This window comes from Gordionus sp. m RMFG-2023, chromosome 3, assembly GCF_954871325.1.
Source record: "Gordionus sp. m RMFG-2023 chromosome 3, tfGorSpeb1-WG-v2, whole genome shotgun sequence".
Lineage (NCBI taxonomy): Eukaryota > Metazoa > Nematomorpha > Gordioida > Chordodea > Parachordodidae > Gordionus > Gordionus sp. m RMFG-2023.
In genome coordinates this window covers 36,366,140-36,510,318 of record NC_088777.1, presented here as the reverse complement: position 1 = coordinate 36,510,318, position 144,179 = coordinate 36,366,140, and the positions used below count along the sequence as shown (strand labels likewise).

General features: G+C 26.3%; 3 protein-coding genes across 5 annotated transcripts; 1 reads left to right on the top strand and 2 right to left on the bottom strand.

The window, feature by feature from the left end:
- Positions 1 to 2,706: 2,706 nt before the first annotated feature.
- On the bottom strand, positions 2,707 to 4,725 carry LOC135926939 (putative defense protein 3). Its single transcript, XM_065462871.1, has 3 exons — positions 4,476 to 4,725; positions 3,948 to 4,176; positions 2,707 to 2,782 (listed from the first exon to the last, which is right to left on the bottom strand). Exons 1-3 carry the CDS (start codon positions 4,723 to 4,725, stop codon positions 2,707 to 2,709), a joined length of 555 nt encoding a protein of 184 aa, XP_065318943.1.
- Positions 4,726 to 37,251: 32,526 nt separating this feature from the next.
- Positions 37,252 to 102,041, bottom strand: LOC135927228 (peripheral plasma membrane protein CASK-like). Of its 3 annotated transcripts, XM_065463183.1 has the most exons (24): positions 101,870 to 101,936; positions 80,822 to 80,889; positions 80,673 to 80,768; positions 77,958 to 78,073; positions 77,725 to 77,830; positions 77,467 to 77,544; positions 76,260 to 76,558; positions 70,279 to 70,649; positions 69,590 to 69,712; positions 69,317 to 69,400; positions 62,462 to 62,570; positions 59,435 to 59,694; positions 45,098 to 45,178; positions 44,495 to 44,599; positions 43,669 to 44,199; positions 43,518 to 43,596; positions 42,978 to 43,345; positions 42,674 to 42,805; positions 40,204 to 40,420; positions 39,313 to 39,576; positions 38,822 to 38,902; positions 38,443 to 38,648; positions 38,136 to 38,216; positions 37,252 to 37,975 (listed from the first exon to the last, which is right to left on the bottom strand). In XM_065463183.1, the coding sequence occupies exons 5-24, from the start codon at positions 77,736 to 77,738 to the stop codon at positions 37,688 to 37,690; spliced, it is 3,771 nt and encodes a 1,256-aa protein (XP_065319255.1). In that variant the 5' UTR covers positions 77,739 to 77,830; positions 77,958 to 78,073; positions 80,673 to 80,768; positions 80,822 to 80,889; positions 101,870 to 101,936; the 3' UTR covers positions 37,252 to 37,687. The 3 variants fall into 3 exon arrangements, with proteins under 3 accessions (XP_065319255.1, XP_065319254.1, XP_065319256.1); XM_065463182.1 differs by lacking the exons at positions 80,673 to 80,768; positions 80,822 to 80,889 and having other exon boundaries at positions 101,870 to 102,041; XM_065463184.1 differs by lacking the exons at positions 80,673 to 80,768; positions 80,822 to 80,889; positions 101,870 to 101,936 and adding an exon at positions 78,268 to 78,382.
- Positions 102,042 to 113,481: 11,440 nt separating this feature from the next.
- Positions 113,482 to 131,558, top strand: LOC135926937 (uncharacterized). Its single transcript, XM_065462869.1, has 11 exons — positions 113,482 to 113,515; positions 113,762 to 113,898; positions 122,242 to 122,448; positions 123,681 to 123,722; positions 125,233 to 125,577; positions 127,086 to 127,178; positions 128,220 to 128,384; positions 128,842 to 128,908; positions 129,494 to 129,640; positions 129,934 to 130,055; positions 131,509 to 131,558. Exons 2-11 carry the CDS (start codon positions 113,859 to 113,861, stop codon positions 131,556 to 131,558), a joined length of 1,278 nt encoding a protein of 425 aa, XP_065318941.1. The 5' UTR covers positions 113,482 to 113,515; positions 113,762 to 113,858.
- Positions 131,559 to 144,179: the final 12,621 nt, after the last annotated feature.

Sequence of the window (144,179 nt, the reverse complement as noted above, 5' to 3'; positions counted from 1 at the left end):
TTCAAAAATGGTAAAAGATTCTCATTCTCACTTATATCTGCTGTTACATCAATAGTAGAAGCAATAGAATCTTCTAAATCTGTAATGGACATTTACATTTACCTATTAAAATAAATATTAATATATTATTATAAATTTATATTAATAACTTGTAAGAGCTCTAAATCTCGTAAAATTTAGGAAATGAATAAATATATCTATAAAATAAATGGTGGAATGGAAGTTGATAAAATATGAAGATAGATATTTTTTTAAAAAATAATATTTTAATTTAATTTTCAAAATTTTTATTTTATTTATTGCTTTTTAAGTAAAAAATTAATTTTTAAAAAGATCGGGATCGAATTTTAAACAAAATGATCTCGATCCTCAATTTAAGTCAGTATCATAAATCTCGTAAAATTGACAAATTTGCGATCGAATCCAGGATCGTCGATCTTTTGATTCGATCTTTTAACAACTCTGGATAGGTGTTTGTGTTTCCATAATGTTTACTTCACGCTTTAAGCATGATATCATATATTCTAATTTGTTTGCAACTAAGTTTACTTTTTGAGGTGAGCAAAACTAATTGTGAAATTAATAGGTACTAATTAGGCACTTATTAGAGTAAACCAGATATAGTACTCCTTTTCCATTCTAGCATAATGCTATTGCCGATCATTTATTTAGCTAATAACTTTTTTCTTTACACTATTTACCTAAGCTAGTATAAAAATTTAGTATTCAACATAAATTAAAATTTCAGAATAAAAGCTTGATTTTTAGCCGTAAGGTTGGCCAAAATTTTATTGCTGCTTTACACTGCCTATTGTAGTAGTCAGCGTCTACATGACAGGATTTTCACTGGATGCAAACCCCCTTCAAAAACCTTTGCCTACCCCCCTAAAAATATCCTTATTTTTACCTATTTATTTATTGATACTCTTTTTAAAGAATTTATAAAGGATAACTTAAATTAATCTATATCTACTACCAACTATCTATATTTTGTGATTATAAATAATTTATTTTTTAGATAATAAATTCAATTTAAACCTCCATTATTTACAATGAATTAGGTATTATGGCATTATGAGCTTGCTAAAATATCTAAACCTTTTAAATGTAATTTAAAAGATAGTTTATTTGGAAAACAATGTGTATGATAGTTTGCAATATATAGATTTGGTCGATGAATTGTATTATAATAATACTATAATAAAAGTATTAATTTTTACAGCAATAAATTTTGTCCTATTTCATCTCAAAATTTAATAGATAAACCCCCCCCCCCCAAAAAAAATTTTTTTTATCCTACCTCCAATAAAGCAGTTTACCTCCTACCCCCTCAAAAAAATAGGATGCAAACTGTTCCTACCCCTCCCGCTCATGTAGACGCTGGTAGTTGTTAAAGCATTCATAGGGCTAATAAAACTTTAAATATTGACTAATTTAGCACCAATTTTAGAATTAGTGATTTCATTTGTTCGGCCAACTTCACAGAGATGATAAAAATATACATATTTTCTAAAAGAAAAATAAAAATAACCACTAACAAATAATTAATATTTTAAGCAAAATATGTATAATCAAAATTTCTGTAGCCTACTAAGTAAATAAGGGTTTTGGGGTGAATTCCCCTCCCCCAAAACTTCATAAATTTTCTCCTGGATGATTTTGTTTATATCACTGCTCTCCATGCCACATTGTATAATTATGTTTCCTATCACATCACGTGTAAATCCAACTTTCACGATGACAAACTTACAGTTTACCACTTCAACCAAGAATTAGGTTGAGTTTATGGAAACCCTATTTTATAACAACCTTGATTAGCTGCTTTCTACAGCTAAGATTTTATCATTAGATAATCGCTCAACTGAGAAATTGTTCTACCTTACCAATATAAACATGTGAAGCCATCATAGATATCAAGGGTATGCATTGCCATCATTGTAGCGTTTGTCGATGCCGATTCCCACTGGACTCTAAATGTAACGATATAATTTTGCGTGCACTTAAACCTTCAGGCATTTACTCTAGACTTAAATTAACCTACATATTTAGAACTAATGAGAAACGTCCTAATAGAATGTCATTAACTCCTTAGACAAAGGGTCAGCTTTTGGTTTGGAACTTTCGAAAATTTCGAATAATTACCTAATACAGCTTTATCGATTTTTTTTACTCATTCATACTCATCGCCTGCTCCATTCTCACCACTTTCGCTAGCAAGGCACAAGCCTATTTCAAGAATTGGGGAAACGAATACGCAAAAAGATTGATCAGCCTAATTAATCTCCTTTTTCCGACAAAGGCTTGCTGTCGCGATTATTCGTTCTAACTGCCTAAGTTTTATTTTTTCCATCAAATAATTTTCTATGCCTCCTTTACTTTCTTTCTCTATTTTTCCTCCCTAGTTTCTTTTTACTATTTTTTTAACATCTTTTTTTACATCTTTATACTTTTCTTCTCCCAAATTAAAATTTTATATTTAACACTTATTAATTTTGATTTATAAATAGTTATAAGCTTTTCCTTTTTTATTATATATAATATTGGTTATATTTACTCAAGAAGCAATTGAACTGAAATATAATAATTTGCTAAACCTTTTAATTTATAAATGAAAAATAATGATATATTATATAACAAATTTTACAAAATTTTATAAAGTATATTAGAAATTGATATTAAATTTTGATCAGCAAAACAAGTTTTAATTTATGCCGGAAGTAGAGAAATAGGTTGAGAAGGCTTTTTCACATAGTAAAAATTCTTTTTGATGACTATGGTAGCGCTATTTTGTTTTTGAAATAAAAAAATAATTAAATTGATTATTAGTGTTCTATCTTAATTTTTTTATAAAAAACTATTTTTAAAATAATATTCAACATTTTAATGAATAATTTGATTACTAGAAAATATTCTTTTAAAATTAAAATCTGTTTTTAAGGCGTGTGAGTTTGCTCTCTCTAACCAATTTAATAAATATTCTTTCATATAATTATCAATTGAAAGCGTGAAAACTTTAAAATAAAAAATATATGTGGTGGTAAGTTAATCTGGATTTAGGGTAATCTGAAAAATTACAATGGTGATTTAGAATCCCTCATTTTAAGCCATTTTAAAACTATAAAACAGATATAAAAACTATAGAATAAAATTTAAAAGAAAATGTTTTGGAATGAGTATTTATTTCTTGTGCTGTTTTCATCATAGGAAATTGAATTATCAAGAGAATTCGATTTGGCAAATATATCTATGCATGTATAATTTCGAGCAAGAGGTAGACCTTTCTCCCAGCATATTTGAGTCAACCCAGCTGGCAACCCGAACGAATATCTGCAGCTATTGACTTAGAAATTTGCTGATCATTTTTTTTATCATTTCAAGGTTCTATGTAGTTTTCATAGAAATATTTACCTAATTTTAAATATCTCACTTTTTTTAAATATGTTTTTTAAATATATTTATATTTTTTTAAAAATAAATAAGAGTTTTAAATAATAATAAAAATATTTTAATTTGAAAAATCATATTTAAACGGAAATAAATTCGTGCATGTGTGAACCTACCCTGTAAAAAAAGGTCAAAATATTTTGCCGTAAAATTTTTAAATAATCTTAATTTATATTAATTTTCAAAGAAATTGAGAAAAATATATAGTGTAATTGTCTAAAATTTATAGTGTAAATAATCACATGTTGGAATATTCAGATATAATCAGATTTTCAAAATTAAAATAATCCTAAATAATTTAAAATTGAGAGATTCCAAATCACCACAGGAGAATTCTAGATTAACATCTATCCACGATAAACCTATCAGGCATAATATATTATGCAACTTTCAAAAAATATAAATATTATTTCCATTTAGCATAGTTAAAATATTACATCCTTAACTTAACCTATAAATATTTTTAAAAGAAAGAAAAATAAGCAACAATATTTAAGATATACTAAAAAACTACGGTTCCCGGTATGTATATATCGGGCGCTCGCCAGAAATATTGAGTATTCAACAAGGAAAGTTTAGTTCCATCGTGAGTTATAGCAATAGAACCATCGGTACATTTTAATATAGCAGTACCGGGTCTGGGGTTGATAAAGGTACCTATCTTTTTTCCAGTAGGAAAATGAATGGCTTCCAGTAATATACCTTTGTAAGCTATGGTTCCATTTATTTTGACTTCGAATGATTTGTGAATGTGATTTATATTTTTATATATAAAGTGCATATATATATATGTATATAAAGATAAAAGTAACAATAAGAGGTAAAAGGGAAAAAGTAAGCATAGAATAATTATAGGTAAACTCCTTAATAAAGAATAAAAAGAAATCCCGAACAAAGTAAAAATTTAAAAAGCCAATTCCAAATGAGTGAATCACAATTTTAAATCCCGGAAACCATTTAATTATCACTTTACAAGATAGACGTTATTTATGATCATATACACTTTTAAAATTAAATAATTTTTGTTTTACTAGCTAATCCTTGTTTAGGTTTGATCTTGCTAGTGCTGGCAACTATTTTGTAAGGAAATTTTTGATCCTTTCCAACGATACTTGGTCCATGAAATTGTAAACTAGGTTGCATAGTGTCACAAACATGATTTGGCGCTCCATCCGGGTAAGCAATAACAAGATGCTTGCTCCACGGATTTAACAATACTAGAATCCACAGCACTAGGATAGGACCTTTTTTGACATTACTAATGGATTTGTAGAATTCCATTCGGCTTATAAATTTGTGGGAAAAAACTTTTTTATATAAAATAAGAAAATATATTATTTTTAAATTTTTTGTTGTAATTTTATTTAACACATAATGAAAATACAAATCTTATTAAGTAAGAATTTTTCAAATTGAGGGCATGGTTGCTAAAAATCTATTTGAAAACAGGGATCTATTATTTAAGTTAAGAGCTTTTCGAGTAAAAAGAATTTGCTGGGCTGCATTTATCATAGGGGCGAAAATAAAGCGATATCGATTACCATAGTGATATTTACCAAAAACGAAGCAAATAAATTTATAGGGAGGATATCCTATTGTTTTAATGCCTACGACATAACATTTTTTTACGAAAAAAAAATAAAATAAGATATAACTTTCTTATCTATAATTGACCAATTTTGAATTGAAGTATTGGGTACATACGTAACTTTATTAAGCGTAGATAACTGATTTAATTTTAAAATTGCAAAATTCTTCCGAAATTAACCAACTTTTTATACATAGTATTGATAATCTTATACTGCTTTATAAATGACCGCTTCTAATAAGAGAAATTTATTGATAGTTATTTTGCTTAATTTCTATATCCAGTTTAACTAATCTTTAAATAATGTATACTTAATAAAATTAACATAACTAGGTAAAATGGTATACATAATAAATATTATTTTATCTTTTTTTACCTTATTTTCTTAGAATTTGCTGGCGTTTTTATAAGATGATAAATAGATGAATTCAATACTAAGATGTTATTTACATGATTATTATATATTAATAATAGATCATATAAAATGTGGAGATATTATAAATGTAAGTTAATAAATGCGAAAGAAATTTAAATAATTAACATGATTATTGAATAAAAAATTAAATGATTTTCACAGAAATTTTCTTCTCGGTTATTGATGATGGCGATTATTTTATATTTTTGCTCAATTTAAGTTGATAGAGTTTAAAATAAATTGATACCTGTAGATGTTTATATTCAGAGTCAACTAAGTTTTTTTAAATAAAAAAAATAAACAATTAAGGTGAAATAAAAATAATAATAAATATAGGAGGATAAAATATATTATCTGCCAAAATAAAATGATAAAAGATTAGCTTACTACTAGTTTTGTTAATGTAAAAGTAACTTAAAATTTTTGTAACGGTAACCAGCTACTTTTTAAAATATGTTAAATATTTATATATTTTTAATTAATTGTCTTTATATGATGATTTCTCTCAAATTTAAAATTTATTGGTTATTAATATAATCCATCACTTATATCTAACTCTCCTGAAGAATGTTTGTTTAGTATAGGGAAGCTTATTTTTAGTGGAATATAAGTACGACCTTTAGAGAACATTTTGAAAATAGTTGATTATATAGATTTAAGCGGAATTATATTAAAATAAAGATTATATTATATTATTTATATATTTTTTCATAACATGCAAATGTTATTTTAACAGATATCATAGATAGAATTAATTTAACTTCTTACAACACTTTAACAGATCGCAACTTACTTTTTAATGGAATTAATTTAACTTCTTACAACTCATTTTTATTATTACAAAAAAATTTGATAGGAATCAGAATTTATTGACATCAAAAAAAAACAAAGAATAATTGAATTGAAATATATAATCTCGAAGATAAAAAAAACTATAACCAAAAAAAAATAATATATCATAATACCCTTTTATTTTAATAATATTTCTATAATATTGTTGATTTCGTTTTTTATAGATATCTAATCTATATATATAATAGCCATATTCAAGAAATGAACGTTTTCGTATCTTGGTAATGTTAATTTTTTTTTGTATTAACTTTCATATCTTCATAACGTTAATTTTTTCACTTTCCTATCTCATAATGTTAAAATATTTTTTTTCCATCAACTTTCCTATCATCTTAATGTTAAATAAATCGAGGGCTATTATTATCTCGCTAATGTTAAAACTTTTTTTAAAATTTTTTTTATGGCAAAACAGAGATTCGAACTCGCGACCTATCGTTCGGAAGGCAAACGTTCTTACCATTGAGCCCCCCCCCTTCAATATTATATTTTGATATATTTGTGTATATATATGAAGCTTTATATACTTTGCGCATGCGCCTAATTTTGACGTAATTTTTGAATTTCTCACCAATATATTTTTACCATTATTCAATTAATTATACCGCCAACAATATTGGAATCTCTTGTTCTTACCATTGAGCCCCCCCCCCTTCAATATTATATTTTGATATATTTGTGTATATATATGAAGCTTTATATACTTTGCGCATGCGCCTAATTTTGACGTAATTTTTGAATTTCTCACCAATATATTTTTACCGTTATTCAATTAATTATACCGCCAACAATATTGGAATCTCTTGAAATGACATTAGCTACCCATTTTTATCATGCTTCCTTCATTATTGATTAAAATTTCATAAAAGTAATTATTAAAATTTAGATCTTATAACTATTCTTTAAATTATATTTAGCTATTTGACAAACAAAAATAAATCTCACAATACACCCTGACATTAGCTACCCATTTTTATCATGCTTCCTTCATTCTTGATTAAAATTTCATAAAAGTAATTATTAAAATTTAGATCTTATAACTATTCTTTAAATTATATTTAGCTATTTGACAAACAAAAATAAATCTCACAATACACCCCAAACAATATTGGAATCTCTTAAAATGACATTAGCTACCCATTTTTATCATGCTTCCTTCATTCTTGATTAAAATTTCATAAAAGTAATTATTAAAATTTAGATCTTATAACTATTCTTTAAATTATATTTAGCTATTTGACAAACAAAAATAAATCTCACAATACACCCCAAACAATATTGGAATCTCTTAAAATGACATTAGCTACCCATTTTTATCATGCTTCCTTCATTCTTGATTAAAATTTCATAAAAGTAATTATTAAAATTTAGATCTTATGATCAGGCTGAGCCCAGGCCTGCAATAAAATTTGTTTTAGTTCAATGTCTGACTCATAGTTAATAATAAAAAAATTCCCAAGCCCAGCCCCATAATTCATTTAAAAATACAATCAGAATATGAAAGTCGCATAGGCCTTGGTTTTTTGATAAGGCCTGGCCATGTCAGCGAAAAAAAATTTCCCGGCCAATGTTATCTCTATTTTAAATTTTACTTAATATGATATCTATCACAATTTTAAATTTTATTCTAAAATCTAAATATAAAATTTAATTTAAGACATTGTTATTAAATTACAATAGAAATAAATGGAATATAAAATTAAATTTAAGAAATTGTTATTAAATTACAATAAAAAATAAATGAAAATTATATAAAAGTTGCATTGGACTTGGTTTTTTGATCAGGCCTGGCTATGTCTGCAAAAAAAATATCAGGCCAATGTCTATATCCCATATTTAAAATTAAAAAATTTTCAAGAATCTCTATTTTAAATTTTACCCTGATATTTCTAATACCCATAATGCTCGCGGGTTACATTGCAACAATTTTACCTCTTTTTCTCTTAAATTTTAATATTTTTATAAAATATATTAATAAAGCATATTTCTTATCATATACACCTAACTAATTAGTAATTACCCACAATAGAAATAAATGGAATATTAAAATTAAATTTAAGACATTGTTATTAAATCAAAATAAAAAAAATGAAAATTTTATGAAAGTTGCATGGGACTTGGTTTTTTGATCCTGGCTATGTTTGTAAAAAAAAATTTTCAGACCAATATCTATATCCCATGTTTAAAATTAAATTTTCAAGGATCTCTATTTTAAATTTTAGCCAATATGATTTCTATCACAATTTAAATTTTGATATTTCTAATACCCTTAATGTTCACGTGTTACATTGTAACAATTTTACCTCTTTTTCTCCTAAATTTTAATATTTTTATAAAATATATTAATAAAGCATATTTAGTATCATATACACCTAACTTAATAATTACCCATCAACCCGTCATTCTAATTAAATTAAGTTAATTTTATAAAAAAAAGTTTCATATATATACAAATATATCAAAATATAATATTGAAGGGGGGGGGGGGGGCTTAATGGAAAAAAGTTTGTCTTCCGAACGATAGGTTGCGAGTTCGAATCCCAGTGTTGCCATAAAATTTTTTTTACATTAACGAGATAATAATAGCTCTCAATTTATTTAACATTAAGATGATTGATAGGAAAGGTGATAGAAAAAAGATATTTTAACATTAGGAGATAGGAAAGTGAAAAAATTAACGTTAAGATGATAGGAAAGTTGATAGAAAAAAAATTAACATTACCAAGATACGAAAACGTTCATTTCTAGATTTAGGAATTTTTTTGTGTTACCAGTTATTTGAAAATAATATTTAATTTTTATTCTTTGTAACGTTAATAGTTCCAGCTTAGCAGACTCCCAAAAATGCAAAATATTTTCCTTCTTATCTAATCTTATATAATCGCTAAATCCAGTAATTATTGTTCCAATACTTTTCTCAGCAATCGTTGGCCCTCTTTTAAGTATTTTCTCCTGCCTTTCTTTAAGTTATATCAATTTCTCTAAATCATCTTCTTGTTCAATAACTTCATCGGAACTAATATCATCAGATAAAATTGGCGTTGTTAAGCTTTTAATTCGTCTCCATAAATTGACAAGATGTTTTTTCGCACAAACCTTATCATCATCACTAAGTAATACCTGTAATATTTAAGGATTTATATTGTTTATATTTAAATATTTCATAAAATAACAATTTTAATATAAATCTAAAATAATTAATTTACTAAGCTTTTAATTAACCTTGTATCTTGGGCCCAGGTATATGGCAGCTAAGAGAATTTCGTTCTTTATAAACCTTTCTTCTCTGTTCTTAAGACAAGAATATAGTAATTGAGCAAAATGGTTTGGATTTTTTTCCAGTTCGATGCAGCATCTTAACCATGCTGCATAAAAATCTGTCAGTGTTAACTGTTCAGATTGGAATTGTTTGGTTGCGATTTTTAGCGGTTTTTAAATTTCAACAATCGTTATTATCTCTTTCCCATCTTCAGTCAATAAATAATCAGATTGCTCTGTAAAAAAATCTTCGATATTGGATTTTAGTAAAATCAGCCTTTCTAACATATCATGGGTTGAATGCCATCTGTGCCAATCTAACACAGGCTTAGGGAGTTTCATATTTTTTAATAACTTTTGGTAAGTGGGATGTCTTAATTTTAAATTTAGGCTCCTAGCTTTTGCAATGGTTTCCACAATAGGTGATAATTTTATAGCATCTTGAAGTGCCAGCTGAAGTGTGTGCACACCGTACACTATAAATCGGATAGGATATAATAGTTGATAAAAAAGTATTTTGTATATCATCAATATCATATTTATATACATTTACATCCATATTTTCCTCATCTGCTGATTCACTCCTTATATCATAATCAGTTTCAGGTTGCAGGAGCTTTATAGCTCTTAAAAAATTACAACCATTATCAGAAGTAATTGTGTATATTTGTTGAATATTAATTTTAAATTTTAGTAAAGTTTTTAATATATTCTCTTTTATATATTCTCCTGTACATCTCTCTTTCAGCTCTACAATTCCAAGAGCCTCAAATTTATAATGGACTTTGATATAAATTGAATATTTACACCAAGAATTGACCTATCTAGTCGTTGAACTGCATCAACTTTTAAACTTATTAATTTTCCTTCTACCTCTCTCGATATTTTGTCTCTAATTGATTGGGCTGTTTTATTAATAGTTCTGGATAAATTTTCTTTGTTTATAACTAAATTGAGCCCAGATAGGAGTGGATTTATAATTCTTTGAAATCCCGAATCTTCAATAATTGATAAAGGCCGGCCATTTACAGTAACAAGTTCTAATATAGAACTCATCAAATCATTAGATGATATATTTATACTTATATGCTTTTTTGGAAAAAAGGTTTCTATATTAATTTTAGGTTTTTTTGCCAATAACAATTCCTGATATTTGGTTTTTTCATTTAAATAATTTAAATATTCATTGTTGTGATTTCTTTCCAGGTGTCTTTCTAAATTTGACAAGTGATTACCAGACATTTTTACTTTGCAATATGAACATATTGATTTTTTTTTCTATTTTATTAAGGGTAAAATGCTTATCAAATATGACTTTATCTTTAATCTTAAATCTATAAAAAGAAAACAATTTTTTTAAATAGCAATGATTTCAGAATTAAAAAAGAGATATTTATACATTTAATTTCATTTTTAATATGCACTTCATTAATATCTTGTAAAAATTAAACTGAACCAAAAATAAATGATTAGCATATATAAATTTTAAAATCATTTTAATAAGTTCACAAAAACTGCCCTACATTTAACAATTTTTAAGTTAGATGTTTAGAATTTTTTAAATTAACAATATAAATAGAATACTATGGAAAATAGACAATCTCCCAAACAATTAAAGGAAAGTATCCGCAAAATACGGATTCACATAAAATCCAAATATAATAATCCTAAATTAGTTTCATTAACTACAACTCATAATCCTAATTCAAATTTATATCTCCCAATTGATTTATCAATTAAAACTGCTATGATTAGCGCATGCATAAGCCGTTTTCATCAAAAAATTAAACAAATCTTCCCTACCACTTACACTTCTATTTTGGGAAATAGAAAAAGATTAAACATAACAAAAGAAGTTTTATTTTCCAATAATTTAGATAAAATATTTTTATTTTAAGGAAAGTGGTCGTAAAGTGCGAAGTCATATAAAATCCAAGAAACCCAAACCTATAGTAGCTTTAGTACCTACACCTCAAAGTATTAATTTAAATAAACCTTTTCCTATTGATATATCAACTAAAACTGCTAGGATGCGGGCATGTGCTGCCCGTTTTCGTCTAAAGCTTAAACAGATTTTCCCCACCACCTATACATCTATTCTTAAAAATAGAAGTAATTTAACACATTTTAATACTAATGATATTCACTTAATAACTGAACATACTTGCGGGCCTATGAATATCATATGTCAATTTTGTTTTTCCATGAATTTCATAGCTGAGAGACCGACCGACGGTAAATTCACACAGTGCTGTCATAAAGGGAAGGTTATCCTTACCCAAATACCATATCCTCCTTTTTAAAAAATCTTATATCAAACCCTCAAGATAAGTTACATAATAATTTTATGAAGAACATACGTTCTTATAATTCAGCAGTAGCTTTTGCATCGATGGGCGCAAAAATTTCGGAGCTTACAGGTAATGGCCCTTATTGTTTCAAAGTGCACGGCCAAATATATCACCGCACATCTAATTTATACCCACCTTCTAATGCTTTGCCTACTTATGCCCAGTTATACGTGTTAGATACGACACAGGCTATAGATAAGCGTATACACCATTCAGCAAATAGTAAATGTAATAAAGATATTATGAAGCAATTAGATCAGTTAATACGACAAATTAACCCCTATGCTCTTAGTTTTAAGACATTAGGTGAAGTCCATCAATCTGCATTAGAATTAGCAACTACTTCTAATACAAAACTCCCAACCATTAATATGATCTTTAAAGGAGATCGTTCTAGCGATCGACGCCGTTATAATTTACCATCTTGGATGACGTAGCTATGATTTTCAATAATGAAGATGGAGAGCCTCCTTTCAAAAGAGATATTAAAGTCTATCCTAAATCTAATGACAACGATCTCATTATTCTTAATGTATTGAGCCCAAATTTAGACCCCATGGTTTATCCTTTACTATTCCCTCATATTGTTTCATTAAAAATAATATTCCCCGTCATTTTTGACGGGTTATCAACTAGTATATATATAATCTCAGTAATCAAGAAATGAACAATTCGTATAATCTTAATGTTATTTTTATTTTTTCTATCAACTTTCCTATCATCTTAATGTTAATGTTAATGTTAAATTTATTTTTTATTTTCTTTCTGCGAACTAAATTCCGAATAATTTTTATTAGTCGTGATTAAATTAGGAGAATTTTGGAAATATGATGAAATATTTAAAACCATAGATAAAAATTTACTTAGATTTTCTAATTGCTGTAAAGGAAAATTAACAATATGAGCAGCAAATGAGCCCCAATATAAGATTTTTATCTGAATAATTGGTATAATATAAATTTTTTTAAATTTAGCCCAGCTCGGATTTTTAATTGTTTATTTTAGCCCAGCCCGACCCTGCCCAGATTTTTAAAATCCCAACATTTTAAGGCCCGTTCTGAGCTAGGCTTTCAGATCTCTGACGTATATAGACCGATAAGTAAATCACGATATTTCATAGAATTAAACATATAATTATTATAAAAAGTTAGTCATATCAATCATAAATGAAAATGTAATCAGCGATTCAGCCACTTTTTCAATAAGTTTCTCTCTAATAGGGATAAAATTATGTGTGATAAGTTGAGATAATTTATTATTGGTATTATTGCAAAACAATTATTTTAATGTAATTCGGAAATATTCTATCATATATTTGAAAGTGATTGTGATGATAATCACTTAATGTAATATTAATGAGTTTGGATTATATTTTTAATTTTTATTATATCTTTAAGTTATTTATTTCTTGCTTCATGGATTTTTTTTATGTTCATTAGTGTTTATAATTTAAAATATTAAAAAATATGCTTAAATTTTCGTGGGAAAAACATTTATACCTCAAGGATGTAAAGGGTAAGGGAAATCCTCCGATCCTAAGAGGCGACATGGTCTAATCTGTTTATATTCTAAAGACAGTTTAGTTGCCATAGATCTAGAGAGCTATTAACTCTATAATGTAGAACAAATTAGGATTACTACCCAAACCTCCTGGAACCTGTCTACTTATCCCTGTCTGAAGGGAAAAGACCAGGTGGGCTCACAAACATTCCTTGGTTTAGAGGAAAACACCTTATTTGGGATTTCATTTGTGTTTCCCAATTTTTCTCTAACCAAACATTTATCAGATTATTACAGGCGAAAGGCCAAATAGTAGAAAGTACCACGACTTTTCGAATTTTCACTTTATCCAAATAGTTATTTCTTCCAATATATTCCTACTCAAATTAATTGTGATGATTTTTGAAGTTAAGTTTATTAATTATTATTTTTCAGTGTTGTTGTGAATGTGATGAGGATGACTGATGATGATTTAATATAATATCATTTTGACGATTAAATTAAAAATATTTTGTTTACAAAAATAATTATAACACATTTACTTTAAAATAAAATTTAACAATTTCATATTAACATACTATATCTATAATCATTAATCAATATTGTGGTATTATGTAAATTTAATATTGTACGAAATTTAACATTTTTATATTTGAATAATAATAGTTTAATTTTGTATGTTTATTCTTCGAAAAATTAGTAATAGTTGTACTAGATTTACATTTTTATATTTAAATGATAATATTTTAATTTTATATTTTTATTCTTCGAAAAATTATTATATTTAATATGCAAATAATTATGTATATAAATATGATTCAATTTTCAATAAAGTTAGTTAGAGTGAAATTTTATAAAAAAAAAAAATTTGTTTTACATTTATATAGTATCTGAAATTAATTATAGACAGAGAGATTCTAAATATTTCTAAATAGAGAAAAGTAATACGATAATTTAATAAATTGGAATTATTTAAAAGAGTTTACATTATATTATTTTAGGTGTGCTCAAAAGTAAGTGGTTAGCAATCGTTATTATTAAAATTAATCCTTTATTTTATTTATATAGATTTAATATACCTTTGATTCCTAATTAGCTCTCCCAATACAACATTAACACCCTGAGTTAAGTTCGGACTTGTAACAGGCCTGTTAGATATTCACTTAGGAATTCAAAGGTAAAAACAAATTTATTTTTATCTTATATAAATTATTATTACTTTTAGTTATTATAGTAGTAATTTTATATATATGCAATTTTTTTAAATTATTTAAAATTTTATTAATTAAGTGGTTATTGAGTACTTTATAATGTATATTACACAGATTAATTTATTAAGTTTAGTTTTTGAATATATAGGTATAATTATAATTTTGTTATTAATTTTAAGTTTCTCGGTAGGATTAATCATAGGTAGAAATACTTCGGTAATAAGATTGGAAAATAAAGATTTAGAAAGAATAAAGAACGCTATAAGAAAGGAAAGCAAGATAAGTCAAATAAATAATGTAGGGACAATTAAATGTTACAGTTGTGGAAAGTTCGGACACATTTCGAGGCAATGTGATTTAACTGGACATTTAAATTGCACGAGATGTGGACGGAAAGGCCATTTAGTAACAAATTGTAGAAGTTTTGCAGATAATAGTTTAATATGTTTAAAATGTGGACTAAAAGGACATGTTCAGGAAACATGTAACAGATGACTATATAAAAGAGAGAATAAGTATATAAATTATAATAGTAATAGTATATCTGATTTTTATAATTTTAATTGTAAATTAGGAATAAATGATAATAATATAAATGATTTAGAATATTCGAATAAATATAAGATAAATGATAAAAAAAATTTTGAAACAGAAAACATATGCAAGATTGATTTGGAAAATATTATAAGGAAAAATAGATGTCCTAGGATTAAAATAAAGATAGGTGAAATGGAAGTTAGCTTTTTATTAGATACAGGAGCCGAGATTAGTTTAATGAGTGTAAAAGAATTTAATAAATATTTTTCAAAAGATAGATTCATCACAAAGAAAATAAAAGTGAGACAGGTAGATGGGAGCATGATTAAAATTCTTGGTTTTTATATAATAAAATTGATAGATATAAAGAAGGAAATAAAGTTATGGATAACGACACTAAATATGGAACCAATTTTAGGTTGGAATGACATGAAGAAGATAGGTCCTGATTATAAGTGGTGGTCTTTATTTGAAAATATACAAGAGAACAACAAAACAACTAAAGATATAATAAGAATTGAGGATAAAGAGAAGACTGAGTTACCTTGTTTAAGAGTCAATCAAGAGATAGTTCTCGATGAACTTAAAAATCGAACACCAGAATTTTTGATTAAATATAGAAGAAAATAAGAAAACAAGAGATATAAAGACAATAGAGGTAAATTCAGTCGAAATTAAACAAGAAATTAATAATATGGTAGACAAGAATGTTGTTGAGGATATTTTTGACAAAGAAATAAAGATCATTTTGAATAGGTATAAAAAAGCCTTTAAAGAGGAATTAGGTACTCTGAAAAATTTTGAAGTAGATATAAGATTAGAAGAAAATTATAGGCCTAAGTTTTGCGGCATAAGAAGATTACCATTTTCGTGGATAGAAGAAATAGATAAAGAATTAGATAAATGGTTAAGAGACGGAATAATAAAACCTATAGTGCATAGTGAATGGGCAACACCTTTAGTGCCCATAAGAAAACCAGATAACAGTTTAAGATTGTGTATAGACTATAGAGTAACAGTTAATAAGTATGTAATAAATGAAAAGTATCCACTACCTAGAATAGAGCAACTACTAGCGAATCTAAGAGGAGACACCCTGTTTTCTAAAATTGACTTTTCGAATGCTTATTTGCAAATTAAGGTGAGTGAAAGGACAAGTAAGATACTAACGATTACAACACATAGAGGTTTGTTTGCATTCTTTTGACTACCTTTTGGTTTGAAAATATCTGCGCCAATATTTCAAAGAACGATGGCGGCGTTATTTCAAGGAATAAAAGGAATAATGTATTATTTAGACGATGTTTTGATATCTGGTAGAACAGAAGAAGAACACAATTCGAGATTAGTTAAAGTGTTATATATTATATTAGAAAATGGTTTAAAAGCTAATTTGAAGAAGAGCGTTTTTGGAGTAAAAGAAATAAAGTATTTAGGACATATTATAAAAGGAAATGAGATTACGCCAATTGTAAAGAATATTGATAAGATCATGAATATGAGAGCCCCGAATAATAAAGCGGAGGTACAAGCGTTTTTAGGAGCAACGAATTATTATCATCGGTTTGTTCAAAATTTTGCAGAAATTGCTACACCGTTGTATGATCTATTAAAGAAAAATAAAAAGTTTGAATGGGGAGAAGCACAGGAGAAAAGTTTCGAAAATTTGAAAATAAAGATGGTAGAGAAGCCTATTTTAAGTTGTATTAATGAGAATTTAAATATTATTTTAGCAGTCGATGCCTCTAATGAAGGTATAGGAGGAGTTTTATTACAGATGATCGATAATGTTGAGAAACCTATTTTGTTTTTATCGAGACGATTTAATAGCTCTGAGAAAAATTATTCCACTATAGAAAGAGAGGCTTTAGCAGTGAAATTTGGACTTACGAAATGCAAGGAATATCTGATAGGAAAAAGGTTTTTATTGTATACGGACCATAAACCGTTGGTAGATTTATTTAAGAAGGAAAATAAGGAACTTATGATTTCACCTAGGCTGCAAAAATGGCTAATTTTAGTTAATAATTTCGATTTTGAGATAAAATTCAGAGAAGGTAAACAAAATTGCTTACCGGACATTTTATCAAGATTGTTTAATAAAGATATTGAAGACAAAGAGCTAGTAATCAATAGTTTAGAATATATAGAAGAAGAAGAAAATGTAAATGGTAATATTATAAGAGATGTGAGAATAGATACAAGAGAAAAACCTATAACATTTGAAATAATAGAAAAGATATCCCAACATGATGAAGAATTAATAAGAATTAAAGCTTGTTTAAAAGAAGATATAGAATGGAAAAATGAAGATAAAGCGTTTAAAAAAGTTAAGAGTGAATTAAATATAGAAGACAATTGTTTATTGAGAGGATATAGATTAGTGATACCGAATAAATTAAGAAAGGAAACCTTAAATGTATTACATTCAGGTCATCAAGGCATAGAAAGAATGAAAAATAAAGCAAGAGAATATATGTGGTGGCCTAAGATGAATAAGGAAATAGAAGAGTTAGCGAGGAGCTGTGAAACCTGTAACATGTGGGCTAATGTTCCAGCAAAGAATAAGGAAGATAAATGGCCAAAGACAGACATTCCATGCGAAAGAATACATGTAGATTTTTTAGAATATGAGAAGAAAATATATTTTATCATGGTAGATGCAGGTTCAAAATGGATAGATTGTCAGCAAGTTTCAGGTTTATCAACAAGAGTAGCTTTAGATAAGATAAAGGATTTTGTAGGCAAATATGGATTAATGAAGACGATAGTATCAGATGGAGGTCCAGCTTTTAAAGGTAGAGCATTTGATAAATTTTGTGATAGGTGGAATATTAGACATTTATTATCACCACCTTATTACCCAAGAAGCAATGGACAAGCTGAGCGAATGGTAGCGTTAGTAAAGAGTTGGTTGAAAAAGGAAAAATATGGAGAAGGTAAATGGTGGTTATCATTGTTAGCATACAACAGTACGGAAACAGCAAAAGGAAAGTCGCCAGCTGAAATATTTTTAGGAAGAAAGACGAGATCAGAATTAGATTTTTTAAAGGAAAAAGTGATAAGGAGAGAACAAGTAGAGATTGAAAGATTTCCAGTAGGAAGTTTGGTGTGGGTATTGTTGTTTGATGGGCCTATTAAATGGGGGAAGGGTGTAATAAGCAAAAATATAGGAAAAAAAAAGTAGAAGTAAAGATTGAAGGACAAGAAGGAGTTTTTACAAGGCACCTGAAGCAAGTAAGGCTTAGAAGCTTAGGGCCTTAGAGAGAAATAAGAAATATACGAAGGATTAGAAGAAATAAATTGATGAAAGACGTAATTATGAGAATCAGATTTACTGATGAGATATAATTAAGAGATTCATAATTTAGAAAGGAATAAATTGATGATATACATAGTAGGAGAATCATAATTGAAGAAAATAAAAGGGATGATAGACTTAAAGAGTAGAGAAGAAATTTTAACCTAGTATAGAGAAATAAGAGTTCGAAGAATATATATATATGTGTATAAAGTATTTTATTTAGATGGCCTCATATGTTAGAGTTGGTAATAAGATAATGAGGATCGAGATAAGAGACGTTGACGGTTCAGAAGAATCAAACAGATGGGTAGAAGCGGCAAGGAATGAAGCCAGACGAAGATACGGGGAGTGGTTACAAGAAGTTCCGACTAGAACAAGAGGGGATCGAAGAACAACCCCATATGGTGCAAGAAGGAGATTAGATTGTTGGGCCTGTGGTGGAGAACATAAATTACGGTTTTGTCCCAGCTTGGAGTTAACAACGAATAATAATTCAAGTATACCGAGCAGGAACATGGTAGAAGCGGCGAACACAATGGGGGTAAGGGAGAACTGAAGGAGGGAGATGTGGTATTATGTAAATTTAATATTGTACGAAATTTAACATTTTTATATTTGAATAATAATAGTTTAATTTTGTATGTTTATTCTTCGAAAAATTAATAATAGTTGTACTAGATTTTACATTTTTATATTTAAATGATAATATTTTATTTATATTTTTATTCTTCGAAAAATTATTATATTTAATATGCAAATAATTATGTATATAAATATGATTCAATTTTCAATAAAGTTAGTTAGAGTGAAATTTTATAAAAAAAGAAAAATTTGTTTTACATTAATATAGTATCTGAAATTAATTATAGACAGAGAGATTCTAAATATTTCTAAATAGAGAAAAGTAATACGATAATTTAATAAATTGGAATTATTTAAAAGAGTTTACATTATATTATATTAGGTGTGCTCAAAAGTAAGTGGTTAGCAATCGTTATTATTAAAATTAATCCTTTATTTTATTTATTTAGATTTAATATACCTTTGATTCCTAATTAGCTCTCCCAATACAACATTAACACCCTGAGTTAAGTTCGGACTTGTAACAAATGTAAAAATATATAACTAAAAGAAGGGGAATTAAAAAAATAATAATTTTAAAAAAAAGAGAAAATTCATATTTAGGTATGGTGGCAGGGCTTAATGACCCATGTATGGATATGCAGTTGAAACGACAGATTTCTATAGATATTCTTTATCGAAGGTAGAAGCCTTCTTTTGGATCACCTGTGATTAAACATAACCTTTGCCCTATTGTTTTGAATATTTTTATGGCTTGGGGTCCAAATGATCCACAGGTCTCTGAGACTACCGGAACCTACAAAACATTATTAAGGTGGCAATATTTATTGGTTTTTGTATTCTCCGCTTTCGTGATGGAGTTGGCAGAAGAAGATCTGGCAAAACTATCTACGCATGTATAATCCCAAGCGAGGAGTAAACCTTGGTTTCAAGGGACTAGCTTTGTGCTAAATTAATTTTAAATTAAATTTAAAATTTTGTTTAAATGTCTGATTGTGTTCGCAAAGGATATGTCGAAATAGATTTTCTTTTCTTGAATTGTTACATTGCTGTGTTTTATAATTTTGTAACCAAATTCAAGTAATAAACCTATTTTTTAATATTATATTTCCTTACAAATTTAGCACAATATTTTCCGTATTCTCAAGTTGCTGGCAATATTTATACTCTGGAATTTCATAAGTTATAAGTGTATTTAAATTTTACTAAATTAGAGCATAAAACTTATATAAGGAAAGACAAAGATTTAGATTATTTTGGAATTAAATAATTTTTGTATAAAATGCTAAATTAGTCATCATTACTTACTAAAAAAACAAAGACTATGAAAGAAAAACAAAATATTATAATGCAGATTTCAAATATCATTTCTTTCAACAAAAGATTAATCAAATAACCTTCATTCTATAGGCTAATTTAATTCATTAAGCCCCGCCGACCAAACCTAAATATATTATTTTATTTTTTTTATTTCTCTTCTTTTAATTATATATTTTTATAAAGTTATAGTATAATTTTAATATTCTTTTAATAAATGATCAATTCACATATTAAAAATAAAATAATTATTTGAATATATTATTTAGATTTATACATACATATTTTTAGAAGTAACTCGTTACTTTTGACAGTTACATTTCCAAAAATATAACTAGTTACAATTTTTTAAATATAACTAGTTACAGTTATTTTTAGGTAACTAGTTACTTTTAACTAGTTACTTTAACATTAATTTTTTAATATGTTATTTTAATATATTATGTTATGCTATTTTTTAAATCAATAAATAATATACATATTAAAAAAAAGAAATAAAAAGTAATATATTTTATATTATTTTTTAAAAAAAGATAAAATGTTTTTATTATATCACCAAATAAAACACATGCAACCCTGTATATATAAAAGATATATAAAATACAATAACTAACTAGATAATAAAAAACTTGAATCTTTATTATCATTCAGTGAAGGTATGACCCTTTAATATTTTTATAGAATAATATTTATGTCTTGTCTAAGTTATTAACCTTCACAGAGTTTAGTCTATCTGTGATGCGCTTGCTTTCTCTAATTAGTTTAAGGGCTTTTGCAACACACGTCGTGGATGGACTTGATTAAAGGAGCGAAAAGTATTAACTAGATAAATGAATGCACTTATTGATACTTTCAGATCTCATTTGCGGAGAATGCATCTTTATTAATGTGAGATGGGAAAATAAGGTAGGTACATGAAAAGTCCCAAAATGAGAATTGACCTCTTGTCAATTATAAAAAAGTAACAGTTTATCCGACGATCCCGAGGAGTCCATTAGGCCCTAGTTTGGAAAGATTTCCTGTACTGGTAATTTCCCGTTTTATTGTTTCATTGCAATAAGACTGCCAAAGGAAACATATTTCTTTTTAAAATTGTTTCTTCTTAATTTATGTTATTTTAAATATATTTTTATCGGGTTTCCTTTATATTTTGTTATTTTTATAATAAATGAATTTATTAATTTTCTAATGTTTTAAATTTAAAAAAAGATATTAATTATATTTCTTCAAAAATATTTTATAAATAATTGGAATTTTGTGGCATCAGGAAGGAATCCTACCCCTCCCCTCTTGGATAAACTATTGATTTAACTTAATTTGTTCATTTTAGATTTAAGATAGTATAGATAACTTATCTGGTAGTAATGAGTAAGTTATTAATTATTTTTCAGAAAAAGAAATTGAAATTTGCAAAAAAGAGATACCTTTGACCAACATAATTCAACCTTTTAATTTTTTATAAAGAAAAAAAAGAAATCTGGGCCGTCAATCATCAGTTTAGGTGAGCTGGAGCCAAAGCCGGCGCAAAGCTAGGACTTTATGGACATTTCCTCTAAATTACAAGAAAGATTGCTCTTTTTGAGGACGCCGAAATTAAAAAATTAAAATTTTTTAAAATAAATTGAAGTAAATTATGATCTTCTTTAAAAAAAATCATCAAAGATTTATTAAAGATTATTTTCAAATTCTAGAACAATAAAACTAATTATTCATTTAAAAAAAGTGAAACAATCATAGTTAAAAAATGGTTTCTGAAAATTTTCCAGAATAGTTTTTAATACTAGGTATTTGTTTTGTCTAAATTTTTTTTGGTTTCTTAAGATAACTGAGCAGACAATTTTAATATATTATTTTAAAAAAATTTTAGAATATTTTTTTAAGCCTGACCTTTAATATAAAAAAACAAAAAATAAATAATTTATCAAAACAGGCAGCAATAGATGGCTTCCAGTGTTCCCAGAAAGTCAACTGAGTAAACAAATATTAACACTCATTTTTTTAGGATAATGTTTTACTCAGGGCAGTAATCATAAAATATTTAAAAAAATAATTTTAGATAAATAAGGCAGTGTTTTGCAAGTTTATGTTCTAAATTCGGTCTCCCAAATGTTAATTTCAAAGAGGCCATTTTTTATTTACACTTAAGTTCTCCACGTCTATAAATATTTAAATGTAAAAATCCAATTATTCCAATTAATTTATTTTTTATGAAGTAATATTTTAATATAATGTTTTCCAAACATTAAACGCTATCTAACGGAAATATTTTTTTAACTTTAAAACTATGAAATAATGGTAAAGACCTAGTTATGAAATATATCGACTTTTGGTGAATTTAACCAAAAAAAATTGGTTTACTTTTAATATTTTTATTAATTATTTATAGTTTGTGTTTCATTATTTGATATATTATATAAAAATTACACCATATGAAAGTTATTCAAATAAAAAAAGTATATATATATTATTCTTATTTAAAAGGACAATGCAACTATATTATTTGCTACTCTTGTTAAGAGAATAATTATAAACAAAAATATGTTAAATTACATTAATAATTTTTTTTACTTTTTTATTTTTAGCTTTCATTTTTCATATAAAATCGTCATTTTTGAAATTTCAATATTTTTTCTTTTGCCTCTTGCGTGCACTGGTAACGATGAGCTCATCGTGTGGGCTACCTCCAAACTTAACCCAATTAGATAGGTTGAGATAGTCCAAGCGTAGCTGCTATTTCATATAGCGATAAAGGGAGGTTGCGCTTGCTATGACGTATGAAGTAATATAATTTTAAAAAAACATTATCAGTCAAGTTCATTAAATTAATACAATTTTCCCTGTTTGGAGTTTAATTCTGCATTTCTTGTTCAGAAAATATATGAAGACCAAATTTGAGAGATAGTAATTAATAATTATCATTTTTATTTTCCTTAGTATTTCCTATTGTAACTTCTGATCAATAAGGTTCAATATGATTATCGATTAAAATTTAATATTTTTAAAATAAGGGTTTTTACTCTGATTTTGAATGGATAATTATTTTTAATTGGTTTTGTTGCTTTTATTAATGTTGGTTCTTAATATAAAAGTGTAATAAATAAATAAAGATTTACCAATTTGAGTTTGATTTTTAGAATTATCACTAGGTTATATTTTTTTCATAAACAATCTGACATGATAACCATAAAGTGAAGTGAAAAAAAATGATAAAAACTTCTCACGAAGAAAAAATTTTAAAAATCTCGAATATATATTTTTTTATTTGTATTTCTAAAAAATATTTTATTTGTAATTTTTTCCCAGGATGGCGTAAGTGCCCCATTTCGCGCCTTGCTGTCGCAATAGTTATAAACATAGACAGATAACAAGTCAAAAAGAATGAGTGTAAAAAACCTCCCATCTTAGAATGATGCCTAAGCTTGTTTTATTTAGTGCTCACTGTTTATTAAAATTATTTAAAATAATTCACTATTCTAATTATTTTTTTTTTTTTTATTATACAGTTTTTTATATAGATTTTATAGTTTACAAGACATTTTTAATATATATATTTTTTTTAATTACGTATATATGTTTTACTTTTAACGTTCAATGTATTAAATATTTTTATTAATAAAGTATATATTTTATCTTTATTTTATATAATAATTGTAAAAATGTAAAAAAATATTGTAAACTTTAAAAAGATTTTGGGTCCCTAAGAAGGAACAATAGTTAAATTTAAAGATGGTTATTTGTATATTCTTCCTAAGGAATTCCCTATGTTCATATTTCTGTAATTCAATTTTTGTAACTTTATTTATTTTATACAAAAATTTGTTAATAAATGGTTCTAAAATTATTATTTTAGAAAAAATAAATATTTATAGTAAATTTATATAGTCTTCATCTAAAAATCAATTTAAATTTGATTAATATCTTTTATTTTGTAATAAAAAAAAATTAAAAATATGGTTTGGTATTTTATTTGGCTATAAAACTTTAAACGTGTAGCCTTACTTTTAGTAAAACATTTTTTAAAATCGATTTTTGATCTGACAAAATGTTATGGATATTATTTTATAAGGGAAAATATTATTTAAACAACTTGTTTTTGGGCTGGGTAAAATGTTTTTGGGGAAACAATTTAAATTAATAATGACTCCGTGAGCGAAAATATATTTTGACAAATTATTTTTGGACAGGATTACAAAACAAACCTTAGGGAGTAGTTTAAAATGTTTTTATGATTTGGAATCGGATAAAATGTTTTGGTTAGTAGATGAGTATCAAAACCTTTGAGAGTAGTTTGAAATAAGGTGTGCAATTTTTTTTACTCAACGGAAGAAAAAATAGAAACTTCTTTAATCAACATAGACTTAAGTTAATTTTTCATTTCCTCTTGGATTAATTAAAATGTGCACAATTTATTAATCTACTAGTTTTGCTACTCATCTACTACCCAAAATATGTTATCTAGTCCGTGAATACATTGTTAAATTTATTTATCGTGGAGTAATAAAAAGATCCGCACTATCATTTATAAACTTTTTCCAACAATTATGCAATCAATACTGTTCTACTAACCAAAACATTTTACCAAGTCGAAAACTAAGTTGTTTAAAATATTCTACTTTTTAAATTATAGATTTTAAATTATTCCCAAAAGTATGCATTATTGGTCTATTATTCGGAACTCTTTATCTATTTAAAATCCAACTTATTAAAAAGTTTTATATACTAAAAGAGTTTTAGCTCCAACTTGCGTTTAAATTTATATCCAAATAAATATAAAAATATTTTATATATATTTTTTGGTTATAAACTAAAGTCGGTAATTAGATTTTAGATAAAAATGCTGTAAATTACTATTGAATATTATTAATCTTTTTAAATATATTTTTAAAACAATAAATTATGAACCATTTTAGATATTTTTCTATAAAACTACAATAATTTTCAATGTTAAATTTGTTTACAATTAATGACACTGTTGTGTATTTTGATATCGAATGTTTATTTATAAATATTTTATAAAATCACTTGTTTCTTTTGAATTATATATGCGTATATGGATAGCTATGATCTAAAATTTTTTATAAAGACTGTTATATATAACATTAAAATTTATTTATTATTGCGATATTTAACGATAAAGTTGATTTGTACAGGCATAATTTGGAATTTTACTTATTAGATTAAATGCACTATTAAAATTATAATTCTTTTAAAATAATATCTCTCTCTATATATAGTTAGATCAAAATTGTTTAAATACCATTTTATTTTTAAATTTTAAATTAATAAATTATATACAAATTTTCTAAAGTTAACCTTATCGAGAAATAATCGAATTTAGTTATATTAACTATAACTGCTATAATTTATTAATTAAACTTTTATTAACTTAAATTCAACTTAGAGTCACAATGACTCTGAAAAAAAACCTTACTCCTGATCATTTAAAGATGGAAGACTATATATATACCATGGATTGGTGGCCAAAATAATATAACAGAAGTTTGAGACAATTTAACCAGAAAAGAGAAAAAATTACTTCGGAAAAGGGTTATTTATCTTGGTGAATAAGAATAATAATTCCTCAACAATATCAATTTCTTTCTTTCTTTAATGAAATAAATTTCAAATAAACATCTGCAACGGGCAGGCGGGTTAAAATTATTTTTAAAAAAATGAGCGAGTGCGGGTGAATTTAGAATATTTTTAAGGCAAAATAAACAAAATGAGTTTATATTCATAATATTTACTATTTTGTAAATAGTAAAATATATTAAAATCTATAATAATAATATACATAAAAGCCGTGTCACAGTCATAGTGTCACATAATAACCAATAGTATTCTTTAAAAAAATATTCGTCCAATAAAAATTACCATAGCTTATTCGGTAAATGATAGCCTCAATACTAGAATTCTTAGGTTAATGATAGGTGTTGCCTTAAGGTAGTCCTATCAAATTTGTATTTTGTTTATTTTTCATTTGACAAATTATTTATAATATATATTTAAAAAATCGTGAATTTTGAAAAGTGTCTGTGACCCAATTGGCAAGAGTGTCGCTTAAAAATCCTATGGCTATGGGTTCGAATCCCAGCAAAGATCATTTTTTTTCTTAATCCAACTTGATGGTTCTGACCTTGGGGTGATGATATATAGGGTGCCGGACTCGACCACGTGATTCTGTTATTATATATGTTGTATAATAAGGGTCTTATTACATTTTAATCAATTTTGGTTGGTATTTAGCAAATTAGGTTGGTATTTAGAAAATTGGTATAAGTTGATTTCCGAATTCTTACAGGTGAAATATTCATTTTTCAAAAGTATAATTTTTAACTAATTTTATTTAGATAAATAAAATCTCAAAACTTTGGAGAACATTGTACAAGGAGTGCTTTGTGCCTTCCATTATAAATATTCTCACAATCTAATAAATATTTGCATTATACAATTATATATCTTTGTTACAATCTTTAGATTTCTGAATATAGTAAAAAATTTTATGCATTATTTTATCATAAATTTCTTTATATAAATAAATATTTGCTTTTATATGATAGGGAATTAGAATTTTCTCCTTAATTATTTTACAAAATATGAATTATGAAAATAATGATTTTGTCATTCATAAATTTGCCAATTTTTCTTCCTACTGCAAAAATGATTTCCTTATTTTTTAATTTTTATTATTTATATACTCAATAAAAAATTTAATCTTGCTAGATGAGGGTTTTTGTTATCATGGAAACAGATTTTGTTTGGACTTATTAAGAATAAGTCTTTTAAAATTGGCTTCAAGAAATTACCAATTATTTTAGGAAGAGCTTCACAGGTTCCATCAATAAGATACCAAAAATTTATATCCAAATCAAATTTAGATTTAAGATAATGGATAAGATCTGCTGGATCCTTTCGTCAGAATCTATGACATATGAGCTGAATAAAGGAGTTTTAATGTTACAGTATGAGGAATTTTAAGTAAACAGGAAATTTGGGATAAAAACAATTTATGAAATGTTCACGAAATTTGCTATTGAAAGCATTTTTAAAGTCTACTTTGATAATAGTTCTATTAGAAAGAGGATTTTGGATATAATACAAATGGCATGTAAAGCTATTTTGTCTTATCCCTTAGCATCAAATCCTAATTGATACGTATACATAATAAGTTAAGACCCGACCCTGGATTTTGACTCTTGGCAATTATCTTTGATAATAATCTTCTAAATAGCCCATTACAATGGGGTGGATACCTCCACAATGTGTGAGATAATCAGGTTTGCCCCCATAATTGATTCGAATCTATGATGCAAGTCTTTTTTTTAAAGAGTAAGGTTTTAAAAGTATTTAAATGATTCTTTGGAATGAATGTAGATTTTATACGAAGTGAGGAGGCAAAAACCATCGTGTCTGGATGTGAAAAATTTCTTAAAATTTTTTTATTCCATATTTTACATAATATATTTGGCCTTTTCTTTAAAAATTTATTGAAATCTTGGAAGAATGAATACAGATAATCTATTCCTCTCATTTGACTATTCTGAATCATTCATCTTATGAAGGTAAAATTTATTATATATCCATAAGGAGAAAATTCTGATTCCCCGTCATTCTTGACGGGTTATCAGCTAGTAAATAAATAAAGAGCCAAACCAACCAATCAAACAATTTTAAAAGTTGGGAGGGCGGGTTAAAGAAATTTTTTTAGATAAATGAGTGGTGGACGTGTGGGTAATTTAATAAAAACCAAGGGTAGGTGGGCGGGCTTTAGGGTTATAACCCACCTATTGCTGACATCTAATCTTAAGTATCAGAGTATGTGTGATAAGAGATAAATAATATATAAAAGTGGGCCAAGAATTGTGATAAATTTCAGATATAAAATAATATGTCACCAAAGGAACGCAATTCGTTTCTTCTAGAGGTAACGATTAAAGGTAACGCGTTTCTTATTTTTGAGTAATGGCAATGCAAAATGTTACTCGTTACTTTAAATTTTTTCTCAAAAAATATTAAAAAAAGAAAAACATATATTATTGTACTATAAAATTACTTTTATTTTTTAATATAAATAATTTAAGCCGAGTTTTTAATTCATATCAACCACCATTCCTTCATTTTTATTTTAAATTCTCGTTGTTAAATTTTGAGTCGAATTATAATCTAACTAATATTCAATCAAAATTCAAAGTAAATGTTAATAATAATATTATTAATCTATTTTATAATTTATTTTAAGAATATAATGTCCATAGTACTTACTTCTTCAGATGAAGATGATTTAACCCTTCCCTGCCGCAATTTGAAACATATTTTACACCAATAAAGAAAATTAAGGGTACAAAGTCTACACTTTGTAAATGTTAATTATGTCCCAACGCAAATATTTCAACCTCAATGTCCAGCAGTTCAAACTTAAAAAAGCATATGAATGTAAAAAGAGGAATTCATATATTATTATTTTAAACAATATTTTAATAATAGAATATTAAATCAAGGGTCTTATAAAATAACCATTAAAAGAAATATTCTTTCATAATAGTTTGAAAAGCTTAATCATGAAATTAAAATATAAGAAATTAAATTATAGTATAGTATAGGGCTTGAAACCAACATTAAAAATCCAAGATTAACAAAATATTGGTATTGGTTCAAAATATTATATTAGGTTTTATTTCTTGTTTTAATATTGCTATTGGTTTATCTTCAAATTGTTTATAATTTCTGGCGTGGTAATGAATGAATGAATTTAAAGAATAAAATAGTGATTTTAGAAATCTTTGTTGAAATAAATATGTATTTTTAATAAATATATTTATGGAACAAAACTATGAAGCAATATTGTTTTAGAGAACTGAACATAGATATTTTTCCTGATTCTTTTTTAAATGATAATTCTCTGAAAAAGATAAGAAATTAAAAAATTATCTTTGGCAATCATAATTTCAATTGTTAATATATTCCATGACAATAAGCCTACTGAGGAATTAAAAATTCAATTAAATTTTCAAAAGATTTATCTTCAATTATTGAAAAAGCGAAGGTATTTTTAATAAAAAATTAAGAATTAATAATATTTTAATTATTACTGTACATTCCTCAAAATGAAAGAGATTAATGAACATTTGAATAGTAATAAAAAAATTAAAGCCAATCAACTCCCACTTATTGAGATGCAGAATCCATCTACATAAAAGATAAAAATAGCACAATCAGCTGTTAAAATTAGTTTTTAATTTTGTAATTGAAGAATTACAAACATTTTCAATTGTGGAAAGCACTGCATGTATTAATATTATCGATAAATTGCAGCCAACTAAAAATGTGATGTATAGGCCAATCCTTATATTAAAAATTAAAAAAGTATATGACACCATGGCAAAGAAATTAGTGGATTTATTTTGTATCCCCAAAATTGTCTGCACAACTGTGTATTCTTAGTCAGCTTATTATTGATATATAAAATATATATTATATAGATTGATAATATTGTCTTTTAAAAATTCTTATTTAGGGATGACGGCACACTGCAACCAAACACTCTTGAGTGTTCCAGCTTGCTTAGCTTGTAAAAGGCTAATAAAAAAGTACATTTGATTATCTAGCAAAAATAATCTTTGAAATTTTTACCACATATAAGATACAAAATAAATTGACCATTTTTCTCAATCTTCACCTTCAACTCTCCAAAAACGACCTTACCCACGCCATCGGTATTCGTCTAAATTGCTCAATCACCCACCCTCATATATCTGTTCAGGTTGTAACTCGCCTGTTGACACGAATGGAAGACATAGTTTACATTGTGGCTCCGGCAATGGTCGATTCACCAGACAAAGGCTATTCAATCATCCAACATGCCTTGAAATCAGTACAAATCCCTTCCATACTAGAACCTCAGGGTCTTTTCAGATCTGATAAAAAACGACCTGACGGGATCACTATAATTCCGTGGAGAAGAGACCAATTATTGGTATAGGACTATTCATATATTGACCCCCTTGCCCCTTCTAAACAACATCATTGACCAGGAGGAACAGCTTAAAACATCGAAAAACACAGAAATTACTAATGACCATTGTTTTGTTCTAATCATTTCAACCACACTTGCCACCTTCGGCAAAATTGCCTTAACTTTTTTCAAAAATTTAGGATCTCAAATCAGCAATCACTCAAAAGAACCTCTAGCGGAGTTTTTTCTTCGACAAAGGCTTGCCATAGCAATACTTAAAGCCAATTACATCTGCTTCAATGGTATTCTACTAGCCAAGGAGCTATCACCCTTTCTACTTCTTATTTTTTTCCTCGCTTTATACAATCCCCGGTCTTCATTGTTATTTTTAAAATTTTTCTTACATATTCCCTTTGTCCCATTTTAATATAGACTTTATTTATATGTTCATATATTTATTATCTGTTATTATATTAAAACAGATTTTATTTTTGATATATAAAAAAATAAATTATTATTAATAAATAAAATTGAAGATAATTTTGTATTTTTAAAATCTTAACTCATTTTTTAAAAACAATAATTATTTTAAATTTTCATTTTGCAATTGTGTTGTTAAAAATTTATTAAAAATATCCTTTAGCTCAGGATAGTGGAACCTTTTTAAAAATTTTGATCAATCCAAATTGCTGTTGTTCCTAGGTAACATCCTAGTTTCCTAGAATCTCTATAAGAAATTTCTTTTAAATTATTGTTTCTTTCTACCTTATATGTTTTTTAAAATATATTATAGTTTTTTTTATTGTTTTAAATAGTTTACATGTTTTTATATATTAATAATATGGAAGGAAAATTATTATCAAAAAAGGATGACCAACCCAAAATCTGAAAAACTGATATTCTTAACTTTTCTATCAATAAGAATAGCGAATTCGAGTTATTTCATCCTAATTTCCCAAAAAATTTATTGGTAATTTATAGTGTTGTAAACGAACGCGTTCAAAATGAACGCGTTCGTCAACGCAGTTCGTTTTTTGAAAAAAAGGTGATGAACGGCGTTCCTTTTTTTTTGACGAACTTTGAACGTGAACGCGTTCCTTTTCTTTGATGAACGCGTTCAATTTTACGTTCGTTCAATTATAAAAACACTTTTTATTTTTATTTATTTGAAAAATTAATATTAATCAGCATTTTTTAACAAAAAAGTCTTATATTTTTATTTATTTGAAAAATTAATATTTAATCCAATTTTTTAACAAAAAAGTCTTATATTTTTTAATCAGCTGTTTTTACTTTTTCCTTTTTCATATTGCAACTAACGTACCATAGTGCTACTGCTAGAGAAGATAAGATTAAAGTTTATTAATTTGAATATTTTATATTTTAATTTAATAGATTAGCATTTGCATGGATATAAATATTTCATCATCAGATTCTGAAAATCAAAATTCAATATTAGATGAATTAGAATTACCATGGCCCAAATATCAAAAATATTTCACTGTTTTAAAATCAATTCCGAGATATCCTTTTTTTTTGACGAGGAAGAAGAGGGCAGATTGGAGGATGATAACATAGCTCAATTTTTTGAAACAATGGATAAAACATTAAATGTTTTTAATAAATTCCCCCTTTTAAAAGAATTGTTTATCAAGTATAACACCGCAATCCCTTCATCTGCCCCTGTTGAGCGAGTTTTTAGTATAGCCAACGCTGTATTAACTGACAAGCGTTCATGCCTATCAGATGAAAATTTTGAAAAGCAATTATTATTAAAAATTAATAAGAAAATTTTTTTTATAAATTTATTTTTTTATCGCTCTATTATATTGTATTTATAATTATATTATCAAAATAAAACTATTATTTTTTATCATGGCTAATATATTTTGTTGAAAAATATAAGGCATTTATTTATATTAAATTAAATTTAAAAAAAAATTTATCATAAAATTTTGAACGTTTTTTTTGAATTTGAACGTGAACGCGTTTTTGTCAATGAACGTTGAACGCGTTCGATTTTTTTAAAAATGTTTACAGCATTGGTAATTTATAATTTTAATGGAATTTTTTTTTATTTTCACAAGCAAAAAACCGAATTAAAGGTAATAATTTAGGATGATGAATTGAAAAATACAAGCGAAAAATGGGAATTTTTATATACATAGATTTGATAAAAATTACAAAGATTTTCTTAAATGGGCAAATTCATCTTAAATTTGGTTATAGCAAGTGCAGAGCGGAGATTCTCAGCCTTAAAAAAGAATAAACTTATTGTGATAACAGGATGAGTCAAAATCGATTCTAAATTTTTCGTTGATTTTAATTGAAAAAAAAAATCAAAAATAACTTTTATAATTCAATGTATAAACATTTTACTCGTAAACAGAGACTAATTCTAGATATATATATATCTTAATATTTTTTATATGGCTTCACTAATACAAAAAAAATTAATTGATTCCCTAATATTAAATTTTACGCTTCGTTATTGGATTCTGATAGGATTTATTAAATGATGCATGAATTCATTAAACAAACATTACCAGGCTAATTAAATAATTATAAATGATTTAAAAATTATGATATATTTATGAATTTAAATTAATCACAACAAAAACTCATCTTTAAATTTCAATTACGCGCAACCAGAAAACTATATATCATTTATAACATTTTTTTTACTTAACGGACTTTTCCTCTTTTCAAATGTTTTTTATTTTTATTGGGGCCCTTTAATTTTTAAATTGACCCTTTTACATTTTTGATCAAACTATTTTTTTTGTGAACGGATATTTTTTGATCGAACTTTTCCCATTTTGATAGGATCTTTTTTTTGAATGAGCAACCCTGTTTATTAAATTAATTTCATACGGATTAGATCAAATTCGAAATTATGATTTATTTTGCATCGGTCCTAATACTAAAATCTATACTAATAAAAAATGAAGTGCACTTAAATCTATATTTTATAAATATAAATTGATTACCATAATATCAAAATTTATTCTTCCATCCAATGTCAAATCTGAAGATTTTATTTTATTCCTATCTGATTCCAGAAGGATAAATAAAGAAGAATAATCAAGAATTGATATCGATTAATCTAATAGAATTGTGAAGAAATAGTTACTATAAAAGAACTACTATATAAAATCGATATTTATATATTTAAATAATTAAATATTAATTATATTCCAGGATTCACGTTTTTAAAATATTTTTCTGTTAATGGTTAAGAATAAAATTGGCTCTACTAGTAATTTAACTTATCTAATTAAAACTTATTATACTACGAATTTTTTAAATATAGTCTCATAAAATTATTTTATTTATGATTTAAATAATAAATTTATTTATATAAATAATAAAATATAGTGTATATTTATGAATTATTCCTATTTGGGATTGCCCAAATGTTTGGAATTCGAATATGAACCATTAGCATATATCTCAATGATAATATATATAAAAGTGACACCTTTTATATTAATTATAGGCATTATAGGAAACGGATTAGGTCTTATAGTTTCATGTATAGACTCAAATTATTCGTATACAGTAAGCCGGAAAAAATATAAAAGAGGTAAAAAGGTTGATAGCATCTTAATGAAAACTTTCTACATAGTTAATATAATAAATTGTACATTAATGATACTATGGCCTGTACTTGATTCATATGTATTCTATTTTGGAAAAAAATTATGGTTAAATGAAATTTGGCACAAATATGTCATTCATTGTCACATTCCTTTATTCAAAACATTTTTGGTATATAGCTTTTTGATATATTTATTGTTCGCTATAAACCAATTTATAGCAATAACATATCCTTTTAAATACAAAGTCTACTGCAATGCGAGAACAGCAAAATGGGGTTTAATATTTTGTTTTTTTTATTCCACAATTTGCTCCATGCCACTTGCGATTTGGTATCAATTAACAGTTATTTATTGCTTACGAAAAATTAATCATTTTTCTTATTCACCAGATAAATTATATATGAGAAAACTTTTTATTCCAGAAAAGATATGGCAACAAAATATATGGGCATGTTATCAAATATCAAGAGAGTTTATGGGCAAAATTATCCCATTTTTCGTGATAATTTTTTTGAACTATTATGTTATTAAAAAAAAGAAGAAATTTGTTAATAGCATGAAAATAGAAATCATGAGATCCAAAAATTGTAATGTAAAACTCATAAATGTTATAGATAAGAGCAAATCATTAGTTGATCCGTATTTGAAAGTTAAATCTAAATTAGTTTTTAATTCTAATTGTAACAACGTACCTAGTGACCAAGGAAATTCCAGAGATAATTTAACAAAGATGGAATTTAGAAAACAAGAAATTAAAAGGAACTTAATGATGATTATACTATTCATGATTCAATTCACGTGTTTTATGTTGCCCAGTTCAATATATCATATTATTGCAGTCGTTAATAGTCCACTTAGGTGGGAAGTTTTAAACACAACCTGGTCAATTTCTTACTTTTTAGAATATTTATTCGTGAGCGTAACTTTTTATGTGAATCTTCTATTTAATAAACATTATAGAATATATGTATTCCGAGTTATTAACCCTTATATATCAAATATCCAAATAATATTAAGAAATTTTTCAAATGATTTAGCAAACAATAATATTATGAATTTATTATATAACACATGTAATTTTGGAACATATTTTTGATCCAAACATAAATAAATCTCAAATTATAAGAAATTCGATAAGCCTGATTTAATTTATAATTATCATAAATATATTAAAGTAGTAATAAAATTACTATTTTTTTAAAAAAAATTAATATAATTTATGTAGTTCTGTGGGCTTGTACATAAATTGGCAGTGGAACTTTCAAAAAAATCTTTAGTCGGACAAACCGATTTTGCTAGTCTAAAAATTTGGATTGCATTATTAGCGTGCTGTACATTTTGTTATAAATTTTGAACATGAATAAAATACTATAAGTTTCTAAAACAAATGGTAGGATTATTACTAAATCGAAATCTAGAAGCTCTAATGGCCTTATCCCATTAGATCAGTAGAACTCATAGGCTCGTTGTCATATTTTTTTAGGCCTCTACATAACAATATAATGTTCAAGAAATTTTGAATGTAAAATTTATAATTGAGTTTATAAAAATTGAATTAAATCGAACTTATTTTTATTAAAAAATTGTATTGCAGCTAATATCTTGGGTTCAAAATTTTGAAAAAATGAATAACCGTTATTGACAAATATATAATAATATAGTAAATAAAATATTAACTATATAAAGTTCTGCATAGGAGTTTTGGTCAAGATTTTTAAGGATATTTTATTTCAGGATAATATTTATTCGACCTGCTAAATATTTTTATATAAGTTTCCAGCCTGGTCAGTAATAATTATTTATGATGGGCCGAAAATAGTTATTCCCGGCCTCTAAAAAACCTTAAAAAATTTTTTTGGCCCAGCTAAGACCTTAGATATTGTGGTTGTTTGTCTCGTAAAATTCTGTGCCCGGTCCGTTAATTTTTTTTATAAAATAATCATAAATTTATACCTGCTAAAAATAATATTGAAATTGTGGCCCGAAAGTTTAAGATTCTCAAAATTGATAGAATATACTATAATTAACTTAATATATAAAAAAAAGCAATTCGATTCTCGGGTAAAATAAAGAATTCAATCAATGAACCAACTATGATAATCAAAAATTAATAAGACTATTGAAATAGGAAATTGATTTATAGCAATCCAAACTAAACTAATAATGTGTTATATTCAGGGGCATTGAACGTAACTTGGAGAAAATTATTGAACACTATCGGAACGGAAAAGGTTATTCAGTAATGTTCCGAATATATTAAATATTTATAATGGCTCATTCATAAATATGTTTTTCCTATTTCCAGTTTGCTTCACATAATAATATTATTTAATCATAATTATGTAATTTTAATTTATAATTCCTGGATTAGCCTTTAATCAGAATTATGAAATTATATTAAATTAAAGCTTTTAATATGCCAAATAAAGCTTTTATTTTTTTAAAAATTTATCATTTTTCAAAAGAGGATAAAACTAAAAATATAATGATAATATTAAATTTATTAATTATTCAATCAGAAAATTTTATATTACAATTTAATTAAACAATATCTAATGTTAGTACAGTACTTATACTAAAATTATTTGTTAAATAAGATTTGATTTTATTGGAAATGTGAGAATTTTATTTTTTTGAAATAACCAGTAATTTTTTTTGTTTTTATCTATTAATTTTTTATAATTTTGCGGGAAAGCATTAAAATGATTTTCCTGATTTGTTTTAAACTTATATATGTAGTGCAGCCAGTTAAACCCATTCGAATTTATCTAAGTTTTTATCACTATACATGTGCATAAATTTTTACTAAATGATTTAGAAGAATTTATATTTTTAATAAATATTGGTTACTTTTTAATTTTTTTAATTTTATTTTGCAGAGACCTGCTTATATGAGAATCATAAAGAATTTATTATAATATACAATATATTTTATTGGTTTTCCATGATTTATTTATATATAATATACTTATATTTATTCAAGAAAATATATTAAAAAAGATTATTTACAAAAATAAATGTTAAAAAATAGTTATAAACTATAAAAATAATTTATATTAATTAGAAATATTATGGGACGTATAGTTTGTTATATGAAACTTTGGACATAATTCCTATTTGATAATAAGCCGGAGATTTTTCAAAGAATCATATAGCATTTTTAATCTATTATTATTACGGTAATAATGTAATTATCGAGACTAACTTTTTTTTAACCAAGCAAAATTTATAAGTCAAAAAAGGAATACTAATCAACTTTAAACATACGATTTTATGAAAAAGAAATTAAACGGATTAAAATCCTATATAGAATTTCTTGCATAATTATGGCAATTCACTAAAATTACGATTCGAATTTAATGAAAGTAAATAAATCGTTCATAGTGATCATGAATGAAACCTAGTTTAACTGATAAACTTGTAGACTTTAAATAAACTATTTTCTGAATAACAAATAACAAAAATAGGTTTAATTTTTAGATTTTTTATTGGTTTTTGGATTATAATTTTAGAAGAAAAGAAAATTTGTAGAAGGTAATAAATTCGACTTTTTAAATTTGGTTAATGTTTCCTTTCTTTTGCTTTAGCAGATCTAATTGATAGGTGAGTATCCAGAATGATCATTAGTATCAGCAAATTTGTATTAATTCTGGAACGATAATGACGTTCTCCTCGTGCGAAATATTAATCGAATCAATGTTTTTTCTGCTTTTGTGTATCATTGAAAAAATTTCAAGAAAAAAAATGAAATTTTTCTCGTTACTCTAAATAATTTAATTAATAGACCCAATTAACAGGTACCCAATGGCCATTTCTGACAGAAAGTTGGCCTATGTCTTCGCAATAGTTAAAATTTTTCTCCTCGATGTTAGAACTATTATTGATAATTTTATTATTAGTATTATCTTGGAAAGAATGATCTCGTAAAAGGTGAAAAATTTTGCGCTCCAATATTGCTATAGTTTTGTCTATATCGTCGTTGACGATAAAAAGGTCGAAGGTATGCCTGTAGGTTTGTGATAAATATTCGCTTTCCACTATGAGGCGTTCTAGACTACCATCTGCCTAAAAAGTTTAAATTTAATTCTAATATTTAATAATAGGGCAAAATAATTGATGAATGTTGTTAAAAAGGGTGTGCATTTTTATTGCTTTAACTTTTCACAAAAAAATCAATAAAATGTTAACCAAAATCAATACTTTTGTTAAAAATAAAAAAATTTACATCGGGAAAATCTGTTAATGAAGGAGCGGCTATAAAGATTATGAATGGGGCATATTGAGCGGTTCTTAACGTCTTAAGAGCCTGTATGGCATATATAAAAAGAATAATATGTAAGAAAGAAAATAAAAGTTATAAATCATAAATCGTCGCATTGGCAAGAAAGGAATAAAGAAAATTAATCTTACTAAAATGGAAAAGAAAATGGAGGATTTAGTTTAGAATAAATAAAACTGAAGGAGAGAAGATAGAAAGGAAAATTAAAAAACTAAAGGGAAGAAAAGAAAAGCTAAAAAAATGTATAATTAACTTGAGGTTCGACATCCAGAATAGCCATTTTGCCGCTTCCTAAAATGTCTTTAACAGTGCTTAATTTAGTGCCGTAAAGGGAACCCTCGTGGCTACCGTACTCTAGGTAATCGTTGTTAGAAATGTCTTTCGACATTAGCTCAGGCGAAGCTACGAAATAATAATTTTTGCCGTTCTTCTCATCGGGTCTGGGCTTACGGGTGGTGTCTTCGTAATGGGTACGTTAGAAATTTGATAAAAATCAGAAATTTATTTTTCGCCATTTATATTTTTATCACCTTTTTCTTTTAAATTGTTTTAGCATTTATTTTTTTCAAAAATATTTATTTATTCCATTCTAAGATTATCAAAATAAATAACAATAGATTATGTTTTCATACGCGGGATAGGGTAAGCGAATAAGGAAGGATGGTTGGCTATAAGCGTGTTCTTTATGTGCCTTCTACCGACACCGTGAGCTCCTGATAATTTTTTTAAATAATTTATGATACTCACTATTTTAAAAATATTTTCGTCGGATATAATTATATAAAACATAACTCAGGAATAAGTTATAATTAAATAAGTAGGATAGGATTGATTTCAGGTGACTGCATTTTAAAAGGCAAAAAAGGAAATAACATAAATAAGATAGTGGAAATATACTTTCAAAAAATAAATATAGTTAAAAGGAGAGAAGGGATATCGATATCAATGCTAAGAGAAAGAAAATCAAAAGAAAAGGTATGAAGGGAAAGAAGAAACAAAGGAAAAATGGAACATATTAGAGGAATGAGAAAGTTAAAAAAACCAGGTAGGAGTTAAAAAATTAATAAAAAAAATAAAGGAGTGAAAAAAGGTTCAAGATCGAACATAAACTATCTAAAATTACCTAGCAACACTAGGGTCTTGTAACGAAAGTTTTCCACGAAACATACCTCCTCGTAGGTCACCACGTCTAATTGGTCGAAAACAGCATTATGCTTTACCAGATACTTGTCCTTATTGGAATTCGATGACTTATGATAATGCAAGAAATGGGTATTTAACATGCCTTCCGAATGGGTATTCGTGTGATGGCCGTTGAGGATAGAATTAGATGAGGAAGAGGGAATCGATTTTTTATAGGTGGGGAAAAGGAACCATGCGCAGTTTACTTTTATATTGGATAAATAAATATTTTAAATATAACATTTAGGCTGCTATCTCCTGGTTTATCTTTTTTCATTTCAGATTCTAAATAGCTGACTGAAGAGATTGTGGTATTTAAACTAAAAAAAAAGAATAAGTAAACCTTTAAAGGTATTAATACCTTATGTCAACATGTATTTTAAAAAAAAGGATATTATTAGCTGTTCTGAATAGAATTACCTGTTGAGAATTGATATAAGAAGATGAAGAGGCAACCTTAAAGATATACTTTTATTTTACTGTTTCTTTCTCATCTTTAAATTCCCACTATTTTTTCCTTCCTCGGTAAAAATAAAACTAGGTATTGTTTAGAAATAAAATCAAAAAGTTGAAATATAGGGATAATCAAAGGTAAAAAAACCAAATTTTTCAGGGGGTTCACCATACTTTTCAGAGAGCTAAGGCCATCTGTCTACCAGACAGCATCACCCTAAATAAATAGTTTATTGCTAAAATAATTTTTTCGTTATTCCCTTTTTTCTCTTTCATTATAAAATTAATAATATATATTAAATTATTTACTTCCTCAAACAATTAATTCAATCTTTTTTATAGAATATATTTTGCATATAAAAAAATGTTTCTTTTATACTAGAGGGAGTTACATCCTGCTTATTTTTCTCCATATTTTCGCAAGCCGTCTTCCATTCTTGCAATTCGGGGGAAGGAATTAATCCTGAAATAAATTGGTTGACATTTTGATTGGGGTTATCGGTGACGATATTCTGGAGAGAAGATAATGCGCTATCGACATCGGGAAAAGATTGGTCACCATAATTGAGTTTATTGATATCGAGAACTTTCGTAGCCTGGAGTGAAAATTTATTGCAAGATATTATAAGTTCAAATACTATAACAATAACATGTTCAATCTCAAATACTTTATGGCTAAATATCGGTGTTAAAGTTATATATTATTGTTATGTTCTTTCTCCCCCACCCCTCTTGTCCCGTATAACTTATTTCTTTAAGTTTTTCTCCACTTGTTTCTTTTGTTTTTCCCATGGTCCTTTTTTTTATATTGATATTATACCTTATTTTTATATTGTATTTGAAACTGGTTCTGACCAGTTTCAAGAATGATTGTATCGCGATATTATATAACAACATGTTATTTTTTTTTCTTTGTTTGATAAATTATAAAAGGTTGCAAAAATACCTTTATTGGGGATTCTTTTTTTTTAATTATTTTACTGAATATTTTTTGTGTTAAATAAAATTATTAAAGTTTTATTCTTTGGTAAATTGTAATATTTTAACAATAAATTAAATTACTAAAATTACCCGATAATGACTAAGTTAAAACTCAACGTCAACCTACCCGAAAATCCCGGTCCCTCGAATTCGGCCGATCCCTCTCCCTATCCTCCGGTAGAACAGCCCGAGGTCGTGGCCGCGAACATATCAATTCAATATCTTATATAATTTATTATTAACTCACATATTTATTCTAGATTAAAAAGGTTTTTGTGGATAATTTTTTTTACGAGTATCAGCCAAATATAATTTCAAGAAGAAAAAAAAACATTGCAAAAAATTTCGTAATGGTAAACTCCACGACTAATCAGTGAAAATTTCGGCTTGATTCCCTAGTGAAGGTCAACAACTTTATACCGGACCGAGATCAATAGGTGGGCCGTATCAGGGGGTTTTTAATGGCAATCCGATCCGTACTGCTCTTTTCATAAATATTTCAATTAACTTATAAAATGGATATATATTGACCGCAAGGCGTTTAGCATATATACAAATTATTCTTATTTATATTTTTTATTTCATTTCTATGTGAGTTTTTATTTGTTCGTTTTGAAATTTAAAGGTCTATTAAGAAAATATTATATAAATAGTCGTAAACAATCAACTATCCCTTCTGAATTAATATTTAATAAAGCTGGGGATCTTGTCAGGATAAAAAGAAATAGGTTTCTTAATAAGATAATGCAAGCGATCATGTGTATGAGATTTAAGCCCCTCTGATTCAATTGCGAGCGCCTCTATGAACAATATTAAAATTCATTATATTTAAAATAAAACATCAATAATATTTATATTATGTATACGATATTTTAATTTAAAAAATAAGAGTATAAGCAAAGCTTAGATTAGGCATGATATAACAAGAAATTTTTTATGCATTATTGACCCCTTAAATTTCATCTAAAATTTTGTATATTGAATAATAGAGCTGAAAAACTTGAACAAAATATCTCAAAATAGTTATTCTTTATTTTTTAACATTATGTATTTTAAATAAAATAATCTTTTTGAACAAAAATATCTCAAAATAGTTATTCTTCATTTTTTAACATTATGTATTTTAAGTAAAATAATCTTTTTGAACAAAAATATCTCAAAATAATTATTCTTCATTTTTTAACATTATGTATTTTAAATAAAATAATCTTTTTTCGGGCGGACCTTTTGGATTGGTTTAGCATTTTCTTCGATAACACTTATGGAAACTAAAAAAAATATTTAGCTCGAAATTCCACTGAAGAAAAAGATTAAGGATCTTCATGTGATAGGAAATACATTATTAAATCCATAAATGTAAAAAAAAACCCATTTTGGAATTTTTATTGGACACATTTGCAGCGAGGCCGGCAATATGCTGAAATGCATTTTGGTAAATTAAGATTTTTCAAATTAAAAATCGCCCTAGTATATGATTTAAAGTTGAGAAATTCTAAATTCCCACGTATTCCAGAAAAACTTACGACATAGTATACTAAATAACGAACTAACCAGCAACTAGTGATGCAAAAAACATATAAAAAAATAATTTTTTTAAAATAACGGGGGAAAAAAACAAAAATATATTCTTTATTAATAATGAGCGAAATTTTGAAAACACTTAAAAATTAATTTTCTTATAAAAAAAACTTAAGAAAGGTATAAAATAAATGATTGTGATAATTGAAAAATTTCCCAACAAAATATTGGTAAATTATTTGTAAAATAATTATAATTGAAAAATTTCCAGTAAAATTGGTCGATTATATTTTCATTAATGTAGTAATAAAAAACCTTTTAAAAAACAGAACAAAATTTTTTCACCGTACCTGCCACCAATCTATATCGTATTTAGAATTGATTTTCAAAATATCGCCAACTGAGAACGATAGACCAGCTTGGGGACAAGGGTTTTGTTCATCGCTAGATGCGTCATAATCGAAACATGCCTTTACGTAAGTCTTTATTTAAAAAAATAATTTCTTCTTCATTTTCCCTTTCTCTATTATTTTCTTTTTTCCTTTATTTCGTCAACTTTGTTCATTATTTTCTTCATATTTTTTTTCTTCAAAATCTCATTTCTCTTTCTACCACTTATCCTATATATAATTTTAAAATTTATATTTCTCTTACATGACCGCCACTGTAATGATAAAACGACCTCCCTCCATTCATCCCAGTATTTCCTTCCAAATTTTTGTTGCCCGCTCCGGTTCTATCTTCCAGCGGGTAATTGGAGTCAGATGAAATCAAAGATCTCTGGATATTACTATTATAATTAGGATTGGGCACTGGAGATGAATAACCTAAATTGGTCGAAATATAGGAAGATGGAGTATTCATGGAAGATAAGATTGAAGAAGAAATGTTGGTGGAAGATTGTATCTTAAGGGTAACTTGACCTTGGGCTTGACTAAGCAGGCATTGTAAGGTTTGAACGTTTTGTTCGGAAACATCTTTACCGTTTATTTCCAGTATGTGATCGCCGACACCCAAATTTCCTTATGTTTTTGAAGAATATAATGATCACTTTTTTATGATATAAAAAAAATGTTTTACGGCGTTCTATTAAAACCTGGAGTAAAACGTGATAATTTTCGTGAGTAAAATAGAAAATTGGAAGGAAATAAAGATCAACTTTTTTTTTAAAAAAAAAGATAACATATTTATAACCTTGTCGATAGGCTAATCCACCATACATGACTCTGGCTATAACGCATTTATTACCTTCGTTGAGTTTGAGTGTTATGCCCTTCAATATGCAAATACATTTATAAGAAGTCATATTTTTGTCAATAGAAGAATAAAAAAAATAAAATATTACCATAGCTTCATGCGGCTTTTTCTCGAAAGTGGCCACTTTAATTCTATTTCCAACACCGACACAGCCAGGAGACGAAGAATGTAATATATTGCCTGTCATTATATTACCAACTATTTGGTCGTCCCTAAGGGCGTTATTATAATTGTTACGATCAATATTTTCGATATTTTTGATGCCTGGGGAATTGGATACCATATTGTTAATAGTATGGCAAGTTTTTATAGAAGGGCATATTAAACCATCAGAGGAATCGTAATCTGGTATGCCAGGAGGCGACGACAATAATTCATTTTGATGGTACAAGATGCCGTTAGGTAATTTAGATTGATTGCTGTTTTTTAAGTGAGTGGATTTAGCGGGAAAATTACTACTTAGATAATTTTGATTATTTAAGCTATTTGGGGAATCGGAAAATGTGGGGTAACCACTATCTGGGTAAGTTTGGGTTATTTGGATGGTTGTTGGAGTTGATTCAGTAGTTTGGGAAGAATAGATTTCGTGAGCAACTATATCAGAAGTCTTTAATATCGCCTTTCATCAAATAAAATGATTATATAGTGCGCTCAAATAGAGCGTTTGCGTTTTTCCGTTACTTTCTCCATTAAAAAAACGTAATGCATATCTTGTTTAAAGACAAGATTTTTAATTTTATATAAAAAAAATGGCGTATTTTAGCTTAGAACAAAAAAAATGCTAGCCTTAAATTATAAAAATGTATTGAAAGAAAGCAAGCGAAGCCAGTTTGCGTTTTTAAAATGGTTTCCAGCACCAAATGGTAATTTGGCAAGAAATTGATTGTTTAAATCTACTCTGAAATATATTTTACTCGGATATGTGATTTATTGAGTATTTTGTTTAGTTCTTGGCACAAGTGGAACAAACGTTTGTCATGGTTAGGGTTGAATGTCGGAGAATTGATAGCTTCTAATACCTTGTAAAACATTCAATTATTTTTATATTTCCTGATATGCATATATCTTAGAATAATATAAATGTTAATATTTTTGTATAAAGAAATATAATATTAAAGTGATAAAAAAACAAGATTAAATAAGAAAGGTATGTGGAGAAAAATTGACATCTAGAGCCCATTTAATGACCTTAGCGATCGATTAAAAAATAATTAAAATACCATTTATTAATTTCAAAGCTCAATTTAATTAGGTCAAGCAAATACTAAATAACTTGGGTTAAACCAAAATCAGAATAGGTGTTTGGGATGATGTAATTTTAAAATATTCAAAGCTAAAGAATCTGTTGTAACTTTGCCATAATGGAAAATATCTAAAAAATAATAGTTCAGTTTGAGCTTTGTTTATACCTCAAAAAATATGAGTTTATTTATATAGCTTTTCTTTCCTTTTTTCAGTTATAAAGTTCGACGAAATATTTATAATCAAAAAATTTTATGGTTTTTGTTTTTTTTTACCGAAAAACTTAATTCGACCAAGTCCGAGGGCGGGTTAGTGTGAGGTAAATTTTTTCTCTTGCAATATATCTTATCGTAGAGCTAACATTAAAATAAAAGGTAAGATTAAAGATATATTCATAGATAAGATCATCGATTGATTTGTATACTAAAGTGTTCGAACTCTTTTTTTTTATTTATCAAAAAGAGCATGCATTTAAAAATTTCTTAAATCATAATTTTTAGGCCAACATGGCCTGGATTTAACAAATAAATATTAATGGCCTTATGAATTTTTTATTTAAAGTTCGGCTCCTTCAAATAAGTTTGGTTGTATTTTGTAAATTATTTAGAAGGGAGATTGAAAATATGTGCAATTAAATAGTAGATTTTCTAGCTAATTAATTGATGATTATATATTTATATTTTAAAAAATCAGCCCGGCCCGGGTTTGTAATATTTTTAGCTCTGCCGGATTTTCAAAATCGCTTCCCTGACGAAAGCGATTTCTTATAATTATAAATCTAAAAATGTTAAATAACTCAAATATTCATGATTTTAACATTTAAAATTAAATGTGAAGATGCGATTCATTGTATAATGTAATGATAAATATAAATATATCCCTGTCTTATCATATAGCTCTCTACAACATTGGTCTATAATATTATCCTTAGGGGTCCCATCATTTTTTTACTTAAAAAAACCATTAAAATAAATTTTTTTTGTGTCAAATGTTTGTATACATACAAACTATACGTATAAGGTATAGTAAAAATAATTTTTCAGTCAACGTTTTGTTTAATACATTAAAATTCCTCCCAATATTTGGTTAAAATTTTTCTCTTAATCTTTTACCTAAGATATTCGATTAGATGAAAAATATATTTATTAATTAAATAGATTGATTCTAAAATTGGCTATATTTGTTTTGTATTAAAGCTCTGCGTTTCTGATAAATTATAGATCAATTTTCCCTATATAATATTATAATAAATTGATTTTAGAATATTTTTTTAGTAGAACCGTAAATTTAAATAATTTTTCATTTTTTAAAATTAAAAATAAAAATAATAAGGGAAAGAATAAAGAAATACTATTTCGATCCCAGGATTTGAAACATTAAATTACATAATTCCGATTTTTATTACCTTTCAATAGTTAGGAATTCTATGAAGAATGGAAATTGACCACCACCAATCAATTTAGAATATTTTTAGTTTCCCGATTAATAACAAAATTATAAAAATAAATAAATAGAACTCGTTAAAATATAAGTAACTTAAAACAACTCGAGCAGAAAATTACGCAAAAATTAAATATATTGTGCAATGGATCGCAATTGAAAATTGCCAGTCAAATTAATAAAATGATTATTAACGAAAAAAATCAAAGAATAAAAAAAATTAAGTTTATAAAAGAAAGCCGTAAAATATTTCTTCTTGTTTTGAACTTAAATCGATAATTTGTTTATCAACTTTTATTATTTTTTTCATTAACTATTTTTTATATTTCTCCTTTCTTTTCTTATTTCTTATCTTCACTCTTCACTCTTCACCTCTTTTTCTTTTATTTATTTTCTGTTCTTTCTTTTTATCATACTTTTTTTTCGTAGATGAATAAAAACAAAGATTAAATTATTTCTTCAATTGGAACCCCTACCATTAAATTTTCCCTTAAAAATGAAAGCCTAGAAATAAATAGTTAATTAACATTATTTTAGCTAGTGGCGTGAGTAGTAATTAATTTTTTTTACAAAATTAGCAAAAATTTATCTAAAATTAAGCAAAAAAGGGAATACATATTTTAAAAAAAATTCCGAAGGCCTGCCCACTAATTACACCCTTTCGGGAGGAGCCTTCTAAAATTTTCAGGAGATCTTGGCGACACCTCTATTATCTATAACCCGAATTCACGTTTGATTTTATGAAAGAGAAGATTAACAAAATTTACATCTCTTTAAAATACAAGCGTCTATATATTAAATACTCCTCACAATCAAAATTATTATATCATACAATATTTGCAAATGGTAGAGCCCGAAGAGAGAAATTTTTTTTTGCTATGATTGATTGATTGCGGTGCCATTGCATTTTGTTTTTAAAAATTTCACAAAGTAAGTAAGAAATAATGTTATTTCAAATGTACATTCTTTTAAAATACAGTATAATCATTTTTTTTCTATCAATATATTGGGCCGGATTATATGACCTGGGATTGTTAAATTAATGTCCCTGAAATTAGATCAATATTATTATATAACTAACTTATATCAGGCTATAATTCGCTTCCCCATACCAGAGTTGTTAATCGCTACTTTTAAAAATAACGCGCTACCGCTATCGCTATTTGTCAAAAAAAGTAGCTCGCTATTAGCTATTATTTTTCAAAATAGCTTTAGCTGCTTTTTATAAAAAAAAATTTAGAAACAAATTTGTTTTATTTTTTGCTTATAATGTTATTGTATAGTAAATTATAAAAATCAACATTTATATTTTATTAGTGTCTGGCGACATAAAATTGTTGTACCAGAGGATAGAGTTTTAATCATCATGGTAAATGATGGATTATCAACCAAGGACATTGGCTGAACTGTATCAATTATAAAATCAACAATAACTTTATCAGTGAATTTCTGAGAAATATTGGAATTTGTTTATTAATTACGCCTATACCAAAATTATTTAGATGTTTCCCCATTTCCTTAAAGCTATTGGTATGAACAGTCTTATAAAATAAACACTATTAGAATGTAATAATGACAATTTACCTTTTGGTGTTTCTTGAGGTTATAACTAGATTGATTTGAGGAAATATTTTTTTTTACATTTTAAATAAATAAATTTGAAGCCAGTTTTGGTTTTTATATTTATTTTAATCAAATCTAGGAAATAGGAAATTTGTATTATAGCTATTAAGAACATGTTCTTCCCTGGTATTTTCCATTTTTTTAATATCATTATCTGAATCACTTTCAACGATTTGGATATCCATAGGCGATGACATTTTAAATTATTAACCCGTGATTTAGGTTTATAATACAAATTTCAAATTGAAAATATATTTCAATTTCAAAATTAAATAATAAATCCTAAAAATTATAATTAATTAAATAATTACAAAATAAGTAGCCGCTATTAGCTATAGCTACCAAAAAAGCTAAGTAGCGCGCTACAAGTAGCTCGATACTTTAACAACTCTGCCCCATACCGAATAAATGATTTACTTTATATGATGTAGTTTAGGATATTATTATATTATAATGTTTTATCTTATTTTAATTTCAGTAATTTGAAAAATGGCTATTAAAATAAAATAATTTACTAAAACAAAATTAATAAATAACACGTTAATATTTAGTTTTTAATTATTTAAACACTCATTTGAAAGACTAAAAAGATAAAGATTAATGATGTGGATGATACTACATTTAAATTAATAGGAAAGACAATTTAGTATGTATGTATAATGTCAAAATTAATTGGAAAATGTTATTTGATTATGTAATATATTATAAGTGTTAAATTTTATAATATTTTTTATTCAGGTAATTAAAAATAATAAAATAAAGTAAATGATTATTATAGATTTTAAATAGGTTTTTGATTGTTTTTTTTAAATCAAGTTTTCTTTATTCCTTTCTTTATTTGGATTTGGAATCTCGAATATGAGACAAAAATACCCCAGTTTTGCTTAAAAAAATTAAATGCTCAGAAAAAAGAAATTTTTTTTTATATAAAATTATTTACAAATCCTTTATTTTCCATTTTCAAATAATAAATAATATAAAGTATTAAAAAAAACGAAAATATAATATTTTATGTTTTAATATATTTAAAAATGTTTGAAAAATATATAATAATACTATAAAAAAAAAGAACGGATGGTGTGACGCAGGGAAACAAAAATGAAAAAGGGACGTAAGTGTTGTCTAGGATAGCTCTTTGGCTAGAAGACTACCATTGAAACTGACATAATTAGCTTTGAGAATCGCTATGGATAATCGTTGACGAAAAAAAAAACCCTCTCGAGGTTCTTTTGAGAGTTTGCTGATTTGTGATCCTAAGTTTTTGAAAAATGCTAAGGCGAGTTTGCCGAAGGTTTTATTTTTCTACCCGTTTTTTTAGAGTGAAAAAAATTCAGATATTTAAGTCACAAATTTTTAAATAATATAAATTTTAGTTTTCTATATATTCAGAGTATAATTTATTCGGAAAATGGTCATACTTAATCATTTTTTATTTAGCAAAGTAACTCATTCTGTCATTTAGCTTTCGATTTTTTTTTCCTTCTCGATATAAATTAACTCATATCTGTCGTTTAGTTTTTTTTCTTCTTCTTCTTTATATCATTGCGGGGGGGGGGGACTCGCGTTTAATAATAAATCATACCCTTTGTTGGAAAAAATAAAGATACTGTGAATAATTCTTTCGATATAACTATAATATATGTCTTTCTTACTAAATCAATTTTTTTTGATGTTAAAAACTAACCCATTATCTGTTTTTTTAGCTTTCCTGATTTCACTGGGGAAACTCGTTTTAAACAAAATTATTTATAAAATTAATCTTTTTTTTTTGTTAACACTCAAAAAATCCCCAATTTCTGAGCATTTTAAAAAAATGATTAAAACATTTTTTCCAACTAAAGTCGTACTTTTGGGATTTATTCTTCAAGTGGAAACTAAACCGAGAGATTTATTTTATCCAAAAGATCCGATTATCATTTTTTAAGTATCAGAAGTCTGGTAGGGATTTTTATTTTGGAAATAAGTCCAAGTCCAATCAGTAGAATTTATGAAGGAAAGCCAACAAATTATAAGGCTAGAAGAAAATAATTTTTTTTTGACAAGCAAAAAACAAAAAAATAACTAGTTAGATGGATTGGGCATGTTCGTGTGCAGGGGTTCTGTCTTTACCTACCCATTTATTCAATTTTTTCTTCTTCCTCGCCTCGCATATTTATTTCTTATCTTCCTCGCATATTTATTTCTTTATTATCATTCTTTCTTTATTTTCTTTTCAATCCTTCCTTCTAAAAGATATTGGAAATAATATATTGACCAAAAATAGAATTATAATTGCTATAATAAATTTAATTAATAAAGTGATTTCCTGAAAATTGTTAAAAATATTTTTTTTAACCTTTTTTTGACATACACTTACTTTACCATTTATTCTACTTAAATATAAGTATAATGTTAAGAAAAAACTATTAACATTAAGTTTTTCTATTTTTGCAACTTTATTTGATAAAAAAATGCACCTTTTGGATATAATTAAGTTCGATACCTATAATTTATTTCTTCATTTTACTGATTTCTCTTTCTTTTTCATAGTTTTAATCGAAAAAATGAGGTCCTCTTTCAATCCCGTTTTACCAGTTTCTCACTTACCATTTTTTTAAAGAAATTAATTGATAAGTTCTAAGATCAACAGTGAGACTGCTATAACGGGATCGTATTTTTTTCAAATAGAAATTTTAAATTTCAGATGTACTTGCCAAATTTCAACATTAAATTGTTTTTACTTATAAGTCAATATGATATTCTGGGGTTATATAAATTTTTTCGCTTGATTCACCTATCTTCAATGTTTATAGAGACTACTAGATTATCTATTCATGAATTTAAAAGTGAATATACATAGGACTCAGCTGTTGCATCATTTTATGGTTTGCAGAACGTAGATTAAATGAAATTTACATAATGATCAATAAAATATGGTGCTCTGACTTCTTAGCATTTAGCATTTACTTTCATAAGTCGAATAAAAAAGAATAAACAACGTTCAGTTGTAACATAACTTCTCCAGATATAATTAAGAAAATTTCACTTAAATTCAATATTTAAAAATATAAAACATTTGATTTCAATTCCTAAAATTAACTTTCAACTATATTCTTTCTTATTTTATTTCTTTAACATAAATTAAACATCAAATTTACGAATAAATAAAAAAGTGATCTTTTTACAATTATTTTTCAATGTAATAATAATAATCAAAATAGCTCTTTCGAAGTTAATACAGCTGTAAAAAAATTATTTACATTATGTGAATATAACCTGTACATTTTTAAATATGAATCGCCAATATAATAGTATATATACATATATACATCAATGCCTGCCTAGTTTGGATATAGGTAGCTATTGTTGCTAAATAGTCAAGTGTCGTAATCGTAAATAACGGCTCCGAGTCAAGCCGATCAAAAAGCCGCATGAGCCGACTCGATTAGTAGGCTCACTTAGTCAGTTCGCTTAGTCGGCTCAATTTTTTTTAGTTTTTTTATTTATAAGTAAATTATGATTTTTAATATCTATTTTTTACATGTATTTGGTAAAACGATTCGATTCGAGCCTAACTTTATAAACGGCTAGCTCAAAGGTAAATTGCTAAATTTTGGGTCACTGGTTAATGTGAACATAAATTATAGAAAGACATTTCCATATTTCATAAGAATACTTATGTCGAAAATGGTTCTGGCTCTGAATCCGGGTTCAGGGATTTTAGGTTTAATTTGGTGGAAATTTTGATAAAATGAACTTAATCGAAAACCGATTTTCAAAAAGAGGTTGGAATCCGCCTAGATTCTTATTTCACCGGGTTCGATGGGTTACTTATAGATTGGTCTCTGGTCTGAAAATGCCTAACCAAACAATTAATTTCTGAACCGAGATTTCTTTTAGTATCTTGCACGATTATATCTTTTGAGTTTTGACAAGGTAAAACTTCTAACTCAAGAAAAATAAACTTAGAAAACAGTAGGAATTCACAGCTAGAGTCTAGTTCATTATAGAATCCTAGAATATATAATCTTGTTTATTAAACACTATTTAGTTAATAGCTGATTTCAATAACACTAATTTATAAATTTTAAAATAAATCAAACAAGGACGCATTTTTTTAACTAAATATTATCTTTATTTATGAAATAACATGTACTATATAATAAAATAAAATATGCAAAAATATTATTCAAAAATATTATTATTTATTTCCAAAAACTTTCCTTTAAATTTAAAATATTAATATCCCATGAATTGATCGATAGGCATTGCTTGAGAGTAGTAGCCGGCATTCATTTCGTTTTTTCGTATGGGTATCGGCAGCTCGGGAAAATAATTTTTTGCTGGCAACCGATGTTGTTTGTTGCCCTAAATAATCTCTGTCCATAGTCGATAACTTTGGAAATCTCTTGGCATTTCCAGACCAGCTAAGAACATCCACTGTTGTTTTTGCCACTGGATCCGCCAAATACCTCAATCTTTTTTATAGCAGGATTTAAAATATAAATGATTATATATAAATATTTAGAATTAATCTCTATATTTACCTACTCAACTCATTCAATATATTAATTTACATCAAATTAGATTCGGTATCCTAGATTTCAATGCCTGAGATAAAGATGCTTAATAACTATTAAATAAATTTTTCAAACTTTCAATTCTATGAATTTTGTCTATATACAAAATTGCCTTCCCAATTGTAGGGGATCTTTCAGAACATACTTCACAGGTAATTTTAGAAAAAGGATAAAGAAATAGTTCAAGTTTTTTGAAAAATTCGGAATCCTCACTTTTTATAAAATTACCTATGAAGTATGTTCCAAATGATCCCCTACAATTGGGATGGTAATTAGGTTTATAGACAAAATTTATAGAACCTTAGATAGGCATGCTGTCTATCATCAAATTGAGGCTATTAAAAAGACCTAGAAGAAGATGCTTGTTAAATGCGTTATTTATAGTCGCATATGACAAAATTCGAAAGGATCAAAAAGATCTTTCTGCCTAGTATTATTAATACCGCGGAATATTATGAAAGTTTAAAAAATTTATTTAATAGTTACTAAGCATCTTTATCTCAGGCATTGAAATCGAGGATACCGAATCTAATTTGATGTAAATTAATATATTGAATGAGTTGAGTAGGTAAATATAGAAATTAATTCTAAATATTTATATATAATCATTTATTATTTATATTTAGAGATATTTATATTTTCCAAAATCCTGCTATAAAAAAGATTGAGGTATTTGGCGGATCCAGTGGCAAAAACAACAGTGGATGTTCTTAGCTGGTGTGGAAATGTCAAGAGATTTCCAAAGTTATCGACATTGGACAGAGATTATTTAGGGCAACAAACAACATCGGTTTCCAGCAAAAAATTATTTTCCCGATCTGCCGATACCCATACGAAAAAAACGAAATAGAATGGCGGCTACTACTCTCAAGCAATGCCTATCGATCAATTCATGGGATATTAATATTTCAAATTTAAAGGAAAGTTTTTGGAAATAAATAATAATATTTTTTCATATTTCATTTTATTATATTGTATGTTGTTTCATAAAGATTATATTTAGTTAAAAAATGCGTCCTTGTTTGATTTATTTTAAAATTTATAAATTAGTGTTATCGAAGTCAGCTATTAACTAAATAGTCTTTAATAAACAAGATTATATGTCCTAGGATTTTATAATGAACTAGACTCCAGCTGTGAATTCCTACTGTTTTCTAAGTTTATTTTTCTTGAGTTAGAAGTTTTACCTTGTCAAAACTCAAAAGATATAATCGTGCAAGATATTAAAAGAAAGCTCGGTTCAGAAATTTTAAATTGTTTAGTTGGGCATTAACCCATCGAACCCGGTGAAACAAGGATCGGGGTGGGTTTCAACCACTTTTAGAAAATCGGCTTTCGATTACGTTCATGTTATCAACTTTTCCACCAAATTAAGTCAAAAATCCCTGAACCCGAATTCGGGTCCGGAACTATTTTTAGTTTCGACATAAATATTCTTATAAAAAATGGAAATAATGTCTATTTATAATTTTATTCACTTAATCAGTAACCCAAAATTTAGCAATTTACCAGACATTGGAGTTAGCCGTTTATAAAAATCGACTCGAATGGAGCCGTTTTACAAAATACATGTAAAAAAAATAAATATCAAAAAATAAAATTTACTTATAGATAAAAAAAAATTAAACAAATTGAGCTGACCCAGCAAGTAGACTAAGTGGACCGACTAAACGAGCTGACTAAGTGAGCCGACCAATGAGGTTCATTTAGTCGACTCGAGTCGCAGTCGTATTTCCAACTAGAAGCTAGGCTCGAGTCGCAGCTAATCGATTCTTAGCCATTTAACACTATATAAATAGCTTAAAAATCCGTGACTTAGGCTAATGTTATGGTTAGTTTATATATATGCATATATTTTTTTTATTAGCGTCAAAAGGAGGTAAGGAAATGGTAAAATGATTTGCACTTCTAAAATTAAATTTAGGGCCTCTAATTGTTTAAATTCTAAAGACCCTTCCCCCCCCCCCCCATATTTTATTTTAAAAATTCAAAGATGTTAAAACATTTATTGTTTTATTATTTAAACAAAAGAAAAAAACTATTTTTTAAAAACAAAATTTTTTATAAGTAAACCCCATAAATAATTTAAAAAAAATATATATTTTGCTCAAAACCTATCATATCTGATATTCAAATTGGAAAAGTACAAATAAACCGAAAAACTCTAACTAACATTAATCGAAACCGAAGCTATATGATTTTAATTGTCTTGTTTCTATCTTTTTTTTACTTATATCCTTCCATTTACTTAAAACATTTCAACATATTGATTATATCTTGATCACAGTCGAATAAATGGTAGGAATGGGACAATTTAATATCGAATTAGAAGTTTTATGTGATTTCCTTACTAATTTTTCTTTATATTTGAATTGTCAAATTTCTAAACTAAATATAAAATTGTTCAATTTTGGTAAAACCAAAAAAAAAAATTTTTTTTAATAAAAAGTAATCAATTTTCATCAATAAAAAAGAGATAATAAAATATTTAAGAAAAATAATTTTCATAAAATTAAAGGAAAGTGAAGAAAAGCCAAGGGAACTCGTGAGTGTTTTCTTAATGAAAAAATAGATAATTTTAATTTAAAAAAAACGATATCTTATAAAAGACGTTTCTAAAAAGAAAGTAAAGTTATTTTAGATTATTTCTTTTCTTCTTTTCTTCTTTTTTTATTTTTATTTATTTCTTTCTGCATTTCAATTCTTAACTTATTATCCATTTATTCGCTTTCAACAAGTGTTAAATTTCAAAACATAAACTGCTCGGGTGACTTCTCGTACTAAAAAAAGTTGTATAATATAATATTTTATATGAATAATTTATGAAGCGAAACAAAAAAAAGGTAAAAAGATAGAAGAAAAAGAAGGAAAGAGAAACTGAAGATATAATTAATTTCAAAATGTTCCAAAAAAAATAATTTCAACTTTTTTCCCCGCATTAATTATTAATGAAATTATAATATTAAATTACGTATTTATATATAAAATATTTTTTAGGCTAGTAGTGATGCTCCCCGTCATATCATTTGCTAAACAACGACGAAATCTTTTAAAAAGCAATAAGAACCATTTTTAAACTATCAAAAGGTGGAATCATGTGGTCGTATCCGATCTACTACGTATCATAAACCGTAGCACATAACCACCTAGTTCGCTTCAAAAAAAAACCTTGATAATTCCTTTATTCGAATCCAGATTTATGGTGATTTCGTCATCACTAAACCCTTACTACATTTCAAAAAGATAAAAAAAATTGTGAAATAATGGCATGTTTTTATATTTTATAAAAAAAAATATAAATATAATTAAAAACTAACCGTGTACGACTGGGAGAGTCGAGAATCATTCAATTATTATATTGTTATGTATACATTTTTAAGTCGAAATTTAAAATATGTAAAAAAATATATGTAATGTGTGTGTTCAATTATTCTAATAGAATATAAATGTTAAAGCCTTTTTAATTTTTTAATAGAAAAAGCATTTCACCGAATATGATATTGCAGTGTTATATTTGCTGAATAAAGATCTTATTTCTGGAAATTTATCTTAAATATTTAAAGCTTTATCTTTTGTTCCAAAAAATTATGATTGACAATCATTGCCTAAATTTCCCAATATCAAAAATTAAGAGTAGACACTCTGTTTTGAAGCTACTACATTTCTTGTCTTTCTACGAGTTTCTTTAAATTTATATATTTTAATGATTTAAATCTGTAAACGCCTTATGTAAGGCCATTCGAGTTTAGATATCAGATGTGTTATGGAGGAATATACTGACTTCAAATATTTTTTAGGCTTAAATCTAAAAGGGTTAAAATATAAGCATAATTGATTTGATAATGTTAAGTTAATTTTTATTAATCTCATCTATTAACATAAGTTAAACATACTATTATTTTTTAATTTAAAGTAACATTTTCGTTACTGTAGGCGTCAAATATCCTAAATGTATATTATCTTCACTTTTTAAAATGAAAAATACCATGGCTTAGACAATAATTTACTTTAATGTAGATTTAATTAAAATTGAAATACTTATTGTAATCTAGATCATGGTAAGGATATATCATCTGAGTCCGAACTATTCTATAAACTATGGACATAATAATTCATAAACTTATACATAATGAAATATAAGGAATATTAGAGTAAAATAGACATTAGTTAAAAAGGAAAACGTCCTTAAAAATATTTGAAGAAAACACAAGGACCGATATTTTAGTCTAGCCGCAGTTTTATTTATTCTAAATATCTTCACATTTTTAATTTTAACTGATAACAGAGCCCAATACCTAAAATAATAATGATCCTCATAAATTAAAAAAAAAATTGGTATATATCAAACTATGAATTGATAAGAAGAAAAATACAAATTTCTTCTAAACAGATAAGAAAAAAAAATGTAAGAGTTATTTTTTTTTACTTTTAACATTTTGTTGCGAAATTAAAGAAGAATAGAAATACAATAAAGCGAATTACGACTACAAATAGTGAAACACACTTTTTAAATTTAAATGTGGAGTGGATAGGGGAAAAAATATAATATTTTTTTAAAATCAAAATTAACATAAGTTTTTATTAGGTTTATATTCCACAAATTGGTTTAGATGGTATCGGCAAGGCAAAAAAAAGAGTAATATCGGCGCTTCCAGGCCTATTCAAAAAAGAATATGACTAACGCATTATTCGCATTCATAGCGTTTAATATATCGAATAATTTATCGTGCTACTCAGGGATGTGAACCCTCCTTCTAAAAAAATGGGTTCGGATTTGGGTTCCCATTCGGGTTTAGGGTTCGGAGATCATAAAAATAATGACTAATTAAAATTAGTTAAAATAAAAAAACATCATTTTTTTTATAAATTTATAATAATTAGTATTGCCATAAAAATAATTTATCACATAATCATTATAAGTGATTTTGTACTTCTCTTTGTCTTACTATCAATTTAATAATCCACAAACGATATCCTAAAATAGATATTATATATTATCATCATTTATAAAAAAACTTTTAAAATCTGCTTTGCTAGGTAAAATTTAAAAATTTTTACGAAAAATGGTCGACTCCTAAATATAACAAAAATAAAATTAATATATGAAAGTTTAAAATAAAAAATGAATTTTTAAAAAAAGCTTGGACCCTGAACCCTAAATTTTTTAAAAAGGGTTCGAGTTTGGGTTCAGTGAAATATCGAGGGTTCGGGTTCTCATTCCTGTTTCTTAGAGCGGGTAAGACAGTGACTTGCATCTCTGAAGGATATCTAAAAGAATATAAAGGTAGTAATGGGGAGGGGGGGGGTTAGAAAGTGAATTAAACATCTCCTATGAATAACGAAAGGAAGAATGAGAAGAACCAAAACTGTTTTATGAAGTAAATTTTTAATCCTCCAAATTATAAAACCTAACAATAGTTAATTTTAATAAAAAATTTCCAAGATAATAATAAACGATTACGACAAATAATAATATATATTTTAAAAAAGTAATATTTTAAAATAAGTTCAATAATTTATCTATTCCCTTAGTTAATTTGTCATTTTTAAAAGTAAATTAGTGCCTTTTGAAGTTATTTATTGTCTTTTTTAAAAATTAATTATGTTCTTAAATAATTGTATATATACTTTTGGATTTTAAAGTAAATTTTATTATTGGCCCGAGCACTACTCCACGTTATTTACGAAGAGATATTGATTGACTTTTTAAAAAAAACGCTAATTAACTCAAAAATAATATTTGATTAATATTTTCCAAATTATATAACTAGAGATGAATCAATGATTTTTGGCAAATTAATAATTTGATTTTCGCTTTTTTAAAAAACTAAAGCATAATATATATAAATATATAAATCAACTATAACCAAAACATATTGATTGGTAAATTTGAAAAAAATTAGGGGATTAGTTTTAGACTATAATATAAAAATGATAATAATTAAACCTATTAGGATTTTCGGTAAAATATTTTGATCGAATAACAAACTATATTTCATTTAAAAACAAAGCCAAAAAATCATTTTAAAAAAAGAAGAAAAAAATAAAGATAAAAATGAATGAAAGAGACAAGTAAAAAAATATATAAAATAGAACTATTAAATGCAAAAAAAATGAATAATATGAGAAAACTTATACTAGCTTAAATAACATTAATTTTTGAAATAGATGAGTGGCAGGTGATCTAGGTATGTACTAACATCTGAATTCTTTCCCCATAAAGATTTAAATTAAAAAATAATAAATATATACCCAATGATGGGGCGTCACTAACTTTTACAATTTCAGAGGACTCAAAAAAATATTTTTTATTTAGCTAACATTTCCAAAATGATCTTTTCTTTTTTAGGTATAAAAAAATAAATTTATAAACTTCCAGGGGGCTCGAGCCCCTTTGCCCACCCCCAATAGTGACGCTAATTCAATGAATGTCTTCACATTTTAAACAATTAATCTTCATTAGGTATTAAATGTTATGTCATCTCCTACTATATTAAAGATAATTATGATCACATATTTTTTATATAACTTCAAATAAGAAAATTTTTTTATTAAAAATCCTATAGATGTTTAAATAAATGGACTGTTACTGATATTTATATCAACATTTCTCATTTTTAAGATAAGCTGCAAACCACTTATAATTATATGATAATGGTAAAAATGATATATAATATAATAAAACATTGCGGGCTCCTAATATAATAAGAAAGTAACTGTTTGAAAGTGATTTCTTTTCTCGACTAAAAAAAATAATACTCACCCTATTTTGGTACTTTGTCACCTTATATCAAAATCTTTCATAATTATTTTTTTAAAAACCAAAAAATGGTTGTACTAAAGACGAGCTGCAGCCATACGACTTATCTAAGTTTTTGTTTTATGAAAGCAATAACTAATTTTTAAATGACAACTTAACTTCTTATCATAAATTGTGGTCAAACTCTGGCGACCCTTAATATCTTAAGCAAAAATAATAATTATGCTTACGTCTAGCAAAGAGTGCAATTTCTTGTTTTCCAATGTTGAATGAAGTAATCGCTTAGTCAAAATATCATCATCTTCTTGATCACTAAGGTCCTTGGCAGATATGTCAATCATATTATTCTCATTAGAAATACGCCTGGATGATGCGTTGGGGGGAGTAAAAGGACAATAATGTTGGTCGGAGTTGTTACCTCCGTTCATAATAAATCTCTTCTTGATATCTGTACTGGAATCTGGGATGGCTGACTTGATTATGACTGGAGCTAGTTAAGAAATAATTGAAATGGTGGTTAATGTTTTTAAAAGTAGATAAAAGATTAAATATGAAAGTGATTGTTATTTTTCATAATTAGTGGTCCTCTCATTCCTTCTTAGTAATGTTAGGTGATGGCTAAAAATCGTTGTAATCTTTCGTGCAGAAAAAATAGGATAAACATTGAGATAAGAGAGAGTTGGGAAGGAATAAAAAAAACTGTGTACAGATAATCTAAAATATTAATAAGATATAAGATAGTTGTATGTTGAACTAAATAATAGTATCTTAGATACAAGATACACTTTATGAAAGTTAATCTATTCTTTCCGCACATTAAGCTATAAAGTTGATGAGGAGGTCAAATTAATCCCGTGGTTCGCAAATCCCAACTAAATGTTATGAAGAAATTGTATGATCCTACTATTGCAGATCTTATTTTACCACAAGATACGAAATATTGCAAAAGGATTAATTTCATTTTTTCATATATTTATTATTTGGCAACGGAATATATATATTTTTTTCACAAGAAACTATTTCGCTCTATATCTTTTATTAAAAAAACAAAAATAATAATCGCTATAATCAAAAATAATAATATTATTTTTCTTAAGTGACACATGAAAACAAAAATAAATAAACATCCTTAACAAAGTCGCGAAAAATAAAACGTACAAATTTTATCGATATATGATATGCCCCTCTTAAAAAAACATTTACATACACAAAACCAAATATAAAAACTCTTAATCCTGACCCAGCAGGAGACTCCAAGTCTTCCATAATAGATCCATGGTTTGCTGCCTGATCATATCATTGATGTTACTTCTATTTCCTCCAGCTGGGGACAGTTACCCCTAGAATTGCGATGACAGGTATTACGATCCTCTCTCTACCAGTTGATACGGGATTCAAATTTCGCATAAAAGGATCCTTATAACCTACAGTCCGTATTTTGATCCATCCTAAAGAGTCCCGAAGCCACGAATCAAAACCACCTCGACATATAATTAAGTGGAAATCCCTCAATCTTGGAAACTAAATCCTGTTGTCAACTGCCCACGCTCCAGACAGCAAACGATCCCTTGAACCATAGACGGCAACTGACGGATACTGTCTTTGTGCCCCATGCCGCGGCGCCCAAAGGAAGTCACAGTCATATATGGTCTTCCTCCGGTCTCATAATCCCGAGGTGAGACTGCACTTCCATTCTGACCATCATGAATCAAAGGAATCCTTGTTGTTCCCGGTTGCCGCCTATGGTTCAAGGTATCGTTTGCTTTCTGGAGCGCAGTTGATGACATGATTTTGTTTCCAAGATGGAAAGACTCTCATGTAATACGTCGAGGTGGTGCGGCGCTTTGGTACATCCGGCTTCGGGAAGCATCATGTTGGATCGCAACGTAGGCTGCAGGTGAGAGGGATCCTTATATGGGAAATTCGAATCCCGCAAGAACTGGTAAGGAGAAAATCTTAATGCCTGTCATAGCAATTCCAGGGGGGACTGTCCCAGTGGAAGGAAGTAGAAGTAACATCAATGGTATGATCAGGAAGCAAATCATGATAGCTAATATGGAAGACTTGGAGGTTCTCTTGCTGGGGCAGGATTGAGGGTTCGTTTATTGTTTTGTTTTTTGTATGTAAATGCTTTTTAAGGAAGGGGGGGGGGCGTATCGTATATCGATGAAATTAAAATAAATAAACATCCTTAACAAAGTCGCAAGGAATAAAAAGTACAAATTTTATCATACACCTAAGATAGAAATTGAGAGATATATAAACTAAACAGATGTATATAGAAATATATACTATATAAAACCTAGTGTCGTTAAACGGCTCTATTTAACCAATTTTAAATTAAATTTTAACCAAAATATATTGGACAAGTCTCGAGGTTTCGTTAATAGATGTCCAGCCTTTCTGTCATCTAAGAGAAAAATCTTCACGCTTCCATAATATATTTTAGCTAAAATTTTGGATTAGCCATTTTTAAATGGAACCGTTTAACAACACTAATAATGTTGATTGTTTCAACAAGCTGAAAGATAAATTTTTAATATAAGAAATCTATCTCTAGAGGAACTATCCCAAAAATTTTTAAAATATCTAAACTACCAACAGACACATATTTCAACTATAATAAAATATTCTCACGATTATTTATATAAGTATAATTTAAAAAAAGAGACATCATTATATATTTTCTTAGACAAATACAATCAACAAATAGAAGTCACCAACCCAAATATTATTAACACAGTATAATGTAAACAAAGGTCAAAACATGAGCAGCGAGATATAAATAAACACATTTTATTTCACCTATTTAATATAAATATGAAATCATAAAATTAAATTATCAAATGTGCTGAAAACATTAAAGCTGGCGTGTCAAAAAGATAATAATGAATATTTATTTTAAACGATAAAAAAGAGAAACAAAAAAACAGAGAAATTAATGAAAATATTTTCGGAAAAGAAATCTTAAAAATATATATTGAATTTTAAACAAAAATATAAAAGGTATCTGTATCTTTTGTCTAGGAAATGGAAAAAAAAGTATTTTAGACACAGATAAAAATATCTTATTAAAAAGTCAAAAAGATAAAATGTATAGGATATAAAAGGAGTTAGATACAAGTATTCCCGGTAATGCCCAACTCTGATCTTAGTATTATACATCGTCAATTTTATTCATCGAATCCGAAATTCATAATAATTATTTATTTCTTTCATTTTCCATATTTTTTTAATATAAAATTTGAAAAACTTACAGGGAGTGTAGACTTCTTCTACTATTTTACTCTTCATCAAACCATCTATAGAAGGATCCCCGTAAAAATTGTTCAGTTTACAGCAAGTCACGGAATTGTGTAAAGTTCCCTATAATAAAATAAATCCGTTATAAGATGATTAATAATAATTTGTGTATACGTTACTTAAAAAAAGAAACGCGTTACTAGTTAAGTCTAAAAAAGAAGCGTGCTACCGTTATACTCTTTACCTTGTGAAAAAAGGAACGCGCGCTACTGGCTATTTACTCGTTAATTAAACCCATTAAATAATATATAAAAAAAAATAATACAAAAAAAATAATGCAAAAAATAATATATAAATAAAATAATATATTATAAGATAAGATATTTTTGTAATATTTTTAACAATTTATTAAAATTTTGATCGGAACAAGAGTGCTTAATGCTTAACACACGTTCAACTGGCGCAGATGATGGAAGGGTTGTATTATATTGGATAAATAAATATTTTAATTAGGGGAATTTATTAAGAATTTGATAATAATCTTCATTTTGAAAAAAAGCTTAGCTCATCGTTAAAAAAATCTTCATTCAGATCTTCGTCGAATTTTTTTATCCTTATTAGAAAATAATCTTCATGTGTGTTGGTTTTTAAAGGAAGTCTGCCTTTTCATTGCAAGATCTTTTCTCAAACACGAAATAAGTTCAAGCTTCCTTCGCTTGACATCTAGTTTTATGAGGGCTGATTTAAATAGCGGGTCTATTTCTGATAATATATATTAAGTTGAAATAAAATAAAATATTTTCAAATAATTGTGAAAAATACTTCAACTGTATACCCTTTAACTTTGTCTAGCAGAATTGCATTAATAAGTGGCTTACAAAATGAATTTATTTAGAGTCATTTTTTAATATTATAATAGTTATCGTAGGAGTGAGATTTCACAAATGCATTTTTTCTTCTCTCTAGGAACAGGTTCCATATCCTATAAAATCACATATATATAGCTATACAACATTTATGAACGACGTGTCATTATCTGAAAATCTCTGTAATTTTGATTTATCACAAGATTCGTCATATTTGTGGCTATTTTCCTTAATAAGACTATATTAATTTCACGGATTATAGAAAGAGTTCCATCTTGTTGTAACTAGTTTAATCAGATATCCCATTTTTTCTTTAAAAATGGCTATACAGTTTGGAGGATGACTAAGTTTATTCCATAATTGAGGTTAATATTTGAGTTGGAACACAATTTACACTTACAAAGTGCAAACTTTGTACCCTTGATTTTCTTTATTGGTGTAAAAAATGTTTCATATTGGAGCCAATACAGACTTTACTCCCTGAAAAATGTACAATTGACATAATATTCTTAAATTATAATATTAATAAGAATATAAATTTACATACATTGATTAATTCAATATTATTAAATTAACAATCTTAACTGAAAATTTAAAATAAAAAAGAAGGAATTTGGTGGTTGATGTGAATTAAAATCTTGGCTTAAATTATATATAAAATTTAAAAAATAAATAAAAGTAATTATATTATATAAATAAATATCTTTTATCCATATTTTTTAAGAAAAATTTGAAGTAAAGAGTAATGATTTGCGTTACCATTACTCAAAAAAATAAAAGCGTTACAGTTACTCGTTGCCTTTAGAAGAAGATAACGCATGGCGTCTCTTTTACTTTTCTGACGTTACTTTACAGTACTAATAATAATCTATTAAATTGATCAATTTAGATGGTACTCTTTACTATAAATATTGTGTTTGTATTGTAATATTTAGTTAAATGAAAACTTACGCTCCAAAACTATTGAAAGAACAAAAAAAATCAAATACAAATTAATAAGTGAAATTGAGACCAGGGATAAAAATAGTATCAGGTCATCAGCGAAACTTTTATCGTGAAACACTTTTTCGCGAAGAAATTTTATAGTAAAGGTAATATCGCGAACCCAATTCTGCGAACTTAGCGAATACATTTTAGCAAAACTTTTATCGCGAACCCATCCTAGTGAAACTTTTATCTGAACCCTTATTAGCGATTCTACCACGAATGTATTTGTACGAAGTTATTCTCGCAAGTGTATTACCGCGAAAAATAAATATATTGCGAGTTCATTTATTTAAAGGAAAACAACATATTCATTATAATTTACCCACCAAAGTTCCTTAAATCATAAATGCGAAATGTTTCAAGGATATTTTGTTACTTATTGTCTGTAAGTAAGCATGCAATCTTTATCTGATGTGATAGAATAATTAGCCAATTTCTTTCTGGTCGTCTTTTTTTAAAAAAATATCGGAACTCGTCCTGTCCCCATAACGGATCCGTAAGTATAGAAGTGGACATTTTGGTTTAAATTTTTATCACAATAAATTTACACCCCCTCCCTCTTTAATTTAAATTTTAAAAATGTACTTTATGCTATTAAAAGTAAATTTTAACAAATATTCTGAAATGCTTTGAAATTTTTCCAATCAAGATAAAAAACACTGAAATCTAAAAATTTTTGCTGATCCCAGATTATTTTAAAAAGTCATAGAAGATTTTGCTAAGTAATTTTTTAAAATTTTTTTTGCTAAATTTTCAGAGTTTTAATTTTAAAACTCAAAAATCATACTTATGCACTTAAAATAAAAGAAATAGTAAAAATTTCTGAGCGATATATTATATTTTCTAAGAAATTCAATTCTGTGAAAATTAACATTTTCGCTTAGCAAAATCTTGGGGATTCAGTAAAAACTACTTTATGTAGTTTTAATTCTGAGTAATTAAGGAAAAAAAATAATATATGCTGTAGCACTAATCTATATGTATTGTAATAAGCATTACATATTGGCTTAAGCTTCAGAATTAGTGCTTCCCAAATTTTGGTAAACTTTATGCTTAGCACCTTATTATTAGATTCAAATTCCTATCACATATTTTGAATTAATATTTTATATCTAAGTAAACAGAAGAAAAAAATTTTTATAAAGATGTAAAATCATAAGATTGATATATTGGTTCATTGATCATTATATAAATTTATTAAAGCTAAAAGAAAATTAAAAATTCAATCATTGAATCAATCGTGTACCTAATTTTTAAAAAATATACCTTCAAAAAATAATGTTCTTTCAAAACTACGAATAAATCTTTTTTTAAATTTCATTTAATATTGATAAATATTATATATGCAATATATTAGACATGTTCAAAATTAATATTTTAAGTGAATTAAAAAATTGAATGTATATAATTAATATTTTTTATTTTAAAATGAATAAAAATAAGAATATTTTCTAAAATTGAACGAGCGTAAAAAATGACCGCGTTCACGTTCAAAGTTGGTCAAAAATAAAAGGAACGTGGTTCATCGTTTTTTCCGAAATAATGAACTTCGTGAACGCGTTACAACTTAAATTAATATGATCATAAAAATAAATGTTTCAAAATAATATCTTCACGATTTTGGTTCCGCTGTAATGACTTCACTATAAAAATTCGCGAAATTGTCTTCGCTAAATGTGGATTCGCGATAAACGACATTCGCGGTAAAAGTAGAATTGACATAGAACCATAAAAATAGCTTGTCATTGGGTAAATTTTAACTATACAACGATCTGCTAAATCGGAAGCCCTCCGCACCACCTTTCTATATGAGATGATGTTATCAATCGTGAAATTATAGATAAATTATGACTTGCTATTGGTACAAAAATAAGGATTCGTAAATCTAATAAAACTAAACATTCAATAAATATGCTAATTTTATGAAAATTTTTATAATATAAAAATATAATTAAATAAACTGAAATAATTGGGCTAACATATTTTTCGTTTTATAAAGTGTTGATAAAAACTTAATCCATATCCAACTTGTGCTTGCAAAGCAGTGGTCTTTTAAACCTATTTTGCAAACAATTAAATAAGTATAGACTCATTACTTAACTCATTTAGAATAAATGTTTTAGCGAACCGGTTGTTAAATTTTAACACCACAGCACTGTCCAATTAGTGAGGGCAATCTCGCTAGGATATCAGAGTTAGATACAATGGAATCAACAGCATAGGAGATAAAAAGGGTTTGATGGTAAGGGTTATCGATCTATATAACACAAAGTAAACAGTGTGAACGATATTACCGCCTAATTGCAGACAGATAGAAATTCTTAATTAGATTCATTCTGTTGGCCGAATAGGATTTTCAAGATGCTGTATTAAGCCAAGTACATGGATAAGGGGTATAGGTAAGTGTGATTCTAACAGGCCATGTTTTGAAAGGAGAGAAGCTTGCCTCCAAGATAGAGATGCGAATTTTATATTTATGAGTGTTTTTATGATTAATTTAGAGGTCTAACAAGGTGTAATGAATAAAAATGGAGGCTAGTCGGAATAGGGGTATTAGATGTAAAAATATTTTTTTAAATCAAATAAAAGGTTCAAATGGGAGGGAAAGAAATTGTAGGTCCTCTCTCATAAGTTCAAATTTAACGAAAAATTCCTCTCCAAAATTTAAAATTGCTTTTTCATGGCCAATGGGTGAACTGAGGTCTGTAAAAATATATTCTTCAATACGTAAGAAATTGTCGGGGATGTTTGCATAGGAATGTCAGTAGAATTTACATATATTTAAGTTTAGAAAAACCAGTATTCACGGATTAGTTTTTGAAAATTCTTAATTGAGGTAAATCTACTTAATATTATAGGCCTGAGCCTTATTTGGATATTTTTTATTATTTAGCCCAATTTTTTAAATATTTAGGCCCTTCAATTAATGTCCGTTCTCAAAGGTTATTTTCTTTTGGGGCATATTTTTTTTAATTATTAAATTGTTATTCATTAGTTCAAGAAAAATTATTTAAAAATACATTCACTCATATATTTTTTTATACGGTCCAAATTCAAGTTGTTTTAAATTTTTCCTCTTTTCCACAATCAATTTCAAACTACTCCCAAAGGTTTTGTAAAAGTGGTCTACTACTCAGCGCCTTATTCGATCTAAAACCAAATAATTAAAAAAAATTAACTTTTTTCCTGCACGGATGAAAATGGCAATATCAATCATAAAGGTTTGATAATACTGATCTACACCAAAATATTTGTATCTGGTTAAAAAAATTTAATCTTACGTGCTTGGGGTAAAAAAATTTATAGCCAAATGAGATATATTTTATAAAAAATTTTGTTATAAAATTAAATTGTTAATTACATTCATGCAATAGAGAAGGTATAAATTATAATAAAATTTTATACCATCTTCTATTTAAATTTAAGTTGAAATACAATACTATTTGATAATATTTTATAATTAAATAGTTATATAAAATATAACTAATATCAATTATAAATCCATAGGCAATATGTATATAAATTTATAAGCTGCTAACAAGATGAAGGGTACTTTTTGCTTGTTTATCATTCTATGTATATATTCTATCTTTACTTTATGGATATGACGTATACCTTGACCAAATAATGCAAGGATGGAGATATGGCATATGAGAGGAAATGTTGAAAGCTAAAACATGCATGGATTTAACCTGAACCTGATTCGAACCATTAAACCGATATTAACCTTTAATAATGAACCTAACCGAACCGTTAAAAATTTGTCACCCAAACCTGATAAAGATCTAAAAATTCATGTGTTGAACCTTTTGATATTTTAAATCTTCTAAAGATGATTAATAATCAGTTATGGCTGATAAATTAGTAATTATATTTAGATATTTTTGTATATTGTTTGACGGCGAAATTACCTAAGTTAACAAATTGAAGTGTTCTCAGTCGTAAGATTTATTCTTTCTTCTTATAGATATAATTTAATAGAAGAGATCTTGATATTTTAATTGTATATGGTTCAATATTATTTTTTTTAAAAAATAATCTTTAAATAATTTTAATATGCTAATGGCTCGTTTTAAGCCGATTTTTAAAAACGGCTAACTCAATATTTTAGCCAGAAAAAAATTACCTAAAACTCGAGATTTCGCTAATAGATGTCCAAACCTTTGTTTCTTCTACAAACAAAATCTTCAGGCTTGCGTAATACTATCCTGGATAAAATACTGAGTTAGTCGTTTTTAAGAATCGGCTCAAAACGAGCCGTTTAACAACACTATGCTTGTATGTGAAAAAGCTTGATCCAGTTTTTGAGGTTCAAACCGAACGGTTATTATTAATTTTTACGAAGCGAACTTCTTAAGCCGATATTCGTTATGGTTCAGATTCCTGAAAATGCGTCCACTAGTAGGTTGTGTATTCAAAAATATGGTGCAAAAAAAAAGATGAAATATTATAAGTTTGAGAGAGGAATAATATTTTAGAGCAACGATTAATAAAATCATAAATTTATAATGGGAAGTTTTGATGCCGGGGAATGAAGGGCTTTTAAATTTTGAAAATATATGAGGCATAAAACATCATAACCTACTAAATAGTTATAATGATTTTGTCTTCTAAGATTAAAGATTCTGAAGTTCTTTTTTTCTTGAAAATAAGGCCTTCATTCCTGTGATCTCTATACATGCCCAAATTTCTGCATCATTAAAAAAAGATGTCAAAAAAAATTTAATGAAAATGATTTTTAAAAAATCCAGATATTTCGAATTTTAACTGAAAAACAGAATCGTTGCAAAAATATTTTAATATAAAAAATTTGGATGAAAATGATTTTGACTGAGAGATATGATGGGGGTGTTAGACTGAAAGCCTGTTAGGGAATTTATCAGGTATAGGGTAGTTAATAAAATAGTTATACATTTTGTTCAAACTTTTTAACTTCCTAGAATCTTTTTTTAAAGTTAAAGACCAGTCCCTTAAAAATGATAAATTCTAAGACAAAATATAGTATGATAAGCTAACCTTAAGTTTTCGTCTGAGATTGAATTTTTTCAATTCTTCCACTGAATCGTATAAATGTGTCTTTTTAGCATGTTTCTCTCTTTCCTAGTTCATTTTTTTACAAAAGAAAATTTTAAATATATTTAGAAAAGCAATAAACACTTTCTTTTTCTTTTTTATTTTTTTCTTCCTTTTGTTCCTTTTTTCAGTATTTATTAATTATTACCGTCCTTATTTTTAAAATTTCCTCATAAATATTTTTTGAAATTTCAAATTGAATCATCAATTTTTTACAGCTATCCATGGATGTAGTAGAGCTTGTTGAGCGCTTATTCTTTTCGCTGGATCGGTATCCAGCAATTTTTTGACTAGGTCTTTTGCAGTATCTGATACTTTGTCCCATTGCTTAGGTTTCATCTTATAGCAAAAATAGGTATTATTTTTAAAATACTTTATTTTTCTTTATTATGTTAATCTTTTCTTCCATTTTATTTATTTCTTATATTTTATACTTCATTCTCACTGTCTTTCTTCCTTCCTTATTCCTTCCATATAATTTAGTATATATACTATATATATGTTAGCGTCAATGTGTATCCAGCAATGTGTAATTTTATCAACTTTAAATCAATTTTTGAGAACGTTTTTTAAAAAATTAAACAATTGATTTTACTGGAAATGTATTCCATCATGTTTGGAATACCTACCCCATGAATTTCAGACAATTTTTCCGTGAATCTTTTAACATAATATAATTTATATTGGATTTTTCATATATTTTTTATATAAATTATAAATGATTCAGCAAAATTGTCTACAATTCATAAGATAGGTATGCCAAACATGATAGAATATAATTCAGGTAAAATCCAATTTCTAAATTAAAAAAAACGCGCTCAAAAAATTATTTAAAGTTGTAAAATATCCCATTGCCAAAAAAAACACATTGACGCTAATATATATATATATATATATATATATACCTTGAACTGCCCCTTGATGATCTGAGCGTGTATCATATCCTTAGTTCCGAAAAATGGCAAATTTCCTCCTAAAAGCACGAATAATATAATTCCACAAGCCCACATGTCACTTTTCCCGATCTCTTCCATCTCTTCCACTTTACAATCCTCCAGCTTTAAATTTTCCTCCTTTTCATTGTTATCAGTCTTCCACGTCTTTGGCAATTTATAATCCGTAGCCTCTGGATTTAATTTTTTATTATATTCGTTGTAGTTACTAGTATCAGTTTGTCCAGTTTGAGGACAAAAATGTTTTTTGATGGAGTTGGATAGTAGTAATTCGGGAGATGGAAAGTGAGGAACACGTTCTTCATCTGACGGTGTTAAGGAAGCTTTAACATATGTACACAATGTGTAATCAAAGTGAATATAAAAATTTACAATCTCAAAATAATCCCGTCCTTTTGAATTATCAGGAGTGCTCATACGAAAAAACAACTCAAACCTTAATAAACAAAAAATATTGCTGTTTTAGAATTGGAGACTAATAAGACGTTAAACATTTTCACCGCTTATCATTAATAAAATTAAATAAATATACAAAAATAAAAACATGATATTATATATGTTAGCGTCATTGTGTTATTTTCGGCAATGTGTGCATTGCCTAATTTTTTTGGGAAATGTGTTATAGTTTTGAGGGTGAATTGATATTTCGGCAATCAACCTAATCTTATATCTTTAACTGAGAATCTGAGAAAATCTAAAAAAAATTTTATATTTTGACCATAATGAGGTATGTCACAACATGTGAAATGATATGATTTTTTATACATTATTCAAAAGTATGAAAGAAATCAAAGCAATTTTAGTTAACGTTGATACCTCTAAATCGAGATAGGATGTTAATGAATCATTAAAGTCATTTTCCTGCTCAGAATACTGTTCAAAATAATAGAAAAAGCCCAAAACCGCAAAAAATGCTGAATTTGAAGCCTCAATTATAGGACTTCGTGGGCAAATAATATTTAAATATATGCAATCTTTGTTTGATCAAATTAGTTGCTAGATTGACAAGAATTTTCTTTTAGAGCAACGCTGACCAACAAAGTAAACTTTATATAAAATTTTAGATAATTTTGAGGGATAAAAAAAATTTCCTTTGATTTTTATTCCTCGTCTATTTGAGATATAATTGTTTGAAAATTTATAATTCATCATAAAAAACGTCACTATCCTCAAAAATATATTATTAAATGAAAAATTATAAGAAGAGGAAATCATATTTGTTAATTAGTTACAGAGAATACATTCGAATATATAAAATTGAGACAATTTTTTTGTGAATAGAAAAAAGGAAAGATATAAAGGAATATCTTGTTTATCCTTATTAACTTTAAATAATAATATAATGCTTGGTATAAAAAATATGTTATTAAAAATTACGAAAAATGTCAGTTTTGAAATATAGGGAGCATTTAACATTAAATATTCGCAATTGAAATAAATGTAAGGATTTTTATTTAAATAAAGAATTTTATTAAAAGGAATGCTGCTTTAAGACACAATTAAAATTTCATATCAAAATAATACGCATAAGTTAGGTTAAAAGATACATTATGTAACTGATTAATAGTCATATTTAATAAAGTTAAATCTTATGCTGGTAAGCCAAGCAAACTCAGATTTAGAATGAATATAAATAGGAGGGCTTGCGTTATATAGCAACATTGAGAAATGAGAAAAATACTCAAATTTATTTCACTTATAAATATACTTTCATATAAATTTATTTCGAAAAGCTATAAAATACTTTGATAGATTTACATTTCAATATTGGTTCTAATTTGTGTTTTTAAATATTTCACTAAAGAATAAATAAATATCTAAAATATATTTATTAACAGATTTGAAATATATGTCAAAGATATTATAGACATTGATATACAACGGATGCAGTATTCTTTATTTGAATCTATTTAGCAATAACATTTTAGAAAAAGTAAATTAATTTTTAAAATGTTTTATTTGTATATCTGCGAGCTATTGTGATTTCTCCTGAAAAAAAACACCTCCCGCTGCTATGAAGAATAAAGTTTAATCATAATAGTAGATATTTTTCTATTTTAGGTCATTAATGTAATTATAATAAATATCATCTAAATTTTTATATCGCGAGTTTTTATCAAATTAAGGCAATGACGAATAGCAGGAAAATAATTCATCATTTGTTTTAAATATAGGAAAGGCGAATTCAGGGATTTTGTTGTTAATGTAACTGCTACTACCTATATAATATTTATAAAACATATTTATATTAAAAATTACCGTTAAAGAGTAATATATAAAACCATATATATATATATTAAAATATAATATAAAACATGAAAATAAATTATCTCAAAAAATATATTAGAAAAATAATATAACACATTAAAATAAATTATCTCAAAAAAAATATATTATAAAAATAATATAAAACATATTTATATTAAAAAAGAGTAATATATAAAACCATAAATATATTAAAATATAAAACATTAAAATAAATTATCTCAAAAAATATATTAGAAAAATAATGTAACTATAGTAAATCATATCAAAAAATAAATAAATTAACTCAAAAAAATATTACATGGCTATTTAGGCAATGTATACAATCCCGAAATAACCAATTCACCCTGCCTACCACTAAAACACATTGCCGAAAAAAATCAGGCAATGTACTGATTGCCGAAAATAACACATTGAAGCTAACATATATAAATAATAGGATGCTCATAAATGGACAATACTAATTTTTATAATAATTAGATTTATATTTAATTTATTTAGGAAATATTAACGAATCGAAAAGTTAGACAAATTTTTTTTTAACTAAGTAAAATAAACTATAAATGATATACAATTCAAAAAGGTATACAATATTATACTTAATTAATAATAATACTAATGTATAGATAAAATTTTCAAAAATATTAAAATGCACCAAACAAATAATTTAAAACCGAATCTGATAAAGCCGGATCGGACTTGACTAATCCAGTATTATAAATAGGAGATATAGTCTCTTTACACAATTTTCTGTGTACAATATTTAGTATCGCATTGAAATTTTTTCAAACAATTTTACCAGGGATCAAACCGAACCCGATGGAGAAGAAAACCCGGGTTTTTGAAAAATAATCTTACCCGAACCAAACCTGAACCCCGTTTATAAAATTTCCAAAATCCCAAACCGAACCCGGGTTCAGTGTATTGCTTAAAATCATATATTAAGATATTTGTATAATTGTATATACAAATATTAATAATTCAATTGAGATTTTATAATATTTTTAAATTTCCAATTAAGTGAAGTGTTAATAAATTTTAAACAACTTAATTCATTTACGCCATTTTAAAATTTTTTTTAATTTTTCCTCAAAGATTCTTCTATTGGAGTGTTAATAAATTTAAAACAATTAAATTCATTTACGCCATTTATTTTTAATTTTTAACTTATTCTCAAAGATTATTAATTAGAGGAAAATAAAAGTGAACAAGTCAAAGTAAAAATTATTATATCGGATATTGTTAATTTAAAGAATTCTCAAAATCTAAAATTGTTAAACAAAAATGTAGGGCAGTTTTTGTAAAATTATTAAAATCATTTTATATATATATGCACATGCTAATCATTTATATTTTGTTCAGATTAACTTTTACCATATATTAATGAAGAGCATATTTGAAATTAAATTTATATATCTGTTTAAATTTATTCTCATTAACTCTTTTATTTGAAAGTTTAATAAATAGAGTAAATTGCGTCTCAAATATGATTTTATCTTTGATCTTAAATCTATATAATAAAATGATGAATAGGAACATTTATTAAACTTTCAAATCAAATTTAGAAAAAGATCTGGAAAGAAATCATAACATTGAATATCTAAATTATTTGAATGATAGAACAAAATATCAGGAAGTGTTATTTGCAAAAAAACCCAAAATTAATATAGAAACCTTTTTCCCAAAAAAATCTATAAATATAAATTTAACATCTAATTATTTGATGAGTTCTATCATAGAACTTGTTATTGTAAATGGTCGATCTTTATCAATTATTGAAGATTTGGGATTTCAAAGAATCATAAATCCACTTTTATCTGGACTCAATTTAGTTATTAACAAAGAAAATTTATCCCGAACTATTAATAGAACAGCCCAATCCACTAGAGACAAAATATCAAGAGAGGTAAAAGGAAAACTAATAAGTTTAAAAGTTGATGCAGATCAATGACTAAACAGGTCAATTCTTTGTGTAAATATTAAATTTACATGAAAGTCTTATAATTTTGAGAACTCTTGGAATTGTAGAGCTGAAAGAAAAAAAGTACAGGTCAATATAAAAAAGCGAATATACTAAAAACTTTACAAAAATTTAAAATTAATATTGAACAAATATACACAATTACTTCTGACAATGGTGCAAATTTTATCAATAAAGCTCTTGCAGCTTGAAATTGATTATGATATAAGGAGTGAATCAGCAGATAATGAAAATATGGATGTGAATGTATATAAATATGATATCATGATGTACAGAATACTTTCTTATCAACTATTTTATCCAATTGGATTTATAGTGTAAGTTGTGCAGCTCATATACTTCAGCTTGCACTTCAGGATGCAATAAAATTATCACCCATTGTGGATAATCTTGCAAAGGCTAGAGGCTTAAATTTAAAATTAAGATATCCCACTTATCAAAAGTTATTGAAAAAAATATGAAACTCCCTAAGCCTGTGTTAGATTGCCAAGGATGGAATCCAACCCATGATATGTTAGAAAGGCTTATTTTACTCAAACCCAATATTGAAGATTTCTTTTCAGAGCAATCTGATTATTTATTATCTGAAGATTGGAAGGAGATAATAAAAATTGTTAAAATTTTAAAACCACTAAAAATCGTAACCAAACGATTCCAATCTGAACAGTTAACGCTGACAGATTTTTATGCAGAGAATGGTTAGAACTAAAAAAAATTCAAACCATTTTTCTCAATTATTATATTCTTGTCTTAAGAGCAGAGAAGAAAGGTTTATAAAGAATAAAATTCTCGCCATATACATGGACCCCAGATACAAAGTTAATTAAAAGATTAGTAAAAATATTTTGGATTTATATTAAAATTGTTATTTTATGGAATTGCCATTTATTTAAATATAAACAGTATAAATCCTTAAATATTACAGATATTACTTAGTGATGATGATAAGATTTGTGCGAAAAGGCATCTTGTCAATTTATGGAGTCGGATTAAATGCATAACAACGGCGATTTAATCTGATGATATAAGTTCCGGTGAAGTTTGAACAAGATCTAGAGAAATTGATACAACTTAAAGAAAGGCAGGTAAAAGAGGGCCAAACAGAGAAAAGTATTAGAACAATTACCGGATTTCGCCATTTTAAAAGATTAGATAAGAATAATAGTATTTCCCATTTTTAGGAGTGTGCTAAGCTGGAGCACCCTAATTTATATATTTTATCCAAAATCATATTAGCTGTTCTTGCAACCCAAGTTAATTTATCATATTTTAGCATAAATATATTTAATATAGGTTAACGTTGAAAGATCTTTTTCACATTTGATCATTCTTTCACCACATAGATCGAGAATGAATGAACAATGGAAGATATTATGCTAATACGTCTAAATAAAATTTTTAAAATTGATACATGACTATGCTTTGTATTTTTAACTATATTTTGCCTATAAATAAAATAAAAAATTTATTTTTTATACCAAATTTATGTCTAGTTTAATTATGATTTAAATATAGTTTTTTTAATCTCAAAAATTCTTAAACCCGAACTGAACCCGGAACAAAAACCGGGTTCAAAATTATTTTCTTGACCGAACCCACCTATATTTTTACCTTGAACCCGGCTCCCTGAATACAACTACATTACGGCCATTATATATAGAGATTTATTTATACTACTATTTATTACCATTCTCTGGATCGTCATGAATTGATATGATTGTAGTGGTGGTTTTAGGAGTTCGTTTCATCTTAATGAAAGGTTTTTTTCCGGAGGAATTTGAATCGGAAGAATTTGAATTAATGTTTTGGGAGGAATTCTGATGACCCTTACCTTTAAATGCATATCCAAAACCACCTAGCTTAAGAGGAGCAGCCGAATCCTGACCCCTACAAGCTAAGAGTAGGCATTCCAATTTAAGGTCGTTGTGAGTAACGCCAAGAGCGTGGCAATACTTGAGGGCTTCGAGCAATTGCTTAAGGTAGTGACTTTTCATAAATAATGAGTTATAGAGAAAATTAATTTTAAGCGAATTAATAACTTTTTAAATTCCAAAACTGCTAAGATAGTAAGTTTAATTTTTTACAAAATATAATTTTAAAAATCTTGTTTGTTTTTATGAATCTGACCAAATTTTAGTCGATTAAGCATTTATATGATTTTTTGTATTAAGTATGTTTTCAGAATTCTTCTATTTCATTCATTCAATGTTTCTTTCATAATTCATTTTATATAAATTTTTTTACAAAGAAAATTTTAAATTGGCAAATTTCGATAATTTTTAAAATACCAAAATCAATTTATTTAATGATTTTTAATTTGCAAAAGTTATGTTTCTTATGTTATATTCTTTTCCTTTACAAATATATATATTTTTTAGTTCTAGATTGTACTGGTCTATTTTTTTTATTTCAACCAGTAAAAAATAATTTAATTTAAAGTTTCTTACAAGGTTAATCTATTTCTTAAAAAAAACTAATCCAATCGATGAAAATTTGAAAAGATTAAATTCCGAAAATTCATATTTTTTTTATTTTCAAAGTAAAAATCTTAAGAAAATGAATGCATCATTTGATTCATAAAATATTCGAAATTGATAATATAAAATTGGTAAATAAAAAATAAATATATAACAGTTTTAATGAATTAAATCAACCGTGAATTGGTTTGTATGTTATGTTATAGGTCAAGAAAATGAAAATAAACGTTTCTTCACTATATTGTCATTTTAAAATAAATTTTTTTTAAAAAAGAATGATTTTCAATTTTTTTTATTAATTATGAAAAAGCATATAGGGGGGGGGGGGATATTTTTGAATTGAAATTTAAATAAAATTTAAAAAGGAAATTAAAATGATTGATCTTTTTGGCCCATGCAAAAAATAATATTACATACCTAGCTACAGCCTCGCTGTATACGTAACCGGACGAAGCTCTTCTAATTATCTCTTGGCATATATCAGGACCTTCCAAACTAATTTATTATTTAAAAAATATATGTATAAACTGATATACATATATAAAGTTTCGATTTATTCCATTCTTCCATCTTTTTTAATTTTAAATAAATAAACTTAATTTCCAAATCCTTCCTTCCTTTCTAATCACATATAAAAATAAATATGCACATACACATAAACTAATTAGTATTTACTATTCGAATATCATGTAGAGGTATCCGTCCTGAGTTATAGTTTCTACGAGTTCCACTATGTTAGGATGTTTCAGGGTTTGGCATATGGAAGCTTCGCTTTTGAAATCTTTAATAATATTTTTATTTTAAATTGAAATTGAAATTGCAAATGATAGTAATTAAATAAAATTTTCTATCTCGTTTTATTTTCTCTCTTTCTTTCCTTCCTTTTTATAAACGGAACGAAACGAAACCTTGTTGGTTAGACCAAGGGCTTTGGTTGAACTTTTTGAGATCAATTATTTTAACGGCGAAAGTTTGGCGGGAAGTGTCTTTTCTGGTGCATCGGTGAACAACGCTAAAAGGTCCACTAAATAGTAAAAACAATTATAAAATAAAATAATTACTATTTATTCTATATGTTTATAGGAGAAATAGCGATCAAAAATACCAAAAAAAAATTCAAAAATTGTTGAAAATTTTCTGATCATAAAAATTTGAGAAATATTACATTATAATTTATTGAAAATAATGAGTTTAAAAAAAAGTGATTGTTGATATAACCTAGCATGATAATCAGCAATTGTTTAAAACCAGTTCTGAGACATCCTAAATAAACTTTAAGCAAAAGAGATACGATCCAACACGTTTTCATTTGTAAACCCAACAGACTGGAATGTGAAGGTGGCATTTAATTGTCTCTTTTAATGAGACGAGAATGTGTATTTAATAATATATCAGCAAAACAAAACAAGCTTTTTAAAATCTGTAAGAAAATATGAATGTTACACAGATACCGCAAAATCCGAAGGCCTCCTGCAAAAGAAAATTATTATGGACGCCAAACTAATAATTAGAGGCTTCTGCGTTTGAAAAAATTCTTCTTTAAGTCCTCCCCCTACCCATCTATGAGTGTCCGGGGTACACTAGTATACATAAATAATATAATGAAATCATCAAATCGTATTTTAGAAAAACTTTTGAATATGGTTTACCAAACTAACTTACCTGTTCGATATTTTAGTTTATTGTTAAACTTTGGAATGTTTATTATAATATATTTGTTATTTTTTATGAAAGATTTGGTAACTTCAAATTTAGAAATTAAGTAGGGATAAATTAAGTAATAAAAAATGTTAAAGATCCTATTATTTCCGCTAAATAAAAATGAGTATTAAATTGACTACTATAATAATAAATAAAATAAAAAGGATCTTTAGAACTTTTAAAAAATATATATAGCAATTTTTGTAATTACTCTAATTGATATTTGACAGATAAATATATTTCCTTAAAAGTTCGAGAATATTTATTTCATATAAATATAGTAATCACATTTACAGGTTACGCATAAAATGATATATTAACATTCGTAAATATGTATGGCTAGCACATAACTGAGTAAAGCAAAAAAAATGAGAAAAGGAAAGAAGGGAGGGATTTTAAATAAAATCTAAAACTTAAAATAACTATCGATCTGCACTGAGAAAACCGCAATCCATTTTACTATAAGGTTGAAATAGACTTAAAACACATGGTTTCTTTTATATCAATTATAATTTTACTATATAATACAAAAATCAATAATTTTAGCCAAATCTAATAACCCTTCTTGCACAATATTCGTAAGGGTTAAAGCACATCATAGGGCTTGGTCCCGATCTCATAGAAGGTAATTTTTTTTTAAATGAAATAATTTTACGTAACGATAAGTTTACTCTCCTACCAACTTTAATATATGTAAAATAAATTATTAAATATAATAAGTTATTATTGATAAATAGAGGGACTTTGTGCTGAAAAATTGTGTGTAATGTTTCTGTGAAAAATAATAAGGTTAATCCTATTGGGGCAATGAGTTTAAAAGAAAAGATCTATAATTACATAGATTATTGATTTTTATTGATCGTTTCTTAATGGCCTGATTTTCTAAGTTACTTTTTCTTTTAAAAATCTATATCTTCAAATAGGGTAAATATAGGAATTTTACTATATGCCCTTCTATAAAATCCATATGTGTACAGCATAATACCCTCATTTGTAATTTATATTTCTCAATCTCTATCATTAAATAAATTCAAATAGAGTGATAAAGAGCTTTTTGTAAATATTCGATATTTATTTGAATCGATCATATAATAGAGTATACTATTAACTACAACTAATACATTTCATTCACTGCAAACACTAGGTCATATAACAATAAATGCCACTAATTATTTTAAATATATTTTCCCAATAAGAGATTTAAACGATCCTAATATTAGATTAAATAAAATACAATTATTAACTTATAATGCCATCGTTTTAATGATTTGTTAATAATACATATGATATGCTATGTTTATTTTGTATTTGCTTTTGATTAATTGAATGTCATAAATTTTTTTAATATCTACATTATTTAAAAAATGGTAAAAATGAATATAGAAAATTAATATAGTAAATTAAAATGGAGCTTAAAAAATAATATTAAATTTTTTAAATAAAATTAGTGCTGTAAACGTTACTTTAAAAAAGGAACGCGTTACAGTTGCTAGTTACCTTGTGAAAAAAGGAACGCGCGTTATTCGTTGAAAAATTGAAAATTATATACAAAAATACTAAAATTATACAAAAATAATATATTATAAGATGAGATTTTGATTTTCAAAATTTTGATCAGATAAACAAGAGAGTGCTCAACACATCTTTCGCCGTGCTAAATACACGTTTAACTGGCGTAGAGGATGGCTGTATTATATTTAATATATAAAAATATTAATTGGGGGAATTTATTAAAAATTAAAGAATAATCCTTATTTTGAAAAGAGCTTAATAGATCATCTTCAAAAGAATCTTCCAGATACTCATCAAAATATTTTTATCTTTTCGGAAAATAATCTGGTGTGTGTTGTTTTTTAAATCAAAGTCTGCTTTTTCTTTGTCAAACTATTTTCTCAAATTAAAAATAGGTTCAAGCTTTCTACCTTCGTTGATCTATAATTTTCTAGGGCTAATCTAATTTAAATAGCGGGTGAATTATTGCTGATAGTATATATTCTTCTTTATAGATGTGTTCGAATCTATTAAAAATAAATATCATCAAAATATTGTAAACAATATTTCAACTGTATACCTTTTATCTATGTCTTGCAGGATTGCATTGGCTTACAATATAATTGGGAGTGAGATATTCCAAATGTTCTAAAATATCACATTTAAAATTATATATATATATATCATATTTTTTAATTAATACTAACCATATAATATATCTAAGAAAGACTTGTTATTATCTGAAAATCTGGGCAATTCGGATTTACATTCTCTTTAATATATTAATTTACGAAGTTATAAAAAGAGTTCCATCTTGTTATAACTGGTTTAATCAGATATCTTCCCATTTTTCCTTAAAAATGGCTGTACAGTTTCGAGACTGCCCATGTTTATTCCACAATTGGAGAAATATTTGAGTTGGGAGGACACAATTTTACAAAATGTAGACTTTGTACACTTAATTTTTTTAATCTTGTAAAAAATGTTTCATATTGGGGTAGGGCTGGTTAAATCATCTTCTTAGTAGAAATATGTACAATTTGACATAATATTCTTTATAAAATAAATTATAATATAAGAGAAAAAGATTTTAAATTCACATATCTTGTTTGATTCAATATTAATTAGATTAACAATCTTGACTGAATATTAACAACGAAAATCTAAAATAAAAATGAAGGAATTTGATGGTTAATCTGACTTAAAAACTGGCTTAAATTATTTATAAAACTTAAAAAATAAAATAATTTTATAATATAATAAAATATGTTTTTTCTATATTTTTTAAGAAAAAAATTAAAGTAAAGAATAAAGTTTTGCTTTACCGTTGCTCAAAAAAAAAGAAACGCGTTACCTCTTGAAGAAGATAATGAATGGCGTTCCTTTTCATCAAAAAAGATAACGGCGTTACCTTATTGACCTTATTTACAGCATTAGATAAAATACAAAATATATTATAAAAAGAGGGGGGGGGGGATAAATTATGAAAAAAATAATTTAGTCATTAAAAAAGAGAAATAATTATAATATTTTTTTTTAAAAAATTAATTCTTTGGGCTTCAGATGCCTGGATTAGCATTTTATGACGTAGACTTTAAAAAAATGGATATATTAGGGGCAAATTGTCCATTGGTGAATGTTGTCTATTGGGATGGAAATTAAATTATTCAGTGTTTTTATTAATTATCATCTCATATCAGTGAAGCGCTCATATAAGCAAGGGAAGCATTGCATATAGAGCATATAGAGTATTTCTATTTACCAATATTGTAATAAAGGCAAATAGTTGGGCATTTTAAGTTAAATAAGGCATGGCGAATAATATGTGTCCTAATAGTTAAAATTTCCATATCTTAAAACATTTCAAATACTTAATATTTACATTAATTTATTATCATTTAAAAACTTTCAAAGTATGTTTAGCCTTGTGAGCCGCTACATCACGCCGCCGGGCTTTGGCTATGATCCTACCGTGTAATGTATTAATCTCTAATAGATTAATATATTAACTTAATCAATTTATAATATATATTAACGTAATCGATTAATATTTATTAAATTCAATAATATTATATCAACTTAAATTGTTGTTATTTGAGATTTATATATATAAAGAAGAAAATGATTATAAACAGTCCAAAAATTGTCGGGGTATAATTGAAATATATATGGTAAAACTGTTGTTTAAAATTTTTCATTTTTCCCTTGTGGAGTAAATATGATTGCACTACCGATTTTAACTATTGTCAAGAGATTTTTAATGCTGTTCAACCAAATAAAATGTTCTATCAAAACCGATTTTATAAAAATGTTTTGAATTTTAAAAGAGTCTAGCGACAACTTGCGTTAAAAATTTTATTGCAAAATAAATATAGAAATTATTTTTCAATATTTTTCTTTGGTTATAAATAAGGCTGTGCCTATATTAAATATGAGATCGAATCTGCACCGATATTTAGCGTTTTCAAATAATATCGTATTTGGGCCGATACCTGTAAAAAACCGATCCGATCCTTTTACTTTTTTTAGTTATTTTATGTTCTATATAATGTAGTTTATTTTAGATTATTGTAATATTTAAAAAGATTTTTTATTAATTTTTATAAAAAGTGAAAGATTCTAAATCTTTTTTTAAAAAAATGGAATTGCTTAACACCCTAAATTTTATTTATTTGAATTGAAAATCAAAGAGAAACTAGTGTAACAAATAAAATAATTGAAATCGATAGTAATTTAGATGACCTGTCATACTGAAAGAAATCAAGGAATATTTAAAAGAATATATCTAGACGGTATAATAACATATTTTTCATATTTTATCTAGTATTGCTTGGTTGGGTTATGATTAACCTATTTGTTTGGGTGGTATCTGATTATTTTTCAAATCCAAAAAAAGGTTAGTTTTGTATCAAACCCACTATTTTAAAAATGCTAATTTTATCTGTGTTTATTTAGATACTCTAATAACATTGATATTGTTATTGTAGCCCTGTGGATCCATTTAACTATTGGAGAATTAATGATGAAAAATATCCAACTTTGTCAAAACTTGCATGTAAATTTTTAGCGCCTCCTGCAACAAGTGTCCCATCTGAATCTGTATTCAGTATGGCAGGGATATAGATAGTCCACATCGTAGTATTGCCAGATAATCTTAAGGCTCTCATATTTATTTTAAAAAATCTAATATATTATAATCTTTATTAAATATTACAATTTTATAATTCATCCCAACATATATATGGTGAATTAAAATTCCATGACAAACAAACACGATTCTCAACCCGACCTCCTCATATTTTTCAGTTTGTTTATATTAGAACTAAGAAAGAAATTAAATTTTAGCCTCCAACTCCAAAAAGCGGTTGACATACGGGCCTCTAAATGTAGAAAAATGGGGCATATTGGGCAAAATGCTCTTCTTTTAATTTTAAATATTTAGATATAAGAGCTAGATGCGTCATTTAAATTTCTTTATATAGCCTAATTAAGACTTTAAAGTTTTACAATATTGATTATTTTTAAAATTTTTAAATGTCAAAAACCGGAAATGGTCATAAAATCAAATCGGCATTTTTTTCTTTCAAATTTTTTTATGTATAGATATAGGATTAATTAATGAATAAATAACCAAATTTCCAAGTTGGACTGAGCTCAAATTTAGGAGATATGGCATTTTAATCATTAGTCTATTGCAAATATTCTAAATAAATATTTGATATTAATCAATAATTGTAATATAAGTCAAAAGCTATCAAATATTTTATGTTTAATATTTAAAATATTAGTTATTCATGATATAGAGGGAAAATTAGATTGGGGGGGGGGGGGGTGGAGAGGGGGAACTTTGGTTAATTTATTTGATGAATTGAATTCTCCACATAAAAAATAACTAAAAAATACAAATCAATTTTTGATTATAATTTATTAAAGACACAATTTAATTTTTATACATTGTTAGATTCAATAATTTTCACAATGTGAAAATAGTTTAAGTTTAATTTAATTTTCCTTAAGTGGCATAAAAACATGAAACCTCTGATTCCGAGAATGGGTTTGACCTTTTGAACAAAATATTTTCTCATATTCATCATCTTTTACATGTGCTAGTGATATTTGCTTTATAAAAAATAAAATAACTAAGGTATAATTTGGTTCTCACATGGACGCTGAAGGTAGCTTCTTCTGCTAACCCTTTGGTAATATTTACCATGGGCTATTACGAAAAAATTCCATTCCGCTTAGATTCCAACTTCAAGTTCACAATGGCTTAGATTATAAATTTTATTCATATAGTGATTACTACACCATCAGAAAAAATAAATTGATTTTAAGAAAACCAATTTTAATTTAGAAAAAAAATTGATCTTAAATCTCTAAATTTATTAAAGCTCACTTTTATATATGCTAATATAAGATCCTAAACTAGTTTATTCTAATGGTCCGAAAACCCTTTACTTTTATAATTTTCTGCAGTTAAAAAAAAGAAAATTTTTTGAAGACTTATTTGCCCAAAATTCTAAGCAAAAATTCTTTGATGATAGGGACATTTTTTAAAGATCTAAAAAAATTTGTAATTTCCAAGAAAGATTTTTATGCATAAAATCACAAAAGATTTACTTCTAAAATATCTAAGAATTTGGTAAAACAGTGAATATCTGATTTTTTTTTCTTTTTGTAAATGTGTTGTTTCAAATTTATTTTTCAATTGCTTAATGATTTCACATTCATTATTAATATTAAAATTATCTTCTGAAAAAATTTTCAAAACATATTTCTTAATTTTTTATGTCAGATAATGCAAATTTTATCGTATGATTTATTCTAGTTAATCATTTAAAGAAGTACATTTCTTAGGTCTTTACAACGTATATGTTTATCTAAATTATGAGAATTTTAGGAACGAAATAAATATATTACATACAATACCCCTCACACCCACCTTATTTTATCTTGGATTTAAATAAAAGACCTGCAGGCCAGGCCCTAAGCCCGGGTACATGGTGTCGCATTTTAATTTTTTTAAATATACTCGGGCCAGGCCTAAAAAATTTTTTAAAAATACCCCAGATGGGCCCAATATTTTAACTTTCCATTTATTATCTATAAAAATTAAAAATAAATATAATATATATTTAAAAAAATCCGGGCCGAGCCAACTTGGGCTGGACAGAAATTTTCTAAAAAAAATCCGGGCCAGGCTATGCAAATGGTACCCCCGAAGGTCTGTTATTTAAATATATAAAAGATTTTAGGTTAAATATTAACAATTAATGATTTATTATGAATTTTTACAATTGACTAATTATTAAAATGGCATATCTCCTAAACCTGAGCTCGGCCTAACTTAAAATTTTGCTCATTTATTTTTTAGTTCTAAATCCATATATAAAAAAAATTTGAGAGAAAAAAAATACAGATTTGATTTTGTGGCCATTTCCGGTTTTTGACATTAAGAATTTTTTAACAATATTTAACATTGTATAACTTTAGAGGTTTACCATTAGGCTATATAAAGAAATTTAAATGTTGCTTTTATCTCAATTATCTAAGTTATTTGAAATTGGAGAACATTTTGCCTGAAATGTCCCATTTTTTCGACCTCTAGAGGTCCATATCTCAGCTGCTGTTTGAAATTGGAGGCTAAAATTTTAATGTTTACTTAGTTATAATATATGCAAACTCTAGTAAAAATTTTAGAAAAATCTGAGGGGGTCAGGTTGAAATTCTTTCATTATTATTATTCAAAATAAAGTGGATACATTTATTTATTTTTTATCTATTATAATATTACTTTTTTTAAATTATAGTCTTAATTGTAAAAATAAAAATATTAAAATAAAATAAAATTAAATGCATAATTCGATTTTTTGCATAGAAAATATGGATTTTTTATTATATTGGTTCAAAGGGGGATGGTAAAAAATCAATATAACGGATCGGTTTTGAACCAATATCGGATCGGTGAAAAATATGTGAATCGGCACAGTCCTCGTTATAATTTTAAAGATATTAATATTTATACAAATGATTTTTTGATATGATATAAATTACTATAAAGTAATCTTTCTAAATTTTTTATCCTAACATCCCATTAACTATTGAAAACTTTGGCAAAGGTCATTCCTGGAGGAGATAGGAAGTAAAATTATCCTCACTGGCGATCCTAAAGAATACTTTTACATTCATCAGAACATAGGTCATTTTTTATTATTGATTCAGGGCTTTATATAGCTTATTATCTCCCAATTTTATCTTATATGATCTGTTTATATATTATTTTTATTAGTCCTTTATTTAAGCCTCCTTTAAGAAATTTTTTCATTTTTTAGCTTCACCTATTTTACGATATATTTATAATATATGGTAAATTTGATACAAATGGTTTAATTTAATAATTTTAAGTTAAAATATTGGTTACAAATTAAAAATAAGCTTATTCAAAATCAAAATGGAAGGATTTTTTGTCATTGTAAACAATCTATTTATTAAACAAGTAGCCATTGATTTTTACATCGAATATTAATCGAATTTATTTTCATTAATCATGTCTTTAAATGTTGAATTGAGATATTTGTTAATATTGGCGAGTTGACAATATCTAAAAACCGCAACTTATTTAAATCAAGTAGAATGCCTTACAATATATTCACTAATAATAAATATATTTTATTTTTAAAACAATTTGAATCATTATTTTTTCGCGTGACATCTCATGTTTTAAAAATTATTCATCAATCGTATTCGATCTAGGTTTAAAAAAGAGGGTATAATTTCGGTTTACCTAGTTTGGGAAAATAATATCTTCCTTGATAACCCTCCCCCCTCTCATTTTCAATTCAATTTTAAGTATAAATTTGATAATTTAGGTAGAAAATATATAAAATAATGTAGAGAGAAAGAATTTAAGTTTTACAATTTGTTAAATAAAATAATATAAGAAGCAAGTGCAAGAGACAACGGAGTTGCCTTGTAATCGTTTATGTAAAAAAATAATTCGTGAGAATTACTAAGAGAAAGACCGTATTTTTTATACAAGTCAAAACTTTTCTAGGAATTTCAAATAAAAATAATCATAAGTAAGGAAAGCATAAATAAAGTAATGTTTTCTTTTATGTTTTTTAAGTGACATGACCCCGGCCCTCTTGAATACATGTATATTGTATATAAAAAGAAAATAGATTTTCTTTTATACAAAAAACCGTTTTTTATTAAAAATGATTGCTTATATAATGAATAATCTGTAGTATTATTATTATTAAGTAATATATCGTGTATTTTAATAAGATAAAAATATTTATAAAAATCGATATTTTTATTTTTTCAAAATTCTGATTGGATTATTGGGGAATTTATCCATCATTAATCATATAAGTTGGGAAAGTGAGTTGGATGGATCTTCTCTAATCTTACTTTCACCCTAACTTCTTGTTATTACATTAACCTTACTTTTTTTTTGAAAAATTGAACGAAAAAGACAATAATAAATTATAATAATTTACAGAATTTTTTTTATTATTTAAAATTAGTTTGAATGGGCTAAGCAATGAGTTAAAGATTTTTTAAAAAAGTTATCTAAAAGTATAACGTTTGATTAAATTATTGTAATATACTCCCTCAACTTTTCCTAGTAATAAGTTGCGTATTAGTAATATGAGATATATAAATAGTTTATATATTTATGTTTTATTTAAAAAAACTCCTCCCCCCTCATCAAAAGTTTAAGAACTATTTTGAGATAAAATATTATTTAATTATTTATTTTTGTAATTTAATTTCTTCCTTTTTGAGGTGTAAATATAAAATGGTATTTGAATTTAAAAATGATATAAATGAAAATCGTTCATAAAAAAATATGTAATTGAAAAATAGTTTCTCTGATAATACATTTCAAATTTCAACAACAAAATATAAAAATTTTACAAAGATAAAGTGGGGTTAAATAAATTTCCCTCAATATTATAAACTATACGGAAGGTTACATCACAGAATTTTACCATCTTCCGTTAAAAATGTCATATTATTCTTTCATTCCCCCATTTATTTCTATAAAGTGGTTAAAGATTGATCTAAGTTTCAGAGCTGGATTACCGATATAAGTCGATCCGATTTTTATTAATAGATTATGGGGGGGGGGGGGGGATGTATATATGAATAGAATAAACCATAGATACACAAATAAAATAATTTATACTTAGAGTAAACGGGCTATTCCAATTTAAAAGACATAATTACAAATAATATTTTTAAAATCAATGATTCAATATTAACATTGAATCACAAATAATTTTTTTATCCGCTTTTTCGATATTATTGAGATATTTTCTGTCTATTAATTACTTAATTTTCCTAAAATTCAACATTGTGCATTGTAATTTATAATCGTCCAAAAAACCTATCTCAGGGTGTCGGATAAATAATTTAGCCAAGCTAGCAGTCGAGGTCAGTTACGATTTGGGGTAAGAATGAATTTCAAAGTTGAGTTATATCTTCAATATTTCGGTTAACGTTTTTAGTCGAATATAATTAGAGCAATAACCATGTCTCAATTCAATGTGATTTAGTAAACCTTTATTCATATACCCTTATCATTTGATTTGTTTCATAAAAACGATTTTATATTTCCTTACGAATGACATACATATAATAAAATATTAAAATTCTAATTTTAAATTATGCAATCTTTATAGATCAGGGAATTTCTTTATAAGATTGACATTGTCTCTAACCCATTAAAAAAATGGGTGTGGACATGCGGGTAGAGGGAGGGGTGGGGGTAGTTATTGTAATTGGGATAAATAATAATATTTTTAGTCATAAAAAATTTGATTTTAAAAAATTTGTCAAAAGTTTTTATGAATAAGTAATAATAATATAGGCATCTTCTTTAAATGGTTTTTTTTAAATATAACATTTGTTTTAATAATTTGTATAATTATTCTATTTTTAAGCCATTTCCAAAATAAGTCGTGTTCTCGAAGGATGTCGCTTGATAGGATAGGAGATAAAAAAAAAAATTTTTATGCAAAAAAAATTGATTCGGCATATTATTATCCTATTTTGTATAAGAATAAAAAAAAATTAACAAAAACGTGCTTAGAAAACTACTTTGAAAAACGAATTGTTTGGAAGTGACTTTAATAGTTTTTTTTTATTAGAAGAAATTATTTCGTTAATTGTAAGTTAAAGGAAATGTGACTATTTTAAGAAAATATTCTATTTTTTTAAATGTCGACAATTTTTTCAAAAAAACTGACTTATCTTAGATGGTTTCGAGGACATTATTCTTTTTAATACTTATTTTGTATATATGATTTCTTTTATATTAGTCATAAAGTTTCTAGGAACCCTAGGATATTTTTTTAATAATAGTAATTAGTGTATGTTACGGTCGGTCTTTGGTTCGGGGTCCAGGACCGGTTTTATATTTTTTTTGTTATTTTAAATATATTTTCGTTTAATTACCTAATTTAATTCATGTTTATTGGGACTATAAGTAAAATGCTTCTTTGCAAACTTATGGTATTCATATTGTAAAATAAAAATTAACTAAAAATTACCGGTCCAAACCGTAAAAAATAAAAAGATCAGTCCGTTAATCTGTCAGGTCCCAGGTTAAGCCCGATAGAACCGAACCGTTGATCTTCACCAATAGTATTCAATTATATTTTTATTTTTTTTATTATCTTATTAAAGTATCCACACTTCACATCGGGCTTTTAAATATGTTAAACCCTAGCAACATCTTATATAGTAATGCATAGATAAAACTTTTAAGGATAACCAAACCCCATACAGCTGATGACAACACGGTTATCTGCTGATATCAAAGATACGCTACATCAATATTTAAAAAAATGAATTTAATACGTTTATCAGAGACCTGCAGGCCCAGTTTAGTAAAAATAGTATTATTTTAAAAGTAAAGATAGTATGATTTTAAAAATCTGAGCCAGACTTATAAATTAAAAAAAAATGAGCAAGCTCGGGCCGATTTATAAAAATAAATTTACATTTTATCATTAGTTGAAAAATCATATAATGGAACGTTTTATATTCGATTAGTGCTCATAAAATTAGGGTTGGTAAAAATTAGGATTTTTTGTTTTATTTTTTCAAATTAAATCACGATTTTTTTAAGTTTTATATATAATAAAAATATTTTATAACATGTAGGTAAATTACAGAAAAAAAATTGATTGAAATCGTGATTTTTATTTAAAAAAAACCATTGATTAAATCATGCAAACTCGAGATAAAATTATTCATAATAACTAAATTTTAAAAACTTTGGGCCAGGCCGTAAAATCAAAAATAAAAATAGGCTCTGATATTTATTGAAAAAAAAAGTATTCTCATATTTTTTTATTTATTTCATCATTTTAAAATTAAATTATGAAATATAAAGGTAAATTATATTTTAAAAAATTTTCCTTCTTATCGGCTTGAAATATGAGGATGTATTTCTTTTTATAAACTCGTAGCTTATTATGGTTTAAAAAATTCTTTCAATTAATGAAATAGGCCCCTCATTTTTGATCTCATACTACTAAAAATTCCTATTAACAAATATTTTATTAGTTGATTCTAATCCTAGCCTATATATAACCTCTAGAGTACATTATAGCCTAACCATTTCGAGATTCAAAAATGAAACCGATACTTATGACTATTTGGCGGTGACTCGCAGGAATATAGATAACTGAGGGAGGACTTTGTGTTTAATATCAAAATCCTATCAAAAAATTCGTAAACATGTATATATATATGTGTCGAAGGGATTTAGTAAATTGAGGGCTATGCCTTCATAATTTTAGTTATTAAACTACAATAATATTTATTTTTATTTAGCTCTGAGTTTATTTACTTGTAACTCAGTATATAAAATCATTTAAAATAAATTTAGCAATTAATTACTACCCTATATGCAATAAAACAAGATATAATAAATTGTTTTTATTTAAAAAGTTTAAACAATTCATTGAATCTCTTTTAGTTCAAATGTTTTCTGATTTTAATTGGTCATTTGCCTTTTTGCCAGCTTACCAGGGATGACTTGGATTTTCACCCCACCCCCTCCTAATTTAATGACAAATGCTTGTTTCCTTTCTTCTCCGATATCTTTTAATGACTCTATTTCCTTTTTTATCGCGTTAAACGATCCAATTCTAGATTTATCTTGGCTTACTTTAGTTCTTAAGAATCTGACCATCCCATTTCCAGTTTAAAGAGCTTCCTAGTTCCCATGCTTCAATGTGCATTTGAAAAACTTTGTCTCCTGATCTAACTAACCTACAACTACTTAGAAACGCAAAAATAAATTCTAACGGCCATGAATGACTAGATGCAATCCCGAGTATGGAAAAGCAGATGTCACTCATTAACGATAAGTTCTAAATTGCCATTGACCATAAGCTAGGTTGCCTCATTCCGTGATATTTTTGCTGCCTGCAATAAGCAAGTTGATCCATTTTCTAGGCATTGTTTCTCTTGTCTTAAAGTCAGCGGCCGCTTTTTGTGGCATGACAATCTAAATAGGTTGATCGTCAAATCTTTGATTTCCGCCGATTTCCCCAATAGTTTGGAACTTTTAGGTCTTTTAATGAGGATGGTAAGCGTTCCAATGACATGTTTTTAATGGCTAGGCGGCAAAGACTTGAGTGAGATGTGTCATGCGATACCTCATTTCCCTCCAATAGAAATTCTGACTTCTTGGAACTCCAAGAAATTTAAAAATGCATAAAAATAGGACTCATTAATCTTTAGTGCTTTGGAGAACCTCGATCGTCAATTTCTAAAATCTTTTAATCAATTGGGCAAGAAAATTTAATAAGGACTAAAATGAGTCCTTTTTTCTCAAATAAAAACTCAAGTTGAAATCTTAAAGAGGAATTACAAGTGTTTCTTTGAAAACACTTCCTTATTTAGTTCCCTTAACACACATGGCAACCCCTCCCCTCCTATTCTATTCATTAACTACAAATGTACTTCCTATTTTTTAAAAACATGTCTTTTGATTTTAACGTTTTCATTTTTAATCCTTTTTAATATATAATATCGGCAATATGTTATTTTTTCAACTTCCAATTATTTTTTGAGCGCGTTTAAAATCTGATTTTATGGAAATGTATTTCTAGTTTGGAATACCTACCCTATGAATTTCAGACAATTTTGCCATGAAAACTTAATGCAGTTCCATATATTTTTCATATAAATTATACATGACTCAAAAGTTAACGATAAAATTATCTACAACTTATAAGATAGGTATTCTAAACATGCTGGACATTTCTGGTAAAACCAAATTTTTAAATTTAAAAAAAACGCGTTCAAAAAATGATGGTAAAAATAACATACTGCCACTAACAAATACAATTGCATTTTGTGCCCTATATTTTTTACAATATATATTAGCCATGTTTAAAATTAGTGATTTTTGATATTTATTTTTAGATCCTTTCAATTCAATAATCATTTTATGTGTTGAATTTAAAGATTTTTTAAAATTTATTATATAAATTGTTATATATATTTTATTTTTAGTATTTTTCCTACTAGAATGTGCAATCCCTAATTATATTTTTCAAATTTTTATCATTATATTTTTTTATTATTTGTATTGACGTTTTGAAAGATTATATATTATAAGATGTGTGATTACTTATTAATAAGATAAATATATTAAATCATATATAATTAAAAAATAAAATAAAACTAATAATTATTTAAATACAAGCAATTAAATCGTGACTTTTATTCAAAAAAAATCATTAATAATGATTTATATGCCATCCATAACTTAAATTTTGGAAATAGATTCTAAGGTGATGTTTGTTGGAGAGGATTTACAAAAGAAATATTAGCATTCAAAGGTAGTATTTTATTAAAAATTAAATAACACCATATAATTTTATAGATTCCAGATTCTAGATCCATAATATATAGGAACCGGTCTCGAGACTACCTTAAATCTCATATATTATTTGCTGCTCGATGGATAAATATAGGATGGGACAGTATAGATAATATATAGGAGTTATTTTCTGTTAATATAATATATTTATAGTTGGAAATAAAATGAGTGCAGAAATTCCACAAAGCAAAGTAGTCCAGTATGAAATGTAATCGCCGAAAAAAGTTGATTTAATTATACTTATTAGTCCAGTATGAAATGTAATCGCCGAAAAAAGTTGATTTAATTATACTTATAGATATCTGCATATATATTTTCACTTTAGACAAAAACAAAAAAGAGATTTTAGATAGTTTCTGGGGGTATTTTAAAGTATGAGAGAAAAAAATCGTAATAATATAATATAAAGAATTATATATTCATTTATGACAGTTTTCAGTCAAAAATTACTATTATTATTTAATATATCAAATATGTTTGTAAGATTCGTTGGAATGAAAGGGATAAGAAAATTTGCATTTAAATATAAAAAGAAAAAGATTTTTTTAAAGTTGTGAAATTATATTAAGACTATATATTATTTTTAAAAAATTGTAGATAATTCAACTTATCTTCAAAATATTACTCTGCCCCTTTCCCACCTTAATTTAGTTGATTTATTCATCTTTATGATGTCTATTCATATATTTTCTTTCCTTCCTTCTCTCTCTTTCTTGCTTTCTTCCGTCATTTACCTAAATCGATTTCTTTAAAAAAATCACTTAATTTATCTTAAACCTAATTAGATGGAAATTATATTGTATATGCGCATGAAGAATGAATCATAATTCACGAACAACCTAATTTTACGATTGTTAAGAAAATATTTTTTTTAAAACAACCCATTTTAAATCAATGAAGAATAAAATAACTAATTTCATGAACACATCCACAACTTCAATCAAATCATAATTATTCAAAGAAATTTGAAAAATCGAGATATCGAAAATATTTATAAAGAAATATTCTACATTATTCCAAATTTCCACAAGTCATCTTATTAGTATCAGATGTATTAGTAATTTAAGAAGATATAGTTGTTTGAAAATAATAATTAGCAGATTTGCCTAAAATTAATTTGCAAATCATTTCAAAAAAAGAAAGAAAAAAAGCCAACAAATAAGAATGGAGTGGTAAAGATAGAAAAAGTTTAAAAACAGTGAAAAGAATAATAAATAGAAATGTTTTTTCAAGACCCCCCCCCCTTCCAAAGTTTGAGCCCCCTCCCCCAAAAATTACAATATAATGATTGAATTATAAAATGGATACTTACTGATGACTAAGGGTAATTTTCTGAGTTACTGCGATTCTTAAAAGTGATACTGGTTAAGTACCTTTTGAAATGAAATGATTCAAATTTTCACCATGATATTAGCCCGAACATTTTTATCAGTAGATTTTAGGAGATAAATTTTGTTTTTATATTAAAATATTAAATGATATTAAGCGCTAGTGCGAATTTACAAAAAAAAGAGCTTCGAGATTAAAAAAAATATTCCAGGAAAATATAAATGTTGTATCGTGTTAACTCTTGGAAGGGGGTGGGAAGAGTTATTTTAGCAAATATTTTGTAATTTTAGCTATTATAGGATTGATAATAAAATTTAGAGGATACAACTAGCTAAATTTAATCATATTTTTGGGCGAATTCCCTCTGCCTTTTTGTTTATTATATATATATATATATTAATATTAGTAATTATTTAATATATCAATCTATTTTTTAAATATATTCAAAATTCGACATAATCTTCGTTTTAATTTAATCAAAATATTACAATTTATATTACTCATAAATTAAAAATAAATTTATTTTCTGTCCTTGGTAACGAATTTCTATAAAAAAAATTGATTTAATAATGATGGGAATAAATTAGAACAAATAAATATACTGACCACGAAACATGGCAAAATAATAAAAAAAAATAACTTTTAAATTCCTTATATTTTTTTCCTTTTCTTTATTTTATCTCTTTTATTTTATTTTTTCCCATTCTATTTTTTGATTTTGTCACAAAAACATGTATCATTAATTATTTATAGAAGAAAACTGTAAGAAAAAACATAAGAAGAAAGAACAGGTGCAATTATGTTTCTAAATTCATTTTTAAGACATAAATTTTTTTACTTAAAAAATTAATTAATATGTAATTAAAAACTTTCGATTTTATTGCTAGAAATATTAAGTGCCCTCAATTTTAGTTTATATCATCCTATAAATAAATTTTAATTTGGTTTTTATCTATCAATCTGATAAGTCTATTGATAAATATTTTGGAGATTGTTATAATAACTATGAGGTCAAGTTCTAAACTTTAATTATATTTAGTTAAATATAGTATCATTGATGTACACAAAAGCCCCCCTCCCACTCCATTTCCTGAAGGGTAATGTAAATAGCGTTGAACATTATTGATTTTTTTATGTGTTTTATTAAAATATTAGATAGCGTTGCAATTTTACCCTTATATTCAAAAAATATTGTTGTTTTAGAGAGAGTCTGTGGCCTAGTCGGTTGAGTGAGTGTATCACATCACTAACCTGATATCCTGGGTTCAAATCCAGCAAGGACCATGTTTTTTTCAAAGCCACTCAGGTGATCCCGTACTATCGGGGATGATATAGGCAGAATATTGGAGGTGACCGCGTGATTCCGTTAATAAATATATTAAAAAATAAATGGGTCTTTTTGCATTTTAATTAAATTTGGTATTTAGCAAATTTCTATATGACGAATATGCTATATGACGAATATGCTATATCTCATTACTCATTCCCGCATGTCTTATCAAAATTCTTGGATATTCATAAATTACCTGTAAAAATCTTAGTAAACGACAACTTAGATAATAAAAATTTAATTTGAAATTATTTGGATACTGCAAACAAATGATAAAGGAATACAATAAATAACATGAAAAATATACCAAATTGTGCCAATGAAGTTCATATGTTAATTAAAAGCTAATTTAAAATATATAATGATTATGCAAGACCAGTTTGTAAGCAATTACAAAATTGTGATATGTGGATATAGGCGCTCAGTTATGAATTTAATTATAAAGGAAAGACCGCCCAGAACCAATGTAGAGAAATAAAAACCAATTTGAGATGGCGAATTAAAATCAATTTTTTTGGATACAATGAGCAATTAAAAAATTGTGATATGTGGATATAGGAGCTCAGTTATGTATTTAATTATAAAGGAAAGACCGCCCAGAACCAATGTAGAGAAATAAAAACCAATTTGATTTAGATGGCGAATTAAAACCAATTTTTTTGGGTACAATTATTATTTAAAAAATTGAGAGTCGGAACTAGTGTTGTTAAATGGCTCGATTTGAGCCGATTTTTAAAAACGGCTAACTCAATAATTTATCCAGAAAAATATTATGCAAGCCTAGAGATTTTGCTCATAGATGGCACATAGTATTGAACATCTATTGGCGAAATCTCGACAATTAGGCAATATTTTCCTGGCTATAATTTTGAGTTAGCCGTTTTTAAAAATCGGCTAAAATCGAGCCATTTAACAACACTAGTCGAAACCTTTAAATTTTTTTAAAGAATTAATTTTTTGTAATTAATCTAATCTTAATATTGCAATCTATTCATTGTAATTAAGTGAAAATATTTTATTCCTTTGCTTCTTTATTCGCTTTATTTTATTATATATTTGACTGTCTTAGTTTTGGTATTTGATTTAAAACTTCAACAATGATGTTGAGAGTGGAACTAACAACTGAAGTGGGTTAGTATTTTTTATTATTGAATTTTAGGAACTTTAAAGATTATTTAAACTTAAAATCAAACATAATGGCATTTTTCATCGTTAATTATTTCAATATTAGCATCTGATTTCTCTATTTGGTTGCACATATATTGAGATCCCCTGAGGGCATTATTAGCAAATTCTTGTTTTTATGTCATCTAAAATGAATTTATTATAGAATTAATCAGGTAAATTCATTTTGGCAAATTACATATAATACTAGCTAATAACCCGTCAAGAATGACGGGGTTGAAGGGTAATTAGTTTGTGTATATGGTACTAAATATACTTTATAAAAATATTAAAATTTAGGAGAAAATGAGGTAAATTTTTGAATTACACCTCATAAGATATTCTTAATTTAAAGTATGATGACCCTTCTTTCTTAATGGGCAAAATGAAAAATATATAACTAAGAATACCAGAGCTCCCGTTAGTCAGCATTGCTGAGCCCGTCAAAAATGATGGGGAATGAGAATTTTCTCCTTACTCTTATGATAGTTGTTACCTGTTATTTGAAAATAATATACAATTTTTATTCTTTATAACCCCCTCCCCTCCTTCAGACCAGGTCCAATCCATTAAAACAAATGCTATGTTTTGAGTCAAAATATATTTAAAGATTTTACTTGATACCCATATCAATATTATTTGTCAAAATATTACTGATCGCCTCCTAATATTTAATATTGAAAAAATTCCCAACCAAGGCCCAAGGCCATAATAATTTTGAAAAAATTTCCCCAACCCCAACCAAAGATCATAATAATTTTGGTAGTTAACTGGAATAAAATATGGGCCTTAGTTTTTTGATCGCCGAGCCCAGGCCTACAAAAAAAAAATGTTTTAGGTCAATGTCTGATCCATATTTATAATAAAAAAAATTCCAAGAGTCCAAGTTGATAATAATTTGAAAAATTTTTCCCAAGCCCAGCCTAATATAATTTATAAAAATATTTTCCATCCAAACTTACCCATTATAATTTTTAAAAAAAATTTTCAAACCTGGCCAACCAATAATAATTTTGAATTTTTTATTCCAAACCTAGAGCTTCCAATAAAAAAAATAAATATTACGTGATACGTGATGAAAGAGTTTTCGTCCTCTAGTTGTGGAAACAACAGAGCTACGCTAGGTTTTCCAAAGTCCATCAAACTGGATATTTAATTTGGGGGGAGAAAAATGAGGAGCCCTTAACACGTTTGTGGGCAAGCCGCACGTACTTGTACGCACAACAGTCCGAGAACTGTTGTTAAAACGTCCATAGGCTAATAACAAAAGAAGTTGGACAAAACAAAAGCCTATACCCGAGAACTAAAAAATAATATAATTTCTTTAAGGGTGAGTGGTGGCTGATTTTAAGCTTAAAATTTTAGTGTAAGTCTTAATGATTACTATAGATATTGAGACTAATGTTCTTATCAATTGTAAATTAAAGAGAAAAAAGAAATTAAGAATATATTATTTAACTTCTTGTGAATATTTTAATTTGGTTAATTTAATATGGTTTTTAATCTTGGAATTCTATTATTTGCATTTGTCAAAATAAATATTGATATAATTAAATTACTTTATCAAAATATAGTTTCATATATAAGAAGAATTGTACAAAATTTAAAATAGAAGGGGATGAGTGGGAACGTGTGCCGATGAAATGTTAAGTCTGGGGATCGAATCTGATTTATAAAAAAAATTTTAAAAAAATTTCTAATAAAATAAAAATAAACACTATTTGTATTAAAGAGAAAAATAACTGATAAAAAAAATTAAAATATTTTAGTATATATTTATTTTTCCTTCATTCCTAGATAACATTTTAGTAAATAACATTAAGATTATATGAAAACGTTCATTTCTTGATTACGGAGATTATATATATTGGATAACGAAAATTAAAAAGAATTTTAACAAAAGGGTCATCGGTTAATATTAAAATTCACTGAATATTTTATTTTGCGATAATGTTTAAGGAAAGAAACACAATGAACCTACATAGCCCGTTTTTTAAAAAAAACAATTGAGGCTCTTGAGTTTTTTTTTACCAAATATTAGTATTCTTAATCTCAATTTTCTAAAAAAAAATTTCTTTAATTAAATTAATTTCTTTTATTAGAAACGAGTGGTTTGTCTTTAAAGATAAAATATTTTTAAAAAGCAAGATTTTTTTGAGCCATCCGGTATTGAGTATAAAAAGAAAGTAAAATAAAAATCATTTATTTATGTAAAAATATAATTGTATTGTATTTATATTTAAAATTATTTGAAACAATACCAAAAAGTTATTGCACTTAATTAATATAAATTATGACTGTTGTAGGTATTTTCAAGAAGGAAGACATGTAGTGCTAATAGTAACATATCCAGGATTTTATTTTGGGAGTGGGACACGTGCAAAATAAATTAGCAAAAAACAATAATCCAAATTTAAAATTAACAATAAAATGAAATCCGAAATGCAAATAGCAAATAGCAAAAAAAAACTCGGACCCATTTAATCACCAAAACGGATCCCCTAAATATGATGTGTGCCAACATTATAAACACTACTGGTACTCTTTTAATATAAACTTTGTCAAGTCTTATATTGTCTCCAATTTTTCTATTTCTTAGCAAAAATGTTGACGGAAACGATAAATTAATTTATTATATTTATTCATCAGCAAATTTACTTTATTTTGGTGTCTTTTTAAAAATTTTATTGACTTTGCAACCTTCTATCTTGGCAAAGCTCATCAAAAAATAATTTTTATACTTCTCACACTTAGTTAAACTTAAATTTTAGATTTCGAAAAACTTTTATATAATTAATTGGTGTTTCAAAATATGAAAGAACTTCTCCAAATTTATATTTGAAGATTGTAAATATTTAAGTAACATATAACAATTTTATAATATAATCGCATTTCCCGATAAATATAAAAGGTAACCTTTTACATTATTTTATAAATAGCTTTTAGCTCCATTACTTTCCTACAACTTTTGCTAATTTATATAAAATTTGATAATACTACCATCTTGTTAGGGATAAATAGTTTAATTTTTTTAAAATATTTTCATTGGTTAAAATTTGGGTTTCCCTAATTCATCCAAAAATGTGCAGATTGTTTAAGGGGTAAATTATAATATAAATAATAATATTATTAACATCACTTATAACTTTCGTTTTATTAGAAAGGCCGATTTGGGCCTATTTTCAAAAGTGGTCCGATTAAAATTTTAGACAATATTATGTAAGCCTGAAGATTTTGCTCATAGATGGCAGAAAAGTTTACACCTTCATTTTCCAAATCTCTATTATTATTATTTTGGATAAGATCTTAATCGGGCCGTTTTTAAAAATCGACCCAAATCGGGCTTTGACAACACTATAATAACTCAATTCAAGTTGTGGGTAGCATAATAGGTATACTTTTTCAAATAAATTATTAAGGGATAGATGTCATGATAAAGGGCTATTGAAAAAATAAGTTATTAATTTGAGTTTACTGGGCCCGGAAATTTCTAATGTGAGATCGAAAATAATTTTTTTTAAAAAAATATTTTTCTCCCCCCCCCCCCCTCATGTGGTGTATTACCACCCCCCCCCCCCGTCCCATTTATTATTTTAATTATGATATTTAATACTTATAAATGTTTTATACAGTGTGAAAATAACTTTCAAAAATTTTCCGAGCAAAAATCTATTTATTTTTTTAAAGAAGATTATCCAATTTTACCTAAGAATGCCAAATATTTTTTGTAAAAGAAGTAAATATTTTGTAATTTTTATTATTCACAAATTTTTTTAAACTTGGTTTTATTTTTCAACAGAAATAATATTAATCAGAACAACCTTTTTTTAAATATAATATCAATTAAAATTGTTGAGTTAAATAGTAATTAATAAATTTAATATTTAAAATAAGGAATCCCTTAAAATTATAAAAATTTGTATAAGCTTAATTCATTTTTAATATATTTTTTTATATATGTATTAGCAATTTTGTAAAAATGTTGTCTTTTCCACATTCATTATATATATAGGACTTTGGTTGGGTTACATTATTTTATTTTTAATTGGGTTTATATTTTTCAAAAAAAATGCATTTTTCTAAAAAATTTGAATTTATAATCATTATTTTAAAAAATTATTATTTAATTATTATATTAAAAAATTATTATATACTTATTATTTTAAAAAATTCTTGTTATATTTCTTCCATTTTTAGAAAAATAAAACAAAGAAGAGGGAAAATTTTTAATGGGGGAAGAAATCCTACCCCCCAATAAGGTCAATGTAATATGGTGCTCCTTATAAATCTACATTATATTTAATATATGCTAAAACATTTAAATTAAGAACTTTTGTTCCTATGTTAAGTGAAGCATTTTTTAAAAAAAGAAAAAATATACTTGAGCTGGGCTGGACCAATTGCTCAAAATATTATTATGGCCAGGCCAAGGTTTTGAAAATTGCTGATAATTAATTTACATTTCCCTTTATAAAAAAAATTATTATGGGGCAGACAACTACTATAAAACTAAGCCAAGTAAAAAGTATAAATACCCAATAGAATATTTCAATGGGACAATTCAGGCCAGGTCGCATCAAACTAATGTATTTGATATTCATTTATATTAGCTGTTCGATATACAATTTATTTAATAATGAACATAATGTATATTTTATTTTAATCCAAATGATTGCTTGATCTAAGCCCAGGGGTCAATAATATAGCCAATAGATAAAAAATTAAAAACATGATTTTATATATTTATTTATAACACTCCTATCTTTTACGTTTTATTATTTTTAAGTCAAATAAATATATTTAAATAAGTAACTTTGTTTCTTCAAACATGTATAATAAATAATGTTTAAAAAAAATTAATCAGGATATTAATTGATATTGATAAATTTTACCTGCCAATAACCTCATTAATGTCATATTTATCGTCAAAAGGATATTTGGAATAATTATATGTCGAGGATTTAAACATTTAATATAAAAATATAAATAAGGTAAAATAAAAATAAAAAGTTAAAGAAATCATAAGAATTTTACATAATTTTAACGATTTTTATTTTTCATTTATACAGCTGCTTTTGGATGGATAACTTTTTTAAAAAAAGTATTTTTATTCTATTACTGTGTACATAAAAACGAGAGTAAGCCAATGACATATTGTCATTGAGTAAACCAAAGATTTACTTAACAGACTTAAAATTATAAAATAAAAGTATTTCAATTATAAATTTGAATCTTAGTGATATCAGCCAGGCAGGTGTAAGGAAATGATAAGGATCTGATTCGATTTCCAGGTTTTTGATTGAGGAGTGGGGTACCTTTTCTAATTCGTTCCGCAAAATATTTAAAAATGACCTAAATTTGCTTCTACCTTTGGTAATTAATTACATACTAGTCCTCCATCTAGGGCGTTTCCTCTATATGATAAAAGTAAATAGCTTATGATTATAAAAGAAAATGTTAATATGTCACTCTAGTTATGAATTTATCTTCTATAATTTTAAAATTTTATTTCTTATTATTTTTTAAACTTTGATTAGAGTTTTTTTCTGAGCTCAAATTAAAATATCTATTAAAAGTTTGAAAGCTAATAAAAAAGGTAAATAATTTTAAAAAACTTTTATTTCATTGAAATGAAATGAAGAGGTTTATTTAATGTAATAAAATATATTATATATTTGCAATAAGAAAATATATATCCATATTTACTTTTACAAAATTGTTTATCTTTTTAATCTATTACAATAAATTGTACCAAAGCAACAATATACAATTTATATTTATATTAAAACATTACTACAGTTCTCCCCACTACAAATTGAGTTCATCACAGTGGCGTTGCCCCCAAAAAATTTGAATAGCCTCCTGAAGCTAAAAATTTTTTTAATGCCTCTTAATCCCCTTGAACTAAAAATAAATTTTTTTGATAGCCCCTGAATGATTTTTTTTATAATTCTTTTAAGTAATATATAGATTTAATTTTATTATTTAGAAATTAATAAGCCTATCTAAATTTTTATTAAATGAATACTATTTTAATTATAAGATTAGATTAATACATATAAATTATATTTTCACTAAAATTCTGCCTTAAAAATATAATATCAATATCACTCACTAAATATTAATTACCCTAATTAAATAAATATAATCATTTATTATTTGGAAATTAACAAATTTAATATTGTAATTAGCCGAGTTCAAAATCACTAGTTAACTATATTATTCATTTTTAATTTAATTACCATGCAACTTCCTAAAAATATTTTCAAGGTTCAAATTAGTAAATTATATTTCTTTCTAAGTAGACATATAGTTTATAATCCTCTATTATATATAATTGGTTATAAAATATTAATAAAATGTCACGTTTACAGACATATTTGATAGTTATATATTATATTACAGTTAATATTTTAATAAAATTTACTAATAAATGTTTTTGATAATAAATATAAGCAACAATTTGCATACAATTTTTTAACGCCATCTATTTTTATAAAAATATTACATCGTATTATTCATCCCACAATGTATGTAATAAATTAGATATCTTTTTTTTTTATATGTTTTTATGAAAGCTATTTTATTTGAAAAACAGTTTTGAGTTAAATTTTTAATACGAGTATATTTTTGATATTATTACAAACTATTATTACTTTAAGATACAATATACCAACTAGAGGTGGTGCGCAATAATATTCACAATCTTAATTGCTTTCATTATATCGCTCTGGTTCTTATTTTATAGTTAAAAAATATGATATGGCATCCTTGCCTTGTAACTAACTCAATATATTTGCATAATTTCTTCTAAAGATTTTAAGTGTTTTTATTTAATCAATTTATCTAACATAATAAATTTTGATATGAGTTAACATCGTGAGTTTCATGGCTAGGACTGCAAATTAACCAGCATTTATTATTTGTGTGGTTATATAATTTAAGATTATTACTACAGCTGCTGAGAGCATATGATTGCATATTTTAGAAAGCAATAATTGTCAACTGTGTAGTCGTTTATATATCATTAAAAATGGAAGATAATATTTTAGAAATTTAATATCTCACAATAATTTTCTCCATTACTTATCTAGCTTCTATCATGTCATTTAAGAGGAAGCTCTAATCACCATATAGTTTTACGATTTGGATTGGTCGTTTATTTTCTTTTGAAAAATTGTTGATGCCCTTATTAGTCCATTCTATAAAAATTTGTCTAAAATGGTAACAGATTTATATTAGTTTAATGACCGTTTGTCAATGTAAAGTTGCTAAGAATTATATTATATTATGTGGTTTTTAAAAACCATTATCAATTGAGGCATATGCATAAATTAATTAACTTTTTTTAACACTTGCAATTCTTTAGATGTTAGCAAATTTTAAAATAGTATAATATATTAATATAAAATCCAGCTGAAAGCCGGGCAAAAGCGGGCCGAAGGCCCGCAAATTAAGAAATATGGGGGCTTCGCCCACATAAAATTTTTTTAGTTGAGCCCCCTGAGATTGTAAAGGCTAGCGACGCCCCTGCATCATGATAACGTAATGGGAGTTTCGAAACTCTTTTTTTAATAGTTGTATTTCCATTGTGTTCTGCATTGTCCAAATCCTCAGTCATAGTTATATGAGCATATCTCAGTTGGGACATGCTTGCTTTTTACAATACCCTCAGACTCAAATACAATATCGCACTTTTCCGTTGAACTACTGTCCCTTCATGTAATTCCGCAGTCCTTTCGTTTTCTACCCAAACCTTTGTTTCTCTTCAAATTCACGGGGCTCAACGTTCCTATCTTTATAATATTTTTGTTTCCATAATGCGTTTTCAGTTTCCCTCCTAGATAATTTCCATTGATCTAATCTTGAAGCCTTCCAAACATCATTTCAGCAGGGGATTTGCCGGTAGTTGCATTTGAAGTTTTTCGGTGAGTAATTAAAACATTCGCTAAATTTAACTGGTCCGGAGTTCCATATCTCCTTCCAGCATAGAAACGCACCTTTATCGTATGTTTATAACACTCCAAAACAATTCGATTTGGAGCTATAAGGGGCTGATCTAAAATGTTTTATGTTGTTTTTAAAAAGAAACTGAGTACCGTTATCTAAGATAATATAGCGAGGGAACCCAAATCTAGCGAAATAATTACTCAGATTTTTTATTCGCTGAATTAATATGTAGTAAAATTGCAACTTCAACCCATTTGGTGAAAGCGTCTATGCAAATTAACCAATACTTTCCAGATACGCGGCCTGCCAAATGAATGTGTATTCGTTCCCAAGGTCGGATAGGAATGTTCCAATTGTATAACGGCACTTCTCTGCTCCCGGTCTCCCTTCCTGACAACTCTTGCAGCATTTAACTCTTCAACATCACTCATCTCCACTATCCCAGTATTAACTTGATGAATAGCATTCAAAACTTCCTTCTTTAGATTATCAGAGAGAATAATTCTATCTAAAATATTAATCCTTCTTCGAATAAAATATAATCTTTAATTAAAATGATTTTTTTTTAAATCTCTAAATAATTATTTATATTATCAATATACCAATTATTTTTAATTAATTTAATAATCTCTTTCAGATTGATATCATTGCTCGTTTAACTTACGACTTTACTGCGAGTGAAAGATAAATCTTCTATTAAATTAATTTTTAATTATCTAATTTCATCTTCGATTTTTTTTGTAACTTCATTAGTTTTTTCTCTCTCTACCTCCAAACGGGACAGAGCGTTGGTACATATGTTTTGATTACCAGATCTATGAATTATCTCATAGTCGTATTTTAATAACTTCGTCGCCCACCGTATTAAACGTTTATTTTTATTTTATTTAGCCCTCTTTTATCACCTAAGATATATTTTAAAGGTTTATGATTTGTAACCAAAATAAAATGTCTTTTCAGCCTCAGAAAGTGTCCTAGATGCGTAAGCAATCGGTTTTTCCTGGCCAGTAAGAAATCGGTGTGCAATAACAGCTTCTAGACCATCTTCGTATCACAAGAAATTACGACAGGAATATCGGCTGAATAAGGAATTGTTGTATTTTAACTCTATTAAATATTTCATTTTCCTCCGATTTTAATTTTATCGGCCGTCGTTGTCAGTCCAGCAATATCAAATCTTCTTAATACTTCTTCTAGATTAACTATATGATCAAAATTATTAGCGCCTGCAATAATTACGTCGTCTAAAAATACACTAACCATAGGAATTCCCTTTAATAGGTTTTGCATAAAGCGTTAAAATATTATCAGAGCGCTAGTCAACCCAAAAGGGATTCCTTGGTATCGGTAAACCGACATGAGAAGAAATTACTAAAAGGTCCCTACATTCTGGACTAACTCCGAATTGTAAAAAGGCATCTCTTGAATCTATCGTTGAAAATATTTTGCAACCCGGATCCTATTTGTCAGGTCGACGAAAGTTTATAGTAAATCGTTATGTATTGCTAAATATTTGTTGATTGTTAAAAGAAAATCTCCGCATATCCGCACGGCACCGGATTTCTTTAAGATATTAACCGTTGGCGTACCCAAAGTGATTGGAGTTGTTGTTGGATCCTCCTTCTCGATAACGCCAACGTTTAGAAGTCTGTCTAACTCAACTTCAACGGGTCGACGCAACGGAAATAAAATTTTGTAAACAGTAGCGCAATTGACACTGTATTTGGTTGTATCTTGATGACGGCTTCCTGTAATTTTATTTGTCCGAATTTTTTTTAAAAAACTTGCAGAAATTCCGAAGCAATAGTATTTAAACTGGAAAAATTCATATTTATATTATTAATCCGAACTTCTTCCGGTAGTTTTGTATCAAATTCTCTAAGAAAGGGCATTCCAAAAATAAGGGTACTCTCACCTTTAACTACCCAAATAGGTAAAAATTTTGAAATAGTTTTTACTTCAACTTCCACATAACATTTACCCAATACTTCGATTTTGATATGGTTATATCCCACTAGTTTATAAGCAGGTGATAATGATGGTTTGCCTATGCGACTCCAGGTAACCTCATCTATCACACTACACGCACCAGTGTCAAATTTCATAGTAAGCTGCAGCCCATTTATCTTCGCATCGATTGTAGCCTTATTAGCAAAAAACAGGCGAGGTTTCCATGGTAGAATAATTTGTATAGCATACGTTCTACACTCTCGCTATGTGGTTTGCTTTTCCGCACCTAGAGTATATTACTTTTTTTAGCTGAAATTAGGTTTAAAACTCTATTTATAATTATTATGGCTGAATTAGTTAGCATTATAATAATTATTATTTTTGAATTTATTAACGTTATAATAATTGTTATTCCTAAAATAAGTATTTTTCGAACCATGCGTAGGCTTATGTTTAATTATTTTATTAACTTCTGCCAGGGTTTTCTTCTCCAAAGACAGCGCAATTGCTAAAAGCACAGTATCTTCAAAAGTAATATTTCCTTTGGTATATTTTGACCGAAGTTCTTTGACCAGCTCAGGCAACCCTACTTTTAAGATAAAAATATCTCTTAAGAGTTCATCAACTGGCAATTTAAAATTACATAAAGAACAAATTTTCAATTTAATTGAAAAATCGATGATAGTTTCACTGCCTCTTTTTAAAGTATAAAAATTATTGCGATGTAAATATTCGAAAAATCTTTAAATATTTTTTCTAAATTGTCAAGTAAAATTGAATGCTCTCTAGGTTATTTGGATAGTAAAAAATTTTGATTAAATTATTAGTGCCTATATATGCTAATAATAAATCTTTTTTTTATTTTGATCTACAATATTTTTTATTTGAAAATGAGTTCTATATTATATAGGTATACCTGAATATTAACTTTTTCCTTGATTCTGGAATATGGGAATGAGTAGAAGTTGATGTTTCTTCGTTTTTTTCTTCAGAAATATCTTTGAGTCTTGTTAGGCATAGTATAATTTTAATCTTTTTATTTAATACGTCACTTTTTTAAAAAAATAAAAAACAATAAGAAAATATATATCCATATATACTTTTACAAAATCGTTTATCTCTTTAATCTATTACAATAAATTGTAGCTTAAAACTCAACAATATACAATTTATATTTATATTAATACATTAAATTTATCATAATTAAAAAATATCTAGAAATTTTATTTTATCATAATTAAAAAATATCTAGAAACTATTTTATCATAATTTAAAAAATATCTAAAAAATATTGCTTTTGAATTATTATTTGAAGTTTAACAATTAACAAATATTTTAAATTTTACTATAAAAAAACTCTAATTGGGGTTTAAAAAATGTTCTCATATCAGTGTGATAATTAAAAAGTAAAATCAGAGAAAGTTTTTTCATGTAAAAATAAAATAGCAAACAATAAAATATTATAAACCAAAGAAATATTTAATTTAGCTCTATTGTAACATGAAGAAACGATCATTTCTCGCCAATTATTTCAAAATTTCTTACCATCAAGATCCTGTTATTTGCATCAACGTGATGAGGATTTGTACAATACTAATATGGCTAATCGAGAATAAAATATTCTTCTGGGTAGAATAGAATCATCGTGTGCTCGACGGTTTGTAAAAGCCAATTAAAAAGGTTGGAAAGGATGTCCAAATGTAATAATAAATTTCTACAATTTATTTATAACTGATAGTGATTAAATAAAAATTGGATAAATTAAAAGGAATAGCAATTATCTACAAGCTATGCGTTTAGTAATAGATCGAGTCATATGTTAAATATACGAGAGCTAACTCGGAATGAAAGATTTGTTCCTTTCTTTGTTAGAACCTTGACAAAGCTTGGTTTAGCTATCAACGAGGATGAATTAAAAATCATCAACCCGGGTCGTGTGGTTTTTGGAGATGGAGTAAGATTCTAGAATGATTGCTAGTGTTATGGATTTGATATATTGATTATTATGATGTTGTTATAGGAATATTTATAATTAATATTATTTGTATAAATGGTTTATTTGATTGCAATTATATGAATCCTAGTTATATATATTTATATGATATATTTTTGGGATATGGAAGGGGTTGAAACCCTCGGAGATAAAAGATATGTAGATATTAAGTTGGTCGAGGCTATTAGTAATGAAAAATGTGATAATATTAAAATGGTTGACCTTAGAAAATAAATGAGGTATAGAAGTGATGAAGCAATAAGTGATTGTTGCCCTCAAAAGGATGCGACAAATAAGGCGATGGGACTGATTATATTGCAATATTTAGATTCAAAGCTTTTGGAAAATAAAGGATTTGACAGGTTTAATGAATAAAAAATAGTAGAGGCTCGAAGGGTCTCCGTGTGAATGAAAAATAGTGATCTAGTTCCCATCTAAAAAATAAAAAGTGATGTTAGGATAGTGATAATTATAGAGGCATTAAATTGATGAGCCACGCTTTGAAATTGTGGTAAAAAATATATGAAAGGCGTGTGAGAATGATCACCATAAAATGGAACCAATAAGTTTTCATGTCTGGTTGATCAAACTCATGTGATATGCAAAGAAAACTAATGACAATATTTAGAAAGAAACAGAAAAATTAACATATGCGCTTTATTATGGTTCTATTAAAAAACTATAAGTATCTAGTTACTCCTATTATAATTTTTGGTGTGAAAATAAAAATCTCTTTCTTTTTTATTTACTGTTTATACATAATATAAAAAAAACATAAAATTTCTTTCTAAAAAAAAATTAGAATCTTAAGATATTTTTATACCTAGAATATGAATAATATGATCTTTAATAAATATTTATTTGAAATTTTTATGATAAATAATATATTTCCTATATATGGCAATAATATATAACATCCATTTTTTCTTGCTCTTTGGAAGTTTATCCAGATATTGGAGTAAAATTAATTATATTTTATCATCTTAATAATAGAAAATTTATGTTATTTGAGAACAATTAAAACTAAGATTCATGTTTAAAGTTAGCTTAATATTTGCAAATGCTAGCATACATTTCGAAGATAAAATTTTAAATATATTTAAAACATAATTTCAATCGATTAATATATAAACTAATTATAAACTATTTTTGAATGTTATAAGGTCAAACCTGAGGACTCATCATCTGAAGCATTTCATATTAAGTTGCAATCCTTTTGAATTGCTCAGATTATTAAAGGAAACATATTACAATATTTTAATGCAGAAGTTTCATATAATTAATAGTTCTTTCATTTCCTTAGCCTTGATTCTTTATTTAGAGTGTGCCCAAAATATATAAAAAGTTAAATTGGCAAACTTTCGAAACATTATTTTAAAAAAGAGAAAAACATTGGGAAAATAATGTTCAAAATATAATTCTAGAAAATTTAAAGAATTTTAAAACGATTTTATTAAAATTTAAAATTTTAAAGTAATTTTTGGACACAGTATTAGGTAGGAATTTAAATAAATAAGTATAATAAGTGTAAGTAATAACGTTCAAATTCCACTTTGGGGCATGCATTTCCCTAAAAAACATATAATAAGCTTGTGATAAAAAAATGGAAGGCTTATTTTAAGTTAGTTCCAAAATTATGTTAACCAACCCTCGATTTCACTCCACTACAATCCAATTCCTTATATATTATATATGTTTGAACATGGCGGACCTTTTAAATAATCGCTAAATAAAAAATAATATATTTTGCTTTTATTTTCTATTGTATATAAATAAAAGCATACGATTACATCTGTAAAACAGATCTCAGAAAATTGAAAAAGCCTCAAAGCTTTAAAAAACATTTTAACTTGGCCAGAATTGTCACAGTTGGTTCTGAAGTTAACTTGGAGTGCCATATCTGGTATATTAATTGTGTCTGGTTTTATTCATTTATTTTTTAAGTCCCTTTTATATTTTAAATTCGTTTCTTTGAATTAGTTTTTACCAATCTGATGATATTTCGTCTAAATTTAGACCGTATAGCAGATTTAACCATAACAAAATACTAACTTTAAATTTATACTTAGGTCAGATTACATACTATACTAATACTCATCGTAAAAAGTGTTGATCATCATTTTATTACAAAATCAGTTTCCCTTTTTATCATTTCGAAATATAAATCATTGAAAAATAAATATGTGCATATATGTCATAAGGGGTTTAGCAAATCTGAATTATTAGCAAATTTTCTAAATTTAAGACATTTATAGCATGAGTTGTTTAACTTTAAAGACCTGATTATGCCGGAATCATATTCCAATAAGTATAAAGTACCTATCCTGTAAATAGACAATTTTTGGTGTTGGAATTGAATTATTTCCACTTTTATCATAGATAATTATTATACATTTTTCATTGATTATCATTTTATTTTAAATCATAATTTAAATTTTATTATATGATAAATTACATTTTTATTTTCCAAGATCAATTACATTTTTTTTTATCTCTTTATATATCTTTTTTTTAAACAATAATAAAAAAATCACTAATACAAATTGATGTATAAAAAAATGTTAATATAAAATTTTCACCGATTAAATTTAAATAAAAATTGATATAATATAAAATAAATCAATTGCCAAAATAAATAATAAAATAACATCGATCAACATATTCAACATTCCATCCTCCAAAGAAATTCGTCTTATGATTTTCTTGGATAAGTTGAGTGGTAACGTCATTAACATTCATGATCACCACGCAATACGCCACCCATGTTCATGGTGTAGTCTTCTTTTCAAACCTGACGATGGCTTGGTAAAGTAAAGACAACCCCTAGCTAATTTCCAAACCGGATCGCTTGTGCATGGCATCGGACATCTAGATTCCTTTCGAGCAAGGTTTATTTTGTCGTACTTCAGCCAGCAATCCAATTTCTGAGTCGTTGTATCGATCTTGGCGCACGGAATTCTCCTTGAAGGTATGATCTTAGGCACAGCATCGGGCTTCAAGTGAACTTTCTCTTGTCTGATCATTTTGGGTTTGTAGGAGTAAGTTGATTCGAGATCTTTTTTTGTTGTCGAGATTATCTTCTCGAGATCATTCTCTACATTACCCACTAAGAACGTTTTTAAAATGTTGTTGAAGGTGTGGAGCCACATACGTCCTAACAGGGGGATCTTATCACAATTCACTACAATGGCCTCCAGTGTATGTGAGTTTCCTTCATACTTAACGTTCACATTGGCAAGACCTAATATCTTGATAGCGCTGCCGTCATAACCAGTGAGTCTCATGTCCGTCTTACGTATCGCGGTTATGCCTACAGTCTTAGCTGTCAGCTTCGGAAGTATACTGTACCTGATACCGCTGTCAACTTGCATCCACGTGGGTATGTTGTTGATGCTCACTGTCACGTTGTACACGTCATATATGGTATCCTTGACCCCCAGATTGTACACTTCCAAATTCTGCAGATTATATTCTTTAAGGTCTGTGTTTGAGTCGTCGTCATCATCAATTACTTCGATGTTCATAGCATGGTTCGTATTCAATTGACAATCACGATCTTTGTAATCAGAAGATCTATTGTAAGTATTATTGTCATTTTTGTACTGGTTGGGCCTCGACGAATATTTCGGAAAACCATTGATATTTTGAGGGTTGTGTCTGTGCTGACCACGACGGAGATAGTTGGTTCGGTTATCACCTCTATAGCAGTCATCCCGTCGATCAGGGCTTTGATGATGGTCACAATGAGAGTCGTGGCGATTGCCATGGACGTTGTACCCGCTATTGTTGTATCGATCGTCATAGTAGTTCGTTGCGATTATCGAAACGGTTGCGGTTATAGTGACAATTATCGTAGCTTTGATCAAAACGATTGTCGTGGAAGTTGCTGTGCCGTCCATCGAATTGTTTGTCGCGGCCGTTATCGTAGCGTAAATCGTAACGTTCATCGTGCTGTGCGGGGCGATTGTCATTGATGAACTGGGGTTTCTTGATAAGAGATTTACTATGTGCGTGAGAATCCTGAATGGGTTTTGTTGTTACGTAACTATTTTTGACTCTGCCCATGTGATTAACCTCTTGTACTCCAGGTGATCCATCCAAATGAAACAATTTCATCCCTCCCTAGATGCCACTTGACTCCGCGGTGTCTTCCTCTAGACCTAGATTGTAAATGTCTTCTATGGTCATAAAGCTCTTGACCGCTTTCCTGACATCTTTGGAATACGAAGATACTCTCACTTTCCATTAAATTTACATTCTTTATTGAGTCGTGCTGATAACGCGAAGGTCGCGAGTTCGAGACTCGTCTTGGGCACCATGTTGGAATTGGATAATTTCCACTTTTATCATAGATAATTATTACACATTTTTCATTGATTATCATTTTATTTTAAATAATAATTTAAATTTTATTATATGATAAATTACATTCTTATTTTCCAAGGTCAATTACATTTTTTTTATCTCTTTATATATCTTTTTTCTAAACATTAATAAAAAAAATCACTAATACAAATTGATGAATAAAAAAATGTTAATATAAAATTTTCACCGATTAAATTTAAATACAAATTGATATAATATAAAATAAATCAATTGCCAAAATAAATAATAAAATAACATCGATCAACATATTCAACATTCGGTAACCTTTTGAAATATTCTTAATTTATATAATATATTTTTTATATCATTAAAGAATAAGGGAAATTTTTTGATGAAATATTTGAAATTCATAGGGTAAGTACTTTATACATGCTGGAATACGATTCCTGTAAAATATGCTCTTTCAAAGCTAACGGGTGCTAGAGATGATTTAGAATTTTCTAATAACCTGGATCTGTGAAGTTTACGAATTTGCTAAACTCCTATATACCTATAATTTTTAAAGTTCTTATTTCCCTGGAGGAAGCTCCAAGCCTTTTCAACACGTCATATGGTTCAAATATGACCGATTAACAGGCCAAGATGGACCGTTGAAGCTAGACATGCACGACAGCGAATTCCTAAATAGGATTACTACCGATGGTAATGAATATTCTAACACAATTAATGTTAATTTTACACAAAAATTAGAATTCCCTATGTATAATTATTACAATTTTATATAACAAATTTTTCCATCTAAATGAATTTTTTAATTTAATTATATTATTCCTTTAAAATAAATTATATATTTGTATCCCTTTCTCTATAAATTTGATAATAGTGAAAGTTCCAAGTGACTTATTATAGGATATCCTTGTTAAATCACTATCTTTATCCAACTCCAAAAAGGCTTAGCCAAGTTTTTATAAAAAATTAGCCTCAACCTTAAAGTTGAGTACACTCAACATAGAAACGGATTTCATTCATTTTTTTAGAATAGGCTAAAGCGTACAGTTGGTATAAAATGAGCGATTTAACACTGTTATAGATGTTATATTTGGTGGTCAGTTTCCACAAATTATACATTTTTTATATAATTTATTTGCAATAAAGTCTTTAGAAATAAAAGAATGGATGAATTAAATACTAAGATGGAAATGACAGGAAACAGATATATCTTTAATTAACTTTATAGATATAATTAACATTTTCACAATTTTTTTATAGCAATTTTATATCGAATTTTGGAAAAAAATAATTTCAACAATTAACGTATATTATACCCTTTTAAAAAAATATATTAAACATAAATAGTGGGTTATGATTATACTTTTAGAGATTGATGGGGCCTATCCCAGCTCGAACCGGTTTTAGAAAATTTCAAAATCAAAAAGGTGTCCAGCCCGTTAATTATTTATAGACTCGGCCCATAAAATTATTTCGTACAAGTTGTCGGTCCGTAGTAATTGTGCAGGAAAATATATAAATTTGCCTAATTCTAAGCTTTATATTTTTTAAAAAACTTTCGACCTGGCTAACCCAGTAAAACTATTTTGAATAAGTTGCCCATGCAGGCCCGATAGGACTTTTAACTTAGCCATTATGAAAAACCTGAAGAACGCAACATAATAAGTTATGATTAACTAGAATGCAATATATATAGGAGAGACCGGGGTTATATTGTCCATAAAAAATTGAGAGGCTGTGAAAAGGAGGAGAAATAATTTATCAAAATAATTTTGATGTTATTTTATTCTTTATATAATTATCTACGGTAGAAATTAATATCTAATAAAAAAATATTATATATTTTTTTAAATTTAAATTTTAAAAAAATGAAAATTTTTGAGTCATGAAAAAGAGACGGGGGACGTATTATCCTTTTGTGGGGCATGTTTTAGACTATCATTTTCTAAGCATTTTATTCATATAAAAATCATAACAAACATATAATATTAACATACAACACATTTATTACATATAAAAAATGGATTAAAATCACAACATGATCCATATGCCCATAAATGACAATTACGGCATTGGAACCAATCTTCATTATGGTGGTGAGTTTGATAGTTTTTGTGGCACACTAAAAAGAATTTTTTTTTGCCAGCATTCATATTTAAACTTTTTTTATAATTGGTTTGATTTTTTTTCCAGTTAGCCCTAGATCTGGCTATTTTTTTGTAAGGTGAAGAGGTTAAAATGGCTGAAGTCATTTGATTACGTGTTGTTTTTTTAAATATTGTTGGATGGGGACTAATAATTTCTGTAGCAAAATCTTTTTCCAAGTGAGAAGATGATGGAACAGGACTATCACTGACAGATGGTTGCGAAATAATTTCAGATAAATTTAAATTCTCATTAGGATCGTTATTATTATTATAATATAAAGGATTCGAATTTTCGTCATTAAAAATTAAAGGATTTAGGGGCCATATACCTGAGGATTCAAAACTCTTTTGGATATTTGAAGCTGAGGTGGCTTTTGGAAGGACATCCTTTACTACTCCAGGGATATCATATATAGTAAAACTTTTCCCTGGATGCATTCTCATCCAAGCATCCAAGGCACTGTTGTAATATTTTTTTAGAGGTCCAAAAACAGTTCTATCTAATGGTTGGAGTTTGTGAGTGCAATGGGGAGGGAGAGTCAATAGAACTATACCACTGTCAGAGCACAGCTCAATGACTTCAATAGATTGGTGAGATTTATGATTATCTAATATAGGCAAAACTTTTTTATCTTGACTGGGCTTAGTGTATTTTATAAAATGATTTAAAAAATATATAAAATCTTCAGCCAGCATCCATCCAGAACCATTGGACACGCCAACGCATCCTACAGAGCCATCTCTTAAATAATGATCATAAAATTTTTTCCTGGGATATATAAACATAGGTGGAATAGAATTTCGTAGAGCATTGACAGCAATTGCCAAGGTTATAAGTGTACCACGTTCTGATGTAGTAATTGCCCCAACCTGTTTTTCGCCTTTCCTTGCAATAACTTTATTAGGCCGTTGAACTGTTGTTAATCCTATGAAAATATTAAAGATTTGCTATCATATATATTTTAATTTACCAGTTTCATCCATATTAAATATATCACATGGTAGAAAGTTATTTTCCCTTGTGACAGTCAAATAATTATTAAAAAATAAATCAACCATTTTCATATTGAAATTGGTAGCCTTGGCTATACTTGTAGCCTCTGGTGTTCTCAAAGAAATAGTTGGATTTCTTTAAATGCTCCAAACCAGTCTTCATCAGCTGATTGAGTTATTTCCCAAGATTTTGCTTGTAAACTATACCTCTTGGCCATTTGATAAGCTAAAACTCTAACCTAAATTTAAACATAAGACATTAAATTATTTATATATTGGCAATCTAATTAAAATCCTAATTCTTAAATTTTATTCTGAATTTATTTTATAATTAATATAATAAAATATATCATACATAATTACAGACAAACGGTTAATGCAAATATTTTGATAGATAAATATCCTTTACCCAGAATTAATGAATTATTAGCCACACTAGGTAATGGGTGTAAATATACAGTATTAGATTTATCCGAAGCGTATTTTCAAATAGAGCTAGATGAGGAGGCAAAAAAGTTGTTAGTACAACACGCCTAGTGGATTGTATCGTTTCACACGACTTCCGTTTGGGGCAGCCTCAGAGCCAGCGATTTTTCAACAAGCAATGGATTCATTATTAAAGGGATTACCTGGAGTAGCAGTATATTTGGACGATATAATAATTATGAGGGAATCAATTGAGAGTCATAAAAAAAATTTGATAAATGTATTAAAGACGTTAGAAATAAACGGTATGAAATTAAATCTAAAAAAATGTAATTTTTTTTAAAGAAAAGATTGAATTCTTAGGTCATACCGTTAGCGAAGAGGGAATTACGACAACAAATAAGAATGTCAATGCAATTTTAGAAGCACCGTTACCTAAAAACGTTAAAGAATTACAAGCTTTTATCGGTATAATAAATTATTATCAAAAATTTATAAATAATTTTTCGACTATTGCCGCTCCATTATATAGGCTTTTAAGGAAAGATGTGCGATGGAAATGGACAAATAATGAAACAATTGTAATTAATAAAATTAATATCAGAAGCACCAATTTTAACACATTATAATCCGGAAAACCCGATAATTCTAGCTGCTGATGCATCTCAACATGGAATAGGATCAGTTATATCTCATATCATTAACAACGAGGAAAAACCTGATTGGATACTATATCTCGAACATTAAATGCTGCCGAACGAAATTACAGTCAGATAGAGCGTGAGGCTTTAGCAATTATATTTGGATTAATTAAATTTAAACAATATTTAATTGGCAGACATTTCATTATCATTACTGACCATAAACCCCTAATATCGCTACTTAATCCACATAAAAGAATAACAGATATGTCATCAAGATTAGTAAGATGGTCATTATTACTAACAAATTATGATTATGAATTGCAACTTCGAGGGACGAAAAAAAAATAGTAATGCGGACATGCTTTCCCGGTTTCCAATTGACGGTAAACCATCTGCTTGGGAAGAGTTAGATATTAATTTAATAGTATCGGATGCTCCACAATTTATTTCAGCGTTAGATATAAAAGCACACACAAGAAATGACCCGGTATTATCAAAGGTTTCACGTAACCTTACAACTGGATGGCCAAAGATAATAGAGGAAAATCTAAAACCGTTTTTTCAGCGCCGAAATGAACTCACGATGGAGGCAGGGTGTATATTATGGGGATTAAGAACCATAATTCCAAAAAAATTACAAGTAAATATTTTGTCTTTTTTACATATGGAGCATCAGGGTTATACTAAAACAAAATTATTAGCACAAGAGAACGTTAGGTGGCCGAATATTAACGAGGATATCGAATTACACGGTAAGAATTGTGAATTATGTCAAACAAATAATCCTGGCAATAAAACGATCATAGGGAAATGGCCCTCCGCAAATAAACCATGGGGAAGAATTCATTTAGATTTTGCCGGACCAATTAACGGAGATATATATCTAGTAATAATAGATAGTTTTAGTAAATGGCCTGAAATATAAAAAATGACGACGAATAATTTTTCTGAAGTAAGAAAATTGTTAAGACTTTTTGCTATTTTCGGTTACCCCAATACGATTGTTACGGATAATGGCCCCCCATTTCAAAGTAGACAATTTAGTTTATTTTGCAAACAATTATCAATTGAAAATGTATATAGTGCCCCATACCACCCTAAAACCAAAGGAGAAGCGGAGCGGTTAGTACAAACTTTTAAAAAAATTTTAAAAAAACATAATGATTATAATAAAATACAAGATTTTTTGTTTAATTATCGAAATACGCCACAAATAACCACAAAACAATCACCAAGTTCAATGGCTTAAATTTCAACCCATAGGACCTTTACAATTAATAAAACCAATTTATCCTCATCCATATATACCTCAAGTTACCAGGTTTTTTTAATATAAATGAAAAAATATATTCAATAGATTTTAAAAAGGATAATTGGATACCAGGTATCATCGTTAAAAGAACAGGACCAATGACGTTTTTAGTTGAAACTAAATTAGGGGTATGGAGAAGACATATTAATCAGTTAAAACATAGGTTCGACAACTCCGATTTAAAAAATAGAGAGGAGGGAAGAGAAGAAGAAACGATGCAAACTACACCACAAATGAATGATAATGATCATATACAAAATTCGATAGCAAAAGACATTGAGCCTATACAAAACTCAATGACCAAAGACATTGATCCTATACACGAATTGGTGACCAAAGACACCATCATAAATGATAAGATGAAATCGACAGTAATGAGCAAACGGTGGTAGAGAACGAAAGTACAAGTAGCCGTTATCCAAAACGGATAAGAAAACAATTTATACCGTTTCAAATCTAAAGCCCAAAAAAGGAGAGAATAGATGTAATAGAAACAATTAGCCTCAAAGGCAATTAAATATATGATGAATTTTAAATATATATATCAGAGACCTGCAGAGGTACCATTTGCACGGCCCGGCCCGGATTTAAAAATTTCAGGTACGGCGTCGGAATTTTTTAAAATTATATTCGACCTGGTATATACAAAAATTCACCTATGAAGTATTTTACCATATTTTTCAGCGAGTATTATCGCTTATTATTTAAAAAATACATGTAAAAAGCTAATATTTTGAGAATATTATATTGAATTTATAAAAAAGAATATTTTGAGCATATACTATATTTTATATTGCATTTATAAAAATAAAACTAATATTCATAAAAATGGTAATAATATTTTGAGCATATACTATATTTTATATTGCATTTAAAAAAAATAAAACTAATATTTAATTTAAAAAATGGAAAATATTTTGAGAATATAATATATTGTATTTAATTTACTATTTAATTTATAAAATAAAAATAAATCGCTATTTAAAAAAATGCATGTATAATAAATAGTATTTTGAAAATATAATCTAATTGCACAATATTAATATAATTTATTTTATAATATAAATTTTTAACAAAAGAAGATAATTGTATTATATAATATTGTAAAAAAAATAATGAAAAATATTGGATTAAAAACTTTCATGACTCAAGGTAAATAAAATAAATGCAATAAATATTTGACAGTTTGCAAAGTAAAAAACCAGCATGATTGACGAAACCCTATACTCAAGAAAGATATTAAAAATTCACAAATTATCATGAAGAAAGAGAAGCATATCTACCTTTTCAGGTTGAAGATTACTTCTTCTTTCTTTAAGAATTCTCGTAGTGGAAAAATTCCGCTTACAGCTTGCACTTGTAGCAGGAATTGCCAATTTTGCTAAAATTGGAAATTCGCTTTGATGAGCCGCCCACCACTCTAACAAATCATCCACCTTAAATGTTTCATCTATTTTTTTATTTATATAATTATAATATTCATCATCGGGTATTGACATATTACCAGAATTACCATCGCCCCATTTGTAAAACGATACAGTTTGTTTAACAACAGTCGTAATTTGACTGGTCGATGGTATTTCATTTACTTCCTGAGCCTCTTGTAATTTAATATAATCTTTTATATAGTTTTCCGTCATCTTGCGATCTGTCCCTGACTACATACGTAATTGCTTGAATTTGGGACAGGGAAAAAGAGAAATAAAATGATACTTGTGTAAAACAAATTTTTCAATTAAAAAATGCTTTATATTAAGTAAAATCAATTTTATTTCTCCTTTTTCGCTTTGAAAAACTTCAAGAAGTGATATTCCTTTATTTGATTGTTTTGGTAAAATATATTCTAAATATTTAGATATGAATTATAAAAAAATATATTAAGAATACTTGAATATTGGGGCTTATTTAAGATATTCCTTTATTTGATTGTTTTGGTAAAATATGTTGTAAAAATTTAGATATGAATTATAAAAAAATATATTAATACTTTGAAGAAATTTGCAGGAAATTAATAATTAGATCGATTTGTGGGTGTTAGGTAGTGTCAACCATCACCCAATATTATATTAATCATAACTATAACATAATATAATCTTATAACCATTAACTCATAATGTAAAAATTTTTATAAAAAATATTAAGGCCCGGCCCGGGTTTAACAATCTTAGGCCCGGCCCGGATATATTTTAAAAAAAAATTTTAGGCCCAGCCCGGATATGTTTAAAAAAAATTGTTTAGGTCCAGCCCGGCCCGGGTATATTTAAAAAATTTAATATACGGCCCGGCCCGTGCCGGGTTTAGGGCCGGGCCTGCAGGTCTCTGATACATATTATTAATTGTGCACGACGATTAATTGTTTGTTTTGTAAAAGATATATATACTGCGGTACAAAATATAAAAAATAGTTAAAATTATAATAAAATTTGGTATCACTATAGAAATACCATGGCATAAATTTAAAGATTATATAAAAATTCATTTTACAGAGATATATGATATAACAAAGGATTAAAATACTTGTTTAGGGCATAATCCTGAAAATAATCTTGGTCGTTTAATTAAATAATCTGTTAATTTAGCTTCTTGAATAGGAGAAAATACTGATCTGTGAAGATATCGCTCTTAAAATCTTCATTCCTTTTGAACAATTTATTAAACCTCTTAATGCTTAGTTTCTTAAATATATACTAATTTAAATATATAAATATACCTCCCATAACTTAAATTCGTATTCATGGTTATAACTGTCAAAGGTATCTTATCTTTCAGCATTTGAAGAATACTTGCCTTTTGATTATCTATTTTCTTTGTTAGTTTTTCTAATATATGTTCGAACCATTTTACAAAATCAGAACCAATATTTTAATGAATGTATGTAAAAGTAAAAGACGCACCCCGCTAATACCTTCCCCAGGTACACAGAATCATTTAAAAATTAAATTTAGAATATTAAATTAAAATAATGATTGTCAATATTTTTATATATGATAAAATGGAGATTTTCTTATCATTTAGAATTTATATTAAGTCTGAACAACTTTTATAAAAAAGTTATTCGTGAAAATGTAAAATTTAAAAAAGTTACTTTGGGTATGTTGAAACTTAAATTTGCATTTAAAATTTTTCAAGCAATTTTGTCCGAAACAATTTTGGACCTACTTAAGCACCTTATTATAATACATATTTGGCTTAAATTTCAAATCTTAAACTTTATTAATTTTTAAATTATTTGAGAAGGAAATACCTACCCCGGGAACACACTATCCCCGGTCTTTTGATAATTAATTTTTCTAAATTTTTATATATCCAATTATCATCTCTTTTAACTTAAATGTATTATATTCTTTAAACAATTATCTCTAATATAAGTGGAGAAAAATTGGTATTTGTAAATCTTTAAAATTTTCTAGATATTAAGCTTGTATGTTAATTATTACTTATTTGAGAAATCAGTAGACAACACAAATAAATTTTCCAGGATTTTAAGAAATGTTTCAAATTATTTTAATCGCAGATAGCCATACGTTGACAATCAAAAAATTTCGCCAAATAGATGCTGGGACTTACTTTTGTAAAGATATGGTGGACCGATCTGATTATCTCATAAGGGATGATGATATAGATGTTTCTATTAACTCTACTAATAAAACAGGGAACAAGCAGGTCTCTCATTTCAAAATATTTTACCATTTAGACGTTGTGGAAGAGATCTTCAATGAAAGTATGAATAAAATATGAAATTCAAAATTTATCTCAAAATTTTATATTATCCTATTTAAAATTTGAAATATAATAATTAGCGTTTTAAAAAAAATGGAAAAAATCCCAGTTTTTAAGGGAAATACCATAGATGAATTCCTGTCATTTCACGCAATCTGAAAAAATTGTAGGCTAAATAATTTCATTTTACTTATATTAATTAAAACATTTTCAAATTCAATTATCCTTCATCAATCATTTACCATTATTATCAGATTATAGCTAATTCTATAAAATTAACCCCTACAAGAGACTCATGATACAGGTAGATTGATGATAGTAATGTTAGTTATCCTAACAATAACCTCTTTCAAAAGAATCCTTACTCTTATAGTAAAAAATAATAATAGTATATACATCCTTATAGTTTGACCTAATTGAGATTTTGCGTTTCATTGTGCAAAACGCAAACAATATACATTTCAAAAGGATAGTGCAAATTGATAACAATTTATAAACATTAATAAAAACGCAAAGGTATGATGTTTTCGAAAACGCTAAATTAAGTCGCATGAATAATATAGATTAAATATTTTAAAAATGAACGTTAAATGATTACAAAAATAAGGATTTTTATTAAATAGAGCACAACATCGGAGTCTCAGAGCGATAATATTGACATTAAGTTGAGACAAATTTTTTTATAATTGTTTAAGATAAAATAACAAAATTTAATATTTTGGGAAAACAAATTCAGCAAATTTAAGGATTTTAAAGAAAAACTAAAAATCTCATTTTTCTTCCAAATTTCCTCATCCTCAGTTCCTTTTCAGGGAATTTTATCCTGGTTCAAAATTTTTAGAAATTTTACAACTCTAATTATAATATATTATATACTTTTCCTTTCTTATGATACTTTATACTAGTAAAAAATTTTTTTTTTTTTCTTCTAAATTAAGTGGATGTGGAATATGCCAAATGATTACTCGAACCATTTACGGTCAATATAATATAGATTATTGAAACTGCAAAATTATGTATTTAAGGTTTTAAATTAGCATCTTTATCAGATTAAAAATTGCATATTTTCTTATTGAAATAAAAAATTTCCTTACCCTCTCAAATAAAGTTATTTAATTGCAAAAAGATTACATTAAATTTGATTTTGTTAAATATTAAAGGTTTTTAAATGAATTTTGTTATACATCAAATTAAATCTTTTTTTAAATTATAATATTTCTTTACATATTATAGTTACCAGATGTCCTGTTCCGAAATACAAAGACTATTTGACAGGTCTAATAACATTTACTGATGCTTACATAAATACACCGAATTTTTGAGGAAAAAAAGGAAGTGTAAAAAATAAAATATATTATTGAAAACATTGTCTCAACACTGTAGCTGTACTAAAGTTGCGTTGCTAATTTTTTTTAATTCAGTGGGCTAATTTTGTTTGAAAAAAATAATTTTTTATTTCAAAATTAGCAAAAATGTCCTGATAAATTAGTATAAAAAAGGAAAATAAATAAAATAATTTTTCGAAGGGAAGGGGTTCGCCAAATATTTTAGCAAGCTCAAGCCCACTGTACCCTTTAAATAACACCACCACTGTGCCTTGATTAATTCCCCAAGAATATTAAAATTGAATATTACTTTTAAAACTTATTACTTAAAATTTTAGTTGAAATTTGCAAACTTATAAAATAATCGACAAGTTTTTATTCTTTATAAAAAATGTTTGTTTTTATTTGCGGATTAAAAATAGATTGAGAATATATAGGTTTGGCTCGCTCCTTTTATCGATTTGGTATAAATTTTCAGTTATGGTTCAGAAAATCATGAAGGTTTTTTAGTATAAAAGAGTGGTTCGGTTCGCTCCAGGTCTCTGCTTTTGCCAATATTGGCTAATTATATATTTCAGCAAGAAAGAAAACAATAATAAAATTAATAATGATAGTATTATGAATGTATTATAATGACTATCAATATTTGCAAATTGGGTTCACAGTCCAAATCACCCATTCTACACTAATTTCTAGCTTTATAATTTGCTCCAAATATTACAGACATCATTATAAATTAAATTTCTTGCATTTGATTAATGTATGCTTCACCCCTGACACTTTACCCTAAGGGTCTTTAAGTTATATTATATAACTTTCGTGACAATTCTATATAAGGTAGAATTTACGAACAACTTTTATTCTATGGTCTAGGCATTATATTGCATACAAAATCAAAAGTATAATTTGGGTTTATTTGGTAAATTTTTTAAACAGGGGCAAAAAATTTTAAAAAAAATTTTTCCAAAATATGAGAAAATTGGTAAAATCATTTTTTGTCAAAATATTTTAAACCAGGAGGGCTCGATTAAAAACTTATAATGTAAATATATATTCTTTATAAATTTGATCTCATTCAGACACAGGGTAAATTTTATGTCGTTTATCTTATTTGTATTTTAGCTCCGACCCCCCTCCCCTACTGTTTTAAAATCTTGCCATTAAATATTGAACCAATTAATAGTTGTTAAAGAAATAGATTCTTTTTTTTCTGGAAATAGCTTGTTTAATTCTTGAATTTTTTAAAAATATCAGAATGATTGACTTACGTTAACAAACTAATTGGCTTCCCTTATAAATATTTTATCGGTTAAAGCAATTTTATTTAAAGGCTGATATAAATGATTGGGCAATATATCTTTGCGATTTATACTTTTAAAAATGCCAATGTTAGTGGTCTTTATAGAAAATTTCTAAAGTAATATTTTAATATAATCTCCATTCCTTTCAACCTTTTTTAGATGGATTGATGATATACTCTGACTGGTCTGAATGGGGCCCCTGCAGTATTTGTAAACCTTCTACCTTAAAAATGAAAGATGGGGCAAATCTCACGATGATTAACGAAGATTTTATAGGCGAGAGGAGGAGATTCGGTAGGTGCAAGGTCAAGGCCATCAATTCTCGTATCCAAAATACTAATATTAGCGTTAATCAATCGATAACTGAAAAATATGAAAATTCTGCGCATTCTTCAAACCAGATTTTCGGGGAAATTCTCAAAACCTACGAAGATAATAATGTGCAAGGAGGGGGTGGAATTCCCTGCAATTCGTCACTCTTCAACATTTTCAAACATTTTTCGAGTTAATAGTTTTAACAATATATGTATAAAAAAGATATAACCGATTTCGCTCATAGAAATGATAGCACTATGATAATCAAAAATCCAGTGCCTTCTATCACGAAAGACTTCAAAAAATTCTCCCCAAAAAAACAATTTAAAAAAAATTATAGATTTTTTTTGAATATATCTAATTAAATTAATTATTCTACTTTATCGCTTGAAAATTTATTTAGCTTTTTTTTCCAATTAGAATTAAGGATACATAAATGCCGAATCATAGGCAAATTAGTTTATATTAGCTTATATCAATTTAAAATAATACTTTATGTTAAGAGTAAAAAGAGAAATAGTAACGCTTTTTTAAAAAATAACTATAAAAATAACGAGTTACATTTTTGAAGAAAGTCTACAACACTAGATTAGTTTAGTAAAATATAATTATAAATGATATATTTATTTTTAAACGGTGATTTTAATAAAAATGTTTATTTTTATTAAGTTAAATTTAAGATTAGCAATTAATTTTAAATTGCATATATAACAATTTTTTTAATTTACAAATTTATTTATCATAAATATTTGTCTAAATTAATCCCCATAGATATGTTTTCAAGTTAACTTTTAGAGTTGTGTGTTAGAGAAAGAAATACTGAATAATTAATTTATTTAAAAGATTATATATAATAAATCTAATTAATGTAAAACACAATTGATTAATATAAAATAAATTTATTTAATATATAATTATCAAAAATATAAAAAATCGGATATAAAAATTTCGTAGAATAATTCATAATGGCACTTTTTTGATTTTTTATCATGCTTTATATATCTATTCCTAAAATATAATCTTTTTCCGAAATTTGAATAATCATCTTTTATGCTTGGAATTGCATCTTACAAAAATATATTTTTTTTATGCTTGATCAGTTCATATTACAATTCATAAAATACAATCCTTTTCTTAATTTTGAATAATAATTTTTTATGTTTGAAATTTTATCTTATAAAATATAATTTTTTATGCTTGCAATTGAATATTACAAAAATAATAATTTGAATAATACAACACTAACTAGTCATTGATTTTGAAAATTTCCGATATTTTCAACCATACCACTCATAGATACAACTAATTCTATTTGTTCTATAAAAATCTTCCAATTATATGGATCCTTAAAAATGGGTTTTGATATTGAAAGATACATTAATTAATTTTTTTTTTAAAAAAAACACTAATTGGAATAACAAAAGGTACTAATTAAGCTGGGAATTCATTGGCTCTAGTCCCTTTTACAAACTCAGTTAATAAAAAAATTTATATTTAAATTTAAAGAATAAAAATACTCTATACACAACATTCTGAACTGTACACATAAATTAGTTACTTATATTAGAACAGGTTCCTATTCAGTTTTCAGGAAATTTTAAAAGGGTTCATGTTTCAGTTCCAAAATATGGATTAAAATACTATCTTTTACTTATTATTAATAATATAATAATTATATATTAAAAAATAAAATAAAGGTACTTTTGATAATGCAAGAAAGAGACCCAATGAAATCAAGATCGAAAATTGCATAGAGATTTGCCAGCTTACGACGCTTGAACCTAATAGATGTAAAAATTCATTTATAAAATAAAAAAGATTATATTTTATTATTATTATTAAATTTAATAATTCAATATATCAAGATTGATTATTTTAGTGTTCTAATCTCTATCTATTTATATCACAGTTAAGGTGCCTACCGTCATTTTAAATGAATTATATATGTATAAATTTATAAATTGATCTAATGAAGTTAGAACCGTTTAAAAAGAGCCCGAAAAAAAATTATTTTTATAATTATATATTCGGGCCCCATTTTTTAAGGAGATATATCTCGAATATGTTAATAATTTTGTGCTTTTTGCAATTAAAATTATATATAAAATTTTTCTGGCTAATTAATGGTGATATTTTCATGCCCACTGGAATTGGACAAGTTCTTATTTTTTAAATATTATAGTAAAATACAACCATAATTTACGTTTTTTAAAATGTAAAGTCCCTCATCAAAAGAGGCTAGGAATAAATAATATAATATCGTAGCTATGATCAAAAAATCCCTGTGAAAAATTGAAAAAGCAAGTATGTAATTATTGCGTTGAGTCACAACACTTTACAAGTTTGAAATTATAAATTTCAAGTAGAAATGATATTTTACTAGGGCAAAATTTTATAAAAAATAAATATACCATCATTTGTAGCTGATATAACACATAAATATTAATATGTTTGTTATTTCAAGCTCTATGCTTTGGGTTTGAGATTGAGATGTAAGCTTTAGATGGGTTTGAGATTGAGATGTAAGCTTTAGATCTAGGTTTAAATTTTACAAAAAGTTAAATTATTAGAGAAGGTTATGTTCTTGGAAGTTTATGCCCTAATTTTTAAAAATTTATTAATGGGCCTCATCATGGATAGTAATTACTCCCGTAATGAGTTATTAGCACAGCATTTAATTTATCGTTAATAAAATACGTCCTTAGATGGATAAATATAATGTATTTTATTTTCACCTTCACCCTTTTACTTCATTTTTATTTCACATCATTAAAAATTTGTTTATTTTTAAAGAACTTATATATTTTTTAAATATATTTAATAAAAAAAAGATCTCAAAAAATATATGTCCAAGCAAAAAGAACCAAAAGGGAAAAAAGCAACGGAAAATATTGAAGAACAAGATATAGATATACAAGAGGAAACCATAGATGGGAGTGCCTCCAAGACGAGTTTCTTGAAGATTGAGTCTTACGTTAACGTTGATATGCAAAAAAGTTTTGCATATTATTTATTAAATCTTCAATGGATTATTTGGATAGATCTAAGCGAGATTAAAACTCATTATACCTAATTTTCTAAAACCAAAAAAATTATGGTTAGAGATTTACTTGTAGTAGTTAATAATCTTTATGGAATCAAATTTAATAACAAAAAAAAGAGTATTCTTCCAATCCTATATATATATTATCGCATCCCTTTAAACATCCTGTTCAAATCTTTAATGATAAATTTAATGTTTATATTTTAATGGCACTGATTTTTTCTAGCCAGCTGTTTTGTAAAAAAAAAGTGGCAACTCATTAGACTCTTAAAATTTGAATAGTTAAAAATGCTTCTAGTAAAGATAAACAATTAAACTTTTTTCAGAGTTTTAAATTTATGTTGTTAGCTTTTCATTAATATATTCATTTTTTTAAAAAATATTAACTAGTATATAAAATTAATTTATAGGACGAGGAATTCCATCTTTCAAAATTGAAGCGGAAGAAGGAGATTCAATTGATTTATATTGTCCAGGGTACAGATATTTTTTTTAGACATTGAGAAATTTTATTTACAATGAAGATACATGATACATCTATAAAATGGCCGCCCAAACGTGGTTTCCCTATATGGTTACAGTTTGTTGTTTTTTTTATTAAACGTCGATAAAGATAATAGGTATCAATAGAATGCTTAAAAAATATATTGTATAAATAAATCATGGCTTAAATTTTGTGCACACCAAGTGTGAGACTCTCGTAAATTAAACACTCTACCTTCACAGGGTAATGTTGTTAAACGACTCAATTGGAGCCGATTTTTAAAAACGTCTAACTCAATATTTTATACGAAAAATATTATGCAAGCCTGATGATTTTGCTTATGGATGGCGCAAAAGTTTAAAAATCTATTAGCGAGATCCTGGCTAAAACAACATTAAGTTAACCAATTTAAAAATAGGCTTAAATCGAGTCGTTTAACACACTAACACAGGATAAGGATCTCTAAAAATTATTAAATTTGTTACTCCTGATAAAATTGGTAATCACTTAAAATTAGCCAAATGACTGATGTTATTAGTATAGTTCTATATATTTACTATTTTCTTTTTTATATATAGGTTATCTGAAACTAAAAGAAAGATGGAAGAAGAAACATTTGAGGAAACCTTTGCTATTAGATGGCAGAATGGCACTCATGTAATTCGACATTCGCCTATATCGTTTGATGATACTTCAAGTGACGCAATCAATGAAGCAAAATTAAGGTGCGGAGAGGAAAGGAGGGAGGGAGGGAGGGAGGGAGAGAAGGAAGGAAGGAAGAAAGGAAGAAGGAAGGAAGGAAGGAAGGAAGGAAGGAAGGAAGGAAGGAAGGAAGGAAGGAAGGAAGGAAGGAAGGAAGGAAGGAAGGAAGGAAGGAAGGAAGGAAGGAAGGAAGGAAGGAAGGAAGGAAGGAAGGAAGGAAGGAAGGAAGGAAGGAAGGAAGGAAGGAAGGAAGGAAGGAAGGAAGGAAGGAATATATCGTACACTAGTAGTTTTATTTATCATATATAATATCAAGATACATAGACATCGATCAATACTTTGTTTTGACCCTCAGACCTCTCAACCTTGGAGATACTGGAGAATTTTCGTGTTGGAATGGTCGAAATAACGAAAAATTAGGAATCATTAGTTTGAAAGGTTTTTCCTTCTTACTAAATTAAATATATATAACTTTTATATGGTAGAAAATGATTTTGTAAAATCTACTCTATTAAGTGTTTTCGGTGAGCATCATAATATAATATTATTTGTTCAAAATTTACACAAACTTGGCCTATCGAAAACTATATGATATTCCATTCGATTTTTATCAAAATTTTCAAGAATACGAATACGATAGAAAATTCGTTAATTTTAGAATTTGCAAATATTTATTATTAATATTTTGTTAAACTAAAGCTATTGTAATCAAATATTTAATATTTTCTGGCACTTGCAATATCATTTTTTTTATTGTGATAGTAATTTTTGTTTAACATTTTTCGAAACTAAATTAAGACAAATATAAATTGTAATAATATGCAATAATCAGAAGTAGATGAAATAATAAGGTCTCTCTACATCTTTTGTATTGTCAATTTTTATAGGAAATAAATAAGATGATTACAAAAAATCGCATGTCTCCAAAAGAAGATACAATTAGGAAAACTTTGTGCCCAAAAGAATAGCTTTTTTAAATTTATAAAATATCTTAAAAAATTAGTTTTTATAAAAAAAATTAAATTATTCGTTATTCGTGTTTACAATTCGAATATTCGATTCTATTTTCTGGATGCTAACACAAAATTTAGGTTTTTAACTTCTAGATAAGAAACATATTTGAGAATTATCGAATTATTTACCTCAACATTATTGAGAAATTTTCTTACCAAATTAGAAGGTTATTTCAAATCATAATATGCAGTAAGAAGGGTTGCCAAAAATTAATAAGAGAATATTTAATTTTTATGTTCTTAATCAATCTGATCTAAGTTAAGGGAAAAATTACCTTTTTTAAAGATCAGATAGTGGTTAATAAATGAATTTCCAAAAAGAACATATTACATTTATTTTTACACATTATTTAAACCCTCCAGTCCCAGGACCCCGAATAAAATGGTTAATATTTTTTTTTAATAAACTCAATTTAATGATCGAGTTGGATTGTGATAATGAATTTCAACAAAATATTTATGGATTATATTTAAAGTAGAGATCTGCAAAAGTAGGCCCGGGCCGGGCTTGAAAAATTAGGCCCGGTGCAGATAACTAATTTAAAGATGTTTGTGATATTGAAATTGCAATAAATATTGGTAGATTATATTTCCTATAAAAATTAATAGCATTAAAAAAAATTGAAGAAAGTAAAAAATAAAGAGAAAAATAACCTTTGTTTTTTTGTTTGCTTTTCCCCCAAAATGCGGCATTTCTCTATCTCTAGGCTATTACTCACAATTTGTTTAACGTTTAATTATGTCTCCAAAAATACAAATACAAGATTAAGATATTCGTTTTCCATTCGCAATTTTTCATCAGAATTATTAGAGAAATTGAATAATTTAACTATATTGTATCATTTTTGTAATTTATTTTAAAAAAAAATATCATATAGTTAAACCGGCATTGGTGATTCAAGAAGGTAATAATTATGAAAAACTTTAGATATATTTCCTCGCATATGAAATAATTATCAAGTATTGAGAATTAGAATTTTATATACATTTCTCCCCATTTTGCCTAAAACATTTTGCCTATATCCCTTTCGTCTAAAGAAGTATTATTTAATGGCAAAAGCGTCAATTTTATTTTAAAAAAAGGACAAATTTTTACTGATTCTAACCAAATTTGATCACTTTTAATCAATTTTTAAATTATTTTGAATCATTTATTGATCTTTTTTAATTTTTAGGTTATTTTAATCACTTTAATGATAATTTTAACAACGTTTGTGAACATTTTTAACTAATTTGTAATTATTAAACCTATTTATGGATCATTTTTTAAATTCAATTTAAATTTTGAATATCTTTTAAAACTAAAAACAAATTATTTTTAAATTTACTTTGGTGCACTTATTTTATTCCGTTTTTAGTCTTATTCTTAGTGCCTTTTTAACCTAAAAAACCTAATATAAAAATATATAAATATATGTAAAAACTAAATAAAGCATTTAAAAATCAAAAAATAGCAAATATATCTTTTTTAAAAAATGAACAATTTTATATTAATTAATTTAAGAAGATTTATATATTAAATATTGTAATAATAGGATTCGGTGAATAATTTAAAATAATAAATTTTTTTAAACGATTTATTAGGTTTTTTTTAGTATTTTAATAATTTATTTACATATATAATATAATTTCATAATTTACAGAAAAAAACTGTATAATAAAGACATAGTTTTAAAACTTAAGGAACACGAAAGTTAAAATTAAATTTTAAAAAGGCTATCATTTTATTTTCTATTATAAATAACTGTTTCTCACATATTTTTATATAATGTTTTAAACTTTAATATTTTGATGCTTTAGACACAGGCTTTTAAGTAAGTATATATAAAACTTTTATAATGTTGATATCAACAAATATAAAAATAATTTGAATATTAAGAGACAAATACGTTTCTAAATAATATTATAATTAGAGTAATAGCATTTAGAGGCAATTAACACTTGAATAATATTTTAAGGAATTTTATAATTAGGAATATTATAAAATAAACAAATAATATTTGATTATACAAAGATATAAAAGAATATTTCTTCTTCATGTTATTGGGATATATTATTTACATGATAGCATTTGTGATATGCCTAAGTCTACATATTCGATCTTTCAATCCACAAGTAAGCTAGAAGAGTATCATATTTATTTATTTTTGAAATTTCATTTTTAAAAAAGAGAAGATTAAATGTTTTTTTTATATATTTGATATGAAAAAGTAGCGTTGTTAAAGTAACTGGTTACTTGTAACTATATTGGTAATTTTTGCAAAAAAAATAAATCTAGTTACATTCGAATTTGTTACTAGTAACTGTAACTAGTTATATTTTTTGGAATATAATTGCCCAAAGTAACTATTTATTTATATATATATATCATTATAAATATATTCAATAATTAATTTTATTTTTAATATATTATAATAAATTCATTTGCAATGAAACCTATAATTAAAATTTTTGATTGAATGTCTGATTATGTATGAACGCCTTTCCATATTTAATATTTATAACTAATCAGACAGATAAATAATTATAGTACCGTGATTTTGCTAGGCGGTGGGCATTATTATTGATTTTTGTTCCATAAATTTTACTAGAGGTCTTTAAGTTAGGGTAGTTAAAGAGCCTAATTAAGATTTTAGCCAAAAAAATATTATGTATGCCTTGATATTTGGTAAATAGGTAAATCTCCAGGCTTACATAATATAAATTTGGCTAAAATCTTAATTGGGTCGCTTTTAAACGAATGGGTTTTTTAACAATCTTACTTTAGGTACACTTGTAATAGTTTCTGTCTATGTTATAATTTTATAAAATAATTTTGGTATATCACCTCTTCTCTAAAAGTTTTATAATTATAACCATTATTTTAAAAAATTTATTAACTTTTACTTATTTTTATATCAAATTCCTGTTTAATTGTATACATTTTTTAGAAGATGGGGTGGGGATGTGTAGTGGGAAATTTTTTTCCATTAGCTTAATATGGAATTTACGAGAAAAGGCAAATTTCCCCGAAAGGATGGGGAAGTGGCTACGCCATTACACAGTAGAATATTCTGACTCGTTATTGTCAAGCTTCGGAAAATATTTTGGATTTTACATAGCGAAGGTTGTAGAACATTCAAAATTAATGTTGAATGTAATGCCTTTTAAAAAAGTTATATTTCAGTATCGAAGAGCTTAATAATTTGTCGCACTAAAATATTAAGTGCTCCACTATTTCAAAATTTTTGAGTTAGAAGTAGATAATAACTTATTTATTCCCAATATACATAAAAATAAAAACTAGATTAAAAAAATATTAATTTTTGCCAAAGTTACAACTCTGTCAATATCGCGCTATTTGCATATAACGATGTTATTTTTGCTTCATATGCATGATTAAGCATTACTTGCTCATTAAATATAGATATAAAAATTGAATTAAGGAATCTTATTATTTTTACTTTACCTAGCCCTTCACTTCTTGAAGCAAAGCAAATGAAAGAAAAAGACTAAGGGAAAGTGGGAGACCTGTATCAATATTAAAGTTGATTTGAAAAGAGCAAGGATTAAGTGTATATTTTAATGTCATAAAAAAGTCAATGAAGATCAGAATAAAATTATTTATGTAATTTTTTGGAGCTTAGCTGATGAAGCTAAGAGATCTTTCTATAGAAAATTTATTTAGGATTCCATGTAAGAAAAGGGAAAAAGATTTTTTAAATTGTAAAACCAATTCATACTTATATTTTTTGAAGTGGAGAATGTTAAAGTTAGAGTTTGCAGATAATTTTTCTTTCAACACTTGATATAAGTAATAAACATATTATTTATTTCTTTAAAAATTTATGCCAAAATACTGGAACTGATTTATCTCCTAGAAAAGGTAAAAATACTAAAAATGTTATTTCTGATGGAGATAAAGATTTCATCATTGATCACATAAACACTATTCCAAGAGTCTATTCACATTATAGGCAAAAAGATTCTTCACTTCAAGGAAGTATTAGGGAAGTCTCAATTATAAAATACTTTATGATCTATATTCTAAAAAATATGGTGAATTATCATGAATTTTTGTTAAAGATCATTATTACACTAATAAATTGGAAAAAATTAAGATATAGTGTTAATTTCTGATTTGAAGTTATTATTTTGAATATATTTATTAAATTCTAATTAAAAAAATGTAAATGGAGCATTTTGAACATCAAAAAAGAATCATTAAGTGTTATATTTGCTTCACTTGCATTTTGATTTTATCAGATAAATTTTATATTTAAATTTTTTGACCTAAAATTTTTTAGGCTATAATTAATTAACAATATGATAAATTATCTCTGAAATTTATAATTAAATTATTTTTAATTAAATTTATCAATAAGTTTTTTCTCTATTTGATTATAAACTTTAATGTTGATTTTCTCATTTTAAACATTTGCGCAAGTGGAGCACTCTTCTAGGCCGACGATTTATAGAATTATTCATTGAAACTAACTTTTTATGAATAATTAAAATGTTTGACTACCTCCACATGCACTGAAGATGTTTTTGTCATACATTAAACTTAGTAGCAACCGAAGAGGCAGCAAAATCTTCATTTAGAGAATGATTATAAGATATCATATAACATTACCATATCAAAATGCCACCTTTGTGAAATTTAAAAGATATATCTGGGCCATCACCTGAATTAATTTAAAAAAGATTAAATTATTACATTTTAATAAATATAATATTGTCCTTACACCAAGTTCTCCGGTGGAACGTTTGTTCAGCCTAGGGAAGCTTTTTGAAAAGAAATGAGTGCGTCCTTTGGACAGAAGTTTTAAAAATAGTTTGTTAAAAGCAAAATAAAATTTATTAAACCAGAATTTTTATAAAGAATAATCGGCGAAAATATAGGTTCGATTTTTTTAAATATTATTTTTAAATATTATAAATTAATTTAGATTAATCAGAAAGAAACAAGAAAAGAAATGAGAAATCATCTATAAAATGCTCTCTTAAATTTCGTAAAATTGCCAAAGCCAATTATGTTTTTCTTTCCCTTATATTTTGTGAATTGAGAAAAAACACAAATAAAAGAATGCTTTTTAAAAAAATATTGTAATTATTATTGTATGTCAATTATTTCGAACAAAAATATTGTAAAATATATTATAATTATAACATGATAATAAATAAGAAGAATGAGGGATTTTTAGAAATTAGAGAGGTAAACTGGGGGTACTCAAGAGTTGCCACTCCACTATTGGTAGGAATTTAAAATGAAACAAAGTATATATAATACACTATCTTACTTATTTTTGTACTATAAAAAATTTAGAGAATACATAAATCAAATTTCGAATAATTTTTATAGAGGACCAACAAAAAAAGAAAATGTTTCAATCAAAAAGTAAAAAGATAAAGATTCGATTAAAAAAGATTAACGTTTGATCAAAACGGGGAAAGTCAAGTCAAAAAAAGAATTGATTGGAACAAGAAAGGAAGAGGTCAGATCAAATGTTAAAAAGGTTTAAACAAAAAAAAAAAGGATAGTTCCATACTTATAGGGAGGTTCAATCAAAATATTAAAAGTTTTATTTTAAAATGAATAATTCTACTTTATTGTTTGAATTTAAACAATTTTTTGAAAATAATTAAAAAATTAATTTTTAGGTATTTATTTTAATATTTTTCATTTCTAGTTTTAAATTATTTTAATTTAGCTGGATTTAAGCTCAAATAAATACGTTAAAAATTACTATGACTCTCTTTTTTTGTTCTAAAATAACTATTTGTTTATAGTAAAAATAATGCGATATAAAGCATTATGTTCAATATTTTTAATATATCAACAACTATAATAAGTGTTCATATGGTGAGTTAATAAATATCAGATACCTGTAGGCCCAGCCCTAAGCCCGAGTGGGGTAGTATTTTTTTTAAAAAAATACACCCGGGACAGGCCTAAAAATTTTTTAAAAAAAATATCCGGGCCGGGCAGTATGTTTTAAAACCATTTTTCGCGAGTTTGATTTTGATTTACAGAAAATATAAATCCTTTAAGAATTATAAATGTTATTTTAATCTATTTTTGTCCTCTTTCTTATATTTTTTTAACTTTTTTATAATTTTTAATAGTTGTATACCTTTCCTTCTTAATCTTCTTTATTTTTTGTCATTTTATTTATTATTTTTTCATTCATCTATTATTTTCCACTTATATTTTTAAATTTTCTTTATTTTATGTCATCTTTCTTGAATATATAGAGAATTTAATTACTTTCACTAACTATATTTAGATATTAATATTTTAAAATTAAATTACATAGCTAAGATAACGGTGTATAATGAGTGTAATTCATAATTATTAAAATGAGATAAATCGGTTTTTTATCTTTTTCGAGAATATGTCTTATCATTTTAAATATTATAAAATAATATCTTTGCCACATGGGTGAAATACTTTTTTAATAGGTTTTTTTTAACTTTTAACATGCCGAGAATCGAAAAACTAAAGGTAGAAGGCAAAACGGTTTTTGTAAATTTTTATATTTTTTATATCTAACGCCATGCGTGTAATCTATTCCTAAAAATGTAAAATTCATATTGAATCCTTCAGTAGAAGACAGAAAAACTAGAAAGGTAGAAGTTATGTCATCCAGAGACACAGCCTACCAATCCATGATTCACATATAGCAAGGACCAACTGAATGTGAGGAGAGAAGTTTAGATACGGATTAAAATTGCACAAAAAGGGTGTATGTTGATATTTTAATTCCTGATTGATCCAACAAATATAATTCCTATGCATTTTACAAATGATTCTAAATTTATAATTTTTCTATTTTATTATTCTGATATGATTCTTAAAATGTTTCAATTAAATATTTTCCATACATGAAATGCGATTCAAGAATTTGATGGTGGTTAAATAATTTCCTTATGTGATAATAAAGACTTTATGTCTTTTAGTTTAATCTAGAGAACCTTAGCATTGTGCGGCGTATATTTTAACCTTACAATAAATTCAATTTTGTAAATATATATTCGCAAGATATCTCAGTGACCAACATCTGTATTGTTTTCAAAGATCTAATATAAAAAAACTATTGCATGTATGTCAAATCTTATCCATTATTATGTATTTTATGTTTAAGGAAAAATAAATATTTCAAAATCTGACCTTTGTCTTAATTTCTTAAAAAATTATATAAAATTAAATATAGAGTATGCAAAATAATAAATTGTCATATATATATAAATATAACATTTTACTATAATGTACTATCTAATGATAAAATAGGAGGAATTCTTTATCCTTCAACTCCCCCTTATATTAAAGCCTCATTGAGTTGGGAATTTTTATAGATACCTAAAGTTAATAAAGATCTAGATGTCCCTGATGGTGTTGTTAAACGGGTCGATTTAGCCGATTTTTAAAAACTGCTAACCCAAGATTTTAACCAAAAAAAGATACTATGCAAACTTGGAAATTTCGCTCATAAGATGGTAGAAAGATTTGGACATCTGTTAGCAAAATGAGGCATATGTAATATTATTTTGTCCAAAATCTTTATTTAATTTAAAATCCATAATTGAGCCATTTAAAACCATGTTCCTGAAATACAAACATTGAATATAAAGCTATAAATATTTTAAAATTTAAACTAATTAATTTCAAAAAAGGCTAATCGTAATTATAGATTAATCCCAAAGACTTCTACTTAGGGGGAGAGGGGCATAAGCGCGATCATCTTTGAAATTAGAGAGAATGAGTAGTTATGACGAAGCTATCGTTTAAATAAAATTGATGGAGTGGTAATTTTGACGTGAATTTCCATTTTTTCCTAATTTTGATTTTAATTTCCCCCTTTCCTAATTTTTATAGGGATAGGGGGTATAAGAATAAGGGAAATATAATCTTCATTGGCTAAGGGGAGAGGTGTATAAGTCACTGGTGAAGCCATTCACGTCTGCAAATTCTCTATGACTATATATATTTTTTAGATGCACTTATAAGTAAATCCCTTTCTCTAATCCAATGAAGTTTTGTAAAGTAATTAAACAAAATATATTTAAGAGATTTATTCGCCTTATATACATATTTTTTTTATATAAACCATTCATATAAACTAATTTTTACTTAATTTCTATAAAAAATAATAATAAATCTATTCAATGATTGATAATATGTGTAAAAATTTATTTTTATAATACATATTATAAAATAATGGAACATAATCCCTTTTATGATTAAATGTGTTATAAAATTTTTAAAATAAATTATGCAACTATATTATAAATTATCCTTAAATGCTGGGATAATTTAACAGCGATATATAATGAGGAGAATAGGACTCTTTAACAATGTGTCATATATATATATATCAGATACCCCATCTTGTTATATTAATTTTGTTGATTTGAGGAATAAAATGAATTTAAGACTAATTTCTCATTCAATCGAAGTAGAATAAATATCTGTAATTTGTGAAAATAAATATTAAAATTATTGACATTTGGATATAAAGCTAAGGAACTTCGTTTTGATAACCCATGGCGTATCTGGGATTTTATTTTGGGATCCGTCCAAAAAATAGGCAATCCAATCTAAAATTAGTATTTTAAAAAAAGGAGAATAACGGGCACCTTGATAAGATTTATACCTAAATTTATTGTTCGAATAAAAGATAACTATGAGATATGCCTATTCAAACCAAATTGAGTATTCGATTTGGTTCAAAACGAATATTCGATTCGGTCCAAATTGAATAATAAATTATATCGTTTTGTTCGAATAAAATCATTATTCGATAATTAAACTAATTTTTATAAAATTATTTTTAAATTTATAAGAAATATTGGTATATAATTGATTTGTCAATCCTCATTCTCTTACACCATCTTGAAACTATTTATACATCTATCCATCTATTTGAATTTTATTACAAATTTTATAAGAAATACTGGTATATAATTGATTTGTTAATCTTCATTTCCTTAAACCAACTTGTAACTATTTATATATCTATCCCCTTTTTTGAATTTTATTACAAATTTTATTACAACCCTAATAAATATATAAATATAAATAAATTATAACAAAAATCTAGCATAATTATGGATAATATAATGACTTTTATAAATTAATTGACCGTGATGATCAAATTGATAAAAAAATGTTATCTGGGAATAATATACAGTAACAGATAGTAAAATGGATGCCTAAACCACTACAAGGTTATTATAAAATGTAAAGGTAGAACAGTATCACCTTAGCCTTATATCAATCAATATAATAATTCCATTTTCAATCACGCCTTAATAAAAAGAGTTGCAGTAAAAAAAAATTTTTTAAAACTTAAATATCAACTTTATATCTATAAAAACAAATTTTAACTAATTGTTAAGATAACTTGCTAAAATTAAAACTCATTGTAAATAATATATAGCATGTAAAACTGTGGATTCAAAAAATTTCATAAATCATCTTGATCTATCGGGAAAGTTAATATACTCCAGCGCTCTTAAATTGCATATGCAAGATTTGCAAAAGAAGAAAAATAAGAAAATAATATATAAAAATAAATAATCAGATAAATTTTTCACCTAATATTTGAATCAGCACAACTCAGGTTTCCTTTTTGGGGTTAACAACTATAATGTGATTGGAAAATAATAATTGCAAGAATTCCTATTGAGAATAATTATAAGAATAGTAAGCAGTACTTATGTCCCTCTAGATATTCCAGTTTTTATATTTTATATGTTACATTTAATTTATAAAAAATTAACTAAGAAATAATTATTATTGCCCTCCATCTTATTCTTATCTATGCAACAAAAGTATTTTTGTCGGTTTCTTTGCGGAAAATAGGCGGCGCGATGAGTTTCGCATTACTCACGTGCGTCCTTATCTGGACTGGTGGTAGATTAATGGAATGAATGAATGAAATAGCATAATTGTTCATAAACATTTTAAAAAAATGTGTCAATATATTATCATGATATTTATATTTTTAAAAAAACTAAGAATCGAGTACAAATAGTTAATTTTATTATCAATTCGTTTTTGAATAGATATTGGGGGAGAAAGGAGGGGGCAGAGTTGTTAAAGTAGTAGCGCGCTATCTTTTTTGGTAGCTATAGCTAATAGCCGCTACTTTTTTTAAATTATTTAATTTTTTAGCGCTCTACTTTTAAAAAATATAATGAATGTAAGTATAAACATGAAAATTTAAATATAATATCATAATTAATTATAATTTTTATAATTTATTATTTAATTTTGAAATTTAAATATATTTTCAATTTTTAATTTATATTTTCAATCTGTGTTAATAATCTAAAATGGCATCGCCCATGGATATCCAAATCCTTGAAAGTGATTCAGACATGGAAGATTCAATGGAAGAAAATATACTTAATAGCTCTAATAACGATTTCCCATTCCATAGATTTGAAAAATTTTTTTAAATAAATATTAAAACAAAATCTGGTTTCTAATTCCTGTGCTTAAAATGTAAAAAAAATATATAAAAAATCAATCGTGTAGCTATAACCTGAAGAAACACCTAAATAAAAATTGTTATTTTTACATTATAATATTATTTATTTTATTAGACTGTTCACGCCAATTGCTATAAGGAAATAGAGAAACATATAAAAAAATTTGGTATAGGAGAATCTTCATTCAAAAAGACAAATACTATCCAGACCAAATTAACTGATAATAAACATGCCAATATTTCACAAAAATTGGCTGATAAAGTAATTGTTGATTTTATTATTGACACAGTTTAGCCAATATCCTTGGTTGATAATCCATCATTTACTATGATGATTAAAACTTTATCCCCTGGCACAACAGTTTTATGTCGCCAGACACTTGTGAATAAAATAGCCGACAACTTCAAAGTGATGAAAGATTCTCTAATAGTAGAGTTATCAGATATATCTAATGTATGTACCACGGCAGATAGTTGGACACATAACAGAAGGTAAAAACTTATTTATATCTATAAATTGATCTGATTAAATATTTTTAGAGCTTATTTGGAAATCACAGGCCATTGGTTAGACCCTAGGACTTTAAAAAGAAGATCTGTAGCCTTAGCCCTTAAAAGAATTATAGGATGCCAGACATATGACGTACTTGCAAATAAAATTATCGAAATCCACAAATCTTTTAGGATTCATAATAAAGTTTGCAAGATGGTTACTGATAATGGGTCTAACTACCTGAAGGAATTTAGGTTATATAATTTATTTATAATATTTATTTTAAGTTATGATTTTTTGGGTAGTAAATTAATCAGAATGGAATGGTTATTATTTAATCTATAAAATATTTAGTATTTTAATATTTCACATTATTTTTATTAACTAAATACACACATATTTTAGTAATATTATGATTATCATAATTTATATCAAATTATAAATAAAATTAGTGAAATTAACTAATAAAATATAAAACAGAGGTGGATTATTTCATTAATTTTTATTGTACAGTGTCATTGAGCTAATCTAACATTTAATAAGATATGGTTATTGAATATTTCATGGATGATTAGATTTTTACTATATTTATTTCTTATTGATTAATTTCAATTTATATACAGTACAGGGAATTCATTCAATGTATTCATTTGATAAAATATTTTTGCTTAGTTACATTATAATTCCTGAGGTTCAAAATTTAGAATACTAAGAAATGATTTTTCCACTCCATTTTTGATAAATATTACTAGACATTTCTATTAAAACTGGATGAATAATTTAATTTGTCCTATTTAATAGAATATAGAATATTTGGTGAGGATAATGCTGAAGATGAGATACAGAATGATAGTCAACATGTATTGGAAGAGGAGGAAATAGGTGTTGATGCCAATGATATTAATGAGATCTTAGAAGAAGGTTTAAATTATTTTATAATACATGTTAATCTAATCAATATTCTATAGGATCTTCAACTAACTCCACAATGTTACCCAGCCATCAGAGATGCTCCTGTCATAATTTAAATTTGATAGCAACAGTAGATGCTGAAGGAGCTATAAATGATGAAGATTTTAAAAGGGTGTCAAGATCGACATTTTATAAATGTCAAACTTTATGGAATAAGCAGAACAAATCTCCTAAAATTCTGACATGTTTAAAAAAAATTAGGGAGGTATTTATTAACCTAATCGTACAAAATGGAATTCTGTATACCAAGCAATAAAACTAATCGCTTTTTTTCTGGAGGAAAGAAGATTAGAGAATAATTATCTCTGTGATCTTGTTGAAATTGAATATATTAACGATGAAGAGCATACTTTTATAAAAGAGTATACAGAAGTAATTCTAATTAATAATGATTCATTTCCATATCATTTTAATTTTTTAGGTTATACAATATGTTGCTGTTTCCCTTGAAATTTTGGAAGGTGAGGATAATATGGAGATGGAGTATTATGTTCCCACTTTAAGTATCCTAAATACCAAATTAAAGAGATTAAATAATCTAATCTTATGCCAGCCCCTAGTAGACTCTCGTTAAAAGGCATTGAGAGAAGGTAAATAAAATTTATATTGTTTTGATTTTGACTGAAGATTTATTCTAACTTAATGTTTAAAGCTAAAAAATTTATAAAATTTTATGATTAAGATATATTTAAAATACTCTATTTTTGTAACTTTTAGATTCCCAAACTTATACAATGATGACAATGTCTTAGCGGCAATGGTTCATCCAAAGTTTAAACTAAACTGGCCATATATAAATTCCGATGATGCCAAACATCAACGCGATAGGCTAATAGCGAAGCTGAATAATCTTACTCCAACAAACAGATTGCCGAGTATCTACCACGAAGACATCCTCAAATAATTTTTTTGAAATTAAAGATGATTTAATAGAAAATCTAATTGATCTTTTTTTTCAATCAAAAAATATTGAAATGAATATTTTTGATAATTTTTCATATATTAAAAATTTATATATAAAATTAAATACCCCCTTGCCCTCAAGTTCTAGTGTCGAATGATTATTTAGTAAAGCAAAGCTTATACTTTCTGATCGTCGCTCTAGACTTGGGGATGATAATATTGAAATGATATTATTATTAAAATGCAACAAATTAAAATAAATATTTATTTATATTGCTTATTTTTTTATAATCTAAACTAACTATATTTTTATATTTATAAATGTTGATTTTTATATATTATTTATTATACATTTACATTATAAGCAAAAAAAAAATAAAAAAAATTTGTTTCATTTGTTTCTAAATTTTTTTTTATAAAAAGTAGCTTAAAAGTAGCGCGCTACTTTTAAAAATAGCGTTTAACAACTCTGGGAGGGGGGGAGCTATGCTAATGTCCAAACCCAAAGAAATTTTATGGAATTTATATGTAATTACAAGTAAATTGTAATAAAAGAACGCAAATATGCAATAATAATTTAAAACAATTTATTTTTCTAAATTAAAGCTATCATACTATATGATATAAATATTCTTTAATTCATATGTTAATGCTAATACTGTACATGAAGACTATATTTAACCAATTCAATCTAAGTTTGACC

Bases quoted from the DNA above. Each gene is read 5' to 3' on its own strand.
- LOC135926937 (XM_065462869.1), top strand. From the start codon at position 113,859: ATGCACGACAGCGAATTCCTAAATAGGATTACTACCGATG. The intron at 125,578-127,085 runs GTTAATAGTTTT...AATAAAATAAAG, and splicing joins CATTTTCAAACATTTTTCGA to GTACTTTTGATAATGCAAGA. The intron at 130,056-131,508 runs GTTTTTCCTTCT...AATATCATATAG, and splicing joins AGGAATCATTAGTTTGAAAG to TTAAACCGGCATTGGTGATT.
- LOC135927228 (XM_065463182.1), bottom strand. From the start codon at position 101,946: ATGTTTAAATCCTCGACATATAATTATTCCAAATATCCTTTTGACGAT. The intron at 78,074-101,869 runs GTAAAATTTATC...TTTACTATTTAG, and splicing joins ATTAATGAGGTTATTGGCAG to TGGACCTTTTAGCGTTGTTC. The intron at 44,200-44,494 runs GTAAAATATATT...ATTTGATGAAAG, and splicing joins TCAATAAATCACATATCCGA to GCGATATTAAAGACTTCTGA.
- LOC135926939 (XM_065462871.1), bottom strand. From the start codon at position 4,725: ATGGAATTCTACAAATCCATTAGTAATGTCAAAAAAGGTCCTATCCTA. The intron at 4,177-4,475 runs GTAAAACAAAAA...AATCATTCGAAG, and splicing joins ACCTAAACAAGGATTAGCTA to TCAAAATAAATGGAACCATA. The intron at 2,783-3,947 runs GTATATCTTAAA...AAAACAAAATAG, and splicing joins CCGGGAACCGTAGTTTTTTA to CGCTACCATAGTCATCAAAA.